Source organism: Hyla sarda, chromosome 7, assembly GCF_029499605.1.
Source record: "Hyla sarda isolate aHylSar1 chromosome 7, aHylSar1.hap1, whole genome shotgun sequence".
Lineage (NCBI taxonomy): Eukaryota > Metazoa > Chordata > Amphibia > Anura > Hylidae > Hyla > Hyla sarda.
The window spans coordinates 182,589,276-182,733,454 of record NC_079195.1 but is presented as its reverse complement, the minus strand read 5'-3'; the positions used below and the strand labels follow the sequence as shown (position 1 = coordinate 182,733,454).

At 44.1% G+C, this 144,179-nt stretch overlaps 3 protein-coding genes across 10 annotated transcripts; 1 reads left to right on the top strand and 2 right to left on the bottom strand.

The window, feature by feature from the left end:
• Positions 1 to 5,078: 5,078 nt before the first annotated feature.
• Positions 5,079 to 30,761, bottom strand: LOC130282783 (zinc finger protein 354A-like). 3 transcript variants are annotated; one of them, XM_056531508.1, is made up of 6 exons: positions 30,084 to 30,761; positions 29,117 to 29,263; positions 22,370 to 22,513; positions 21,150 to 21,272; positions 20,940 to 21,063; positions 5,079 to 7,810 (listed from the first exon to the last, which is right to left on the bottom strand). In XM_056531508.1, the coding sequence occupies exons 3-6, from the start codon at positions 22,490 to 22,492 to the stop codon at positions 5,775 to 5,777; spliced, it is 2,406 nt and encodes an 801-aa protein (XP_056387483.1). In that variant the 5' UTR covers positions 22,493 to 22,513; positions 29,117 to 29,263; positions 30,084 to 30,761; the 3' UTR covers positions 5,079 to 5,774. The 3 variants fall into 3 exon arrangements, with proteins under 3 accessions (XP_056387483.1, XP_056387481.1, XP_056387482.1); XM_056531506.1 differs by lacking the exon at positions 30,084 to 30,761 and adding an exon at positions 29,366 to 29,827; XM_056531507.1 differs by lacking the exon at positions 30,084 to 30,761 and adding an exon at positions 29,676 to 29,762.
• Positions 30,762 to 52,684: 21,923 nt separating this feature from the next.
• On the bottom strand, positions 52,685 to 86,701 carry LOC130282807 (gastrula zinc finger protein XlCGF48.2-like). 3 transcript variants are annotated; one of them, XM_056531591.1, is made up of 12 exons: positions 86,590 to 86,606; positions 85,041 to 85,168; positions 80,385 to 80,554; positions 77,115 to 77,303; positions 76,917 to 77,040; positions 71,951 to 72,015; positions 70,232 to 70,343; positions 68,404 to 68,501; positions 64,029 to 64,146; positions 60,699 to 60,788; positions 59,855 to 59,956; positions 52,686 to 53,967 (listed from the first exon to the last, which is right to left on the bottom strand). In XM_056531591.1, exons 3-12 carry the CDS (start codon positions 80,502 to 80,504, stop codon positions 53,336 to 53,338), a joined length of 1,650 nt encoding a protein of 549 aa, XP_056387566.1. In that variant the 5' UTR covers positions 80,505 to 80,554; positions 85,041 to 85,168; positions 86,590 to 86,606; the 3' UTR covers positions 52,686 to 53,335. The 3 variants fall into 3 exon arrangements, with proteins under 3 accessions (XP_056387567.1, XP_056387566.1, XP_056387565.1); XM_056531592.1 differs by lacking the exon at positions 85,041 to 85,168 and having other exon boundaries at positions 52,685 to 53,967; positions 86,590 to 86,701; XM_056531590.1 differs by lacking the exon at positions 86,590 to 86,606 and having other exon boundaries at positions 85,041 to 85,261.
• Positions 86,702 to 86,765: 64 nt separating this feature from the next.
• LOC130282835 (zinc finger protein 568-like) lies at positions 86,766 to 139,288 on the top strand. Of its 4 annotated transcripts, none has more exons than XM_056531663.1 (10): positions 86,766 to 86,887; positions 105,108 to 105,251; positions 109,489 to 109,617; positions 114,213 to 114,327; positions 115,554 to 115,655; positions 121,230 to 121,339; positions 124,810 to 124,903; positions 125,493 to 125,590; positions 128,654 to 128,750; positions 137,812 to 139,288. In XM_056531663.1, exons 2-10 carry the CDS (start codon positions 105,180 to 105,182, stop codon positions 138,342 to 138,344), a joined length of 1,350 nt encoding a protein of 449 aa, XP_056387638.1. In that variant the 5' UTR covers positions 86,766 to 86,887; positions 105,108 to 105,179; the 3' UTR covers positions 138,345 to 139,288. The 4 variants fall into 4 exon arrangements, with proteins under 4 accessions (XP_056387638.1, XP_056387641.1, XP_056387640.1 ...); XM_056531666.1 differs by lacking the exon at positions 86,766 to 86,887 and adding an exon at positions 87,911 to 88,070; XM_056531665.1 differs by lacking the exon at positions 86,766 to 86,887 and adding an exon at positions 100,358 to 100,593.
• Positions 139,289 to 144,179: the final 4,891 nt, after the last annotated feature.

The following is a 144,179-nucleotide window of genomic DNA, read 5'->3' as shown; positions in this document are numbered from 1 at the left end:
CCAGTAGCAGCTTAGAACCGGTCCACTAGCACGGTCCACGCCTATCCCTCTCTGGCACAGAGGATCCACCTCCAGCCTGCCGAATCGTGACAGTAGATCCGGCCATGGATCCCGCTGAGGTTCCCCTGCCAGCGATCTCTGACCTCACCACGGTGGTCGCCCAGCAATCCCGACAGATCGCCCATCTAACTCACCAGCTGTCGGAAGTGTCCACCATGGTGCAGCAACTTCAGTCGCAACTTCTGCCTCTGCTACAGCAGCAACCATCTCCTCCGCCAGCTCCTGCACCTCCTCCGCAGCGAGTGGCCACTCCTAGCCTCCGCTTGTCCCTGCCGGACAAATTTGATGGGGACTCTAGACTCTGCCGTGGATTTTTGTCTCAATGTTCCCTGCATATGGAGATGTTGTCGGACTTGTTTCCTACAGAACGGTCTAAGGTGGCGTTCGTAGTGAGCCTTCTTTCTGGAAAGGCCTTGTCTTGGGCCACACCGCTCTGGGACCGCAATGATCCTGCCACAGCCACAGTCCAGTCCTTCTTCGCTGAGGTCCATAGTGTCTTCGAGGAGCCTGCCCGAGCTTCTTCTGCCGAGACTGCCCTGCTGAACCTGGCCCAGGGTAATTCTTCAGTGGGCGAGTACGCCATCCAATTTCGTACTCTTGCTTCCGAATTATCATGGAATAACGAGGCTCTCTGCGCGACCTTTAAAAAAGGCCTATCCAGTCGCATCAAGGATGTGCTGGCCGCACGAGAGATTCCTGCCAACCTGCAAGAACTTATCCATTTGGCCACCCGCATTGACATGCGTTTTTCTGAGAGACATCAAGAGCTCCGCCAGGAAAAAGACTTAGATCTCTGGGCACCTCTCCCACAGTCTCCGTTGCAATCTACGCCTGGGCCTCCCGCCGAGGAGGCCATGCAAGTGGATTGGTCTCGCCTGACCCAGGAAGAGAGGAATCGCTGTAGGGAAGAAAATCTTTGTCTGTACTGTGCCAGTACCGAACATTTCTTGGTGGATTGCCCTATTCGTCCTCCACGTCTGGGAAACGCACGCTCGCACCCAGCTCTCGTGGGTGTGGCGTCTCTTGATTCAAAGTCGGCTTCTCCAATTAGCTTAATTGGCTTAAGTGCCTGGCCCAATTAGCTTAATTGGCTTCCACCTGCTCCCAGACTATATCTGATCACTGCCCCTGCACTCCCCTGCCGGATCTTGTTGCCTTAGTGCCTAGAGAAAGCATTTACTGTGTTTGCCCATATTGTGTACTTGACCTCCTGCTATTGCCATATTGACTACGATTCTTGCTGCCTGCCCCGACCTTCTGCTACGTCCGACCTTGCTCTTGTCTACTCCCTTGTACCGCGCCTATCTTCAGCAGTCAGAGAGGTTGAGCCGTTGCTAGTGGATACGACCTGGTTGCTACCGCCGCTGTAAGACCATCCCGCTTTGCGGCGGGCTCTGGTGAAAACCAGTAGCAGCTTAGAACCGGTCCACTAGCACGGTCCACGCCTATCCCTCTCTGGCACAGAGGATCCACCTCCAGCCTGCCGAATCGTGACAGTTATGCTCTAGCAGCCAAGGGAAACTCCAAAGCCAAATTAGCATTTTTTTTTCAGACTCACTGGAGGGGGTCAAAAATCATTCATAGCCACACATTTACTTTATACCCTAAAAACCTGCTGACAGGTCCGCTTTAAGGATTTGTTGCAACTGCCTTGGAGCCAGATATGATAGGACACCGTCAGAGGTCTTTTGGAGTTTATGCCTCAAAAGGTCAGAGCTGTTTATGCATTAAAATGAGGACTTACACAATATTAAAGGGGTACTCTGCCCTGGACATCTTATCCACTATCTAAAGGAGTATGCCCTATCCCCATCTTATCCCCTATCCAGCCAAGGGCCATCATGTGCAGGGCCTCCGATGCCCGAATCTGTGGTCCTTATCCTGCAGCTGCTACTTACAGTATATCCTCTATTGTCTGCAACCATCAGCCAGTACCTACGAAATAGAGGGGGAGTCAAGAAGGGGTGGCAACCGCCGCCACTGGGATGGCAAGTATCCTACATACGAAGAAGTCTGCATCAGCTGAGGAGGTGAGCCACAATAAAAGTTCAAGGAATGTGCCTTGCCTTTGGTCAAGAAGTAACAAATACGCTTACACGTGCCCGGCTATGCCAAGAACTCTCTACATAGCCTTATACCTTCCTGGTTGGTTGCCCAAATGCTTAATCGTGCCTTAAAATACTTTTTCTAGTTAGGATTGTCTAGAGGGAAAAAATGTGTATATCCTAAATAGTCTTAAAATGTACTTATGCAGTCTTATATTGTCTTGTCGTGATTTCTTTAAAATACTGTCGTAGTAAATGTGTAAAACCAGACAGTAGGGAAAAAAAACGTGTCTTATTATCAAATCCAGTTAGGATGTATCTCTTTTTATGTTTTATGTAGTATATCTTTTTTGTCTCCTGAAAGTGCTGGAGGGCCCCCAAAATTCAAGGAGGTACCTTGGAGTAAATTTTGCCCTGAAAAAGGTGTCTGTCCATGTCCTTGTCTGTCCCTGGGTGTGGCCAAGGAGGAGGACTCTACTTCATCATGGGGAGAAGAAGCTAAAAGCCAATAGGCCCCATGGCACCGGACCGGTTGCGAAATGATAGCCTATGGCAGCGCCTGCCCGCCTGTTCCATGTTCGTATTGTCTTGTATGTCTGTGTGGTTCATTCAGTAACAAAGCTCTATAACCTCACATGCTATCTTCTAGTTGGCACAGTTTACAACATATAGAGTTTGGTTCTATGTAAGGCACCAACTAGATTCTGGAAAAAAAAAACAACAACAACAACATTCCCTCCTACCTCACAAAGAGACTGCCCTTCACCACTCCTCAGCCGCCAGGACTGGACACCGAGGAGGGCTGCATTTTAGAGGGGGAGTTTGTGGTGTCCCAGCACCAACAGCTGTTCTGTGGCTTTGGACTGCTTTGGGCAGCTTTGCAGCACAAGTTGTTGAGCCCATCAAAGGACTTATTGTATTATCAATTATGTTTGCACTTTATTGAAAAGTAATATAGTTTTCTAATTAAAGGAGTACTCCAGTGGAAAACATTTTTTTTAAATCAACTGGTGCCGGAAAGTTAAACAGATTTGTAAAAAAATCTTTAAAATCTTAATCCTTCCAGTACTTAGCTGCTTTATGCTCCACAGGAAGTTCTTTTCTTTCTGAATATCTTTTCTGTCTGACCACAGTGCTCTCTGCTGACACCTCTGTCTGTCTATGTCAGGAACTATCCAGAACAGGATAGGTTTGCTATGGGGATTTTCTACTGCTCCGGACTGTTCCTGAAATGGACAGAGGTGTCAGCAGAGAGCACTGTGGTCAGACAGAAAAGAAATTCAGAAAGAAAATAACTTCCTGTGGAGCATAAAGCAGGTGATAAGTACTGGAAGGATTAGACAGCTAGAATGCAACAGGAAGGTGCCTTACCTGCCTCCTGCATGTCCGATCGGCGATTGAATGCTCCAAGCCTGAAATCCAGGCTTGAGCACGCAACCGCCGATAGCACTGATCAATGCAATGCAATGGCAGTGATCAGTGTATTGAATCAATGTACTGCATGTTATAGTCCCCTTTGGGAGCTATAACATTGCAAAAAAGAAAGTGAAAAAAAAAGTTAATAAAGATGATTTAACCCCTTCCCTAATAACAGTTTGAATCACCCCCCTTTTCCCATAAAAAAAAAACTGTGTAAATAAAATATAAACATATGTGGTATCGCCGCGTGCGTTCGAACTATAAAAATATATTGTTAATTAAACTGCACAGTCAATAACGTACGTGCAAAAATATTCCAAAAATCCAAAATACCAAAAATATGCTAACTTTTTATACCATATAACAATGAATAAAAAGCCATCAAAATGTTCAATCAAAACAAAAATGGTGCTGATAAAAACTTCAGATCACGGCGCAAAAAAAATTAGCCCTCATGCCGCCCCCTAAACGGAAAAATAAAAAAAGTTATAGGGGTCAGAAGAGGACAATTTTAAACATATAAATTTTCGTGCATATACCGTATTTATCGGGGTATACCACGCACCGGCCTATAACACGCACCTTCATTTTACCAAGGATATTTGGGTAAAAAAAGTTTTTTACCCGAATATCCTTGGTAAAATGAGGGTGCGTGTGTGTGCATACCCCGATACACTGTTTCTGACCCCGCAGAAGCCCCCAGGAAAGGCAGGGGGAGAGAGTCCGTCGCTTCTCTCCCCTGCCTGTCCTGGGGTCTAGAGCCCTGCTGCCGCCCCATTGCCGGCGCCGATAGCCAGGGGGAGAGAAGCGGCGCCGGCAGTGGGGCAGCAGCGCCGATAGCCAGGGGAAGAGAAGGGGCAGCGGCACCCATTGCTGGCGCCGCTTCCCCGTTGCCTCCCCCATCCCCGGTTTTATAATTACCTGTTGCCGGGGTCGGGGCCGCGCTGCTTCTGGCCTCCGGTGTGGCGTCCCCTGCGTCGTTGCTATGCGCTGCGAGACGCAATGAAGAGTGACGTCTTCAACGTGACTTCACTTGTCATTGTGCCGCGCATAGCAACGACGCAGGGGACGCCACACTGGAGGCCAGAAGCAGCGCGGACCCGAACCCGGCAACAGGTAATTATACAATCGGGGATGGGGGGAGGCAACGGGGCAGCGGCGCCAATAGCCAGTGGGAGAGAAGTGGCGGCAGCAGGGCTCTAGACCCCAGGAAAGGCAGGGGGAGAGAAGTGGGCAGCGACGGCCTCTCTCCCCCTGCCTTTCTTGGGGGCTTGTGCGGGGTCAGAAAAACCGGGGATGGGGGGGGAGGCAATGGGGCAGCGGTGCCGGCAGTCTCTGGACCCCAGGACAGGCAGGGGCAGAGAAGCCGGCAGCGACGGCAGGTCTCTGCACCTGCAAAAGCCGCTGCAGTTCATTGATTTAAAGCGCCCGCTTTAAATCAATGAACTGCAGCGGCTTATCAGCGTATAACATGCAGATAGACTTTAGACAAAAAAATTTTGCCTAAAAAATGCATGTTATACGCCGATAAAAATGGTAGTTATGATTTTTTCCAGAAGTACGACAAAATGAAACCTATATAAGTAGGGTATCATTTTAATCGTAAGGACCTACAGAATAAAGATAAGGTGTCATTTGTACCGAAAAATGTACTGCGTAGAAACGGAAGCCCCCAAAATGTACAAAATTACGTTTTTTCTTCCATTTTGTCGCACAATGATTTTTTTTTTCCGTTTCGCCATAGATTTTTGGGTAAAATGACTGATGTCATTACCAAGTAGAATTGGTGGCACAAAACATAAGCCATCATATGGATTTATAGGTGCAAAATTGAAGGGGTTATGATTATGAAAAGGTAAGGAGGAAAAAACAAAAGTGCAAAAAATGAAAAATCGCCAAAGACGGAAGGAGTTACGGAATGGTTCAATAAAAAAAAAAAAAGAAGTCAAGGCATCATGGGGGAGATTTATCAAAACCTGTCCAGAGGAAGAACCTGTCCAGAGGAAAAACCTTTCAGCTTGCTTCTTTCATTTTTAACAAGGGCTCTGCAAAAAATTAAAGAAGCGATCTGATTGGTTGCTATGGGCAACTTTTCCTTTGCACAGGTTTTGATAAATCTCCCCCATATCTTTATGTTGATAACATGCTCCTCTAAATATAAATGTATTATTGTCATGTCACAAAAAAAACAAATGTACCACATGACTGCACAAAATAAATTATTTTTACTGTGGTTGACACCTAAAAAAATCAAAATGTGTGAGTTTCCAAGTGTTTAGTTAAGTAACCTTTCAACACAAAACATTCCCCACATTTGGGACATTTATATGGTTTCTCCCCATTGTGCTGTTGTTTATGCGTAATAAAACTTGCACGGTCTAAAAAAGATTTTTCACACTCAGAACAGGAAAATACATTTTTTTCTATATGTCCTTTTTCGTGCACCAGAGTGGTACAATTCAGAGGATATTTTCTACATTCTGAAGGTGAGGAGAGGTTTTCAGTAGTTTGAACTTTCTGGAGTACTTCAATGCTTTGAAGACTCTCTCCATGGTGGATATTTTGCTGTTCTGCTATATGAGTCATGTAATGTGCAGTTAGGGTAGATAATTCTTTAAAACCTTTCCCGCATTCTGAACACACAAGTGACTTTTCTTCTCTGAGATGTCTCGCCTGTCCTTGTGGGTGAGATTGGGAATTTTTTGTAGTCTGATCACTTGGTTGTTTCCCACAGTGGCCTCTGTAATGGATTGTCAGGGCAGACACACTTGTAAAAGACTGGTTGCACTCTGGACAAGAATATGGTTTTTCTTTTTTGTGAATGAGTTCATGGCGTTCCAGCCGTGCCCTATTGTGAAAGCACTTTCTGCACTCAAGGCACCTGAATGGTTGCTGTCCTGTGTGATTTCTCTGATGGACGACAAGTCCGGAGCGATCTCTGAAACATTTGCCGCAGTCATCACATGAATATGGTTTTTCTCCAGAATGTATCCTCTGATGTATCACAAGGCCAGAACGATCAGTAAAACGTTTGTCACATTCAGAACATGAGAATGGTTTCTCTCCTGTGTGGATTCTTTGATGTCTGTCTAAATGGGAACGGCTTGGAAAACATTTACCACATTCAAAGCATAGAAACGGTCTCTTCCGTGGTTGAGGGGCACATTCTCCACTTTCAGAGAGCGTTTTACGCTTCCCTCCTGAGTGAATTCTACTGTGGTTACTAAGATGTCCTCTTTTTGTGAAGCCTTTACCACACACAGGGCACATGTGCATCTTCTGTTGTTTGTGACTCCTTTGATGTTCTTCAAGAACTTTGCAATTTTCAAAGCTCATTCCACATTCTGAGCATAGAACTGAAACTTGATCGACCCGGGTCAACATATTGTGGCTCCGCAGTTTAGTACCAGCAGAAGCTGGTTGCTTATGAGTTGCCTGATGGGCAATGACATTTGCCCGGGTAGGAAATTGCTTGCCACATTCTGGACAAGCGAAAGGTTTTTCTCCTGTGTGAATTCTATGATGTGTCACAAGCTCAGATTTTTTAGAAAAACATTTCCCACATTCTGAGCATGTTAATGCTTTTTGACTTTGGTGACTTATTATGTGCAATTTAAGCTGCGTTGCCTTGGGAAATGACTTCAAGCAATAAGTGCAATGAAATGTCTTGTCACTGTTTCTGGATCCCTGAGATGACTTTATTTCTGACTTTACATAGTCATTGTCTGATAGAACATGTATGTACTCCATTTCATCTTTGTGGTCAGGACCTGTATAAATGGAATTAGTTGTTACGTGTGACTCCTTAAAGCAGTCTGTGGATTTGTTAACTGGAGCTGCATAGTCCATTTCATCAAGATCAGTAACTGTAAAAGTATCTACATCACTAAAATCTTCATCGCATGAACTTAGTTCTTCTTCTTTTATATGAAGTAATGGGAGATCTTCCTGAGCAAATATTGTCTTCTCTAGTGATTCCGGCTCCTTCTCTTTTGTTTGGCCAAAGTTAATCTCTGTCAATACTGCATTGTGGTCAGATTTGACCCTATTACAAGTGTTGGATTCTGTTTTCTGGACATTAGAAGGGTCAAGGCCTTGCTGTTCACCTAGCATGACTGTCTTTCCATCAAGGAAAAGATATGGCAAATGTGCTTCTGAATGATTTGTCTTTTTATAGTCAGTCTTTGTGGCTGGGAAGCTGGTGGACTTTTCTGATACATTACAATGTTTTCTAACAATTAAACCAATATGGTTTTCTTCTGGAACCTCCTGGCCTGCAGAAACATCTGGTAAAGAGAGATGCACTATTGTTACTGGTTTCATTGAAAAATAACACATTTGTACAAGGCTTATATTAGAGTAGTAGACATCACTAATTTAAACCAACTATTTTTTTTTTTCAATGTAAAATACTATTGTAGATCCATCTAATATACAAAGGAAGAGATGATCCGCTCACCCTTTCCACGATGAGTCCAATAGTCCCAGGCTGGACAGGTGCGCGGGGCGTGGTAGCCACAATCATGGCGTATACTCAGAAAAACAACTCCCGAAGGGAGGAAACCAGTAATCCATATTCCAGTCAGGTAAAAAAATAAGCTTTATTCCAATCTTCTTAAAATCATTACAAAAAGGGGGGAAAAAAAAGGATAAAATAGCATGGAAACACCAACGTGTTTTGGGAGGACCCTTTATCAAGGCATACAAAACAGTAATGAAACCCCCAAATAAATAGACCTACAATGCAAAGAAAACCCCCCTTTCCATTAAGGAAGTTAAACTGCAGCTGCTTCAAACTTCTAAGCAAAGGGATGTTAAAGGGTTATCTAGGAAAACACTTTATATATATATATATATATATATATATATATATATATATATATATATATATATATAATCTCTCAACTACGTCCTGCGCCGGCTCCCGCGATATGATGTGGGGTCCCGCATCACATCACGTCGGTCCCGGCGCTCATCAACGGCCGGGACCCGCGGCTAATACCACACATCGCCGATCGCAGCAATGTGCGGTATTAAAGCTGACCGCCGCTTCTAAAGTGAAAGTGAAACTATCCCGGCTAGTCAGTCGGGCTGTTCGGGACCGCCGCGGTGAAATCGCGGCGTCTAGAACAGCTTACAGGACACCGGGAGGGCCCTTACCTGCCTCCTCGGTGTCCGATCGACGAATGACTGCTCCGTGCCCGAGATCCAGGCAGGAGCAGTCAAGCGCCGATAACATTGATCACAGGCGTGTTAATACATGCCAGTAATCTGTGTAAGAGATCAGTGTGTGCAGTGTTATAGGTCCCTATGGGACCTATAACACTGCAAAAAAAAGTTAAAGAAAAGTGTTAATAAAGGTCATTTAACCCCTTCCTTAATAAAAGTTTGAATCACCCCCCTATTCCCATAAAAAAAATAAAAAAAAACAGTGTAAATAAAAATAAACATATGTGGTATCGCCGCGTGTGTAAATGTCCGAACTATAAAAATATATTGTTAATTAAACCGCATGGTCAATGTCGTACGCGCAAAAAAATCCCTAGTCCAAAAAAGTGTATTTTGGTCACTTTTTATACCATTAAAAAATGAATAAAAAGTGATCAAAAAGTCCGATCAAAACAAAAATTGAACCGATAAAAACTTACATGGAAAAATAAAAAAGTTATAGGGGTCAGAAGATGACAATTTTAAACATATACCTTTTCCTGCATGTAGTTATGATTTTTTCCAGAAGTACGACAAAATCAAACCTATATAAGTAGGGTATCATTTTAACCGTATGGACCTATGGAATAATGATAAGGTGTCATTTTTACCGAAATATGCACTGCGTAGAAACGGAAGCCCCCAAAAGTTACAAAATGGCGTTTTTTCTTCGATTTTGTTGCACAATAATTTTTTTTTCCGTTTCGCCGTGAATTTTTGGGTAAAATGACGAATGTCACTGCAAAGTAGAATTGGCGATGCAAAAAATAAGCCATAATATGGATTTTTAGGTGGAAAATTGAAAGGGTTATGATTTTTAAAAGGTAAGGAGGAAAAAACGAAAGTGCAAAAACTGAAAAACCCTGAGTCCTTAAGGGGTTAAAAAATCTTAATCCTTTTAGTACTTATGAGCTGCTGAAGTTGAGATGTTCTTTTCTGTCTAAGTTCTCTCTGATGACGTGTCTCGGGAACCGCCCAGTTTAGAAGCAAATCCCCATAGCAAACCTCTTCTACTCTGTGCAGTTCACAAGACAAGCAGAGATGTCAGCAGAGAGCACTGTTGCAAAACAGAAATTAACAACTCAACTTCAGCAGCTGATAATTATTGAAAGGATTAACATTTTTTTAATAGAAGTCATTTACAAATCTGTTTAACTTTCTGGATCAGGTTGATATGTAAAAAAAAGTTTTTTCCTGGAATACCCCTTTAACCCTTTGTAACAAATGATGTCACAGACCAAGTATATGTACCAGTATACAAAAGTACACAAATGGCTAGAAAAAAATATTATTAAAAAGTGGATGGGGAGCTGTGCACTATAAATGTATAGTTTAACTGGGCCGAGGTGCTGAGATACACTTTACCCGTAGTGCCAAAAGAAACTAGTAATAAAATTGAGAAATTCAGACCTCTATGTATAGTTAGTATTTTGTGCTAGTGTGTGAGTGGGGAAAAAATGAGATGGGAGATGTGGCTGGTATCTAAATATAATGTGCTTTATTCAAATATATTGCCAATATAGTCGGTAATAAAATCCAGTCTCTGAGCAGGGCCCTTGCTACAGAGATAATGATATATATATAGGTTAAAAGCAATATAGCATAATGCAACATAAAAAATGGTTTTAAAATGATGGTACCAGTCTCGGACAAGGAGAAAGAATCACTTGTAAAATGATGTATAATAAAAATAGAGTAAAAAATAGAGAAAAAAATAGAAGCGCCGAAAATACAATTGTAGCAGTCTAATGCGTAAGGAATGAATACGATGAAATATAGCGTTGTGCAGATTGGCATGGATGCTGGTGCTCACAGCGCACCCGACCTGGTAGAAATACCTGCAGTCTTAGGTGTCTGTTCTGTCTTTGTTGTGGATATCCTGGCACGTAGGTCTGTGGTGGCAGGTGGTTCAGAGCTGCGTCCGGCCCTGGATGGATGAGTTGACAGCAGCGGGGATGTGGGATCGCAGGAGCGGGGATATGCAGATCACTTGCTGCGGCCACTTCCTCGTGCTGTGGCAGTTACTCAGTGAATAGTGGTCCGCTGAGCAGGGAACTCCAGCGCTTAAGAATGTAGAATCAATCCTTGTCAAGAGTTAGAAACGGCAAAGTGGATTGCTGGGTGATAGCTAATAGCCAGATGCATTTCGGGGAGAACCCCCTTTTTCAATGGCAATGGCCTCTCAGAGGCCATCGCATGTTGAAGGCAGCATCAACATACAATGCTTTTTTATGTCAGGGCCATCGCATAAACGGCTATCCGGCAGCACAGACTGCTTCAGCTGCTGCTGGATAGCCATTTAAGGTGCCCCGTGTGGTCCGGTGAGTGTCACTCACCTGTCCCCGACGTTCCGGACCGTCCTCTTCAGGCTCCGCTGTATGGCCGTCGCTCTCCTTAGTCGTCATCACGTCGCCGCGCACACCGTTCCGTCATCCAGCGTCGCGTAGCGACGTGATGACGGCGATGGAGAGCGACGATCCTTGCCAGCGGTGACGGTGTGGAGCAGCAAAGACACCCCGGGGACGTGATGACAGCGACGATCCAGGGCAGCGGTGACGGTCCGGAGCGGCGGGGACACGTGAGTATAACTTTCTATATTACTATTGCACGGATCCCTCAACATACGATGGATTCAAGTAACGATGGTTCATTTGGAACGAATTACCATTGTATCTTGAGGGATCACTGTATTGCTTTTAACCTATATATATCTCATTATCTCTGTAGCAAGGGCCCTGCTCAGAGACTGGATTTTATTACCGACTATATTGGCAATATATTTGAATAAAGCACATTATATTTAGATACCAGCCACATCTCCCATCTCATTTTTTCCCCCACACACACACTAGCGCAAAATACTAACTTTGCCTTGAGGTCTGAATTTCTAAACTTTATCTCTAGAAAAAAAAAAAAAATGAAATGAAGGTGCTAATGTACATAACTGAATGTGTAGAGAAATCCACAGTAACGTATATCACGGTAACATAATGGCATAATGAATAAATGCACATACATACACTACATATAGGCGAGATATAATGTTCATATGTACCAATGAATATATTGTCAAACCTATAGTGTATGTCATTACAGTTCTATGACATAATAAATGTGTGATCAGATATATGTAGGACATCAAACTAATAATGTAGCATCTGTAGGAAATCGCGTGTCCACTTTAATAATCCAGTAGACTTTACGCTCTAGGAGTTTCTTCCTCCACTCTTTCTATGGGGACTATGCCAAATGAAGTTGTACTCTAAAATGTCTAGATGCGCCTGGAAGCGCACGAGTCTGAACACCGTCCATAACTCGTGCGGCAACCACATGTTCAGAGATGCGGGTCTGGAGCTTGCGTGTACTTGATCCAACATACTGGACCCTGCACTCACTGCAATGTATGGAATAGACCACATGGTCTGATTCACAGGACAAGTAAGTAGAAATGGGGAATTTACATCTCTCTCTATATATATATATATATATATATATATATATATATATATATATATATATATATATATAAATAAATAAAACTCAACGTGTGTATGTGTGTGTATGTTCCAGCATCACGTCCAAGCGGCTAAAGATATTAACATGAAACTTGGCACACATGTTACTAATAGGTCAACAACAAACATAGGATAGGTGATTTAACCCTTACTCACCCCCATTTGCCAGGGGCAGGGTTTATGTTTAAAGTCCCATACAAGTCAATGGGAAATATATGTTACAGCATAACTTCCAAACGGCTGGAGATATTTCGATAATACTTGGTCACATGTTACTTATATGTCCACTTAAAATATAGGATAGTTAATTTTAACCTTAACTACCCCCATTTGTGAGGGTCGGGGTATTTGTTTAAAGTCCCATGCAAATCAATGGGAAATGTATGTTCCCACATAACTTCCGTACTGCTGGAGATATTTCAATACCTGGTACACATATTACGGGTCGGGATAGGAGGTCGGCATAGGAGGACGGGATAGGAGGTCGTGATAGGAGGTCGGGATAGGAGGTCGGGATAGGAGGTCGGGATAGGAGGTCGGGATAGGAGGTCGGGATAGGAGGTCAGGATAGGAGGTCAGGATAGGAGGTCGGGATAGGAGGTCGGGATAGGAGGTTGAGATAGGAGGAAGGGATAGGAGGTCGGGATAGATGGACAGGATAGGAGGTCCGGATAGGAGGTCGGGATAGGAGGTTGAGATATGAGGACGGGATAGGAGGTCAAGATAGGAGGACGGGATAGGAGGTCGGGCTATATGAATGGGATAGGAGGTCAGGATATGAGGACAAGATGTGAGGATGGCATATGAGGTCGAGATATGATGACGGGATAGGAGGTCGGGATATGAGGACGGGATATGGGGTTGGGATATGACAACAATATATGAGGACGGGATGTGAAGTCAAAAGCTTCCTCCTTTGTTTAATTTCCTCCCCAACAAGGATCAGGAAGGAAAAACCGGGCAACGCCGGGTACTCAGCTAGTTGATTGATAAATGATTCCACATCATGAGTTTTTTGAATAAACTTGAAGGAAGGATATCTACCTCTGCCACAAGATACACTTCCTCTGTAAGGTAACCAAGTTGTTTTATTAGAAGAGGGATTACAAGTAACTGGGAGATACATAATTCCCTATTGGGGCATTTTTTCCTGCTACATATCTGCACCATTCAGACAGAATTTTATTTAAAGTATAGTCTTGCTGTAGAATGGGAAGATTCTTTTTTACATTATTTTTTTACTTGTTTGTATTGTTGTGAAAAAAACAGTAGAAAAAACTGCCGGGGATTTTGACATATTCTTATTTTCTGAGTGTGGCCTTCTCCCGCTGTACAAAAAATCAGATCTGCTTGTGTTGTTCACAATATTCTCAGCACCGTCAATAAGGCCCGGGGAATACCCTCTGTTTAGGAGGCGCGATCTAATCACCCCACATTCTTGTTTATAAAAGCAATCCTTGGAGCATGATATCTTTGCTCTAACAAATTCACCTATTGGTAAATTGCGTATTGTATGCTTCTCGTGTCCCCTCTTTGCATGCAATAGGGAATTGCCAGAGCAAGGTTTCCTGTATAATTTGGTAGGAACTAGAGATGAGCGAAGTTACAGTAAATTCGATTAATCACAAACCTCACGTCTTGGCGGTTGCTGACTTTAGTCTGCATAAATTAGTTCAGCTTTCATGTGCTCCGGTGGGCTGGAGAAGGTGGATACAGTCCTAAGAGAGAGTCTCCTAGGACTGTATCCACCTTTTCCAGCCCACCGGAGCACCCAAAAGCTGAACTAATTTATGCAGACTAAAGTCAGCAACCGCAGAGTCGCGAGGTATGTGACGAATCGAATTGCTGTAACTTTGCTCATCTCTAGTATTATTAACAGTGCCCAAGGCAGGGTCAGAAAAAAAAAGGAAACATTAAAAAAAAAAAAAAAATCTTATCAGGATGAAAATTACATGTAAAAATTTAATTTTCCACATTGTTGTTAAGATACTGTACAAAAGAAGAGATGGTGTTATGGTAACACTGGTGTAATGGTGGAGAAAAGGATTGGCTGTGGTGTGGGTGGATCCCTCCTCCCACGAGGCCATTTAAAGGTTGGCCAATGAGAGCAAGAATTTGGCCCTCATCGGACAACCTCTGACCTGTAGAAGGAAAGATCCATCAAACGAAAAATAATTGTTGGTAAGTAAAAATGACGTGACATCCAATTTGTAATTTTTAGAATCTAAACTGTAATTACTATAGGTATTAAGATGATATTCAAGTGCCATGAGAGCACGATCGTGAGGTATGACACTATATAGAGACGTAACGTCACTAGAAATCCACATCATATCAGGCTCCCACTTAAAATTCTGAAAAGACACCAAAAAGGTCTTTGGTGTTTTCTATATACCTGTAGATAAGCAATTTGACCGTGTAGTAGGAGATGTCAGCGCTGGATGAAGGAATCAGGAGGAGTGCAGCATAAAATCAAGTTGGGTTTATTAGATGCAACGCGTTTCGCTGCGCATGCGCAGCTTCATCAGGCATGCCTACTCCTACTACACGGTCAAATTGCTTATCTACTGCCTCTGAGGAGGGCTGCGGATGAGGACACAAGCATTTACAGGCGCTTCCCATTGTTGTGTGTGTGCACACAACCAACTCTGGTAAGCGGCGTGGGATAGATCGCTTCCCTTTCCCTATGGGCCTGACCTTCTGATCCCGCACATGGAGCGCCTTCTGCTTTCCTTTTAGATCATTCTATATACCTGGGAACTCTGGTGACCAGAGGTTGCAGGAGACTATCCAGCCACATGGAAAGCTTCTCATGACTGAGCCAATGCCCGAAACTATCGGGAGGAGAGTTGGGGGGGATGTTTTTTGATGTGTTTTGGGAAAACAATGAAAAATAGGGCAAACTGGTTCAGGAACAAAAAGTGACTCTTCCATTTTACGTGAAAAAATACTCGAAGTATGACCTTCACTCAAAATATGTTTCAATCTATTTTGTATGTCTGAAGTGGGATCAGAATTCAATTTACAATACGTAGCACTGTCACTAAGCATGTCCCAAACCTGCTTGTGGTATAGTTCATGGTCCAACACAATAACCAAGCCACCTTTGTCAGATGACCTAACTATAATATCAGAAAATTCTTGTAGTTCTTTTAAAGGGGTATTCCAGGATATTTTTTATTTGACTATGCTACAGGGGCTGTAAGGTTAGTGTAGTTAATAATACAGTGTCTGTAACTGTGTGTGACGGTTTTCTCACAATTCTTCTGTGATTTTCACCCCAATATTTATTTTTAACAGCATATAAAATGACTGCTGTGCCGCAAGTACCTCAGTAAAGTTTATACAAGTTCATCTCTATTGTGGACCTTCATTCATTTAAGCTCGCACCTATCGTTTCTGGGAAGGGTGGCGATAGGCCGAAGATTTACCTCAGCGTATTCACCCTCACCCTGGCGTCATCAGTGACAGGGGTTAAATTAACCCCTCATATACTGAAGCAACACCCCAACTACACTACACCCCCAAGGCCCTACCACACAAACTAAAAAAAAAGATCTATACTCAAAAAAATGCATAGAAAATGCAGGAATGATTTACATGTCACTTTTTCGTCTTCAGAAGGAGATTCCATGACTTCAGTAAGTGAAAGTTCAGATTCAGAACCTCATGTATCTCACCCTTCCACATCAGCCGGTGCTCAATCAAAAAACGGGGCAGGTGCAAAACCATACACACGGAACAAAATAAACAGCACAGAAACCAGGAAGAAAAAGACAAAAACACAAACGAAAGAGAGAGAAACCACAAGATATCCCAGACGACACAGATAAGCTCAGATGCTTTCACAGTAATAAACATGTCTGCCAATATACTCAGTACAGACCAACTACAATTACTCTCAAGGGGTTTGAATTTTGTGCCAGAGAGATCTTTTGATGTATACAAGATCCTATGGGATGTCAATAAATGTATTCGTTCCCTGACAGTGAAACATAATTTTTTTCAGGACAGAGTCAATTATATTTTGGACACTGTAACTACCGCACCAGATTTAAATGACAGAGAAGAAACAAAAATTCCATTACATCTACTGTTGAGGGAGCAAATTACCTTAATGGAACTGAAAGAATTACAGTATGATACAGTAGTATGATACAGTCTAGATACCCCTGCATGGGTTCCTTCCGCATGTAATTGAGAGCGAACTCTTTGAATTGGAAAGAATTACCGCTGCGAGTAGCCTGCTGTCCAACACAACCACCAGAGAACGGAATTTTCTGATATTATAGTTAGGTCATCGGACAAAGGTGGTTCAGTTGTCGTTTTGGACCATGAACTATGCCGCAAGCAGGTTTGTGACATGCTTAGTGACAGTACTTCGTATTGTAAATTGAAACATATTTTGAGTGAAGGTCAGACTTTGGGTATTTTCTCACTTAAAATGGAAGAGTCACTTTTTGTTTCTGAACCAGTTTGCCCTATTTTTCATTGTTTTCCCAAAACACATAAAAAACAATTTCCTCCCCCTCTCCTCCAGATACCGGTAGTTTCGGGCATTGGCTCAGTCATGAGAAGCTTTCCATGTGGCTGGATAGTCTCCTGCAACCTCTGGTCACCAGATTTCCCAGGTATATACAAGACACCAAAGACCTTTTTGTTGTCTTTTCAGAATTTTAAGTGAGAGCCTGATATGATGTGGATTTCTAGTAGGGATCGACCGATTATCAGTATGGCCGATATTATCGGCCGATAATCACGATTTTGGGCATTATCGGTATCGGCAATTATCTTGCCGATAAGCCGATAATGCCCCGCCCCCCGCACTGCCCACACCGCACCGCGACCGCCACCCCCTCGACCCGCCGCACCGCACCTCCGACCCACCGTACCGCGTCGCACCCCCCACCGTGATGCTAGGCGGTATACCGGTATGGATTTTTTCCCATACCGCTATACCGGTCGGGCCCCTCCCCCACCCTCCGAGTGAATAAAAAAATTAAACTTACCCGTAATGGGGGTGGTCCAGGCCATCCTTCCTTCATGTAGTGTCCGGGGGCGTTCCGGGTGGAGGGTGGTCCGGTCCGGGCTGTCCTTCTCCGGCGGGCCTCTTCTCCAATCCGGGCAGGCTCCGGCCTAGTACGCTGCATAGACGCCGCTATGCCGTGACGTCAGGTGCGTCGCTGCGCACGGGCGTCACTGCGCAGCGACGTCTATGCAGCGTACTAGGCCGGAGCCTGCCCGGAGTGGAGAAGAGGCCCGCCGGAGAAGGACAGCCCGGACCGGACCACCCTCCACGCGGAATGCCGCCAGACACTACAGGAAGGAAGGATGGATGGCCCGGACCACCCTGACAGGTAAGGGGAGAGAAGCGGGTGGTGGCGGCGGCGGCCTATGGCCCCGCAAAAGCCACTGCAGATCATTGATTTAAAGCGCCCGCTTTAAATCAATGATCTGCAGCGGTGTCGCAGGGGGTTAAATAGCCGATAACTTATACCGAAACATCGGTATAAGTTATCGGCTATCGGCCCTAACCTGCACCGATTATCGGTATCGGTATCGGCCCTAAAAAACAGATATCGGTCGATCCCTAATTTCTAGTGACGTTACGTCTCAATATAGTGTCATACCTCAAGATCGTGCTCTCAAGGCACTTGAATATCATCTTAATACCTATAGTAATTACAGTTTAGATATTGAAAATTACATATTGGATGTTACTTACCAACAGTTATTTTTTGTTTGATGGATCTTTCCTCCTACAGGTCAGAGGTTGTCCGATGCGGGCCAAATTCTTGCCCTTATTGCGTCAAATATCCACCACATTGCGTGGTATGGACGCTATATTGATGATGTCCTTGCGGTGTGGCGGGGACCATGTGACCATAACACCATCTCTTCTTTTGTATCGTAACAACAATGTGAATAATTTAATTTTTACTTGTCATTTTCATCCTGATAAGATGATTTTTTTGGGATGTTTCCTTTTTTTTCTGACCCTGCCTTGGGCACTGTTCATAACAAATTATACAGGAAACCTTGCTCTGGCAATTCCCTATTGCATGCAAAGAGCGGACACGAGAAGCATACAATACGCAATACCAATAGGTGAATTTTTCAGAGCAAAGAGATCATGCTCCAAGGATTGCTTTTATAAACAAGAATGTGAGGTGATTAGATTGCGCCTCCTAAACAGAGGGTATTCCCCGGGCCTTATTGATCGTGCTGAGAATATTGTGAACAACAAAAGCAGAGCTGATTTTTTGTACAGTGGGAGAAGGCCACACTCAGAAAATAAGAATAATGTCTGGTAGTTTTTTCTACTGTTTTTTCACAGCAATACAAACAAGTAAAAAATATTGTAAAAAAGAATCTTCCCATTCTACAGCAAGACTATACTTTAAACAAAATTCTGTCTGAATGGTGCAGATATGTAGCAGGAAAAAATGCCCCAATAGGGAATTATGTATCTCCCAGTTACTTTACTCGTAATCCCTTTTCTAATAAAACAACTTAGTTATCTTACAGAGGAAGTGTATCTTGCGGCAGAGGTAGATGTCCTTCCTGCAAGTTTATCCCAAAAACCCAGGAATCATTTACGAATCAATGTAAATTCCCCATTTCTACTTACTTGTCCTGTGAATCAGTCCATGTGGTCTATTCCATACATTGCAGTGAGTGCAGGGTCCAGTATGTTAGATCACGCAAGTACACGCAAGCTCAAGACGGAAATCTCTGAACATGTGGTTGGCGCACGAGTTTTGGATGGCGTTGTGACTTGTGCACTTGCAGGCGCATCTAGACATTTTAGAGATGCGCATGCAGGCAGAAGAACTTCATTTGAAAGAGTAACACCCCCCCCACGGGGAGGAGAGTGGAGGAAGAAACTTGTGAAGCCTACTGGATTATTAAACTGGACACACGATTTCCTGAAGGTCTCAATAGTAGATCAGATATTATGCTACATTAAACAACTACATTGACGTGATCTGAAATGGCAGGAGGTGCTCAACCCCAAGTGCAGTTGTGCACCTACGCTGGGGTGGAGGTCCTGCACTTGTGGTCCGTTGCTATGGGCGATCCCCAGCATATTGTGCATACAATGGAGGATGCCTGCAAACGGTCACAAGTGCCACAATATAGGTTCATTACTGTGGTAGATGTAAACAATGACATTAGCTAAACTTCAGAACTGAGCCAGTATATCCTTATATGAAGGAAATACCTGAGCCCACACACCAACGCCAAGGTTTCTTAAGTGGTATGGGACCTAACACTAACCTACCTGTGCTGGATAAGCAAAACCAGGAACCAAATTACAGCAGCATTAGGTCCGACTTGTAGACTGCTGCCCGGTTACCTCCAGTGTGACTGAGCACACATACAATGGGAGGGGGAGAGACAAGCTACAAGCCCCACCCTGGTTGGCTAATATATTGCCGGCCTCACAGGTTAAACCTTAATGCTACCCAATATGATAAAAGGGGGCAGTAGTATAAACTTCAGACCACGTCAATGTAGTTGATTAATGTTTATCTGGTGTAGGATGCCATTGTGGTACTTGTGACCGTGTACAGGCATCCTCCATTGTATGCATATTATGCTGGGGTTCGCCCATAGCAACGGACCACAAGTGCAGGACCTCCACCCCAGAGTAGGTGCACAACTGCACTTGGGGTGGAGCACCTCCTGCCATTTCAGACCACGTTATTGTAAGCTGTTTAATGTCTAAAGTTTATACTAATGCACCCTTTTATCATAGGTTTCACCTATGAGGCCGGCAATATATAAGCCAACCAGGGTGGGGCTTGTAGCCTGTCTCCCCCTCCCATTGTATGTGTGCTCAGTCACACTGGAGGTAACCGGGGAGCAGTCTACAAGTCGGACCTAATGCTGCTGTAATTTGGTTCCTGGTTTTGCTTATCCAGCACATGTAGGTTAGCATTAGGTCCCGTACCACTTGAGAAACCTTGGCGTTGGTGTGTGGGCTCAGGTATGTCCTTCATACAAGGATATACTGGCTAACGTCTCAATTTTACATCAGTATTGAGGGTTAGTTAATGCCATTGTTTACATCCACCACAGTAGTGAACCTATATTGTGGTACTTGTGACTGTTTGCTGGCATCCTCCATTGTATGCACAATATGCTGGGGATCGCCCATAGCAATGGACCACAAGTGCAGGACTACACCCCAGCGTAGGTGCACAACTGCACTTAGGATTGAGCACCTTCTGCCATTTCAGACCACGTCAATGTAAGCTGATTATGCTAGATTATTAGTTTGATATCCTACATATATCTGTTCACACATTTATTATGTCATAGAACTGTAATGACATACACTATAGGTTTGACAATATATTCATTGGTACATATTAACATTATATCTCGCCTATATGTAGTGTATGTATGTGCATTTATTCATTATGCCATTATGTTACTGTCATATACGTTACTATGCTATTTTATCCTTTTATCCCCTTTTTGTAATGATTTTAAGAAGATTGGAATAAAGCTTGCATTTTTTACCATATCCTGACTGGAATCTGGAGTGCTGGTTTCCTCCCTTTGGGAGTTGCTTTTCTCAGTTAAGGACAAAAAGTATAGACCTATTTAGTGTCTTCTAGCCATCACCAGTTATAACCATATACATTTGCTTTAAACCATTTCTAATCCATTTTAAACTTACTCAGAGCTCCAAAGATCTGGTCATTCTGCATCATAACATCATTGTACAGATCCTTGTGTCCTTCTACATATTCCCACTCTTCCATGGAGAAACAGATAATGATATCCTCAATTCTTATAGGAACCTGTGACACAATGGTACAGTCATTATCCAAATCCCTCCCCTGAGTTAACAGTATAATAATGTCCCAGCTTTCCCAACAGAGCTCACTTCTCCAGTTAACAGCTGGATGATCCTGTTGGCGAGTTCCAGGATCTTCTCATCGTTCCTGCTCCCAAATATAAGTGATTGAGGTCTCATCCATTCACCACACTTTTTCACCATGATAGTATCCTAAACAGACGTAAAATTTGTTTTCATAAGGTTGATTTACAATCTTCAAGGCAAAAAAATAAAAAAAAATTTAAGCTTCTTAACCCTGCTAGTCCCCCTTTGTTGAAAACAATTCTTTAAATGGGCACTCTCATTAAAACTAAGTTTTGCTATTGCACTCCTTATGGTAAATAAAAAAATCGTTCTTATGGACTTTGTTTTAAAAAAAAATAAAGTTTTCTATGTTTTATTTGTGTTTAAAAAGCTGCCACTAGGTGTCTCCCTACTTGTCCAGAGCACATTTCCCCCAGCTCCTGTACAGACTTTGGACTCCTGCTGACCTAGCAGATGTCCAAAATCAGGAAACGAGTCTGGAGTGCTGAGGGGTGTGTGTGCAGCCTTAGCCAATCATAGCTCATCTCACACTGAACTGCTCTCTACTCTGTGATTAGCAGAGTAAGGGAGGAAGTTCTCCCCTGTATGGTTTCAGATGATGTTACGCCTGGTGGAGTACGCCCCTTCCCAGTCTGTGAATATGACTGAGACTGAGAAGAAAATACAGAGCAATTTCAAGGTAGAAAACTAAGAAATCATAAAAATAAAGGCAGGGGGTGGTTTATCATGATGGGGGCAGTGAACAGGGAGGATTATAAAGGTTAGCAAGATAATGACAGGTACTCTTTAAGGCTCCTTTTACATATGTACGGCAGCGTTTCCATCCAGCAATGCAGAAAAAGCACCGGATGGAAACTGATCATAGACTTGATCCTATTAATTTAAACAAGACAGTTCATAGTCATCCAGCGTCTCCACTGGTGCCAGACAGGTGAACACCTCTTTCTGCGTTCCCCTGTCTGGCATGCACAATAATAAACACCAAATCCCAAACAACTGATGCCATATGATGCACTTTTGTCATCAGTTGTTGCATCAGTTGCGGTGAGTTGAGGCTGAGCTGGATGCTGGGCATATGTGAATCCAACCTTATTTTTGCTCATCACTTATTATGGTGCAAAAATTCTAAATGTATAATTTTTCTATCTTTGTATTCTATTACTTCAAAGTTGTTCTGGCACTAACCACTGATATGTTACTATGATATTTCCAAAATCCCTCACCTCTCCAGTCAGTACGCAGATGATCTCCAGGGTGAGACTTAATACCATTTCCATTACTTGATTACTACCCTTGTGCATCTTCTGTGAGATGTGCTGATGTCCTGGGAACGGACTGTGGAGCATTTCTGAGCGAAGTCCAGGATCCTACAGTTAAATAAAAGTTATCTTTATGTTTACATGTAAGATTACTGTATCAGCACAAGTGTGGACTAACTGATACCATGCAAGCAATCCTGTAGCCTTAAAGGGGATCTCCGGGGAACTAAACCCACAACCCATCCTTTCCCTCTCATCAGTCTATTTTATTGTCTAAATATTATTCATTAGCTATATAGACCAGTTTCCCCTTTTTTGTTGTCAGTTAGATGCATGAACTGAGGGAATTACATCATCCAGCTATCCACTTTGTCTCTGTCTAAATCCCTCTCTGAAAGCAGCCCCACCCTCCTAAGAGACAAAGACCATTGGTTTCTGCCCTGCACTGATGAGTCATGCTCTCTTTAGTGCTAAGAACTGGGAGGTGTGTGCAACCTTAGCCAATCAGACACTGAAACTCTCTCTGCTGCGCAGAGCAGGGGGGTGGGGGTTGCTCTCAGAGAGTGAGCTGGCTGGCAGAGCAGAGCTGCAATGATTACTGGGAGATGTAGACAAGTGGAGGCAATGATGGCAAAAATACCAAGCAGCCAGAGAAGACAACAGGGCCACAGGAGCCATGCATATCAGGCAGGATGGTTTACAGCAGTGGTTCTCAACCTGGGGTACAAGTACCCCCAAGGGTACTTAGCAGTTCTCCAGGGGGTACTTGAAAAAAAAAAATCAGTAATGGCAGCCACAGCCACTGGTTACTGGTCTGGACCACTTTGAAAGAAATGGTAGGCTGACGTCACTGCACCGAGGAGCGGATCAGGAGGACAGCAAAGCGGAAGCGGGGGCACTGGGCTGCTGTGGGCAGTAACTACTAGGGATCGACCGATTATCGGTTTGGCCGATAATCACGATTTTGGGCATTATCGGTATCGGCAATTACCTTGCCAATAAGCCGATAATGCCCCGCCCCCCGCACCGCCCCCACCGTACCGCGACCGAACCCCCCCTGACCTGCCACGCCATGTCGCACCCCCCACGCTACTTCTGGCTCCTGCTGCGTCCTGCGTTACACTGTGCGCAATGACGAGTGACGCGACGTGACTCGTCAGTGCGCACAGTGACAGCTCAGGAGGACACCACCGGAGCCAGATGTAGAGTGGACCCGGGGAACAGGTAATTATAAAACCGGGGATGGGGGAGGCAATGGGGCCGGGGCGGTGCAGTGGAGGGTGCGATGTGGCGCAGTGGGGCGGTAGGGGGCGTGGAGCGGTGGGGGGGTGGCGGTGATAGGACTCAGGACCCCCGGACAGGCAAGGGGAGAGAAGCGGGTGGCGGCGGTGGTCTATGGCACCGCAAAAGCCACTGCAGTTCATTGATTTAAAGCGCCCGCTTTAAATCAATGATCTGCAGCTGTGTCGCGGGGGGATAAATAGCCGATAACTTATACCGTAATATCAGTATAAGTTATCGGCTATCGGCCCTAACCTCCACCGATTATCGGTATCGGCCCTAAAAAAACGATATCGGTCGATCCCTAGTAACTACCATCAGCTTTGTTGCCCACTGCCCCTGCAGACCGGGTACCTACTGCTATGAGCCATAGCAATAGGTCCCCAGACCAGAGGAAGAGTGGAGCACCAAAGCAAGACAGTATGGTGGGCTACAACTATATATGGGGGCAGTTTGGGGGCCTACAGCTATATTTGGGGGCACAGAAGGGCCTAACAACTTTATGGGGATGCAAAGTGGGTACTATTACTATGTGTTACAATAAATATGGGGAGTTTGTAAATAGGCGGGTATTGTACTGCAGAAAGGAGCCTAAAATGTTTGTTTGTCTGGTTCTGTGGAGAAGTCTTGTATGGGAGAAATCTTAATGGCGGTCTAGGCCAGATAGTGAAGAAAAGAAAACAACTCCGGTTAGAGAAGACGTCAACTGTAAATCGGGGGGACTGGGGAGATAGGGAGAGGAACAGGGGGCCTGTTATAGAGGAAAGTAAAGCATGCAAATTATACTATAACCATTACAAAATGTCTCTAATATGGGGGTAAATTTTTTTGGGAATGGGCTGTCATGGGATACTCAGGCAAAAAAGGTTGAGAATCACTGGTTAACAGGGAACATATCTAGGTAGGGTGGTGGCTTTGGAGCTTTACATATATTTCCCTGAAGTACCCCTATAAGCATTTTAACACCCAATGTTGTACTGCTGAAAGTCTAATGGAAACATTCCCTGTTAATAAGTGATCTGCATTACTAGACAGCTTCTGTATCACTACTGGGATAAAGGCAACTGGGTGTGACTTCAATATATGTTGGTATGCAGCAGGACATATCACAGCCTAGGGTTCATCAGGCAGTCTCTTCAATATAACCCATTCGGTTACATAATGTATCAATGCTGTTCTGCTGTCAGTGTTTTACTGAGCGGCAATCTATTAGGAGTCAACTATGCTTTGGTGCACGCAAAAAAACAAACAAAAAAAAACCCTGTATAATACATCAGTTTCTGTTTTTAGCATCCATTCTCGTATAGTTTTTTTTCTTTTCAATTGTATAAAACATATACTTTAAAAAGACATAAAAATGCAGTGTGAATTTGTCCTAACATCTGCTGCAGATGGCATAAAGACAGCTCCTGAGCCTGCACTATCTCCATGACAAAGTGCACAAAGTACAGTGACCCCCCCGACCTACGATGGCCCCGACATACGATAATTTCAACATGCGATGGCATCTCAGAGGCTATCGCATGTTGAAGGCAGCATCAACATACGATGCTTTTTCATGTCGGGGCCATCGCATAAACGGCTATCCGGCAGCGCTGACTGCTTCCGCTGCCGCCGGATAGCTGTTTACGGTGCCCCGTGAGCTCCGGTTATGTCACTTACCTGTCCTCGGGGCTCCAGCGCGTCCTCTTCGGGATCCCCTGCATTGTCGGCGCTCTCCATCGACGTAATCACGTCGCTGCGCACGCCATCCCGTCATCCAATAGGAGCGACATGCGTAACACTGTGATGGCGGCGACGGAGCGTGCGGATGCCGGGGAAGCGTTGAGGACACCTCAGGGACGCGGCGACAGCGATGGACGGCGACATCCAGGGCAGCGGTGACGATCGGTGACAGTCCGGAGCGGCGGGGACAGGTGAGTACAACTTCCTCTAACAGTGGTCTTCAACCTGCGAACCTCCAGATGTTGCAAAACTACAACACCCAGCATGCCCGGACAGCCGTTGGCTGTCCGGGCATGCTGGGTGTTGTAGTTTTGCAACATCTGGAGGTCCGCAGGTTGTAGACCACTGTCCTACACTTTACATTGCACGGATCCCTCAACATGCGATGGTTTCAACAAACGATGGTCCGTTTGGAACGGATTACCATTGTATGTTGAGGGACCACTGTATATGGAGTGAAAGAGTCAGGAGAAGCAGCAAGCTGGGGTGTGAAGAGCACTGCAGCACACTTCACAGGATTATACCTCACGATAGCAGCAGGTCTCAGGCGTGAGACCAGTTTGAACTAAACTTTTCACAAGCCTTGCATTGAGAGGGAGGGCGTGATGTCATGGCCACGCCCCCTCGTGACATCATGCCCTCCCTGTCAATGCAAGTCTATGGGAGAGGGCGTGGCGGCCATTACCTCCCATAGACTTGCATTGGGAGGGGGAGGGGTCGTGGCGTGACGTCATGAGACTCCGGCGCCGCATCGCTATTCGTCAGGCATGGAGCAAAGTTTGCTCGGTGCACCGAATGACTGGGGTGCCACAGCAGAGATCATGGGGTCCCAGCTGCAGGACCCCTGCGATCAGACATCTTATCCCCTATCCTATCTAGGTGGTGGAGTACCCCTTTAAGTACTAAACGAACATTGTACAGCAATATCTATTGGTGGAAAATCTAATCCTCCACATTGACTGACATCAACTTCCTCTTGTTTCACTCTCTACACTTGTGGTTGCTTCATGAACAGATTTCCACTAATAGTGGAACAGCGATGCAGTTGGAAAAGGCTGTAGTGGCCGGAACGCGTGCTGCGTTTATCTATTCTTTACTTGAATAAAGAAACACTTTGCAAAGGAATTTGGAGTGCTGGGATTCTTTCACCTACCTTGGATACCTTTATCCCTGGCACCCACCTCTATCTACAGTGCCAACCTAACTATTTTGTGGATTAATACAGGCTTGAAAAATCTTGTTTTTTGCCATTTTGTCCCTCATGCGAAATTTCCGAATGGAATTCCACACAAATCTCATTTTTCAATGGTCTTTTACTCGTGGATTCCGCCTGAAGAATGAACATTTTCTATCTTCAGGCAAAACAGATTTCAGATTTGGAATACCGCTAGAAGAAATTCCTCAGTGTGAATAGGGCAGCGGAAAGTCCATTGAAGTCAATGCAACTTTTATTTAAATGGACACTGTCATGAAAAATTATTTTTCATACGTTGTAGTACTTAAGTACTACAACATATCTCTAATATACTTTTATTTAAAAAAAATGCTTTTAAAACATTTTAAAAGCAATTTGAAATTCAGCCACTAGGGGGCGCCCTCCTAGTGGCCGAATGCAGTGCGGAGTGACGTCACTGCAAAATTCTGACTGATTCCAGCAGGGCATCAGTCGAAATTTTGCGCAGGCGCAGTAACAGCCAGGGCTGCGCATCGGCTTCCCGCACTCGCCGACGGCCCTGCTGCAAGGTGCGGGTGGCGCGGGGGGTTGGCTGCTCCAGCAAGGTGCGGGGGGGTGCTGCTGTAAGGTACGGGGGGCGCTGCTGCAAGGGGTGGGGGGATGGGGGCGCTGCTGCAAGGTACCGGGGGGGGATGGGAGGCACTGCTGCAAGGTAGGGGGGGGGGGGGGTGTTTGGGTGTTACTTATGAGCGGCAGGAAGAGGCTCCCCCGCACCCGTCTCTCCCGCATCGGTTCCTGGCTCACTCCTTCCCCCATGAAACTACTGTCCTGCATGCTGGGAGTTGTAGTGGTGCAACAGCTGGAGGCACCCTGTTAGGAGAACTAAGGGTGGAAGTGCCGGCCCCAGCAGGCATCAGTGACGTGGTGCCTACTGGGGAAGTCTGCCTGGTAGTGAGCACACTACCAGGCAGACTAAATGCCATTTTAAAAATAGTAAAATAAATAAATTAAGGCAGGGAGGGTGTTAGGGATAGAAGGGCAATAGGCAGGGACAGAAAAAGAAATCATGATGGTGGGAGCTACCCTTTAAGGATAAATTGGAGCAGAATAAGATAGCAGAATTACCCAAGAAAATTCCTCTTCAATTCCTCGGTGTGAACATACTCTATATGACAGCCGGGGACTGATGCTGTATTATGCCTGTATAAATCTGAAACACTGCACCATGTCCATGAGTTTCTCTCCTGTTCTGGCTCTTAGGCTGGGTGCACACTGCAGAATTTCTAGGCAGCATTTCCGCAGGAGATCCAGCGGGCGGTGCTCGGAGCGAGTGAACTGCATTGCTGCCCCCATAGACGGCAATGCATTTCTGGGTGGATATTTTAGGAGATCTTCTCAGAAATGCATTGCCATCTATGGGGATGGCAATGCAGTCCGCGTGGTCCCAGTGCCGCCGGCTCGGTCTCTGGAAGAAATTCTTCCCGGAGATTCCGCGGTGTGAACCCAGCCTTAGAGGTTGGTCCTGAACAGGGGGGGCTTGAACCTGCATCCCGGTTACCTCAGGAGAAACGGTATAATTGTAAAGACTGTTGCATACAAGTTCAAGTAAAAGTTTCCAGTTATCTCATAAACTCTGCTGTGGACATTCCATTTATTATCCCTGCCGGTTGGCGGCAGGACCTCTAAAACAAAGCAAACCTCACCCTGGCGTCACGACAATTAAGGGTTAATACTAGAGATGAGCGAATTTACAGTAAATTCGATTCGTCACAAACTTCTCGGCTCGGCAGTTGATGACTTATCCTGCCGAGCTGAGAAGTTAGTGACGAATCGAATTTACTGTAAATTCGCTCATCTCTAGTTAATACCACCAGACCCTGCATCACCATTGCAACACCCCAGACACCACAATAAAATCTATAAGACATATAGGTAGTCATAGTGAGACAGACCCGCATGGTGTACATATAACGGCACCTCCTACTGGACGTCCTGTTATGTATAAAGTAACTATGGCGGTGGTCTCAAACTGCGTCCCTCCAGATGTTGCAAAACGTCAACTCCCAGCATGCCCGGGCAGCCTTTGGCTGCCCGGGCATGCTGGGAGTTGACGTTTTGCAACATCTGGAGGGACGCAGTTTGAGACCACTGAATTATGGCATGCGTCATCCATTCTAACTACCTCACAGTAGTCATAGACAGTACCACGCCAAAAAAAATGCATTATTTTCCTAACACAGTGATCCGTATGCCATGCTTTGTGCTGGCACCAATGTTTGCATGGTCCATTGTCTTTTGACTGATTCATACAAGTGAACAGAAAGTGATAGCAAAACTGATTTAGTGGGGTGACAACAACAAGGGTGTGACATGGGTGTAACATCATGTGACTGAAGTCACATGACACAAGCAGTTGCATCTAATTGAAGTGTTAGTTTATGGGACTTGTATCTCCAGACAGAACAGTAGAGCCGCCCCTATGTATCTACTATGTACAAATAGACATTATGAACCAGGAGCGCAGCACTGACCTGCACCAGCTCCGCTCCCGGGATGTCACCGGAAGTGATCCACCAGAATGAGGACAGAACCTGTGCACGATGGCAGGAACAGATTTCGAGGATGGTGGGTTTGGTTTCGTCTCTCCTGCGTCACTTCCTGTATGCCAAGCCTCTTTCCTGGAAAAACATCATTATCTTGTGATTGGCCATTAGGATTCTTCTCGGCTGCTGGGAGGAACATGAGAGGAGGAGCTGCATTGGTGCATAAACCTGACTTACCTTGTGTACGCCCTCTGCCCAAGGTAGTGAGGCTCTGCCATCCATACACGCTGAAGTGCCATGCTGTCAGGATGCAGATACTACAGACAGCTGCCTGAGTCTCTTATTTTCTACATTTCTGCATTGAATTCCGCATGAAAATTCTGCATGAATTTATAGCCAATACACTTCAATGGGATTCCGCTGTCCCATTCACACAGCAGAATTTCTGCTGCAGGAATTCAATTGAAGTGAATGGGCAATTCATTTATGCAGAAATTCTGCTGCGTGAACATAGATTGGTGTCCCAGTACCATATTGCATACCGTACCTTGGTTGGGGGTCCCCAAAGTCAGAGTTCCTAGTAACTGTGGGGTTCCTTCTAGCTGGTGCTGGGCCGGCCGTGTGGTGTGATTGTGATGTCCTCCTACGGGATTAATCGCTAATACAAGACCTTGTTTATTTGGTTTCTGATATAGTTTCTTATGCTTACGAAGGGAAGACACGGGGGTGGGGTTGGGTGTTTTGTTTTTTCCTGTGGGGGGGGGAGGGGGCTAAGGGTTGGTTATATAAATGTTTTTATTTGTGTGTTGTTATACCTTGAAAAATTTTCAATAAAAACTACTTGATTTAAAAAAAAAACTGTGGGGTTCCGCTTTAGTCATCCTCTAGTCACCCCTCAAATAGTTAATATTCTAGTAAATTATATGTAAATTCTGTATATTATATGTATGCTTACCTTCATAGCATCGCAGGACCTTAGGTCATGTGATTCGGGTTAGTACTCTATGGTAGGTAAAAGGACCTTTGGAGGTTTATGGGTCAGGTGATTACCCATAATCCTTTGTAAAGCTGATTGACAGATGGTCTGGACTAATCCTAAAACGGCCAGCCCCTGCCCATATAAGGGAGCTTCAGCCAATAGACGCTCTCTTGGGTTGCTGACACTTCATGAGGACAGACCTCCGCAACTTACAATGACTGCTACTGGGCCACAGCCTGCCGGCCTCGGCCTGAAAAGAAACAGTGAGTTCTTACAACTTCCCCCCTTATGCTAGCAAGACCCCTGGACCTAAAAATACCCCTAAATCCAGCGGATCTATGCTTACAAAATCCTCCTAATCTAAAGAACTTACAAAAGTCCCAACCATACGTCAATCTCAGCTGCGCTGTACATAGACTCTGTTATATGGACTGTTCCTGTTATCCCATGTTACAGAAAATCTTCAATAAAGTTTCCGAAAGTTTTCAGCAAAGCTCTGGTTGTGGACATTGCTTTTTTTCTACATCTCCCTATCGCTTTTGGGAAGGATAGCGATAGGCCAAGCATCACAGTATTAACGCTCAACCTGGCGTCACGACTGACAAGAGTTAATTATAACCGTGATATACCTCACAGCAACAACCCAACTGCCATACACCGCCCAAGGCACCACAATAGCCTAACTCTGCACAGTAAAGAGGAACAGAAGACAAGAGTGAAGAGTGGTGTGACCCCTTCCAAGTGCCCAGAGCAGTGGTCTCAAACTGTAGCCCTCCAGATGTTGCACAACGTCAACTCTCAGCATGCCCGGAAAGCCGTTGACTGTCCGGGCATGCTGGGAGTCACGAATACAAGGATCCTGGACTAGGCACAGGGGCCTTAAAGACTCCGCCAAGTTACGGACAGCAATAGCTTAACTGAGGGTAGACAGATCGTAAAGTCTATACAGTTCAGCCAGGGACCAAGGATGTGACCAGTGACACAGAGACCTTAAGGGCTTGCTGGGACTTGTAGTAGGACTGGACAAATGAATGAAGACCACGCTGACTTGACAGATGACAGGGACTGACTCGACTTGACTCATAAAGCTGTGACTTTAGCTTACTTGATTTGATGGTGGCTGCAGGACTTGACTTTGAGGCCTCCAACACTCTGGGCACACACAATAGACGACTGCACTGGACCTCAGCTTAGCAGAAGAGCAGAGCTCAAAGAGAGAGCGAAGCTCCACCCAGGGCTTATATGGGGGAGACCAGCAGGGAGCCTATAGGTCACTCTTAAATCACCTGGTCTCTGGTACACCCTGGGTAACAATCACATGACATAACTCTTAAAGATACAACACATTTTATAATACAATACACTGCAGAACATATGTACAGGGGGGAAACAGGACTGCAAGGGTACGGGGCAACATCTCCCATACTGGGCCACCTCACTTCATCTGCATATTAGAGATCTCTGCCCCGGTGGCATGCAAGTCTTATCAGGAGCAGTGGGTAAAGATAAAGGGGGAGATTTATCAAAACCAATGCAGAGTAAAAGCTGACCAGTTGCCCATAGCAACCAATCACATTTCTTCTTTCATTTTTGAAAAGGCCTCTGCAAAATGAAAGAAGCAATCTGATTGGTTGCTATGGGCAACTCAGCAACTTTTCCTCTGCACAGGTTTTGATAAATCTCCCCCAAAAAGATTATTTCTCTATTGGCTCCATTGGGGGACACAGACCGTGGGTGTATGCCGCTGTCTCTAGGAGGTATGACACTATGGTAACAAAAAAGTCGGCTCCTCCCAGCAGGATATACCCGCCTCAAGGCCCTGAGGTAATCAGTTTTAAGCTTAGTGTCTGAAGGAGGTGGACTTGGTCTGGATTTCTCCAGACCAGGTCTTATGTTTTATTATTTTCCTAGTTAGGGTATGTGTTAGTTTTTTATTCCATTTTCTTTCATGTTTTCAGGTGGGGACTCAGGAACTGCGTCTCACTGTTTCCCCATTGCGAGTAAGGGGGCACAGACATTGCATATATGGGCTGTTCACCCCCCCCCCCCCCCCTCGCCAACGGTCAGCGCCTGGGGTTGTACCTCATGGGTCCGGGTCACCCTATCTCCTTGCTCGCACATGGTAGCCCGGCACGATGCAGGTGATAAAAGCTGACTGAAGACTTCATAGGAAGACTTCATGAGGTAAGTTCTTCAGACTGAGGTGAGTATATTTCCCTTTCTCCTTAGGTGCAGATTTGCAACAGCTGGAGACCCTCAGTTTTTGGCCCACTTTTCTCATGGGTCTAATGGGGCTGGCCTGGACAGGGGGTCCTTTATTATGGGGGGAGCAGTGACAGTTTGGATGGGGCACAACTCTCTACACTTTATTCATATATACTGTGTGTGTGTGTGTATGTGTGGAACGTCTGTGTGTGTTTTTTTACATTGAAGCGGCTGACAGCCGTGGCGTTCTCTATGCGGGCGCTCTGAGCGCCGGTTTACTTTCACTTTCGGCAGCGGCTGCTGCTGGCGGCGTCTAGTCCATTCAGTTCCCGCGAGCGCACATGCATTTGCATGTGCACTCGGGGCAAGGAGCGGGCGCCATTACAGACTTCTTGTTAATGCTTCGGCGGTTAATGCTTCCGGTGCGCTTTAGCTCCGCCCACACAGGGCCGCCGAAGCTTCTCTCTGTGCGGACTGTACACCAATCAGCGCTGTGCGAGCGATTGGTGGCAGGGGCCAATTAGCGGTGCTCCCTGCTCCTAACACGCCCCTCACTTGCTATTGGCCGGCATTTCTCCTCTTTGACAGCCTGCAAACCATCACGGGTTCGAGTCCCAGGGTGGGACAGAGTGTTACAGTGTTGTGGTTTAATTTTTTTAATAGGCCCATTGTGGTCTATGGGGATCTCAAGGCATGTGAAACAGTAAGATAAGCAGACTGTATCAGCAACAGTGAATTGGAACACAGTCTTGGGTGAGAGAGGCCCAGAATGGCCTCCCTCTAAACAGTTAACTGGAGTGTTAGCCACTCCTTTACTCTGTCAATACTGTAACTCTATACTGTCTGGTTCTGCTGTACCACTTGTTCTGCCTGCTCCACTGCTCCCCCAGACCCCCCTGCTACTCTACCCCGGTTGTTCTTCCCGACCCGGCGGTGGGTTCGGCCGCCCCTCCAGCCTGGGTTTCCTCCCTCTCCCAGTCTATATCCGACTTGGCTCAGGTCTCCTGTTATGTGGTGACTGCCTTGGAGAGGCCCTCCCTACATCGGGCCTCCAGAGGGTCCCACTCTCCCCCTATTCTGACGCTCTCGCAGCATCATAGGGGTGTGTCATCTGACTCATTCCCGAGTCTTCTGGCAGGCACGGGCGCTCCCCTCGTAGGCATCGCCCCGTTACTCCGACCTGTAGCAAGCGTCGCTCCTCTAGAGAATGCTCCCAGGGTCGCCGCTCTGGCTCTCCAGACCCGCGTACCAGGTCAGTCTCTCTCTCTTCCAGGGCCACCTCACACGTTCCCATTCACCTGGAGAACTTGTGGAAGAAGTTTTTGATTCGGCTTCCGACTCAGAGGACCGCACGGATGTGCCTAATGTAGTGTACTCATTGGTTGCGGCCATAAGAGACACCTTCCAGCTAAAGGACCCAGGAACTTCGGACGTGGTCCAGAAGTTTCCTTTCATCATGCCGACCTCTTCCAGTGCTGCCTTACCTCGTTCCCATTCACCTGGAGAACTTGTGGATGAGGTTTCTGATTCGGCCTCCGACTCAGAGGGTGCGCGGATGTGCCTGATGTGGTGTACTCAGTGGTTGCGGCCATAAGAGACACCTTCCATCTAAAGGACCCAGGAACTTTGGACGTGGCTCCAGAAGTCTCCTTCTCTGTGCCCGACCGGCACTCAAGACTTTCAGCTCTCACTCTGAATTTTACGCCCTGCGGATATCCGCCTGAAGTCACCCTGACAAGAAGTTTCAGGAAACGAAGGTTCAAGCGCGGTATTCCTTCGCCAAGGACCTCATTACTCGGTGGACCTCCTCTCCAACTGTGGATCTGCCGGTCTCCCGCCTCTCTAAGGCGCCTACCCGGCCGTTGGCTGATGCGGCTGCCTTCAAGAATCCAGCGGACATGAAGGTGGATATTTTGGCAATCTCTGCCCTTGAGGCAGCAGGTTTTTCCTGCTTTTGCTTCTGCCTGGGTGTCGAAGGCCCTTTTAGTATGGTCTTCCAACTCCGCCAGGGTAGTCTTCAATATCCTTCCGGGGGATTTATTTAATCTAGCTCTCCGATGCTGTGCAGCCACTGTGCTGCCTTTACCACAAGCTACCTGGTAGCCACCGTCCCTTCATGTGGCTTTAAGCCTGGAATGCGGACGCCACCTTCAGGAAGTGAGGTGACGGGCCGGAAAAAGAGTTCTTTATTATCTCTGGTAAGACTCACAGAACCGCTTTCCGTCGTAAGTTCTCCTTCCGGTTCTGCGGACCTTTGGTACCAACAAAGGGTCCAGCCAGGCGCCTTCGTGGTAAGAGGGCTCCTCTTTCCGATCCCATTCCTCCCGGAGGTCGGCTATCCGTTCCGGCCGTTTGGCGGCCCCATCAGGCACCCATTGGCCTTCCTCGGCCTGAAGGTTCGCCCCCACCCGCCGTCCTTTCTCGGGTGGTTGGTCGCCTCTTACCCTCCGGGATGCCTGGACATGCAACTTCAGGGGAACGTTTTTGAGGTTTATTCCAACCTCCCTGTGGTCTCCAAGAAAGGCGTTTCTGTTCGCCCAGTCTTGGTTCTCGAGTATCTCAGCCAGCATCTTGCGTTCCCATCCCGAATGGAGTCTCTCCGTTCGGTGCTGGCATCCATGGTTCAAGGGGAGTTTTCGTTCCTCGGTGGACATCAAGGATGCCTGTCTCCACTTTTCATTGTTTCCCGGTCATCAGCGGTTCCTCCGCTCTGCAGTCCCGGACGGTAATTTTCTATTGTGGCTATCCATTTCAGTCTGGCCACTTCTCCGCGGACTTTTACCAAAGTCCTGGCGCCTGTGATAGCCTTTTTTACGGACAACAGTTGTTTCCGTGATTCCTTATTTGGACTACCTCCTGATCTGAGCTCCAGCCAGGACCCAGATCCTGGAGAGTCTTAGTCTCAACCTCCAGACCTTGTCTCACTTCGGTTGGATGGTCTTTTGGGACAAGCCCAACCGCTCTCCTGGGGCTCCAGTTCGATGCGGCCTCTGCCCGCTTTCGACTCCGCCGACTCTTTTCAAGAGTCTGATGCCTTCGGCTCCCTGCTCCAGTTTCCATTTGCTTTTGCATGGATGTCCTGGGTCAATTTGCGGTGGCCGTGGAGGCCGTGCCATTTGCCCAGTTTCATCACCGACCTCTTCAACTGGTGATTTTCTTCCGATGTGACAGGTCTCCATTGTCTCTCGGCCGCAAGATCGTCCTCTCTCGTCAGTCTTGTTGGTCCCTTCTGTGGTGGCTTCGTTTTCCCCCTAATTTTTTTCGGGGGTGTTCCTTCCTGTCCATCCCTGCCAGTTTGTCAAACTGGGGAGGTGTTTTCAGGGACTGCCCGGTCTGGGGTCTTGGCCCCCCGAGAAACTTTTTCCCCTTCAACATTTTGGGGCCTAGGGCAATTCTTTCTTCACTTGCTTCTTGGGAATTTCCCTCCTGGGCGGAACTCAGGTTTCCAGCCATCTCAGTTATCTTCTGACTAGCCGTCCCTGGGATGTGATCTTCTCGGCCGGTCCTCAGTCGTCCAAGGCACTGGGCCCTACATCCAGGGGTGTTTGCTGTGATCTGCAACCCCTGGGGCGCTGCAGGCGTGGACCTCTGCTTGTCCCACCACAACCGAAGCGTTCCTCTCTCTTGGTCGAGCCTTGCCCTACCTTGTATATTTGGTGGTCGGGCTTTGCCCTACCTTATTTGTTTCCTCCCTTCTCTTTTTGGGGTCTTGAGGAAACTCTCAGTGGGGCGTTTCTGCCATTCTAGTGGCCCAGCCTGGGCCCGGCGGGCGTGGTACGTCGTCATGGTCAGGCTACTGAACGACTTAACGTTGCGCCTTCCCTATCGTCCAGACCTCCTATCTCAGGTCTCCTGTGCCACCCTTATTACCGTCTCTGCTTTGACGGCATGGCGGTCGAGACCGCGGTTTTGAGAGCCGCGGTTTCTCTTCCCAAGTCATTCGCACCATGCTCAAGGCTCATAAGTCCTCCTCGGCAAAAATTTACCGCCGTACCTGGTGGTCTTATTTTAGTTGGTGTGAAGCTCAGGTCTTGTGGCCTGTTACCTTTTCCGTTTCCCATCTTCTCTCTTTCTTGCAGTCGGGATTGAAAGTGGGGTTGTCTCTCAGTTCCCTTAAGGGTCAGGTTTCGGCCCTTTCTTTCTTTTCCAGCGTCCTCTGTCTTCTAATTCTCATGTCTGGACCTTCCTTCAAGGAGTGGCGCATGCTGCCCCTCCTTATCGGTCACCTTCTCCCCCTTGGGACTTGAATCTGGTTCTGGAAGTACTCCAAGGTGAACTTTTTGAACCCCTTAGGGAGGTGTCCCTGCGCCTCCTTTCTTGGTAAGTGGCGTTTTCTTGTTGTTATCTCTTCCATTTGGAGAGTGTCTGAATTGGCAGCTCTCTCCTGCCGTTCTCCGTTTCTGGTACTTCACCAGGACTAGGTTGTCTTCCGGCTAGATGCTTCCTTTTTGCCTAAGGTTGTTTCGGCCTTTCATCTCAATGAGGACATTGTTCTTTCGTCCTTTTATCCCGCTGCTTCTCATTCTAAGCATTTACTCCACAAACTGGATGTTGTTTGGGCTGTTAGGTATTACCTCTCTATCTCTTCTTCGTTTCATCAGTGCGATTCCTTTTTCGTCCTTACGGAAGGTCGTCGTAAGGGACAACCTGCTTCCAAGGCTACCACTTCTCAGTGGATCCGGTCTGCCATTTCGGAAGCCTATCACTGTAGGGGGAAGATGTTGCTCATTCTACCCGTTTCTGTTGGGGCATCCTGGGCTCTCCAGAACAAAGCCTCGGCCTCGCTGATTTGCAAGGCGGCTACTTGGTCGTCTTTGCACACTTTCTCGAGGTTCTACCGGGTTCATACCTTCGCATCGACTGATGCTAAACTGGGTCGTAGTCTGCTGCAGGCGGCAGTGGTACAGCTGTCTGCCTGACTGATTATCTGCCCACCCAAGGGACGGCTTTGGTACATCCCACGGTCTGTGTCCCCCAATAGAGCCGATTAGAGAAAAGGAGATTTTTAACACTTACCGTAAAATCTCTTTCTCGAAGGATCCATTGGGGGACACAGCTCCCGCCCTTTTGGGTTTCTCTTTGGTTCTCTGTCCGAGGGTGTGTTCAGTTATATATTTTCGTCTGGTTCTCGGACAGTTCGTGTTTTTCCTTGACCTGTCGGTCCTCTCCTATTGCTCTGGTACCAAAACTGATTACCTCAGGGCCTGGAGGCGGGTATATCCTGCTGGGAGGAGCCGACTTCTTTGTTACCATAGTGTCAAACCTTCTAGAGACAGCAGCATACAACCACGGTCTATGTCCCCCAATGGATCCTTCGAGAAAGAGATTTTACGGTAAGTATTAAAAAATCTTTTATTACTTATAACCTGAGACTATTAACTCACTGGAGTGCCCGCAGTAATGTCTGCATACTACCTGAAAGCATACTATCATTACAGCCAATTTGTAGAACTCTAACTGTGGATTAACCCTGTGAACCCCAGGCTTGTTTCCATCCTTTTGTGTACCGTAATTGCAAAAATAAGAATTATATAATGTAGATAAATAATACTATGTGTATACTTTTTAACTATTTTTTAACTATATTGGTTAAAAAAATTTGTACATTTTGGGTGAAAAAATGTTCCATACTTCTTACTAGGGATGCACCGATATATCGGCGGCCGATACATATCGGCCGAAAATATCTATTTCGGCAAAATGCCGAAACAACAAAAAATTTGCCGATAATGACCCACCTCCCCTGCCCGCCCACAGCACAAGTTACAAACACTGCCAGTGGCAGAGGCACTCGTGGGGGGTGCAGGGGGGGCCGGCCGCAACATCTGGGGGGGGGGGGGGGGGGGCGGGCGGGGGGGTCTGCGCTCTCCGGGATAGGATTAGTAATACTTCTTTTTATGTGCCCGGGCCGGCTCCTGTGTGTGGCTGCAGGCGGGGGCCGACCAGAGCATATAAAAACTAATACTGTATACTAAAAACCAGGGGGCCTCCACCAGCTGTTGTGAAACTACAACTCCCAGCATGCCCGGACCGGGGCAAAGTCTGTCCGGGCATGCTGGGAGTTGTAGTTTCACAACAGCTGGAGGCCCCCTGGTTTTTAGTATACAGTATTAGTTTTTATATGCTCTGGTCGGCCCCCGCCTGCAGCCACACACGGGAGCCGGCCCGGGCACATAAAAATAAGTATTCCTAATCCTATCCCGGACATCCCTGTGTCTCGAAAAATCTTTTCGGGACATAAGAATGTCCGGCGGTCACTCACCATTCCCCGGCGTCCTCCCGCGATCCTCCTTCGGTCCTTCGCTTCTCCGCCTCTATGGTCGTACGCACGGGACGTCACTGACGTCCCGTGCGTACAACCATAGAGACGCAGGAGGACCGCAGGATCGTCGCGGGAGAACGCACGCCGGCCAGGGCCTGGTAAGTGACCGTGTCATCTTCTTCAGTGTTCCGGTCACAGCTCCTCCGGTCCCGGTACCTACTGCTATGGTCCATAGGCCATAGCAGTAGATGTGACCCCGGGCCGGAGGAGCGGTGACCGGAACACTGTGGGGGCAGCAGTACAGACATACAGTCTCCAGCCATACACTGTATATGGCTGGAAGCTGTATGTCTGTGGGGTGGGGGAACTGCTGACCTAATGTGGGGGGGAGCTGCCTACAAATGTGGGGGGAGCTGCCTAATATTGGGGGGGGGAGAGCTGCCTGATATTGTTGGGGGGAGCTGCCTAATATTGTGGGGGGGGAGCTGCCCAATATTGTTGGGGGGGAGCTGCCTAATATTGTGGGGGGGGGGGGGAGCTGCCTAATATTGTGGGGGGGGAGCTGCCTAATATTGTGGGGGGGGGGAGCTGCCTAATATTGTGGGGGGGAGCTGCCTAATATTGTGGGGGGGAGCTGCCTAATATTGTGGGGGAACTGCCTACTATTGTGGGGAACCTGCCTACTATTGTGGGGGAACTGCTGACCTAATGTGAGGGGGAGCTGCCTACAAATGTGGGGGGAGCTGGCTAATATTGTTGGGGGGAGCTGCCTAATATTGTGTGGGAACTGCCTACTATTGTTGTGGGGAGCTGCCTACTATTGTGGGGGAAATGCTGACCTAATGTGGGGGAGCTGCCTACTATTGTGAGGAACCTGCCTACTATTGTGGGGGAACTGCTGACCTAATGTGGGGGGAGCTGCTTAAAAATGTGGGGGGAGCTGCCTAAAAATGTGGGGGGAGCTGCCTAATATTGTTGGGGGGAGCTGCCTACTATTGTGTGGGAACTGCCTACTATTGTTGGGGGGAGCTGCCTACTATTGTGGGGAACCTGCCTACTATTGTGGGGGAAATGATGACCTAATTTGGGAACCTGCCTACTGTTGTGGGGGAGCTGCCTACTATTGCGGGGGAGCTGCCTACTATTGCGGGGGAGCTGCCTACTATTGCGGGGGAGCTGCCTACTATTGTGGGGGAGCTGCCTGCTAATGTGGGGGAACTCCCGACCTAATGTGGGGGAGCTGGCAATCTAATGTGGGGGAATCTAATCTAATGAGCGGAGCGCTGCATTTTACCCGAAGACGGGGAGAAGTCATTTTCGGTATCGGTTTCGGCCAGACATTTTTTTTTATTTCCGTTTCCTTTCGGTTCTGAAATTTCCATTTCGGTGCACCTCTACTTCTTACCATGATTGGTTAGGAAACACCTCTTCCTCCTCAGTTACTTGCATGCAGCGTGAGCAACAAACGGTAAATAGGAGCCGTAAAGGGATAAAAAATTGGATCTAAGTACACATACAGGATTAGCGCCAGTTAAATGGGCACTGTCAGATATAATAACTTTTGATATGTTATAAAGCATGCAAAAACAATATGTTTTGCTTTTATCAGAAACTTTTCAGTAGTTCATACTAAAAAAGCCAGTCAAAAAACTGGCCACTAGGAGTCCCCCTGCCTTCTGGAACACATACCAGTCCTGCAGTGTCCAGTGGTCATGAACATGTCATGGACACCGTGGGAGGGGGAGAAGTCATCACATGAGGGAAACGCCCCATGCCAATTCTGAGAGAAATATAGGTCGTAGACACATAAAAATTAGATGTACATGATCAGGATGAGGTACTGAGCAACATATAAGTTTTATTTTGGGGGGGGGGGTGAGTGGATTCTGACAGGTACGCTTTAAAGAGTAAGCCTTTTTTTCTTTATTATTATTTTCATTATTATTAAGATTTATCACATGGCAAGTACACTTCAAAGTGTTTCTCTCACAAAGTAAAAAAGAATTCTACAGTGTAATTTTTACCCTTTTTAGTCTATTTTTTGCCGCTGTCCACCATTAACCCTTAAGAGCACCTAAAGGGTTAATGGTGTAATAGACTAAAAATGATAAAAATTACACTGTAGGATTCAGCACGATCATGGCAGCTAAAAGCTTATATGACAGTTGCTGGTGGGTTTGGGGCTATCATCGGACCCCAGCAGCGATGAGACAGAGTTTCATGCGGAGGAAACCTGCTCAGCTCTTTTCTATGCCGCCTAAGGTCTTTCTTAATTTATGGAAAGCAGCCCAGCGGCCAGCTAGCCACAAAAGAAGGCACAGCAATAATAGAAATTCAGGTATGTAACATGAACAAAGCTCAAGTTCAGCAGAGGACATTCACAGCAATGCAAATTCAACCTTACAACACAATGTGAAATCGTTTTTATCTACAGGCCAAGGGGCAGTAGTGGAAAGTAAAAGGACTGTAAGGACAAGAACAGTTGAAGAGGAAGAAGAGAAAGAGGGAAATGGGGTAAACTAGGAAGCACACATGGGGAGAGACAAGACCGGGACTAAAGCGGGAGGGTGGGAGCACATGGCACACAGCTAATATAGCATCCAATTGAGGTGATTTGTCAGGAGAGAGGGACCTCAGTAGGTCAGCCTAATTGGGAGAATCCTGAAATTGCATTCATGGAAACCAAGTCTGAAAAATATGGTTATGGGATGCATGGATGGATGAAATCCGGTTGTCCACTTGCATATGATCATACACTTTGGACACCTAGAACGACACGGAAGGAACAGTGTTTAGTGTCTAGAGCAGAGAAATGCATGTTCAGGCAACCATCACCAATAAATAGAGGAGAGACTGCCTGTATACCTTGGTGGAGATCTGCCAGTTAGGAAGCTGGAAGAGTGAGGGAGTCAGCTTCAATGTGAGCCCAGTCACTTTACGGATTACATCCAAAACCTCTGTCCAGATAGTACAGATAGATGGGCAGAACAAGAAAATTTATGAAGTGACTCTTCCAAGGTGCCACATCGTCAACAGATGGGTTCCACATGGGGACAAATGGAATGGAGCAGGGTAAACATCCTGTACCATTTAGACAGTATTTTGTAGCCAGCTTCTTGGATGCCGCAGTCATTGGAGTCAATTGGAAGACCCTCTGCCTTTGTTCTGGAGTCAAAGTCAATTGAATATCTGCTTCCCATTTAGCCAGGAAAGCAGGGGGTGGTTGGTCAGACACGCAAAAGGACCAAAAACTAATTATGGCAAGCAAGGGGTTAACCATCCTGTGGCCTTCTCTACCCCTATAGTACCCATTTCAATATGTTCTTGAATATTATACAGAAACACTTACCTGTACATTGTAATCCCTCAGTCAGGGACGATCAGAGTCTGCAATGCATGTTTCAACTCTATCATGGAACTCCGAACTAGTGGTGGCAGAATTTGAGGTATCCATAGGGTACAACTCTGCATAAAAGTCTCTAAAGGCTTCTGCCATCAGTATAGAGGTGCAGCAGTGACTGGGAGCAGGAGCAGAGAGTTGACATAGGATTAAGCTTCTTGAGTACGGAGTGTCCTTGCCAATGTCCGGACAGACTTATTGCCATACTCATAGAAGTGTCTCCTACACTTATTAAGCGAAGGCTTTGCTTTGTACTGAAGGAGAGAACAAACCACCTCTCTTTCCTGGAGGAGAGCAACCTTAAGGTCCAATGTAGGAGTTGCCTTGTGCAACGCTTCCAGGTCACACAGTTGAGTCAAGAGTTGGGAAAGAATAAGCTCCTTTTTCTCTTTTGAGTCGAACCCCATGCTTCACCAAGATGCCGTTGGTCATACAATACTCAGTGATAAAGTAAGGCCTTTATGTTATCAGTGTCTACCTGGTCTTGGAGGATGGAGAGGTATAACTTCCACTGCCACTGTAGGGAGGGGTATGGTGAGGGAAATCAAGGCTTGGTCCCAGAGGATCGAAGTACTGCCAAGTCCAGACGTTTGAGGAAGAAATAGTCTAAGAGGGAGTAAAAATCGTGATCCATTTAGCAGCCTATAAATTTTGGTGCTTAGAACATTTAAAATCTCAACAACTGAGACTTTGGTGGGATGCTGCTACTTTAAAACAATATCTAGATAAATTAATGATCCCAAAAGGACTGCGCATCACTGTTCTTTTTGATGAGGAATTTGTGGAAATGTGGAACAATGCTCTAATGGAATGTTCTTTCAAATTAATGCGTGCACTTCATAGAGAAAACAAAAAATTGCTTGATATAGAAAACAACATTAACATAATAAATACCAACTTGGAGAAATAAAAAGGCACACCTGAATTAGAACATCTACAAAATAAAATGGATGAACACCTGATGATACACATGGAGGAGAAACCCTAGAAACAAACAACCCAAACCAATCCTTAAAAAAAAACAGTGGGAACACTGTGGAGGAACAATCAAGGAAAAATGTAACTTGTAGTTCTTCAGATCCAGAAGCAACTGATTATTGTAGTGATGGTACAGATGGTTCCGAGGATGAAACAAAATCACAAGGACGTAATGGAAATCAAAAATCATCTTCAAAAAATGAAAATGGTCATTGCCAAAACACAATATCAGGCTCCCAAGAGGAACAAAAAGATAAAAACGAAGGAAGCAAATATAAGTTCAAGAGACAACACCCAGGACATATAGCAGGGCCCAAACACAGCAGAGTTACAAAAAAGATATACGAGGCAGAAAAAACAGAGGTAACCAGGAGGAATAAAATAGAATTGAAAAAAACAACAATTAACCCCTTAAGGACCAGGCCATTTTACACCTTAAGGACCGGAGCGTTTTTTGCAATTCTGACCACTGTCACTTTAAACATTAATAACTCTGGAATGCTTTTAGTTATCATTCTGATTCCGAGATTGTTTTTTCGTGACATATTCTACTTTAACTTAGTGGTAAAATTTTATGGTAACTTGCATCCTTTCTTGGTAAAAAATCCCAAAATTTTATGAAAAAAATGAAAATTTAGCATTTTTCTAACTTTGAAGCTCTCTGCTTGTAAGGAAAATGGATATTCAAAATATATATTTTTTGGGTTCACATATACAATATGTCTACTTTATGTTTGCATCATAAAATTTATGAGTTTTTACTTTTGGAAGACACCAGAGGGCTTCAAAGTTCAGCAGCAATTTTGAAATTTTTCACAAAATTTTCAAACTCACTATTTTTCAGGGACCAATTCAGTTTTGAAGTGGATTTGAAGGGTCTTCATATTATAAATACCCCATAAAAGACCCCATTATAAAAACTACACCCCAAAGTATTCAAAATGACATTCAGTAAGTGTATTAACCCTTTAGGTGTTTCACAGGAATAGAAGCAAAGTGAAGGAGAAAATTCAAAATCTTAATTTTTTACACTCGCATGTTCTTGTAGACCCAATTTTTGAATTTTTGCAAGGGGTAAAAAGGAGAAAATTTTTACTTGTATTTGAAACCCAATTTCTCTCGAGTAAGCACATACCTCATATGTCTATGTTAATTGTTCAGCGGGCGCAGTAGAGGGCTCAGAAGGGAAGGAGCGACAAATGGTTTTTGGGGGGCATGTCACGTTTAGGAAGCCCCTATGGTGCCAGGACAGCAAAAAAAAAACACATGGCATACCATTTTGGAAACTAGACCCCTCAGGGAACGTAACAAGGGGTAAAGTGAACCTTAATACCCCACAGGTGATTCACGACTTTTGCATATGTAAAAAAAATATATATATTTTTTACCTAAAATGGACCAAAACTAATTGGCAAACAAGGGGTTAACCATCCTGTGACCTTCTCTACCCCCTATAGTACCCATTTCAATAAGATCAGGAATATTATACAGAAACATCTACCTGTATTGCACGATAATGAGGACATCTTTAGAATCCGAGGCAACAGGGTCAGAATTGTGGCCAAAAAGGGAGGTTGTCGAACAGTGATTTCAAAAACAGTCGGAATGCTGGCTAAGAACAGTGGGAAACTATAGATGTTCACGGATGAGGTGCAATATATGTAAATACATGACGCATACTAAACAGTTTTACTCACCTGAAAATGGAAAGATTTATAATATAAAATCCTTTATAAAATGTGAAACCACACGTGGTCTATTTAGCAGTATGTACCAAATGCAATGTACAATATAGAGGTTGCACCTCATGAAAATTAAAAACAGTTTTATGAGCATTTTCATGTACAACAAGGGATAATAGTGGTTCTCATGCTCTTTCTGGTCTAAGTAGGCATATATTGGATTTGCATGCAGGGGACCCCCAATACATTCAGGTCACAGGAATAGAACATGTCCCTTGCCCCCAGAGGGGAGGAGATTGGCCTCATTCAGTTTTCAAAAGAGAGGCATTTTGGATACTAAGGTTGGATTCACGTTACCCGGAAGGTTTGTATTCTCGCAATGACATCCTTTTTTATTTTTTTAACCGATTTTTCCATTTATTTACTTATTTTTTATTTATTTCATTGAATATTTTTTGATTGCTTCGGTTCTGAAAAATTATTTAGCATTTCTCCTTGTTTCTTCTTGTGGCTGAGATATGTATGTATTGTATAGCTTCCTGTGCAGTATTATATGGCAATCCCGATTATTTTCTTCCTTACAAGAATGGGTTCATTTTTACTGAGTTGCTGCAACCCCTCCCAGGAAGTGATGACGGACGCCAACTTCCAGGCGGGGATTAGGGAGTCTCTGGAAAACGTGTTATCGGATATGAAGTATATAAGGTCTATTAATACTTTCCTCCTTTGCCATGACTAAGGACCCAATGGTCTGAAATGCATCAGCGTAGGGGTTTTTACCTTCGCTGGGTGTTTTTCTGAATTTTTTTTTTAAATAGATCAATACATTTTGGACTTTTAATTTTCCTAATTTTTGTTTGGGAGCTGGATTCCCTTCTTTCACTAAAGCCTATATCTCTGCTTCCTGAACCCGACCTTATTGGGATTATTTTGAGCCCAGAACTACCCAGAAACATCACTCTTGTTTAGCTCGCAATATGATGACTATTCACACAGGTAAAACCCAACCTGCATAAAGTCTGTGGCCTATATAAATAATTAAAATCTATATCTTCCGTCCCTTGCTGTTAGCTTTGGTTCTTGGCTGGAAAAGTCATACACCTGTTGGGGAAGTCTTCAAGGGGACTTCAATGCGATGTCACAGAGTTTCTAATTAATATACACAAGCGCTCGGAGAAATTACCCGACACAGACTCAAGCAGTGTTAGAAATCAGTTCTGTTGAGGGGGAGAAAGACCCCTCCTTACGTATATATGTTACAAGAAGGAAAAAAAAGTAGGGTGATGTCATCCATATGGTCCAATACTTAATTTATACAGGTGTCTTTCCGTGCGCAAAGAGGCCCCTTTCTGCGAACATCCTGTTGAAAACGATGTTCTCATACTCTGTCGCGCCCCTTGCATTCCTTCCAGAAAAAAAATCCTATCTCAGGTTGCTAACAAATATAATACAGAGTTCAATTATGGCTTAAAATGTACATGATGGCGTCTTGAACTAACTTTAGTCTCTCACACACCCATTATGTTTCTCTGCTCAGGATAGTAATCCAATTCACTTGATAAAAACTTGTCAAAGGAGGAGTTGCTGGAGCTTGTGGTCCCCCAGCAGGTATCAGCCAAATGATCAGAAAGTTCTTTCTTGGGCATCAAATTCCAATAGACCCAGCAACCATTACTAATAGACCTGGGTGAAGAGCAGCAAAGCTGTATAGTGAACATCCGGAGCTTTACGCTGTTGTTCATGCTTATTCACACAGAGACCGTATGGCAACAAATACCAAAAGAAAACCACTATCACATTCTACACACAGGTTACACTGTCATATCTCCAAATTTCTGCTGCCCTCTGCAGGCTCACGGCAGAGGCAGGGCGGTTGTGGCATACAGCGGTGGTGCCTTCTCCTCTCTGGCTATGCTACTCTTCGCCTGGCAGGCACAACATGGCCCCATGTCTCCTATTCATACTGAGCGGCAATCATAATTGTACACTTTTATCAGATAGATGGTGATAGTTGAGGACCGCCACACATTTTAGACAGGGAACACAAGACCCCATTGTCTAGAGGTGGGGAGGGGGTACCATTGGTCAGAGCTCCCAGCCATATTAAAGTTATCACATTTCTTTCATTTTGTCTGAAACACCAGTCACCAGGGTGGTCCCCAGCAGCTTCTACCAGCCCCACCAGCCTTGATTGGTAGATCAATGCTAGGGACCGCCCCAATGACTCCTTGTTGAGGCAGCATGAAAGTGATGACAGTTTCTATAAAAAAAAAAAATATATATATATATATATTTTTTTTGAACATTATCTAAGTCATCCTACAATACTACAAGGGTAACTCTGTTGTCCTGTCCCTATCAGTGTGTAGGGCACCTCTCGCCCGACACAGCAGCTGGCTTACCTATCATTGTTGTGGCCGGGGTCTCCTCCCACTGTGCTTTTCCCCCTCCTGCCTTTGCTCCCGCTGATCTTTCTCTGCTTGTAGGGTATGTGCACACTCTCTTCCCGATTCCTTAAAGGGTTTCTCCAACCCTAGACATCTTATCCCCTTATAGATAGGGGTTAAGATGTCTGATCGCAGGGGCCTGGCAGCTGACCTCCCCCCCCCCCCGCCATAATCTTTGAGCCAGCACCCCCTCCATTCATGTCTATGGGAGGGGGCCTGATGGCTGTGTACTTCTGCTCCACAGCCGTCACACCGCTCTAATAGACCTGAATGGAGTGGGCGTGGCGTGACGTCACAAACACGGAAGCCCAAAGCCGGCGTTCTGAACATAAATGTTCACAACACCGAGGTGCCGGCCCAGAGATAGCGGGGTCCGAGATGTCTAGGGGCGGATTATCCATTAACCTCTTAAAAACTCAGGGTTTTTTAAGTTTTGCACTTTTGTTTTTTCCTCCTCACCTTCTAAAAATCATAAGGCTTTTAATTTTCCACCTAAAGACATATATATATATATATATATATATATATATATATATATATAGTCCCAAAATAATGCAGCACTACTTATCCAGTCCAGCAAACAATGGTGGTGCCAGCGTCCAAAAAAAAGACTCGATCAAAGTCCTCCATAGACAGAAACCAAAAACAGGCGCAGCACTCCAAAAAATAGTGTGATTTAATATCTCATGTCAGCATTACAACGTTTCAACTCCTCCTGGAGCCATTTTCAAGCATGCTTGAAAATGGCTCCAGGAGGAGTTGAAACGTTGTAATGCTGACATGAGATATTAAATCACACTATTTTTTGGAGTGCTGCGCCTGTTTTTGGTTTCTATATATATATATATATATATATATATGGGCTTGATTTTTTTGCCTCCAATTTTACTTTTTAATTACCTCAATCCTTTCACCGCAAAATCTATGGCAAAAAAAATGTTCAGTCTTGAGAAGAGACCTTACAAGGGAGAATATGTTCAAAAATTCCGTTACAAATTTTTGTAATTTCTACCATTTTTTAAGAATGGAATAAATATTCATTTTCTGTAAAGAACCCATTTCCTTCTTCTACGCCAAACCTAAATATTTTTAAGAATTAAGGTTTTTGTTCACACTGACTTACAATAAGATTCTATTTGTTGCTCATAGCAACCAATAAGAGCTTAGATTACATTATAACAGGGGAAACTGAAAGCTGACCTATTATTGGTTGCTATGGGTTACATAGTTAGTATGGTTGAAAAAAGACATACGTCCATCAAGTCCAACCAGGGGATTGAAGGGAAGGGCGTAAGGGTTCTGTAAGCAGTTTCATAAACTTCCCCAGAGAGTTCACCACTTATGTTCTAGACCTGGACAATGTGACCTGGAAAGACACGTACGACCATAACCAATCAGAAAGGGAAAATGACCCACAACAAAAAAACGTTCTTAACCCTTTGGATGAGATCAGAATGTGTGAAAACCAACACCAGCCAGTTAGTCTCAGAAATCAAAGCTTTGACTGCCTCTAAATAAAAGGTCTGCCTCAGGTCCAGCTGCAAAAAATGTTACAAGTTTTTTTTTTTTGGGACTATGGGGAAGATTCTCAAAACCTGTGCAAAGAAAAAGGATGACCAGTTGCCTATAGCAACAAATCAGATCACTTCTTTTATTTTTCAGATGGCTTTTTTGAAAATAAAGAAGTGATCTGATTGGTGGCTTTAGACAAGTCAACGTTTCCTCTGCAGAGGTTTTCATAAACCTCCCCATCAGCCCTAGAAAACCCCTTTAATGTCAAAGCCAACTCCAAATACCATCACAACCATGTCTGCTGGTCTTAATTGAGACTACATAGAAAGTAAAAAATGCCTGAATCTTGTGGCCAATGGTCCAGATCCCTGTCATCAAGGTACAGAGGAGGAGCTTTCCATCCATTTACTGGATGATTTCTTTAACTTTAAAGAAAGCGGCGGCTGTCCAGCGAAAACATGCCCAAGCTGCCTGAACAAAAAAAAAAATCTGTACATACCGCCCTCTGTCGCCTCTGGTATGGTTTCTTTCAGTCTCCTCCACGATCCACTTCCTGGTGCTGGGGGTCATATGTGGCCAGTGCGCCTACCCGATCTCCAGAGAACTTTACTTATTGGTACTGGGGGGCAATATGTCACATTGCCACTAGGCGAAACACTGGATGCAACGGTGTCCTGCCTCAGTGATAAGCACACTGACGTATTAACAGGGAGCAGTGATACAGGAGGTTACAGGGGACCGGGAGACACAACTACAGACTTTTTTATTTAAAGGGGTACTCCGCTGCTCAGTGTTTGGAACAAACTGTTCTGAACGCTGGGGCCGGGAGCTTGTGACATCATAGCCCCGCCCCCTCATGATGTCACGCCCCACCCCCTCAATGCAAGTCTATGGGAGGGGGCGTGACAGCTGTGACTTGCATTGAGGGGGTGGGGCGTGACATCATGAGGGGCCGGGCTATGACGTCACGAGCGCCCGGCTACAGCGTTTGGAACAGTTTGTTCCAAATGCTGAGCAGCGGAGTACCCCTTTAAGCAGGCAGCCTGGCTATGTTTTTTAGAAAAACACTTTTCATTGGACAACCCCTTTAAAACCAAGTACTTTACATATTTGAAGTTGTAATAATTCCATGTATGCCAATAGAAATCTGAACGTTCAATACAGAGTTGTGACCCTTAGGGATAGTTCAAGTGCACAGATTGTGAATTTCTCCTGTAATAAATTTTTATTTTCTCACTGTTCTGCTTAAATATTTCCTTTTATTTTTAAAATGGAAGAAACATCAAAGTGATGGTTACAAGGTGAATGGCTGGGTAGCGGACGACTTAAGCAAAACATGATGAGAAAACTGCGCCACAGCTACAATGAATATTAACAATAGAAAAAGGGTAATATTACCCATGCACAAGGCTCCACCCTTCCTCGTAGTTGTGAGCAAATCTGTTACCTAATGTCATTTATAGTTCGTATTAGTTTATAACCTTTTTATTATGAATCTATCACTAGGACAGACTCAATATGAGCTATGCGTTTTCTTTCAGATGTCCTTAACCCCTTAAGGACCAAGCCCATTTTCACCTTAAGGACCAGGCCAATTTTATTTTTGCATTTCCGTTTTTTCCTCCTCGTCTTCTAAAATCCGTAACTCTTTCATATTTCCATCTACAGACCCATATAAGGGCTTGTTTTTTGCGTGAGGAATTGTACTTTGTAATGAAACCTCGGATTTTACCGTAAAATGTACGGCGAACCCAAAAAAATAATTTTTTAGGGAGGAAATGTAAATGAAAACCACAATTTTGCACGTTTTGGAGGGTTTTGTTTTCACACTGTACAATTTACGGTAAAAAAGACACGTTTTCTTTATTCCGTGGGTCAATACAATTAAAATTATACCCATGGCTAGATACTTTTATATTTTTGTACCGCTTAAAAAAAAATCTAACTTTTTGCATATATAAAACTTTTATATAATTTTTATAATTTTTTTTATAAAATGTGACAAAGCAGCATTTTTGGGACTTTTTTTCATTTTTTATGTTTACGCCGTTCACCGTACGGGATCATTAACATTATATTTTGATAGTTTGGACATTTACGCATGCGGCGAAAAAAAAATTACGCTTTTTGGGGGTAAAATGGGAAAAACGGAAATTTTAGTTTTTATTGGGGGAGGGGATTTTTCACTTTTTTTTTTTACATTTTTCAACTTTTTATGTCCCTATAGGTGACTATCTATAGCAATCCTTTGATTGCTAATACTGTTCAGTGCTATGCATAGGACATGACATTGATCAGTATTATCGGCTATCTTCTGCTCGATCTCAGACCAGAGCAGGAGACGCCGGGAGACGGCCGGAGCAAGGTGAGGGGACCTCCGGCCGCCATTACAGATGATCGGATTGCAGCGGATCGCGGATGTCGGCCATTACCGGCGGGTCCCCGGCTGCTGATAGCAGCCTGAACCTGCCGTGTAGGACGCGAGCACCGCTCCGATGCTTGGGGTCATACACAGGACGTAAATGTACGTCCTGGTGCGGGAAGTCCCGCCAAACCAGGACATACATTTACGTCCGTGGTCGTTAAGGGGTTAAAGAACAGTTCCACCTTAAAGGCATTTAAGGGAAATATTTTTGGTGGCCGACACCCGAGACCACCACTGATCAGCGCGTACTCGCACTACACAGAACAGAGCCAAAAGCAGTTGACTTTATGTAGTGGTGGCGCCTGGTGAATAGAAGCTGAGGCTGCAGTAACATAGCGCCACCACTGTACAGAGTACAACGCCAACTGCTTCCAACTCTGTTCTCTGTGTATCACAGGAACAAAGCAGCAGGGGTTCTGGGTGTCAGCACCCTGCAGATCATCTATTAATGGCTAGGCCATCAATAGTATTTCCCTAGAAGGGCTCTTTTTGTGTGTTGTAGTGATAAACAGTAAACTTTCCCAAGTAATTCCCAAAACTAAATGTTGGGTGCCCTGGATGCTTTGCTACTGCTGAGATTGATGGTACTCAATAGAATTATAAAGGGTTAGGTTAATTGCTGGAAATCATGACTGCTGTCTATGGAGATACATGATGCAACAGAATCTGCATAGGCATCATCTTACAGATTACTGCCAATGTAAGCTCCTTATATAACAGAAAACACATTAAGGTAGAATTCCCCTTTAAGTACTTGAAGTAATTATCAGTATCAACTCTTAACCCCTTAAGGACTCAGCCCATTTGGACCTTAAGGACTAAGACAATTTTATTTACGTTTTCATTTTTTCCTTCTCCCCTTCAAAAAATCATAACTCTTTTATATTTTCATCCACAGACTAGTTTGTTTTTTGCGCAACCAGTTGTCCGTTGTAATGCCATCTCTCACTTTACCATAAAATGTATGGCGCAACCAAAAAAATACTATTTGTGTTGGGAAATTAAAAAGAAAACCGCAATTTTGCAAATTTTGGAAGGTTTTGTTTTCACGCCGTACAATTTATGGTAAAAATGACATGTTTTTTATTCTCTGGGTCAATACAATTAAAATGATACCCATGATTATACACTTTTCTATTACTGTTGCGCTTAAAAAAAATCGCTAACTTTTTAACCAAATTAGTACGTTTAAAATCCCCCTATTTTGAAGACCTATAACTTTTTCATTTTTCCGTATAAGTGGCGGTATGAGGGCCCATTTTGTGATCTGTACTTTTTTTTTAATACCATATTTGCTTATACAAAACTTTTATTAAATTTTTTAATAATTTTTTGGGGGAATAAAATGTTATAAAAAAGCAGCTATTTTGGACTTTTTCTTTTTACGTTCATGCCGTTCACCGTACGGGATCATTTACATTTTATTTTAATAGTTCGGATATTTACGCACGTGGCGATACCAAATATGCATATAAAATAATTTTTTTTACACTTTTTGGGGGTAAAATAGGGAAAATGGGACAATTTACGTTTTTATTGGGGCAGGGGGTTTTTCACATTTTTTTAACTTTATTTTTTACTTTTATTTTTACACTCTTATAGTCCCCATAGGGGACTATTTATAGCAACCATTCGATTGCTAATCCTGTTCAGTGCTATGTATAGGACATAGCACTGATCAGCATTATCGGTCATCTTCTGCTCTGGTCTGCAGGAAGGCAGATCAGAGCAGAAGACGCCGGGAAGGCAGCGGAGGCAGGTGAGGGGACCTCCGTCTGCCGTGCAGGATGATCGGATTGCCGCAGCAGCGCTGCGGGCGATCCGATCATCCTGTTAAGTGACCGCGATGCTGCAGATGCCGTGATCTGTATTGATCACGGCATCTGAGGGGTTAATGGTGGACATCCGGGGGATCGCGGGTGTCCGCCATTACCGGCGGGTCCCTGGCTGCGATCCACAGCCGGGACCTGCCGCGCATGATGCCGGCATCGCTCCGATGCCTGCGGTTATGCTCAGGACGTAAATGTACGTCCTGGTGCGTTAAGTACCACATCACCAGGACGGACATTTACGTCCTGCGTCGTTAAGGGGTTAATAAAATTATTCTTCCCAAATGAGCATTAGGTGCTGGAGTACAGTGTCTTGAAACCAAATGAGCAAGAATGTCATATATGTGAAGAGGTGGAAATGTCTCGGTGAATGGGCAGCATCCCCCAATCCAGAAGGAAAGTACAGGGAGCTTGTGGAGTTTACAGCCGACCTCTCTATTGGTAGTGAGGGGTATTTTATTAGAAGCCAGAAAACGCCATCATCATCATCATCTTGTGTGAATGATTTGGTGTCTATACAAGTTGGTTTCCCTGTTGAAGCACTTTCCACAAATTCTGCAGGCATATGGTTTTTCCCCAGTGTGCGTTCTTTTGTGCCGGTTAAGACTGCCACTAGCAGTGAACACTTTCCCGCATTCATCACATTCATATGTTTTTTCTCCTATGTGTGTAGTCTGATGGAAGGCAAGGCGGGCTTTTGAGGTGAAACACTTTCCACATATTGAGCATGCATACGGCTTCTCAAGAGCATGAACAGACATGTGCGTATCGAGAGAGGATTTCAATGTAAATCGCCTGCCACAGTCAGCACAGGCAAAAGGTTTCTCCCCCATATGAATGGCCTTGTGTGCCAGCAGATTTGACTTAACCGTAAAACACTTCCCACATTCTGAACAAGCAAACAGCTTCTCCTCGGTGTGGACTTTAATGTGTGGGCCGAGTTGTAAAGAAGTGGTGAAGCTCTTTCCACATTCAGTAGGGATGCTGTGGACTTTCTGAGGACTCTCAAGGTGTACAGCAGGGTGAGCAGTTTTAGGGTCAGGTGTTATTCTAGATGCTAAGCTGTATTTTCTTGTAGTATCCAGTATTCCTCCAGATGTCATGAGATGTGTTGACCCATCTGCAGGAAAATAAATATTAGAACATTTTTTTCATGAATTTGTATGTAACAATTCTAAAAGCCCAAAACTCGCAGGCAAATAATGCGATAATGAATCATCAGAGTCAAAAAGATTACATCAAGGCTGTCACATGCAGTTACAGTAAATTCTATGAATAATGCACAAAACACAGTACCGTATTTTTCGCCGTATAAGACGCACTTTTTCTTCCCCAAAACTGGGGGGAAAAAGTCGGTGCATCTTATACGGCGAATACACCCCTATCGCGGCGGTCCCTGCGGCCATCAACGGCCGGGACTAATACAGGACATCACCGATCGCGGTGATGCCCTGTATTAACCCTTCAGACGCGGCGATCAAAGCTGACCGCCGCGTCTGAAGGGAAAGTGACACTAACCCGGCTGTTCGGGACCGCCGCGATTTCACCGCGGCGGTCCCGAACAGCCCGACTGAATAGCCGGGTTAGTGCTTACAGGACACCGGGAGGGACCTTACCTGCCTCCTCGGTGTCTTCACCGTTCAGGGATCCCCTGTATGGCCGGCGCTCTCCTTCCTCGTCATCACTTACGTGCGTTGGCGTGCGTAACAACATGATGGCGGTGACAGAGAGCGAGGATACCCGGCCGGCAGCAGAGATGTTCCGGAGCGACAGGGACAAGGCGACAGCAATGGAGCAACATCCAGGGCAGCGGTGACGGGTCCGGAGCGGCGGGGACACGTGAGTATTACCTCCTATGCAGTGGTCTTCAACCTGCGGACCTCCAGATGTTGCAAAACTACAACTCCCAGCATGCCCGGACAGCCGTTGGCTGTCCGGGCATGCTGGGAGTTGTAGTTTTGCAACATCTGGAGGTCCGCAGGTTGAAGACCACTATTGGGTTCAAAATCTTTATTTTTTTAGATTTTGCACGTATAAATTGGGTGCGTTTTATAGGACGAAAAATTCGGTATTTACAAGAAACTCCCCCTAACCACTCCACCACTGAGCTAAACATATACAGTGGGGATCAAAAGTTTGGGCACCCCAGGTAAAAAATTTGTATTAATGTGCATAAAGAAGCCAAGGAAAGATGGAAAAATCTCCAAAAGGCATCAAATTACAGATTAGACATTCTTATAATATGTCAACAAAAGTTAGATTTTATTTCCATCATTTACACTTTCAAAATAACAGAAAACAAAAAAAATGGCATCTGCAAAAGTTTGGGCACCCTGCAGAGTTAATATCTTGTACTGCCCCCTTTGGCACGTATCACAGCTTGTAAATGCTTTTTTTAGCCAGCCAAGAGTCTTTCAATTCTTGTTTAAGGTATCTTTGCTCATTCTTCCTTACAAAAGTCTTCCAGTTCTTTGAGATTTCTGGGCTGTCACGCACTGCTCTTTTAAGGTCTATCCATAGATTTTCAATTATGTTGAGGTCAGGAGATTGTGAAGGCCATGGCAAAATCCTCAGATTACGCCTCTTGATGTAATCCCCTGTGAATTTCGAGGTATGTTTAGGATCATTATCCATTTGTAGAAGCCATTCTCTCTTTAACTTCAGCTTTTTCACAGATGGCATGAAGTTAGCATCCAAAATTTGCTGAAATTTTCTTGAATCCATTTTTCCTTCTACTCGTGAGATGTTCCCTGTGCCACTGGCTGCAATACAACCCCAAAGCATGATTGATCCACCCCCATGCTTAACCCCTTAAGGACGCAGGGTTTTTCAGTTTTTGCACTTTCGTTTTTTCCTCCTTACCTTTTAAAAATCATACCCCTTTCAATTTTCACGGCGAAACGGAAAAAAAATAATTGTGCGACAAAATCGAAGAAAAGACACCATTTTGTAACTTTTGGGGGCTTCCGTTTCTACGCAGTGCATATTTCGGTAAAAATTACACCTTATCATTATTCTGTAGGTCCATACGATTAAAATGATACCCTATTTATATAGGTTTCATATTGTCGTACTTCTTGAAAAAATCATAACTACATGCAGGAAAATTTATACGTTTAAAAATGTCCTCTTCTGACCCCTATAACTTTTTTATTTTTCCACGTACAGGGCGGTATGAGGACTCATTTTTTGCGCCATGTTCTGAAGTTTTTATTGGTACCACTTTTGGTACTTATTTACCACTGTTTTGATCTGACTTTTTGATCACTTTTTATTCATTTTTTAATGGTATAAAAAGTGACCAAAAATAAGCTTTTTAGGACTTTGGAATTTTTTTTTACGTGTATGCCATTGACCGTGCGGTTTAATTAACGATATATTTTTATAGTTCGGACATTTACACACACTGCGATACCACATATGTTTATTTTTATTTACACTGTTATTTCTTTTTATGGGAAAAGGGGGGTGATTCAAACTTTTATTAGGGAAGGGATTAAATGACCTTTATTAACACTTTTTTTTAAACTTTTTTTTGCAGTGTTATAGGTCCCATAGGGACCTATAACACTGCACACACTGATCTCTCATGCTGATCACTGGCATGTATTAACACGCCTGTGATCAGTGTTGACGCTTGACTGCTCCTGCCTGGATCTCAGGCACGGAGCAGTCATTCGTCGATCGGACACCAAGGAGGCAGGTAAGGGCTCTCCCAGTGTCCTGTAAACTGTTCGGGACGCCGCGATTTCACCGCGGCGGTCCAGACTGAGCAGCCGGGTCACTTTCACTTCAAACGCGGCGGTCAGCTTTGATCGCCGCGTCTGAAGGGTTAATATAGGGCATCACCGCGGTCGGTGATGTCCTGTATTAGCCGCGGGTCCCGGCCGTTGATAGCCGCCGGGACCGACCAGATATGCGGCGGGGACACGTAAATATACGTCCGTCGTTAAGGGGTTAACAGTTGGACAGAGGTTCTTTTCATTAAATTCTGTCCCCCTTCTTCTCCAAACGTACCTTTGCTCATTCTGGACAAAAAGCTTAATTTTAACCTCATCGGTCCACAGAACTTGTTTCCAAAATGCAACAGGCTTGTCTATATGTTCATTTGCAAAGTTCAAACGCTGATTTTTGTGGTGAGGACGTAGAAGAGGTTTTCTTCTGATGACTCTTCCATATAGACCATAATTTTTCAAGTATCTCTATTTTTCTTGGTCTTCCAGATCCTGCTTTAACTTCCACTGTTCCTGATGACTGCCATTTCTTAATTACATTCCGAACAGAGGATATTGACATCTGAAAACATTTTGCTATCTTCTTATAGCCTTCTCCAGCTTTGTGAGCGTCAACTATTTTCAGTTTCAGATTTCTAGACAACTGCTTAGAAGAACCCATGGTGCTGATTGTTGGGGCAAGGTCAGATGAGTCTGGGCATTTAAAACCTTTGAGATTGACATCACCTGGTCTTCCCAGATAATGATTGAGAACAATCCATGACACTGGCAGGTCTCAGCTTTGCAAAGGGGGCAGTGCATGCTATCAATTCTGCAGGGTGCCCAAACTTTTGCAGACACCATTTTTTTTGTTTTCTGTTATTTTGAAAGTGTAAATGATGGAAATAAAATCTAACTTTTGTTGACATATTATAAGAATGTCTAATCTGTAATTTGATGCCTTTTGGAGATTTTTCCATCTTTCCTTGGCTTCTTTATGCACATTAATAAATTTTTTTACCTGGGGTGATCAAACTTTTGATCCCCACTGTATGATTAGGTCTTTCAAGAAGTGACCAGGGGACACTCACCAGAGATACCGAAAATACTTCTTTATTCCACGGTTAGCATAACATCACATACATAGGGTACACGACTCAGGCGGCAACAGCCGTCAGACAATGACGAAACGCCATTGAGGGCGTGAAAAGGCTGGTTTGTGGCGTCCGGGTCATGTACCCTATGTATGTGATGTTATGCTAACCATGGAATATATAGTATTATATAGATATTTTCAGTATCTCTGTGATGAGTGCCTCTGGTCACTTCTTAAAAAGACTTTCTGTTGCATTTACACTGATGTTAAAGGGATTGAGCACCATATGTACTAGATCTACCCCCACACCTGTGTGTCCACTTCGCACTAAGTACCGACTTGGTGGTTTCTAAGTGCTAAAGAGAAAGGTGGTTGTTCCGACTACTGTGCCTTCCTAAGGAGATACACATGATAAGGTGCTTGTTAGAGGCAATAATAAAGAGCACATATAATAAAGGTCAGTGGATCACATAATGCATAGTCTTCTATGTATTCATTTCCACCAAAACATGAAGCTTAAGTGGTCACTGTCATTTCAATCAACTTCACCCTGTTTAATAGCCTATATGATGTCTAACATATTTGTAAATATCTTTGTCCCCAGTAATAGAGACACCAAGAAAGATCCAAAAGAAGTTAGGGCTTAGAATGTACAGAAAAGCAGGGGTCTTGGGCTGTGTACCTGCATTCTATTCCTGGAAGGTAAATCAAAGCTTCCCTCTCATCTCAGTTACCGTATTTTTCGTCCTATAGGACGCACCGGCGTATGAGACGCACCCAATTTTTAGGGGCAAAATCTAAAAAAATAAAGATTTTGAACCCAATAGTGGTCTTCAACCTGCAGACCTCCAGATGTTGCAAAACATCTGGACCTCCAGATGTTGCAACATCTGGAGGTCCGCAGATTGAAGACCACTGCATAGGAGGAGGTAATACTCACGTGTCCCCGCCGCTCCAGACCCGTCACCGTTGCCCTGGATGTCGCTCCATCGCTGTCGCCGTGTCCCCGTCGCTCCGGAACGTCTCTGCTGCCGGCCGGGTATCCTCGCTCTCCGTCGCCGCCATCACGTTGTTACGCACGCCGACGAACATACGCAACGACGTGATGACGAGGAAGGAGAGCGCCGGCCATACAGGGGATCCCTGAACGGAGAAGACACTGAGGAGGCAGGTAAGGTCCCTCCCGGTGTCCTATAAGCACTAACCCGGCTATTCAGTCGGGCTGTTCGGGACCGCCGGGGTGAAATCGCGGCGGTCCCGAACAGCCGGGTTAGTGTCACTTTCCCTTCAGACGCGGTGGTCAGCTTTGATCGCCGCGTCTGAAGGGTTAATACAGGGCATCACCGCAATCGGTGATGTCCTGTATTAGCCGCGGGTCCCGGCCGTTGATGGCCGCAGGGACCGCCGCAATAGGGGTGTATTCGCCGTATAAGACGCACCGACTTTTTCCCCCCAGTTTTGGGGAAGAAAAAGTGCGTCTTATACGGCGAAAAATACGGTAATTTGTTAGTGTATCCCCTTTCATTGCTGTCCTGCATATTTCCTTTCTCCTCACATAGCACCTTGCAAAGTGTATCAGTAACCTCTTTTCTCTCCACATGCCATCTATACTAATATACTGTAAGTAATCAACCCAACACAGTGCCAATCTCTATGTCATGGCATAGCAAAGAAGAGTATGTGCTGTGATTGGCAAGCCAAGTAAGCGAAATAAAGAACTGGTGTGCATACTACTGGTAAACCATAACTGGTCAAGACCAGTATATGGAGGGTTAACTTCATTAGATTTATTCCAATAGATTCTCCATAGGGAAATCCAATAACACCCTGATTTCGCCTTTATACTTCTTTATAGTAAAATTCCCATAAGCTTTATTTATTTTCTACACAGGATAAAAACCAATAGTGCCTAATTGTATTAGTGTACAAAATTCTTATTGGTCTCACAAGAGACTATTACTAATTGCTGGCTTGCTTGCAGATAGAAACTGAGTGTGCCTGCAGGTCACACTCTGTTATTACTGGGTAAGGGCACTATTGGAGGGAACTCTCAGGGGTCCAATTACAGCAGTAAAAGCACTACAATCACCTTCTCAGCACTCAGAATAGATTATCCATCATTTTAAAATGAAATGTAAGCATTATGTACACATTCCATTATTACTTGGAAGTCTAGACTAAAAAAAAACAATACTCACCTTCATGAATCTCCCACTCTGCTGTTCGCTGCAGGCTTCCAATCTCCTCTTCATCTACTTCAATCACAGATGGAAGCAAGCATTTTGCTCTGTGTGGCAGGTCTGTACATATAGAACAGCATTATAAAAGGGTGTTACAAAATAACCATTACAGTAAAATTCCAATAATCCAAAATCAGTGGAAACTAGTAGGTGCAGGACTACTGGACAATCTAAACAAAATCTTTAAAACTCACTTTTATGGTCCAAAAAGCCTTCAGAAAAACAAGGAGCTACAAAAAAGTGAATAATATCGGCTGCTTTGTTTTAGAGCTCTGTGCTCAGTTATACAATTTTTTAGGGTTCCAGAGTTTTATGACAGATAGAGGGAAAAATAATAAAGCATAACACTGATCAGTATTATCGGCACTCAATTGCTTCAGGCTGCCATGGCTTCCTGGAGCATTGGATCGCCGATTGGATGGCGTGAAGGCAGATTAAGGCCCCTCCACCATCCTCTCAGCTGATTAGGACCCCGCGATTGCAACACGGTGGTCCCGATCAGCCCACTGAGCTAGCCGGGATGAGTTTTACTGTTTTAGCGTCTAAAAGGTTATTGACGGGCATCGTCCCACTCGTCGATGTCAGACATGCCGTGGTTCCCAGCTGCTGATAGCAAGCGTGACCCACCTTCTGAGCGCGCTTAATACACAGTGGGAGCGGGACTAGAGCATACATGTAGCCCCGATGTCCTAAACGGGGAAGGCAGTTTGACAGTACATAGACAAATACAGTGAAACAGTAGACAGAATAAATACTTTCTTCTATATACCGTAGATACAATACATAAAAATAGCCTACTGACCACGTCTCTCTTCAGGACCTCTGTCTATTTCATTTTGCTGCTGATAGGGTTTCTTAAATTCCTCTGTTACAGACTTCTTACACAACCATCCTGTTAAATGATTTTAATAGGACAACATGAAATAGATTACTAAAAATATCATAAAAATATCTTTTGACATAATATCAAACCAATGAGTCACGTACAGAAGCTAATATAGTACAGCATAGTAAATAATGAAGTAGAAGCTCTTGTGTATATCTTGTCTATATCTATTTCAATTGATGCACAATTTATGGGTTTTCTGCCATCTTAATCCCTTTTTCCTCTCTTTTAGGTTTCTCTTAAAGGAGTACTCCGGAATAGGGGGGTTTTCAGCAACACTCATTCTGGCAGTTATAAAAAAAAAAAAAAAATAGACCTCTAGCTCCTGCCGGTCCACCGATGCCTCCATTGTCCCATTGCGGTCCCTGGTGCACTTTTCTTCTTGGTTTCCTGTAGTCAATACGTCAGGCTGTGGCTTATTAAATCTCTGGCCTCAGCGATTCACCTGTGATTGACTGAGCAATGTGACATATTGAGCCCCAGCACCTGTCTTCCTGGTGCCGAGGCTCAATATATATCACACTACCGTACAGCCACTCACTGGCCGAGGCAGGACAAATGCTACGGCCAACAATCTGCTGCGTGAGGTATTGAGCACAGGGAAGAGGAGTGCACCGGGGACTAACGGGACAATGGAGGCACCAGGAGAGCGGCATGAGTTAAGGAGAGGTTTATTTATTTATTTTTTATCATGGGCAGAATGGAAATGTTGCTGAAGATAATCCATACCCCCTATAAAAACATAAAAAGTCCCATAGGGTATATTCGGCAGAGGAGGCATAGGCCATAATTGCCACTCACAGTGAATCCGCCAGTGAGGGACAAGAGGAAAACCCTTCCTTACTCTTTTCTTCTTCCCCCTCATCATCCAATATTGATGACCCTGCCCTAGAAGGTGGTGCCGCAGGGCAATGCTAGTAGTGGCCCCCATACTAGTGATCTTGCCACCCCTTCAGATTACCCTGTCTGGACCTCATTTATGAGCCAAAGATTCCTTGATTTGCAGGACACCCAGAAATCCAAATGGACTCCACAGGTCTCAATAAAATAGACCTTTTAAGGTTTTCTTTTTGTGTCAATTTGATGGTGGCTCTGACAAATCTGTATTCCCAACTATTTTTGACCTTGAACCCTGTATTTTTTTTGGCTAGGCCCAAGAGATGGACCCCGCCAATGCAGCTGAGATGAGGAGGTATTAGGGCCCCGTTCTGCATATGGGCCGAGTCAAAAAACCTAGGGTAGCCAATACTGTTCTGTATAACACCCAACTCTACTGTACGGCCACCGAAGTCCCCCACACTAGAAAGAAGTGATGGTCCCAGAAAAAAATGCAGTCTGTTCTAAAAGGGTAATACAAAAAGGACACCATTACACAGTGTGACACCTGTCCTGAAAAACCAGGCCTCCACATAAAAGAATGGAGAAAAGAATGGCGTATTAAAGGAGTAACCTCATGGTATACAACTTATCCCCTATCGCGGGTCCAAGTGCTGGAGCCCCCCGCGATCTCCCCTGGAGCGGCGCGTCATGCCCCCCTCCCGAAGCTGGAGCCGCCACACCCCACACATATCTCTATGGGAGAGCCGAAGACTCACAGAGATATATGGAAGGGGGCGTGGCAGCAGCTCCGGTGAAGAGCCGGGGCTCCATACAGGAGATTGTGGGGGGCCCCAGCACTTTGACCCCCCACAATCTAAAACTTATATAAGTTTTGTTCTATGAGATATCTGCTTTAATTTTATGATTTACCCCATTTTTATTTTACCCCAAATTACTGTGTGTTGTACACAAGCCATGTGGCGTTATACAATTTGGTGCTTTTCCAAAGCGTTGGTGTACATGAACCAAGTGGCATTGTACATGCTTTTTCGAAGCGCTGGCAACCCTGGCGCATTCCTTCAGTCAGTAGTTGTAATGATCAAGTGCCTAATATTTAGTGGCCAAGAAGGAGTCCCAATAAGGTAAATTCATGGATTTATTCGGATTGCTATATATATATATATATATATATATATATATATATATATATATATATATATATACACACACACACACATTTATACAGAATTGGGAAGGAATTTTTTCCCCGATATGGGGTATTTGCCACAGCCTCACAAGAATTTTGCCTTCCTCTGAATCAACACAGTAGGAGCACAGTAGGGATATAACCAAAATTGAATTACCCCATTTTTTCCTTTCCATGAGTCCTTAGGCAGTACAGGAACAATAGGGATAACTCATTTTATCCAACAAGGCAGAAGAAAAATAAGTAACCACATAATTCATAATATAAAAAATTATGGGTGGGAAATTATCTTCCAGCACTCTCCTGTCAAAGGCCGCCTCCTTATTTCTGATAACATCTAATCTGTAGTGCTTCATGAATATTTTAGGCGTGTACCAGGTGGTTGCTTAACATATTTAATCCAGAGACTTGTGTTAACTGCGCCCAATAGGTATATTGATAAAACTATAGATAAGTCCCAGGACGATGGTGAAGATCAGATTGGTAGCTATAAATTTAACCCCTTAGCTTGCCGCTCTGAACACGCTTTCTATGCTTGACCTACGGAAGCACAGACATCTTTTTCTGTCAGTAGAAAAACATTTAAAAAAAACAGTGCTTGTCTATCCTTGTTTTTTTTCTTTATAGGATATCTTGATGGATTCATTGGATTTAATTATGCGATTGAAATGAATAAGTTAACCCTACTGTTCCTGTGCTGCCGTTGGATGGTATGGAAAAAGGGAGATTTCCTTACGGCAGTATTTTAATACACCGCATGTAAGTAAAGTTCTGTCCATTTTTGGTCCGCTGGATTTACTAAGAGAGGCCTATGAGCTGCTGTATGCTCCAGAGGAAGTTGTGTAGTTCTTTCCAGTCTGATCGCAGTGCTCTCTGCTGCCACTTCTGTCTGTGTCAGGAATTGTCCAGAGCATGAACAAATCCCCATAGCAAACCTCTCCTGCTCCAGGCAGTTCCTGACACAGACAGAGGTGGCAGCAGAAAGCACTATGTGATCAGTGACAGGCAGTAGCTGCCAAGACTAAAAAAAAAGCACTGGAAGATTTTTTTTTTAAATAGGAATAATTTACAAATCTGTATTACTTTCTGAAACCAGTTGGGCTGAATTTTTTTTCACTGGCATACCCCTTAAAGGGGCTGAAAAAAATTCAAACATCAGACAACTCAAATAGTATAAAAAAAAGCGTAAGAAAGCTGAAGAACCGAATATTCACAGGTACCTCTTTTCCATTTTTTGGAAATGCACTCTTCCTTAGATGGCACATCATTCCACTTGCTTATCTTTTCTTCATCCTCAAGGGATTTTGTTTCAATTTTAAGATCATCAAAATCCTCCCACTAAATTATAAGGTTAGATGGAAAACAACAATATGCTATAATATTACATTCACATAATGATATAATCACACAAATATTAATAGACTCTTAGTCTGGGTTCACGCAGCCTTGGAGCTCTCTATTGCCAGTATTGATTCCAGGAATCAAAAAACAGGACTTTTTTTCTTTCAAAGACCTCTCCCTGTTTGTCCCCAGTTTGAGTGAGGTTCTGCAGCTCAGTTGCATTGAAGTGAATGAAGCCAAGTTATAAAACCACACCCAAAGTGAAGACAAACAGATTCCTGGAATAGGGCAGGGTTGAATTTCCCTGCCATAACTTCTAAATCAGACCTGTGCAACTTTTTTGCCACTTTTGTGAGACTTATCACAAAAAGCCGCACATCATAAATTATTGACCACTGCACAAAGTGATCTAAATAAGAACACTTAATGGTCAGGAAATTTAAACAGTCTAAATAAAATATCGCTGAAAAAGTTGCATGGGACCAGCCAGTGACTTTACCTGCGACTAATTTAGACCATAAAAGCAGTCTAAACCGATTAATTTCCTTCAACACGTACAATTATGGGCTAAATACTAAAACATTAGGTAAAACTTCTACTGAAAGACTTGGGGACATTGGTGGACAGTAAGCTCAACTTTAGTGATCAGTGCCAGGCAGCGGCTGCCAAGTCTAAGAAATGGCATGGGATGTATCAAGAGAGGCATAAAGGCTTATGAAGGGACATGGTTTTACCTTTGTATTAATCATTAGACAGACCCCACATACGGTGTCTAATTTTGAGCACCTGTATACTGGAACTGGAGCGGGTGCAGAGAAAAGCGACCAAGGTCTAAGGGAGTGTGCAAATTAACATACCAAAATCGATTAACAAATGAAGGGTTATTTATAGAGATGAGCGAACTTACAGTAAATTTGATTAGTCACGAACTTCTCGGCTCGGCAGTTGATGACTTATCCTGCGTGAATTAGTTCAGCTTTCAGGTGCTCCCGTGGGCTGGAAAAGGTGGATACAGTCCTAGGAAAGAGTCTCCTAGGAATGTATCCACCTTTTCCAGCCCACGGGAGAACCTGAAAGCTGAACTAATTTATGCAGGAAAAGTCATCAACTGCCGAGCCGAGAAGTTTGTGACGAATCGAATTTACTGTAAGTTCACTCATCTCTAGTTATTTAGTTTGAAAAATAGAATTATTAGAGACAATCTGCTTAAAATGTACAAATATTACACACAGAGAGCACAAGAGCACAGTGTGTGGCATTGGGAGGGGGTGTTTCAAAAGTATGCCCGTTCTGTAGTATATAACAAATCAAACCTCTACTTATCCAAGGGATTTCCAGGCCACAGGAGGAGCACAGGTTTGTTTTGTTATATAATACAGAAGCATACTTTTGAAACACGGCAACCCCCCCCCCCCAGCCGCTGCATAACCTCTTTAACACACTGTTCCATTGAATATAATACTGTATGATATGTAATATTTTTACACTGAGCAGACTGCCGCTAATATCGATTTTCTGATGCAAAGGTGAAGTGCTGAAGATATCGGGACATCAATCACTAACGGGGAGAGAAACAAGTTATCATGGTCCAGACCAAACCAAGAGGAAAGGAAACAATTACAGAAAAGACGTCACCTGTGAGTCACTATCATTGTGTATTCTGCCTTTGTGTGTCCCATCAGTGATGTAGTCACTTATAAGGTGTGTAGCATATCCATGTCATAGCTCAGGTACTGTAGTTTCACATATTGAAAACTACAGCATGCCCTAACCTAACTTGGTATATTTAATTATAGTAATAAGTAATTTTCTGTGCTACATCAGTGGCATTGGTCACGTGAAGTTAAAGGGGTTATCCAGGAAAAAACTTTTTTTTTTTTATACATCAACTGGCTCCAGAAAGTCAAACAGATTTGTAAATTACTTCTATTAAAAAATCTTAATCCTTTCAGTACTTATGAGCAGCTGGAGTTTTTTTTTTTTTGTCTACTTGCTCTCTGATGACACCTGTCTCAGGAACTGTCCAGAGTAGAAGCAAATCCCCATAGCAAACCTCTTCTACTTTGTGCAGTTCCAGAGACAAGCAGAGATGTCAGCAGAGAGCACTGTTGCCAGACAGAAAAGAGCAACTCAACTTCAGCAGCTGATAATTATTGGAAGGATTAAGATTTTTTAATAGAAGTAATTTACAAATCTGTTTAACTTTCTGGAGCCAGTTGATATATATATATATATATATATATAAGTTTTTTCCTGAAATACCCCTTTAAGTACTATACTGGAGAGCCCCCTGTGCATGAATAATATATGGACCCTTTTTTGATATCTATTAGCTTATCATACAGCCCCCCCCCCCCCTTTAGGTATCTCTAACAGCTTACCTAGAATTGTGAGCCATGAATGAGCTCGACCATTATGCAGGTAGAGCCGCATAAATTATCGCTGGATTGCTTACGCAGCAGTCTGCTTCCCTTATTCCTTGGCTGCACATCTTCTTCTATATGGGTAGATGTACGGCCGACAGTCAATATTTTAGCAGGTTATAATCAGGTCATCAGCCTACAAACAAACGTATGCTAATTCATCGCCAGTTCGCAGGGCAACATTGGTCTATTTGTCCAATAATCACCCTGTATAATAAGGCTGTATTGCTCCTGTACTGCCTCATTTTCTCTATTTCCAAGTTTTCCCTTTAATCACTGGAGGTCCCAGAAGAGGGACACTATGATCGGCTTATTGTCAAAAGTCCCTTCTAACAAGTAAGGATTGTACAAAAAAAAATGTCTGACGTCCCCCTTCTTAAAACAGCAGCAGTGTGAAGTGACCGGTATTGTAGCTCAGTACTATTAAAAGTATACCTTTCGTTAACAAAAACTTTTTATATACTGTAGATAATACCATTAAAAGTATATTTGTAATATACATTAATTAATTTTATATTTGAGGGTGAAAAAATTCCTCCCCCTGCGGCTATTGCCTGTGTGTCTCTGTGCGGTCTCTAAATACAGGAAGTGAGGGCAGGACAAGAAGGGCTCTGTGCAGGCTCCTGGACCGTCAATCATCCTGATGTGTGAGCCGGGGGCCTGTCATAGAGCCTCAGTATGCAGAGCCCTGCTTGTCCTCAGTGTACAGAGCCCTGCTTGTCCTCAGTGTACAGAGCCCTGCCTGTCCTCAGTGTACAGAGCCCTGCCTGTCCTCAGTGTACAGAGCCCTGCTTGTCCTCTGTGCACAGAGCCCTGCTTGTCCTCAGTGTACGGAGCCCTGCTTGTCCTCAGTGCGCAGAGCCCTGCTTGTCCTCAATGTACAGAGCCCTGCTTGTCCTCAGTGTACAGAGCCCTGCTTGTCCTCAGTGTACAGAGCCCTGCTTGTCTATCCACACTTCCTGTATTTGGATTCCTCACACAGACACACAGGCAATAGCTGTAGGGACAAAAATATACACATTTTTTAACCAATGTATATTACAAATATACATATACTGTAATGGTATTATCTACATTATATAAAAAGTTTTTGTTAACAACAGGTACACTTTAAGAATGAGCCTGAGCTGCAAACATAACACATGGATAGGATGAGTGTAGTGTAAAAATCCCTTACGATGTGATGTCACTTTTCAGAGCAGTTCCACATGGAAGCTCTCATTAAAATTCATTATAATGTTCACGTTTAAAGGGGTATTCTGTTTTTTATTTTTATTTGACTATGCTAAAGGGGCTGTAAAGTAAGTGTAGTTCATAATATAGTGTCTGTACCTGTGTTTCATGGTGGTCTCGCAGTTCTTCTGTGATTTTTGCCTCTACATTTATTTTTAACAACATACAAAATTAGTTTTTGTGTTAGGATTTCCAAGGTTGAAGTGCGGCCGAGACATTACATCACTAGTCAGGTGTTCAGAGGGAGCCTTTCTTTGCTTGAATGGATGGAGCAACCGCTGGGTGGGAGATCATTTTCAAAGGATATGTAACAGCTGGAGGCACCCTGGTCAGAAAACACTGGTCTATTGCATTGAAGGCAGCACAAGTGTGTTTCAATGGGAGGGGTGGCTGATGTGTGGAAGGAAGAAAAATGATCTCACACTTACAAACAAGGCACAATGGGATTTGTAGTTTGAGAGAACAAAGGAAATAACCAGTTCACAAAAAGATAGCCACAGCCTTAAGGTAATCTCACAACATAGCCATTTAACTCCAAAACAAGCACAGATGTTTCCTAAGCATGTCCATTACTGTCTGGATAACCCCTTTAATTTACCTGCTCATCCTGCATGATATTGCCATCATCTTCTAAGGAATCCTCAGGTGAAGGAGGACAGTGATGTTTCTCTGGTGTACTTCTGTTACTGGAAGTTCCTACAAGACGAACAACAGAATTAATATGCTTGGGGCAATCTCCCTCTTGAGCTATTAAGCTGGCTAGGTCATACACATAAGTGAGCAACCAAGAAGTCAGACTGCTGCCGAGCAATCTAAAAGGAAGGCAAAGCTTTATGAGCAAGCACCACTACATGAACCTAAAGATAACCCAATAAACTGGGTTAGGTACCTAATAACCCACTTGAAACACTGAGCTGTTTTACTACAAAGAGAATGTTTGAAGTGTAGGACGATTGTTCCTAAAAACAATATCTGCATTTCACAAACCTCCTTTTATACCAGACTGTCAGTCCTAAGCAATTAAAGGGATCTCTTATCTACACTGCAAGGAAGTCAGTTGCTTAGTATGGCTACATGTTTAAAGTGTTACCATTATAAAGACATATCAAGATATTTCATCGGTTGGGGTCTGGGTCTTCAGACCACAACCGATCACTAGGATAACCTGGGCAAAGCATCTAGCTGGGTTCTTCCCTATCCGTCTTGCTGCAGGTGCCGCCTCCATGGACTTATTTAAAGGGGTACTCCAGGGACATTAAATATAAAAATGCCCGTTATGTGTCCTCTGAAGTTATCCATGTGGTTTTTGCAACTCCTTTGACCCTTGATGTCTCCTAAATACTTTTTCCTTGTTTGCAACACAGACTACAACTCCCAGAAGTCAGTTCAGCTCTGTGTAATGGCTGCCAGCCAACTGCTTTCATTATCTGTGTGCATGCTTACACTGCAACACACACACTCTACACACACTATCCTTTCTCCAGCAATAAATCATGCTCTGCTCTGAATAGCAGCAGTCAGTGATTACATTTTCAGCAGAAAAAAAGCAGCTGTGTGTTCAGTTGTGACTGAGTATCTTCACTTCTCTTCTCTCACAGCTCACAAGTTCCTCACACATGGAGGGGAGGTGTGGCTGTACAGCGAGAGCTCTAGACCAAACAGAAATCAGACAGAAATCAGGTGGTGTTGTCTTGAAGGGAGGGGCTAGGTCTCACTGAGGAGACAAAGTGGATCTAAAAATTAAGTTTTTTTTCTCACTTACTGCATTTAAGTGACAGCTGAAAGAGGGAAACTGCTCATTATATCTAATGAATGATATTTAGATAAATACATAGGTAGGTGAGAGGGAAAGGATGGGCTATGGGTTTAGTTCCCCAGAGTTCTCCTGTAGTGAGGCCTGGAGAGCGGAATTTAGCTTCTCCAGGCTTGTTCAGACCCCGGCAGAGGGGAAAAAGGCAATGATGCTCGGAATACCAGCAACCACCTCCATTGCACAAAGGAGAAAATTAGCGTATTAGCAAAGCTATTGATATCTCAAGAACGGGATCACAGATATATGTAACTATACCTTCACCTAACTATCATCTTTCTGATTCCCTTTAACTACTGCAGCCTATGACAATTTCTCCTTGGCCCTTTATCTGTTAACTAGGGGGACAAGCAGGATCCCTCCCATTAAGGTTAGGTTCAGAATTTTGGTCAGAGTATTGGTCAGAATTTTTACCAAAGTTAAGAGTGGTACCAACTATAGAGCAAAACTATAACAAAAATATTTGGACTTCTGGTTTTGGTAAAAAATACTGACCAAATGAGTTCCAAAAACTGACCAAAATACTACTTGTGGTCCCAGCCCCAAGAGGTTATCTGTGAGGAGACAACATTTTCAAAAAGCAATATGTGTAAAAAAAAATACCCAAACTGCTCACCTGTACTATATGAACTATGTTTAGGAATTGCCTCTTCATCAACCATATCAAAATTCTCCTCTTCCTTGACAGTCAAAGTTTGGGTTCCTAATGTGCTTCTTGGGATCTTACTCTGTGTAGAGTAAAATATAGAAAATATATTAAATATATGGTAGAAAATATATTAAGCTCTACTGCCTGAATATTGTCTGTACCAAAAGGGAGATCTCTAGTAATATAGTACCAATTTACCTTAATATTTACTTGAATAACCTGATACCTAAGGCTACACAGCAATTCAAGAGGGCTGGCAGGCAAAGTAATAGTATCTCCAGCTATTATGCAGTTTCTTGTATAGATGTGATCTTAATATTCTGCTCAACTGCTTCTCCTATTAAAATGAATGAATACTTTTTGTGTTTTCCTCTGTTTTATGTCTGTAGGGTGTTATTAATGATCTGGCCTCAGGCTCCCATATGCGCCTACTGATCCGGTTTCTCCTGTTCTGTGCCCATAAGGTTCTGATGTACCGATGTATAGGACTCTTTATATTAGTCGCAAATGGCCCAAAAAATTAGATAAAGTTTGGATTCCCTGGTTACTGATAGGCAAATCAGTGGTGCCCCCAGAAAGGGTGAGTTCTCCTGGGTAGTGCGTTTGCTTCTTTCTTAGCCTGTGAGGTGGGGGGTTGCTCCGGGAGTGTGGTTGTATGTCCGTTTTGTAGGTGTATATGTATTTGGCCTTGATTTTCTCTTCCTGTGATGCTTCGCTATCTTGAATTTTTCCCGTTATTGTGGAGGTGCTCTGTGCTCATGCTACATGTCTATTGTATGTTTTTGTTTATTTTATTTTTTTTGCACCAAAAAGTTATAAATAAATACTTAAAAAAAAAAATAATTAGGAATACTTTATAAAGGGGTTTTCACTTCTGGGTCCTATGTCAGTGCTTTTTATCTGTATGCTAATCCAAATATGCTCAGGGGAGATTACAAGATTAATGTGTGTGTAAAATTTACAGACATGAAGGGGAGCAGCATAAATTGTTTAAAGTGTACCTGTCGTCAAAAAAAACTTTTAATTTAATATAGATAATACTATTATATGTATATTGGTTAGAAATGTAATATACATTGGTTAGAAATTGTGTATATTTTTGGGTGAAAATTGTCCGTGTGTCTCTTTGAGGAGTCCAAAAACAGGAAGTGAGTGTAGGACAAGTGGGGATCTGTTCAGACTCCTGGCTTGTCAATCATCGTGATGTATGAGCCAGGAGCATGTTATAGAGCCTCAGTGTACACTGTCCTGCTTTTTCTTAGTGCACAGAGCCCTGCTTGTCCACCATCACTTCCTGTATTTGGACTCCTCATAGAGACACATATGCAATAGCTGCAGGGACAAAAATATACATATTGTTTAACCAATGTATATTACAAATATACATATAATGGTATTATCTACATTATATAAAAAGTTCTTGTTGACGACAGGAACACTTTAAACATACCTATATGTGCGCATTCAGAAACAGACCAAAGATAAAGGCCCTAAGCCATGAAATAAGGTCTAACAGTGGGTGCCACTTTCCCCAATTACAACAGGAAGAGGAGCTCTGACGCACGGTTTGCTAGTCTTACAAGGTACTTTCAAATTTGCTGGGGCAACATAATAATGGAAGAGATCCCCCCTCATGATCAACATCAGTAATACATGTTTAATCTAGATAGGACTCTAATAACTTACCAAGACCTCGTCCTCTGAATTTGCAGGAGTAAAGTTTTTGATAAGTTCTTTGTTCTTGGATCCATCTAAATTAATGCAAATAGGTTACAGAGCGCTTACATATTTGTAGGTAGTGAATCTACAGCACTCAACAATGGAAACTAAGGCTAAGATTACATATTTTCAGCATCCAGCTTAGTAGGAGAGCGCAGTAGGATTCGTTCCCCTGTCCAATGGCCATGAGCCGTGTTTCACCGTCCGGCATCCAACTTGAAAAACCAGATGAATGTAAACGGTCCCATTTAAATTAATAGGATCACGTGACTAGTGGGGAATATACCGTATTTTTCGCCGTATAAGACGCACTTTTTCTTCCCCAAAACTGGGGGGGAAAAAGTCGGTGCGTCTTATACGGCGAATACACCTCTATCGCGGCGGTCCCTGCGGCCATCAACGGCCGGGCCCCGCGGCTAATACAGGACATCACCGATGGCGGTGATGCCCTGTATTAACCCTTCAGACGCGGCGATCAAAGCTGACCGCCGCATCTGAAGGGAAAGTGGCACTAACCAGGCTGTTCAGTCGGGCTGTTCGGGACCGCCGCGATCTCACCACGGCGGTCCCGAACAGCCCGACTGAATAGCCGGGTTAGTGCTTACAGGACACCGGGGGGGACCTTACCTGCCTCCTCGGTGTCTTCTCCGTTCAGTGATCCCCTGTATGGCCGGCGCTCTCCTTCCTCGTCATCACGTCGTCGCGTACGTGCGTCGGCGTGCGTAAAGACGTGATGGCGGCGTCGGAGAGCGAGGATACCCGGCCGGCAGCAGAGACGTACCGGAGTGACGGGGACACGGCGACAGCGATGGAGCGACATCCAGGGCAGCGGTGACGGGTCCGGAGTGGCGGGGAAACGTGAGTATTACCTCCTATGCAGTGGTCTTCAATCTGCGGACCTCCAGATGTTGCAAAACTACAACTCCCAGCATGCCCGGACAGCCAACGGCTGTCTAGGCATGCTGGGAGTTGTAGTTTAGCAACATCTGGAGGTCCGCAGATTGAAGACCACTATTGGGTTCAAAATCTTTATTTTTTTAGATTTTGCCCCTAAAAATTGGGTGCGTCTTATACGCCGGTGCGTCCTATAGGACGAAAAATACGGTAATCTTAATCAGAAGAGCAATTTTTTATATATACAAGTAAAGAGTGCCTTTGAGAAAGAAAAAAATAATCCCAGATGGGAAATAAATAGGCATGAATTAATGGACTATATATATATTCAGTTTGCAGACTACGTCAACAAAAGTTTTGGGCAAGGTATACAAGGGAGTAGTAGGGTCCTGTTTGAATAAATCTCCCCCCAAAAGCAGGAAAAATGGTCGCAAGAGATTGGACAGATTGAGGTAGAGGGGGGGGGGGGTTAAAAAATTGTGTGTATTCATCTGCAAATATGAATCATATAATTTCAATGATAAAACTGTCCCACAGGCTTCCATATACACCAAGGTTCTTACACAATATAGGAAAAACAATAGACTCAAAATGTCCAAAATGCCAAAATGAAGAGGCAGATCTGATTCATATGGCCTGTGGCTGTTCTAAGATAAATACATTTTGGAATGAGATCTATAAAATAACTGAGAAGAAATTTGGGGAAAAAATAAATTTCGATGTTAAGGTAAGAAATAATGTTGTATTAGGGTGCATTCCCACACGGCGTATTTTGCTGCGTATTTGCTGCGTATTTGGTGCTGCGTATTTTCCTACCCATTGACTTCAACAGAGAAAATAAAATACGCAGCAGCAAATACGCAGCAAATACGCTGTGTGGGAATGTACCCTTAAAGATTTTTGAGATGGCAAGAATATTGATACTGAAAAGATGGTTTGCCCCAGAAGGTCCAAGAGTGCAAGAATGGCTTAATGAAATAGAACAGATAAGAAGAGATGAGTCTATTTACTAACGTGGGGAAAAAAATGGTCCTAAGATTGAAAATGAATGGAGGAAACGGGAGGAGACAACCTAGCTGGTAGGGAGGGGATAACATGCTTGTCAATTTTATTGGTACATATTGTTGTCATTTAAATATGGAAATAAAGATATTGGAATATATAAAAAAAAAAATTTTAAAAAATTATAGGATCAGTTCTGCAAATAGTTTCCCTTCCGGTGCGCAGCAGAGGGAAACGCCGCCGGACAACTGACATATGTAAAGGAGGCCTAAGAATCAGCATGTAACGTAGGTTGCAAGAGAACAGGTATCAATTGCTGATACCTTCTCAGTATGTTCCTATTAAATAATACTAGAGAATTGAGTGTAAGGCATTGTTTACCAACCAGGGTGCCTCCAGCTGTTGGAAAACTACAACTCCCAGCATGCCCAGACAGCCAACGGCTGTCTGGGAATGCTGGGAGTTGTAGTTTTATAACAGCTGGGGGCATCCTGGTTGGGAAACAATGGTGTAAGGGATGTCTGGATTAATTATCTTAGAAAGTTCTAAAGGACATAACCAAAAGTGAACAACACACGTTCTCCAGGGAATGCTAATTCATCTACAGTATATTTAAAGGGGTACTCCACTGGAAAACAAATCAACTGGTGCCAGAAAGTTAAACAGATTTGTAAATTACTTCAATTAAAAAAAATCCCAATCCTTCCAGTACTTATCAGCGGCTGTATTACACACAGGAAGTTTTTTTCTTTTTGAATTTCCTTTCTGCCTGTTCACAAGTGCTCTCTGCTGACACCTCTGTCCATGTCAGGAACTGTCCAGAGCAAGAGAGGATTGCTATGGGGATTTGCTCCTACTCTGGACAGTTCCTAAAATGGACAGAGGTGTCAGCAGAGAGCACTGTGGTCAGGCAGAAAGGAAATTCAAAAAGAAAAGAACTTCCTCTGTATTATACAGCAGCTGATAAGTACTGGAAGAATTAAGATTTTTAAATAGAAGTAATTTACAAATCTACAGTACAGAAATTGGGGCTCAGAGTCATGAATATTGGAATAATCTTAGATAAATGTATATATTATAAGATATTCATAAACTATACATTTATCTAATAAATCAAGATTATGCCAATTTTCATGACTCTGAGCCCCAATTTCTGTACTGTATATTGCACTTTTTTTTTATTTTTTATTTTTAACCCTGTGGGTATAGGTGTTGTTTGGGTAGCTTGAGTCTCGGGTTGCCAGGTAAATGGGAGTCTCCCCACCATTTTTCTAATTTACAAATCTGTTTAACTTTCTGGCACCAGTTGATTTAAAAGAAAATGTTTTCCAGTGAAGTACCTCTTTAAGGGGTATTCCAGGAAAAAATTTGTTTTTATATATATCAACTGGTTCCAGAAAGTTAAACAGATTTGTAAATTACTTCTATTAAAAAATCTTAATCCTTTCAGAACTTATGAGCTGCTGAAGTTGAGTTGTTCTTTTCTGTCTAAGTGCTCTCTGATGACACCTGTCTCGGGAACCGCCCAGTTTAGAAACAAATGCCCATAGCAAACCTCTTCTACTCTGTGCAGTTCCCGAGACAAGCAGAGATGTCAGCAGAGACACTGTTGCCAGACAGAAAACAACAACTCAACTTCAGCAGCTGATAATTATTGAAAGGATTAAGATTTTTTAATAGAATTAATTTACAAATCTGTTTGACTTTCTGGAGCCAGTTGATATTAAAAAAAAAGTTTTTTCCTGGAATACTCCTTAAGGATGTAGGAAGTACCTGTACGCCCTACGCCCGGTCCCGGTGTTTAAAATGGGGTCACGCCGTGACCCCGCATCACACCGGGTCGGTCCCTGCAGCTAATCATAGCCGGGACCCTGGGCTAACAGCGTGCGGCATCGATCGTTGTGCCACGCGCTGTTAACCCTTCAGATGCGGCTATCAAAGTTGACCGCCGCGTCTGAAAACGAAAGTAAACGCTTCCCGGCAGCTCAGTCGGGCTGATCGGGACATCGCGATAAAATCTGCTGGGACGCAGGCGGAGGTCTCCTTACCTGACTCTGCGGCGTCCGATCGTCGTTTGATTGCTCCAAGCCTGAGCTACAGGCTTGAGCAATCAAGCGCCTATCTGACTGATCCGTGCAAAGCTATGGCTTTACATGGATCAGCATAGGAGATCAGTGTGTGCAGTGTTATAGGTCCCTATAGGAGCTATAACACTGCAAAAAAAAAAGTGAAAAAAAAAAAAGTTAACAAAGGTCATTTAACCCCTTCCCTAATAAAAGTTTGAATCACCCCCCTTTTCCCATAAAAAAAAAAAAAAAAAAAACTGTGTAAATAAAAATAAACATATGTGGTATCGCCGCGTGCGGAAATGTCCGAACTATAAAAATATATCGTTAATTAAATCGCACGGTCAATGGCGTGTGCCATTGTCCAAAATAGTGTATTTTTGGTCACTTTTTATATCATGAAAAAATGAATAAAAAGAATGATCAAAAAGTCCGATCAATACAAAAATTGTACCGATAAAACCTTCAGAACACGGCGCAAAAACTGAGTCCTCATACCGGCCCGTACGCGGAAAAATAAAAAAGTTATAGGGGTCAGAAGATGAGAATTTTTAACATACAAATTTTCCTGCATGTAGTTATGATTACGACAATATCCAACCTATATAAGTAGGGTATCCTTTTAACCGTATGGACCTACAGAATAAAGATAAGGTGTTATTTTTACCGAAAAATGAACTGCGTAGAAACGGAAGCCCCCAAAATGTACAAAATTTTGTCGCACAATTAATTTTTTTTCCGTTTCGCAGTGGATTTTTGGGTGAAATGACTGATGTCACTGAAAAGTAGAATTGGTGGCACAAGAAATAAGCCTCATATGGATTTTTAGGTGTAAAATTGAAAGCGTTATGATTTTTAGAAGGTGATGAGGAAAAAATGAAAATGCAAAAACGGAAAAAAACCCTGCGTCCTTAAGGGGTTAAGGATCAGTGATCCCTAGGATATAGGAAAGTCAGAAGAGCTGCACTCACCAGTAAAAGCAATGTGCTTCTTTTCTTCAGACATTCCATCTTTTGTTGGAGCATTGCTTTTTTCTAAATCATCACACTCCTCCATGGAGAAATAGACAGTGACGTCCTGACACCTTATAGGAACCTGAAACAGACAATAATCCAGTCCTCATCCAATCACTTTACCATATAATATCCCAGTATTCCACAAGCGCTCACCTCTTCAGTCAGCAGCTGGGCAATCGTGTTGGTGAGTTCCAGGATCTTCTCATCATTTTTTCTCTCTTCTCTCATTGGGTTTACTTGGGGATCTATGTTTGAGCTCTGATTCCTACAGAAGCCTCCTGATACAATGGGGCTGCTGCTGTGCGTCACTCGTCCACCAGACATCTTCAAGACAATGTAATCCTGTGAATTACAATGGGGGAGATTTATCAAAACCTGTGCAGAGAAAGAGTGGTGCAGTTGCCCATAGCAACCAATCAGATCGCTTCTTTCATTTTCCACAGGCCTCTTTAGAGGCCTGTGGAAAATGAAAGAAGCAATCTGATTGGTTGCTATGGGCAACTGCACCACTCTTCCTCTGCACAGGTTTTGATAAATCTCCCCCAATATCAGGTATTTTCCTTACAACAGGAGCCTGTGGTCCTTCATGTTCTTTATAGTGTAAGTCCTTAGTTTGGGTAGTGACAACAATGAGCTACTGTGGAATCCCCATAATCGCTCTATTCTCCAATAAAGATAAGAGACATCATGTGACATCATTCCCTAAATTTCTCACCAGTCAGGCACCTGTGTCTTAATAACAGACTTACTTACTTCTCCCTCATGTTCCTATATTATTAACCCCTTAACGACGCAGGACATAAATGTATGTCCTGGTGCGGTGGTACTTAAAGGAGTAGTCCAGTGGTGACTCAGTGGTGAGCAACTTATCCCCTATCCTAAGGATAGGGGATAAGTTGCAGATCGCAGGGGGTCCGACCGCTGGGGCCCCCTGCGATCTTCTGTACAGAGCCCCGACAGCCCGCGGGAAGGGGGCGTGTCGACCTCCGCACGAGGCGGCGGCCGACACGCCCCCTCAATACAACTCTATGGCAGAGCCGAAGCGCTGCCTTCGGCAATCCCCGCTCTGCCATAGAGATGTATTGAGGGGGCGTGTCGGCCGCCGCCTCGTGCGGGGGTCGACACCCGCTATCTCGGCGGAGAGCCGGGGCCCCGTACAGAGAGATCGCAGGGGGCCCCAGCGGTCGGACCCCCCGCGATCTCAAACTTATCCCCTATCCTTAGGATAGGGGATAAGTTTTTCACCACTGGACTACCCCTTTAAATATATATATATCAACTGGCTCCAGAAAGTTAAACAGATTTGTAAACTACTTCTATTAAAAAAATCATAATCCTTTCAGTACTTATGAGCTTCTGAAGTTAAGGTTGTTCTTTTCTGTCTAAGTCCTCTCTGATGACACCTGTTTCGGGAAACGCCCAGTTTAGAAGAGGTTTGCTATGGGGATTTGCTTCTAAACTGGGCGTTTCCCGAGACACGTGTCATCAGAGAGGACCTAGACAGAAAAGAACAACCTTAACTTCAGAAGCTCCTAAGTACTGAAAGGATTAAGATTTTTTAATAGAAGTAATTTACAAATCTGTTTAACTTTCTAGAGCCAGTTGATAAATATATAAAAAAAAGTTTTTTCCTGGATAACCCCTTTAACGCACCAGGACGTACATTTACATCCTATACATTACCGCGAGCATCGGAGTGATGCTCTGGTGGCTCTGATAGCAGCCAGGGACCCGCCTGTAATGGCTGACATCCGCGATCGCGCAGATGTCCGCCATTAACCCTTCAGATGCCGTGATCAATACAGATAACTAAAATGGATGATCGGATCGCCTGCAGCGCTGCCGTGGAGATCCGATCATCCAGAACGGCAAATGGAGGTTCCCTACACGGGGTCTTCTGCTCTGGTCTCAGATCGAGCAGACCAGAACAGAAGATGACCGATAATACTGATCAGTGCTATGTCCTATGCATAGCACTGAACAGTATTAGCAATCGAATAATTTCTATAAATAGTCCCCTATGGGGACTATTAAAGTGTAAAAATAAAAGTAAAAAAAAGTAAAACAAATGTGAAAAATCCCCTCCCCCAATAAAAATGTAAATTGTCCCATTTTCACCATTTCACCCCCAAAAAGTGTAAATTTTTTTTTTTAATAAACCTATTTGGTATCGCCGCGTGCGTAAATATCCGAACTTCCATTAAAATATAATGTTAAGGATACCGTACAGTGAAAGGCGTGAATATAGGGAAAAAAAAAAAGTCCAAAATTGCTGCTTTTTTTTTTTTACATTTTTTCCCCAAAAATATGATAAATTTATTATAAGTCTTTATATATACAAATATGGTATTAATAAAAAGTACAGATCACGGCGCAAAAAAAAATGAGCCCTCATTTCGCCGCTTATACAGAAAAATGAAAAAGTTATAGGTCTTCAAAAAAGAGGGATTTTAAACGTACTAATTTGGTTTAAAAGTTTGCGATTTTTTTTAAGCGCAACAGTAATAGAAAAGTATGTAATAATGGGTATCATTTTAATCGTATTGACCCAAAGAATAAAGAACACATGTCATTTTTACCGTAAATTGTACGGCGTGAAAACAAAACCTTCCAAAATTTGCTAAATTGTGGTTTTCTTTTTAATTTCCCCACACAAATAGTCTTTTTTCGGTTGTGCCAAACATTTTATGGTAAAGTGAGTGATGGCATTACAACGGACAACTGGTCACGCAAAAAACAAGCCTCATACTAGTCTGTGGATGAAAATATAAAAGAGTTATGATTTTTTGAAGGGGAGGAGGAAAAAACGAAAACGTAAAAATAAAATTGTCTGAGTCCTTAAGGACAAAATGGGTCTGAGTCCTTAAGGGGTTAATAGTGAATTTAAAGGGGTACTCCGGTGGAATTTTTTTTATTTATTTATTTTTTTAAACTTAACTGGTGCCAGAAAGCTAAAAAAAACTGAATTGCAAATGATTTCTATTAAAAAAAAATCTTAATCCTTCCAGTACTTCTTAGCTGCTGTATACTACAGAGGAAATTCTTTTCTTTTTGGCATTTCTTTTCTGTCACGACCACAGTGCTCTCTGCTGACACATCTGTCCATTTTAGGAACTGTCCAGAGCAGCATAGGTTTTTCTCCTGCTCTGGACAGTTCCTGACATGGACAGAGGTGCCAGCAGAGAGCACTGTGGTCGTGACAGAAAATAAATACAAAAATAAAATAATTTCCTCTGTAGTATACAGCCGCTAATAAGTACTGGAAGGATTAAGATTTTTTTTTTTTTAATAGAAGTAATTTACAAATCTGTTTAACTTTCTGTCATCGGTTGATTTAAAAAAAATAGTTTTCCACCGAAGTAACCCTTTAAGTGACTATTATTAGCAGTGTTGTCATGTGGCATGATTCCCAGAATCCCTTACCTCTCCAGTCAGCAGGTATAGGATATCTAAGGTTATATGCATTATCTTTTCGATCAAGTGATTCCTGGCCTTGTCCATGCTGAGCGATTTAGTCAAGTCATCTAGAGGGGACAGCTTCATCTTTAGGGTTAATGCCTGTGAGGAGGAGTGTGGTCTTCAGCTGGACAAATCTGCAAAGCAACCAATGATATAATGATTCCATAACTGATATTCATTGTGATCTCCCACCCCAGACTGTACTCAAATGGTGCTAATAAAGAACTGCTTACACCATACACCGGTGTTTCCCAACTAGGGTGCCTCCAGCTGTTGCAAAACTACAACTCCCAGCATGCCCAGACAGCCGAAGGCTGTCTGGGCATGCTGGGAGTTGTAGTTTTGCAACAGCTGGAGGCGCCCTGGATGGGAAACAGTGCCATACACAGTAAATATATATATGATGTACAACTAAGGCTTCTTTTACAATGCCGTTGTGACACGGTAGTGTGATGTCCGTCAAGGAGCCCGGGGAGAATAGCGGGAGCAAAAATACATCATGCAACGTTTTTTCCTCCCGCTACTCCCATAAAAAAACAATGGCGCCCGACAGACCCCATACTAGTAAATGGGATCTGTCGGGACCCGTTGTTTCCCTTTGTGCCCTGTCCAAAATGCTGACTGGGCACAACGTCAGTGTGAAAGGGGCCATAGATGGTAGGCGCTCAAGATCACTAGAACAGATAGTATGACAGATACATGTTCTCTACTTCCATTTCAAACAATTAAAGGGTACATTTCATATATATTATGATATATATATTGATATATTATAGATTTATGTATGCAGAATAAGTTTCCAATTGCATGTTATTAAAAAATATACTTCTTTCTATTTAATTTTCCACTTTGAAAAAATGACCACTAGGGGTCCCCCTACCAGTCCTGGCCGCAAGCCCTTATTATAGATTTCAGACTCATGCTGGAGTGCTAAATCTCAGACTGCAGCCGGGACACAGACAAGCTCAGCACTGCTCCCTGTCTGTGAATCAGACAGGCAGGAGCCAACACTGTGCTGATAGCACAGCCGGGCATACCCCTGACTCTGCCTTACTGCATGCCCTCATTCATTTTACTATATGAGCTCTCATCTTTCTTCTCTCTGCACATGCAGTCGTAAAAAGAGAGGAGAAGATTCAGAGCTGCCGGCTGCTGTGTTCACAGCCTCTATGCTGGGCCACGCCCCCTTTCCTCTCTCACACTAGGACGGCTGAATGAGCAGCCAAGAAGACAATAAATCAGGTACAAAGAAGGGTTTTTGAATGAATAGAAACACAGGGATAGTGTCAGTGAGAGTCAGGGACAGATGGCGGGGGGGGGGGGATTAGGGAGAGTTTAGATCATGATAGGTACTCTTTAAAACATCATCTATATATTCTTCATAGGGCCAAGTATTGGAATGGAAGCAAGGAAGATTTGGATATTTATATCTCAACACTAAACCTAAATAATTATAACCTCGCCTTCACTCCCAGCGTCAGTAACAGGTCAGAAGGCTGTCGTCTAGACCAGTGTTTGCCAAGCACGGTCCTCAGGTAGCCCCCAACAGGTCATTTTTTTTCAGGATTTCCTTTTCTTCACAGGTGATATAGTTGTGGTGATGCCTAATGCACTGAACATAATTATATCATCTGTAAAAGACTAAGGAAATCCTGAAAACATGACCTGTTAGGGGGACTTGAGGACCGCGCTTGAGAAACACTGCTCTAGAATGCTGCACCTTTAAAGGGAACCTGTCATCAGAGTTTACTATATAAAACATGTGGTAATGCGTCATATACGGTAAAATCTTCTTCCTCACGAAACCCGGGAGATGTTCCTGCCTGCAGGGATGGGGAGGATATGATGTTACAAAGTGTCCCCGCCAATCCCATAAGTAGTCCCCTGGGCGGGGAGCTATACTTACCTAGTCCCCGCCAATCCTGTAAGTAGTCCCCTGGGCGGGGAGCTATACTTACCTAGCGCCGTCTTTGCTGTCTGTAATCATGCCCCCTGCATGATTGACAGGCCGGTCACAGCCCGCGCCATCGCTCTGCTCCATCTGCTTCGGGAACAGAGGGGTGACGAGGGCTGTCACTCATGTTAAGGGGGTGTGATTACATAGGTTGGGGAAATCATTTCTAACAGCAAGCAGTATACATATGTAGTACATCTGTGGTTTATCTTGTATCCTGTATTAAAAAAAAAAAAACATTGCAGAACACAAAAATAACATATGCATTGGGTTTGACCTTCATAGCCCTATTTTGAGTTTAAAAGAAGACTGTAGGGGGGGTAACCATGGGGCCAGGGTGTCTAGGTTACAGTCCGGCACAGCTATCATTTTCAGAAACCACATGGCCTCAACTTTGCTTTTAAAATTTATGGTTTTAATAAACCTGGGTGAGGGTCGACACATCCCTGTCCGGCTGTAGACCAGACCCCTTCCAGTATCTGTTTATATATTCACGAAGCACAAGTGTAAGAAGCGCCTCCCACCTCTCTTTGCAGTACGGCCATGTTCACATGGTTTCATTTCCGTGCTGGATTCCACACTGGAATCAGACCTGGAGATTCCCCTGCAGCAGAGTCCTGTTGAATTTGACGGGATTCTGCTGTGGAATTTCTGTGGCAGATATTTCCGTCACAGAAATTCCATTTTCCGTGTCCGCACAAAGAATTAACACGCTCATTCTTTGTTCGGAGTCCGCGTAGAATGCATAGCCGTGTATGAGAAGGCGCATTCCTGTGTGGTCCTAGCGCCGGCGGATTATGCTGGCGCCCCGCAATGTCCGTGCGGAGATTCTCCATGCTGACATTCCATCGTGTGAATCTAGACTAAGTCTTCCAGCTTTATTCAGTGCATGGTGGGAAGTATGTTCATTGTGCTCGTTCTGTGCGTCTACTGTCTGTCATCATTAAATAGCTCAGAGTGCCCTGATCACACACCTTTTTACAGTTTCCCTTCTGTTCCTGAGATTTATAAGGGTTTATAGTCAGTCAGATGGGCGTGAACTTAATTTTAATACTGGAAGTGACATCAGGTGATGGGTGGGATTATGCAGTCAGGGGGAATGTATCAGATGCTCACACCCCTCAATGTACAACAATCACACCTCCTGACCTGATAATCACTTCCACTATTAAAATTAAGTTAAAGGGGTACTCCGGGATATAAAAATTGTGTAAAAAGAAGGGATACTTACCTGCTGCTGCGAGACTTTGCTGCGGCGGGTTATTGGCTGTGTGCCATATGACTCCCTGACCACCAGCAACCAGGAAGAGGATCACGGCAGAGGGCGGAGCGGGTTATCGGAGGCACCGGGGGAGCGGCGGCAGGTATGTATCCTTTTTTTTTTTTTACTGCCGGCAGTATGAAACACAATTTTTACATCCCGGAGTACTCCTTTATTGCCCATCTGAGTGATTCCCTGAACTATAAACTCTCACATCTCAGGAACAGGAGGGCATATCAAGAAACTGTACAAAGTTGTGTGATCGGGGAACCCTAAGCTATAATTACTGTAAAATCTCATATTTTCGGGGTTGGCCACAGGTTCTTTTTAAAGGATATCTGCAGCCATATACATTTATCCCCTATCCGTCGGGGGGGGGGGGGGGGGGGCGGCGCTGTACTGGGCCCTGGCACTCTCCCCGCGCAGGAGGCAAGTTGGCCACATCATGACAGCACGGCCGACCCCCCCCCCCCCCCTCCATGTATCTCTGTGGGAGAGGCAGAGATGCAGTGTTCGTGCTTCCCTGTCTCTCCCATAGAACTGTATGGCGGGGGCCTGTCTGTCAGCTTCAGTGAGGTCGACCACACGCGCATTCGCCGCAGTAATGCAGGGTCCCCGTACAAGATTGAGGGATAGGGGATAAGTGTCTATGGCTGCAGTACTCCTTTAAAGGGATAATACTTTGCCTTTTTCCCCTCTATTCCTTGTTATCATTCAGGTCAGGAGAAGGCTGAGTGAGGACTGTGAGGACTGACATGAGGACAGACAAATCCCTGCTTTTGTGATCATTATTCTGTTTTTTTACAGACTGCTACTCTAAAGGAGTTATCCAGGATTAAAAATACCCAGAGCTGCTTTCCACCAATCACAGCGCCCCACCTGTCCCCAGGTTGTGTGTGGTCCTACAACTCTGTTCTATTCACTTCCATAGAACTGAGCTGCAATACTGCACATAAGACAAAGGGTGGCGCTGTTTATGGATGAAAACAGACAGGCTTTTTATAAATCCTGGAAAAGATCTTTATATTGTATAAAGCAGAGGGAGAAATAACATCTCCCCCAACAGGGTCTCCAGGAAGAAAGCCTGAGAGGGATCACGGTCCCTGCAGTAGGACAGCGCCTAATAATAACATCCATTTGTTTGATAGTTGTCCATGGCAACCGTCCTCCAGCATGACCTAACCAGAACCCCATCATGCTCTGTTGTGGACTCCACTAACAAGTCACTCAATGAAGTTGTAGGGGAAAACACTTAAAATACCGTCCCTATGAACATCACCATCACACTACCATACAATACATATCGTACAATCCACGTCTACCGATTTCCCATCACATCTCTCCTCCATTCATGGCTCCACGGTGACAACATGGCCCCCCCACACATAAACACTGGGGTAGTCACCTGTGACAGCGGGGTTGTCTGGTCCTCCAGGGCGGTGTATGTCGGAGGACTGCTCTCACTGCCAGAGCCGCGTCTCATCGCCCAGTGTCCCCGGAAGAGGAAAATCACGTGATCCCTTCCTGTCCGCACTACAGGAGACATTTTGTTGAAGCCCACTTAAGCATAGACTAGAACGTCTGAGAATACAGCCGCAGAACCTGGCCACTTAGGCTGAGTGTCTCGGTAAGGACTGTAGACAACTCATTACACAGCGTCACTTTTATTGAATCAAAACGTTATCCCACTAAAAGAGCGATCTGCCCCTAGTGGACTACTTCTATAGCTAACAAGTAGGGATGCTCCGCTTCTCTGCCATCTAGTGGTGATGTTAAGTATAACAAGTGGACAAATGGTCGAGTCTAGTAATTTGTCTCTAAGATCTTTATTACTGTACTAGCTGAGTACCCGGCATTAACCGGTTTTTCCTTCCTAAACCTTGTTGGGGAGGAAAATAAACAAAGGAGGAAGCTTTTGACTTCATATCCCATCCTCATATATTGTTGCCATATCCCGACCTCCTATCCCGTCCTCCTATCCTGACCTCCTATCCCGACCTCCTATCCCGACCTCCTATGCCGACCTCCTATCCCGGCCTCCTATGCCGACCTCCTATCCCGTCCTCCTATCTCGACCTCCTATCTTGTCCTCATATCCTGACCTCCTATCCCGACCTCCTATACCGTCCTCCTATCCTGACCTCCTATCCCGACCTCCTATCTCGTCCTACTATCCTGACCTCCTATCCCGACCTCCTATCCCGACCTCCTATCCCGACCTCCTATCCCGTCCTCCTATCCTGACCTCCTATCCCGACCTCCTATCTCGTCCTATTATCCCGTCCTCATATCCCGTCCTCCTATCCCGTCCTCCTATCCCGTCCTCCTATCCCGTCCTCATATCCCGACCCATAATATGTGCACCAGGTATTGAAATTTCTCCAGCTGTACGGAAGTTATGTGGGAAAATACATTTCCCATTGATTTGCATGGGACTTTAAACGAAAACCCTGACCCTCACAAATGGGGGTAGTTAAGGGTTAAATTAACTGTCCTATATTTTAACCCCTTAAGGATGCAGCCCTTTTTCACCTTAAGAACGTAGCCCTTTTTCGCAATTCTGACCACCGTCGCTTTACGCATTAATAACGCTAAAATGATTTTACCGAATATTCTGATTCTGAGATAGTTTTTTCGTGACATATTCTACTTTATTTTGGTGGTAAATTTTCGGCGTTACTTGCATCCTTTTTTGGTGAAAAATCCCAAAATTTCATGAAAATTTTGAAAATTTAGCATTTTTCTAACTTTGAAGCTCTCTACTTGTAAGGAAAATGGATATTCCAAATAAATGTTATTTTTCTTCACAAATACAATATGTCCACTTTATGTTGGCATCATAAAATGGACCTATGAGGCATGCTGAGAGTTGTAGTTTGGCACCCACTAGGAAGGGCAGCAGTAAATATCGCTTACTGCCCCCTTCCTTCACCCCCCCACCGTTGATTCCCTACCTGCGACGTGATCTCCGCTGTCTCTGCGATGATCTTTGGTCCCCATGCATCTTCTTTGCAGGTACCGGCCTCCATCTGCTCCCCCTGTTCTGCCCGACATCCAGGGGTGGGCAGAACGGGGGGGTTGCCATGGCAACCCAGTGTCCTGCGCTGCCATTGGTCAGAATCAGTTCTCCTATCCCTCAGGATGATCGGGGCTAGCGGCAGGGACCGGAATTCCCACCGGCGTATGCATACACCCCACGTCCTTAAGGACTCGGGATGCAGGGCGTATGCATATGCCCGGCATCCTTAAGAGGTTAAATAGACATATAAGTAACATGTGACCAAGTATTATCGAAATATCTCCAGCAGTTTGGAAGTTATGCAGTAACATATTTCCCATAGACTTGAATGGGACTTTAAACAAATCCCCCGCCCCTGGCAAATGGGGGTGAATAAGGGTTAAATTACTTATCCTATGTTTGTTGTTGACATATAAGTAACATGTGTGCCAAGTTTCATGTTAATATCTTTAGCCGTTTGGACGTGATGCTGGAACATACACACACATATATATATATATATATATATATATATATATATATATATATACACATACATACATATACACACACACACACACACACACACGCATATATACACACACACACACATATACATACACACATATATACACACACACACATATATACACACACACACATATATACACACACACACATATACATACACACATATATACACACACACACATATATACACACACACACATATATACACACACACACATATATACACACACACACATATACACACACACATATATACACACACATATACATACACACATTGAGTTTTATATATATATATATTTCAATAAAAAATTATTGATACATTTACATAACACACAAAAGATATATACCGCGCAAATCTGTCTCCAGATCACGATAGTCTCGGGGTAAGTCTTGGGCTTAGAAAATGTTGGTAAATTTAGTCAGATATCCAGACCATCATCGGATGTACGCTTTAAATGACAGCAAGCAGAGATCTTGAACTGTAAACGTGTATAACTTTTCACTGGTGCATAGGCAGGGTTGTTGTGGTAAGATTTATCAAAACCTGCGTAGAGGAACAGTGGTCCACTTGCCCATAGCTATCAATCAGATTGCTTCTTTTATTTAAAAAAAAAAGCCTCTGAAAAATGAAAGAAGCAATCTGATTGGTTGCTATGGGCAACTGCACCGCTCTTCCTCTGCACAGGTTTTGATAAATCTCCCCCATGGATCTGTGTTGTCAGGGCGATAGTTAGGGCAAGGAGCGTCAGAGGTCAGCGGCAGTGGCTGTCTCACTCGTCCGCCATCACAATGTAAAATGAGCGGCGATGAGTACACTGTGTGCAGGGTAAACTAGAGCGCCCTCCGCCCTTTAACAATGATGAAGCACCATGTAGACAGTTCCAAAAAGTCTCCAAGTACAGTGTAAGGTATCATTTTAAGTACTTCCCTTACACCACACTCACTGGGATATAGTAGTCTTCTGCTTTACCATTTTTATTGACCTCAATGTACCAGAAAGTAGGACACTAAAATTCCCTTAAAGTGGTTATCCTGATACTGATAAAGCTTTAAAGTGTACCCGTCAGATCCAACAAAAAATATATATTTTTTAATATATTACTCAGTACCTAATCCTGACCATGTGCATCTAATTTTTATGTGTCTAGCACCTTTATTTTTTTTATTATACTTTTAATTTAGCTCACTAGTCTGAAATCCTCTCAAAGGGAGGGGGCGTGGCCTCACTGTGCAGGTCTCCGCCCCCTCCCTCAGTATGCTGTCTGCTCACATCTCCCCTAGCATTAGCAAAACTACAACTCCCAGCTTGTCCTCACTGACAGTAGCGGGACACAAGCTGACAGGGGGAGGATTTTTCCTGAAATATAGGACTAACAGTGTCCAGGATGTGCTCTATAAAACTTAACTTTTAATGTCAAATTAAAGATATTAACAAGTGTCTAGTATTATGAAAAAGTATGATTATCTCGGTCTAATAAGAGACATTAACAAGGTGTGTCCGGGACTCTGCAGGGCCCAGCCAGTCCCGAATCACCTCTCACTAGAGGGTGCAGTTTAGTTGCACACCTATAGAGTATAGTAATCAAATAACCCAACGCGTTTCTGCTCGCTAGTATATAGCGGGCGTCCTCAGGGGGTATAGACAAAAGAATAAATCAATGACCGAGAGGATATGATATGTAAATTCCGTCATCCATATCCAACAACTGTTAAGAGAAAGGTACATCTCTATATATGCAAAATAAAGGAGTCAATTAAATATGCAATGACATCCATAGCATAAAATATAAATAAGTATAGTGACCCAGGAGCCTGGAAAAAATTTTTACTCTATCCCTAATAAAACCTGCAAAAATTAATGTATGCAAGGTATTTATTCCTGTGGGGAAGAAAAAAGCTGTCCCTAGGGTCACTTATGCACACAGAGATATAATGCAGTCGGCATAAACCGGGTCCACCTATAAGAGAAAGAGAGACCATTTTGAGGGAACGGACCTGAAAAGAAAGCCCCACACTATACACTGATAGTGTATCATTACTCACGGTTAGCCGAACTGTGAACTGTATGCAGGCGCAGTCCCGCTGTCAGCGGGAGCCGGAGTTGTCCGGCCGCTCTCTCCTCGTGTGGGGAGCGAAGGCGTCTGACGTCATATCCGTCGGCTATTCTGCTTATATGCAGTGCGGCGCGCACCGCCCCTGTGACGCCAGAAAAGGGGGCGTGCGATCGCATGTAAACAAAGACATGCCGCGCTGTCAATGTCAAGTAGCAGATGCCGATGTCTGTAGGCGTATTAATTAAACAGTAAAGGAACAGGTAAGGAATGGAGGAGTTCAATTATTCTAGATACAGGCTAAAGATGGCGAGAAACCGAGGCATAGCTGACTGTCACTCATATGTAGCTGTCATTGTCGCAATTGACAGGAGAGGTCAATATGCAAATAAACCTGGTGTAGGGACAATGCTATCAAGGATGCATTGTTCTGATCCAAGATTGGTGTATCTATGGTCATCCCACAATCGGGGTATTAGAATCAATTGTAATTGTACATAAAGATCAAAACCCCTTACTGGGGCTATAATTAGTGATTATATATGCAGAGGATGAAATAGAGGCAAGAATCCAGACCACCCCACGGTAAGTGGTAATACTACTGCTGGTTGTAAGGTAACCCTCAAAAAAAGGGGGGGTGAGGGTAAAGTAAGTTGGCTATGGAGGGGGTGGGGGGGGGGGGCCGATCCTAACTGTCTATAGGGAGGGAGTGGGGATAGCGGGGCCCTAGGGATCCTGAACTCGCCCTAGTAGACCCTGTAATCAGTCCCTAAACCTAGGCGGGGTGGCCGCCCTAAAAAGGGCGGTCCCGCACAGGAACCTCCTAGACTAAAACTGTTAGGCCCTTTGGATAATAGGGTTCGGGTGATAGTTATCTCCTGTCCGACCAGCTACGGTCGTCCCTAACTGCCTGGAATACACCCGTGGGGAGAAAGTGTAAACTATAAAAAACATGCAAAATGGAGCTGCTCATTTAGACCTCTGGGAGATAACGAATCTAGGTGGTATATCCACCTACATTCTTTTTGTAGGATCAACCTGTCCAGGTTGCCTCCACGTACAGAGGGAGTTACTTTTTCGATTGCTGTAAATCCCCACTCCCTCCCTATAGACAGTTAGGATCGGCCCCCCCCCCCCACCCCCTCCATAGCCAACTTACTTTACCCTCACCCCCCCTTTTTTTGAGGGTTACCTTACAACCAGCAGTAGTATTACCACTTACCGTGGGGTGGTCTGGATTCTTGCCTCTATTTCATCCTCTGCATATATAATCACTAATTATAGCCCCAGTAAGGGGTTTTGATCTTTATGTACAATTACAATTGATTCTAATACCCCGATTGTGGGATGACCATAGATACACCAATCTTGGATCAGAACAATGCATCCTTGATAGCATTGTCCCTACACCAGGTTTATTTGCATATTGACCTCTCCTGTCAATTGCGACAATGACAGCTACATATGAGTGACAGTCAGCTATGCCTCGGTTTCTCGCCATCTTTAGCCTGTATCTAGAATAATTGAACTCCTCCATTCCTTACCTGTTCCTTTACTGTTTAATTAATACGCCTACAGACATCGGCATCTGCTACTTGACATTGACAGCGCGGCATGTCTTTGTTTACATGCGATCGCACGCCCCCTTTTCTGGCGTCACAGGGGCGGTGCGCGCCGCACTGCATATAAGCAGAATAGCCGACGGATATGACGTCAGACGCCTTCGCTCCCCACACGAGGAGAGAGCGGCCGGACAACTCCGGCTCCCGCTGACAGCGGGACTGCGCCTGCATACAGTTCACAGTTCGGCTAACCGTGAGTAATGATACACTATCAGTGTATAGTGTGGGGCTTTCTTTTCAGGTCCGTTCCCTCAAAATGGTCTCTCTTTCTCTTATAGGTGGACCCGGTTTATGCCGACTGCATTATATCTCTGTGTGCATAAGTGACCCTAGGGACAGCTTTTTTCTTCCCCACAGGAATAAATACCTTGCATACATTAATTTTTGCAGGTTTTATTAGGGATAGAGTAAAAATTTTTTCCAGGCTCCTGGGTCACTATACTTATTTATATTTTATGCTATGGATGTCATTGCATATTTAATTGACTCCTTTATTTTGCATATATAGAGATGTACCTTTCTCTTAACAGTTGTTGGATATGGATGACGGAATTTACATATCATATCCTCTCGGTCATTGATTTATTCTTTTGTCTATACCCCCTGAGGACGCCCGCTATATACTAGCGAGCAGAAACGCGTTGGGTTATTTGATTACTATACTCTATAGGTGTGCAACTAAACTGCACCCTCTAGTGAGAGGTGATTCGGGACTGGCTGGGCCCTGCAGAGTCCCGGACACACCTTGTTAATGTCTCTTATTAGACCGAGATAATCATACTTTTTCATAATACTAGACACTTGTTAATATCTTTAATTTGACATTAAAAGTTAAGTTTTATAGAGCACATCCTGGACACTGTTAGTCCTATATTTCATATTATTTATGCTGGATGGAACAACTGATACTAGGGGCACCGCGTAGATCCCCCTTAATGTTCTACGTTTTTGTGTATTTTTCTGAATATTTATAAATGGCAGGTTTTATCAATACCGTTTTGGATACTAATGGCTGGGTAACAGAGGCTAGAGACGTCTTTTCAGAGAACAACTTCACACAACCTAAATATACACCGTCCATACGATCTGCATTCAGAGAGCTCACGAACCTTTATAAACAACATCTTACCTCCTTCTGGGAGATTCAAGGTTTCGAAAGCTACCTGAAGAATAACATAGTTCCTAGAGGATTGAGGGTACCAATTTTGCCCTCAAGACGTCTTAGAACTCCTGCAGTTTTAAATAAATGGGAGGCAGAGGCGACAGCCTCTTCCCTACGATTTATGACTATTCTCTTGGAAGCAGAGAAACTTAATTTAGAACAATTAACTAACAAACTACAAGAACAAAAAGAAGTGGTGTTAAGATTTAAAACAGACCCTGATTTTGCTAATAAAGAATCACAATTACAGTCCCAAATAGAGAAATATCAATATTTGATCAAACAACGTAAGCACACCCAATTTATCCGAGATCTGGCTGACTTCAAAGAAAATAGGGTATACAGTGTGTTGGAGAAAAATACCCAATCAAGAGACACAGAAACTGACCTTACTTCTTCTGACACAGATCAATCGGAGGGGGGATCACAATCTCGTAAAAAAGGCCCTTATAGAGGTACTGGGAGGAACAAGAGAGGAAGGGGGAGAGGAGAGTCCAGGGGAGCCTATAATAATTATATACCATCAGATCCCAGGGGCTCATACCCTCACCACACCCCACCATGTGGCTCTACTCAACAATCATCCTCTGCACCCTCTCCTTTTTTAGGGAACAATCAGAGAGATCCGTACCAACTTCGCGAACCTCCACCTCGCAGACCTCAATACCGACACTAACTAACTCTGTACAAACCCAAGTTATTAATCTATCTAGTGTCTCCATCTCTGAATTTCAGACGAAAGTCCTTCTAAAGGGCCTCTCATTTGTTCCCTCAGTCAACCATGACCCCTTTGAATGGACTAAAGATCTACATCTATTTGCCAGAAAATTAAAATGGCACAAGTTCTTTAAAATGAAAGACAAAAGAGCGTGTATAGATCATGGTTTGACTGAGGATGAACTTGCAGTCGCCAGACAATTAGTTGGACTAATGGATGAGGGCGAGCGAATAGAAGGTGAGGGACCCTTTACGGACCTTAGGCCTAAAAGCAAACTGTTTCCCCCTGTATCCGATACGTCATGTATAGATGTATTCTTGGAATTAGTTCTGAGGGACCTCAGAACAGTTCCCATGACGAGGGGATACAGGGACAACCTCTCATTCATGGAGAGACGAGCCCTGTCTGAACTCCAGCACAATGATAAACTCATCATAAAAGCATCTGACAAGGGCGGTAATATCGTCCTTATGGACAAATCCAAATATGTACGGATGGCCAAAAGACTTTTAGATGACAAAGACACCTACGAGATCCTTCCCTCTAATCCGACGTCAGCCTACTGTAGAGAACTTAATGTGATCCTCAAAATAGCCCTTGACAAGCGCCTCATAGACAAAAAAGAATTTGAATATCTATCACCTACCGCTCCCACGATCCCCACGTTTTACGCCCTTCCCAAAATTCACAAAGGCCTGTTACCACTTAAAGGCCGTCCTATAGTGTCAGGCGTGGGAAGTGTCACGCAAAACGTGGGGATCTATATTGACAAGGTTCTTCGGCAATTCGTATTCAGCTTACCCTCACACTTGAGGGATACGATGGATTTGCTGAAACGCATTGAGGGGATCACTGTCAACAATAATACTCTGATGGCTAGCGTAGATGTCGAGGCCTTATACTCGTCCATCCGCCACACAGTGGGCCTACATGCGGTTGAATACTATCTCAGTACACGGGGATCCCAGTTCCAAGAGCATAACCAGTTAATACTTCAGTTGTTACATTTTACTCTTACAAGAAATTACTTTCTGTTTCAAGGTCGCTTCTTCCACCAGCTCAGGGGCACCGCGATGGGGAGCCCCTGTGCCCCCAGCTACGCGAACCTCACCCTGGGCTGGTGGGAGGCGACCACTTTGTTTTGCGATGAGCGGGAACACTTTAGTGACCTAGCCATAATTTGGCTGAGGTATATTGATGACGTGTTTGTTCTGTGGAACGGGACTAGAGATGATTTTTCCCGATTAATACAATCTCTTAATCAAAACAGTCTGGGACTGCTCTTTACTCACGAGATTCAGGATAAAGAATTGGCATTCCTGGACATCAAGATATTCATTGATAGTGACCATACCTTGCAGAGTACAATTTTTCGCAAAAAGACATCTACTAACAGCCTCTTGAGGTGGGAGAGCTGCCACCCGGGCCCCCTTAAAAGGGGGATCCCCAAGGGGCAGTTCTTCCGCCTCAGGAGGAACTGTTCAAGAACCCAGGACTTTCAGGTGGAGGCCCAAGATATGATCACAAGATTCAGAGATAGAGGCTATCCACAATACATTATTAAACAGGCATACAGAGAGGCAGCATCCAGACCACGCACGGAACTACTTACTCCAAAAACAAGAGAATCCAATCACTCGCATCAAGCGAGAATAATTGGAACTTTTGATAAAATGGCTGCTCCAATACGGGAGATTATCTCCCGCCATTGGGAAATTCTAAGAATGGACACTGATCTCCTTGACTTGGTAGGCACTAAACCTCAGATAACTTATAGACGAGGTAAAAGCTTGGGAGACCTTTTGGTACATAGCCATCTTTCCACTAATGACACTCAGGTACATACTTGGCTTAATAGTTCTAAACCTCCACAGGGGTGTTTCCAATGCGGACATTGTCGGGCATGCCAATATGTCTTGAAAAGTACCACAGTCCCACAGTCTTCGATCAAAATCAAACAATTTATGAATTGCTCTTCTACAGGTGTCATCTATGTAGCTGTGTGTACCTGCCCGCTCCTCTACGTAGGCAAGACCATTCGCCCTTTCAAAAAAAGAATTTTGGAACATGTGGGCGATATACGCAATGCACGAGACACCCCGGTGGCAACACATATTATAGAAGTACATAGAGGAGACCTGAGCCAGATTAAATTTACAGCAATCGAAAAAGTAACTCCCTCTGTACGTGGAGGCAACCTGGACAGGTTGATCCTACAAAAAGAATGTAGGTGGATATACCACCTAGATTCGTTATCTCCCAGAGGTCTAAATGAGCAGCTCCATTTTGCATGTTTTTTATAGTTTACACTTTCTCCCCACGGGTGTATTCCAGGTAGTTAGGGACGACCGTAGCTGGTCGGACAGGAGATAACTATCACCCGAACCCTATTATCCAAAGGGCCTAACAGTTTTAGTCTAGGAGGTTCCTGTGCGGGACCGCCCTTTTTAGGGCGGCCACCCCGCCTAGGTTTAGGGACTGATTACAGGGTCTACTAGGGCGAGTTCAGGATCCCTAGGGCCCCGCTATCCCCACTCCCTCCCTATAGACAGTTAGGATCGGCCCCCCCCCCCCACCCCCTCCATAGCCAACTTACTTTACCCTCACCCCCCCTTTTTTTGAGGGTTACCTTACAACCAGCAGTAGTATTACCACTTACCGTGGGGTGGTCTGGATTCTTGCCTCTATTTCATCCTCTGCATATATAATCACTAATTATAGCCCCAGTAAGGGGTTTTGATCTTTATGTACAATTACAATTGATTCTAATACCCCGATTGTGGGATGACCATAGATACACCAATCTTGGATCAGAACAATGCATCCTTGATAGCATTGTCCCTACACCAGGTTTATTTGCATATTGACCTCTCCTGTCAATTGCGACAATGACAGCTACATATGAGTGACAGTCAGCTATGCCTCGGTTTCTCGCCATCTTTAGCCTGTATCTAGAATAATTGAACTCCTCCATTCCTTACCTGTTCCTTTACTGTTTAATTAATACGCCTACAGACATCGGCATCTGCTACTTGACATTGACAGCGCGGCATGTCTTTGTTTACATGCGATCGCACGCCCCCTTTTCTGGCGTCACAGGGGCGGTGCGCGCCGCACTGCATATAAGCAGAATAGCCGACGGATATGACGTCAGACGCCTTCGCTCCCCACACGAGGAGAGAGCGGCCGGACAACTCCGGCTCCCGCTGACAGCGGGACTGCGCCTGCATACAGTTCACAGTTCGGCTAACCGTGAGTAATGATACACTATCAGTGTATAGTGTGGGGCTTTCTTTTCAGGTCCGTTCCCTCAAAATGGTCTCTCTTTCTCTTATAGGTGGACCCGGTTTATGCCGACTGCATTATATCTCTGTGTGCATAAGTGACCCTAGGGACAGCTTTTTTCTTCCCCACAGGAATAAATACCTTGCATACATTAATTTTTGCAGGTTTTATTAGGGATAGAGTAAAAATTTTTTCCAGGCTCCTGGGTCACTATACTTATTTATATTTTATGCTATGGATGTCATTGCATATTTAATTGACTCCTTTATTTTGCATATATAGAGATGTACCTTTCTCTTAACAGTTGTTGGATATGGATGACGGAATTTACATATCATATCCTCTCGGTCATTGATTTATTCTTTTGTCTATACCCCCTGAGGACGCCCGCTATATACTAGCGAGCAGAAACGCGTTGGGTTATTTGATTACTATACTCTATAGGTGTGCAACTAAACTGCACCCTCTAGTGAGAGGTGATTCGGGACTGGCTGGGCCCTGCAGAGTCCCGGACACACCTTGTTAATGTCTCTTATTAGACCGAGATAATCATACTTTTTCATAATACTAGACACTTGTTAATATCTTTAATTTGACATTAAAAGTTAAGTTTTATAGAGCACATCCTGGACACTGTTAGTCCTATATTTCATATTATTTATGCTGGATGGAACAACTGATACTAGGGGCACCGCGTAGATCCCCCTTAATGTTCTACGTTTTTGTGTAGTGGAGGATTTTTCCTATAGCTGTGAGCCCTGCACTCACAGCTGTCAATCAAGGAAGTGTGTCCATGACATAGGTGATTACGCATGGACACAGCAGGACTGGTATGTGTCCAAGCAGGCAGGGGGGCAGTAGTTTGACTGGCTTTTTCAGTATGAAATACTGAAAATTTTGTAATGAAAGCAATTGCAAAACTTATTGGTTATACATGCTTTACAACATATCAAAAGTTTTTGTATCTGACAGTGCCCATTTAAGGGGTACCATCTCTGTCCTGTCAGGAGCTGTCCCAAGCAGGAACTGTTTGCTATGGGGATTTGCTCCTGGACAGTTACTGACAGAAGGTGGCAACAAAAAGCACTGTGATCAGACTGGATAAAACTACACAACTTCCTCCTGGACATAAAGCGGAGGAAAAGTACTGGAAGGGTTAACATTTTTTAATGAATCTGTATAACTTCCTAGCACTAGTTGATTTGAAAACATTTTTTGCCTTCTGGAGTACCCCTTTAAGAATGGCATCAGGCATTTTAAACTGTATTTTATTGCTTTTTAAAAACTCCTTGCAACCTTGAGCCAGAATCACTATTATCATGTTATAGTTCCCAGTAAGTGCAGCTATGTGTTGCTATCAGTATTCAGAACTACAGACACTATGGGGAGAATTATTAAAGCCTTTCTAGAGGGTTGAGAAGTTGCCCATTGCAACCAATCAGATTCCACCTTTTATTTTTATTTTTTATTAAAGAAGCAATCTCCCCCTATACAGGCTCCAACCACTCCCCCTATATATCACTTGATGATTTATAATTTATTATAATCCTTAACATTTTGCCGACATAATAATGCCATGTACCTTGCCACCATAGTAGTTGACACTGTCTGTACATCTGATATTACAGAGATTTTGGCTGTTGGGGTGCTCCTCACTTCTGCCAGGCTTATGGTACTGCATGGTTTTGAAGGCACAGACAGTTAAAGTTAGGGTATTTTATTCTGTATGGTTGGTCCCTTGTCACTTTCCTGCCTTGTTGACAGTGACACACAAACATGGGAAATTCACTGGTATTTGTTGTAAGCCGTGCATAGTATGTGGAACTGAATTATATACTAGGATTACAGCTCCTACAGCTTAAAGGTTTATTGAAAGAGCTTTATTGTCCGTTCAGTCATTACAAGTCATACAATAAATTACAATCATACAAAGCCTGACAGTACAATATACAGCAAAGGTTCCCTAAGCTATACACCGTACCACATGCTACTCTAACACTCCGCTCAATCCTGTAATAGAAAAGCACAAGATATCGAATAACAAAACAATACAATATGTGATCGGGGTAGGGGCATGGGCTGTGGGGCGGGGGCGTGGGGGGTATGGGCAACTATGTGGGGGTGGGGAGGGGGCGGATCACAGGGCCAAACTGCTGGGCTGTATCTTCAAGGAGACATGGGAGAAGGAGAGGGGTCTTCACTTCTCTTCTTCCTCATCGACGGCCGGGCTGTCCAAGATGGAATAGTCTCTAAGCAGGCTCTTGATGAACCTGTGGCAGTCCTGGACGGACATGTTCTCCCTGTTGATCACGAGGCGGTTCCTGGCAAGCCTACAGCTTAAAGGAAAACGGTCATCCTGTCCACCCCCACTAAACCCAATACACTGGGTGAACAGGAGTCTGATGAGGGGCTCACTGACTACAATACGTACCTTATGTCCAGAGATATGTCCCACCGAAGATTCGCTGCTATATTCTCTGAATTGCGCATTGGAGGCCCCATCGGCTCATTTTGTATATTCATTGTTTGTGACTCCACGTCCTAGTCCTAGGAGTCACAGACAATTCATTTGCAAAATTGAGCCGACAGGACCCACCTCCAATGCACAATTCAGAGAATATAGCAGCGAATCTTCGGTGGGACAAATCTCTGGACATAAGGTACATATTGTAGTCATTAAAAAAAATGATAATAATAATGCTTAAGTATGTTACTCACTGGGTCATGCAGATTTTTGTCTGCATGTCATTATTGTGTCTAGCTTCTGTATTTGACTCACAAAGCCCTCTGTCCTGCTGCTCACTCATTCTGACATCCCCTGCTCAGGAAGGGGCATGTCTAAGGCAAGAACCGAGTCCGCTCTCACTTACCATGCGATTGAAAATTTTATCCCCTATCCTAAGGATAGGGGATAAGTTTCAGATCGCGGGGGGTTCGACCGCTGGGTCCCCCCACGATCTCCCATACGGGGCCGCGGCTCTCTGCATAGAGAGCGCGTGTCGACCACCGTACGAGGCGGCGGCTGACACGCGCCCTCCATACACTGCTATGGGAGAGCCGAAGCGCTGCCTTCGGCAATTTCCGGCTCTCCCATAGCAATGTATGGAGGGGGCGTGTCGGCCGCTGCTTCGTGCGGTGGTCAACACGCCCTCTCTAACCAGAGAGCCGGGACCCCGGACCCCCCGCGATCTGAAACTTATCCCCTATCCTTAGGATAGGGGATACATTTTTCAATCCCGTAGTTTTCCTTTAATTTCCTCCCTGAGTCTGCTGTGCTGTGCTGGGTCTCTTCATCTAATCACTGCAGCTCTCTCTCTCTCTCTCTCTCTCTCTCTCTTTTTTTTATTCTGGCAGTGCCCATTTAAACAAATCACAGATAGTGTATCAAAAAGATACTATTTTTACAGACTGTATAGGGTTTGTACTGATGGTTGGCAACCCTGGTGGCTGGCACTCAGATGGACAGTGTGTTTAGCATTCTTACTGGGCCTATTTAGCTGGCATTGATATGGGTCATACTAATAGGTGATTTAGACTGTGACCCTCAAAGGGACAGGAAACAATTTGAGTGTACAGTGCTGCGGAATCTGTGCGCGCTCTATACATAAAGGATTATTATTATTAATAATAATAAAGTTATGTGGGGCCGTATTGGTGGATCTTCTTAGGCACTAATGTAACTTCCAACTGATATGTAAAAATTGAAAGCGTTTATTACCTATATTCTTGAAATAAAGATGCTAGAGGCAAATCAATCCAACCCAAAACCTTTTTATTTCCCCACTTGTTTTACTTAACATCACCACTAGATGGCAGTAAAGCAGAGCATCCCCACTTGGTAGCTATAGAGGTAGTAGTCCACTAGAGGCAGCATACACACCATTTTGGTTCAATAAAGGCGAGCTCCGTGTAAATCCCTAGCCCAGTGTTTCACAACCAGGGTGCCCCCAGCTGTTGCAAAACTACAACTCCCAGCATGCCCGGACAGCCAACGGCTGTCCGGGCATGGTGGGAGTTGTAGTTTTGCAGCAGCTGGAGGCACCTTGGTTGGGGAACTGCTATCATCCCCGTATCACAATAGTGTAGCACAGTGTTTCCCACCCAGCGTGCCTCCAGCTGCTGCAAAACTACAACTCCCAGCATGCCCTGACAGCCTGGGAGTTGTAGTTTTGCAGCAGCTGGAGGCACCCTGATTGGGAAAAAGTTATCATCCCTGTATCACAATATTGTAGCACAGTGTGCCTCCAGCTGTTGCAAAACTACAACTCCCAGCATGCCCGGACAGCCTGGGAGTTGTAGTTTTGATACAGCTGGAGTCTAGCCAGACCCTCAGGCTACGCCATCAGACCTGTCTGCTTCATTTCTAGACATTCTGGTCTATGGGGCTTCAACAAAATGTCTCCCGTGACTGCAGACGTGTGGGGATCACGTGATTTTCCTCTGCTGGGGACGCTGGCAGATGTGTCGCTCAGCAGTCACGGCGCACACGTGACGTCACAATTGGGTTGCGATGATGCCGTTCTGCCTGGCTGTTTTGTTATGACGTTGTTTGACTGCAGGGGACGCGCTGAGCACAGGGTAAGGGCCGGTATGTGTGAGATATAACCTACCTTAGTTCTGCCCATAGTAAGTGAGGGCTGGTCCTGTAAAGGGAGTCTCCCTTCTCCTCACCTTGTGATGTCTATAAGACATATATCTAATAAATATCCAATCTAGCTTCTCCAGGAAATCCCCTTATCCTAAAAGAAATCGTCTCTATCCACTGATCAATTCCAGATGTAGGAGGCGACATGAATTCTTTGTCTAAATATATGAGGCGCTTGGCAATGTTTGGAAGCCCCATAGACAATGAATGGAACGCTGCACTGGGTCTATTTGAGGCTACAGTTTTCCTGCTTAAGGGTATGTTCACACTGCGAAATTCCGTGAGCGGGATTCCGCGAGTAAAATTCCGCACAGTGAACGTTAGCATCTGTGTGAATGAGTCTTCCGCGTGACCCGTTCTCACTGCGGAATTTAAGCGGCAGACAATTCCGGCGCTGAAATTGTTCAGCGCAGAGAAAGAACATGTTCATTCTTTGCGCAGAAGTCCGCGAGCACTGCATAGCCTTCAATGGTGATGGTGCAGTGCCGCGCGGTCCTACCGCCGCCGCCTGCCAGGCCGAATCTCCGCTGGCTGAATTCCACAAGCGGAGATTCAGCTACAATTCCGCAGTGTGAACATACCCTAAGGGTCCAGTCACATCACAATGTTACCATCCAAATCTTCTCACGATTTTTTACTTTGAAATCGTACAAATCTGCACGCCGAGTCGTATCCATTGATTTCTATTCATTAATGATAGACAACAAATGCATCAGTTTTGATCCGCATCTGATTTTGCACGATTTAAAGGACATCTGCAGCGGTACAAACACTTATCCCCTATCCTCAAGATAGGGGATAAGTGTTTGATCGCGGGGGGGGGGGGGGGGGGGGGGTCTGAACGCTGGGGCCCCCGGCGATCTCCTGTACGGGGCCGCGGCTCTCCCGTGCAGGGGGCGTGCCAGCTGCAGCATGACATTGCGGCCGCCACGCCTCCTCCATACATCTCTATGGGAGAGGCGGGGAGGCAGCATTGGTGCCTCCCCATATCCCCCATAGAACTGTATGGGGACGGGGCGTCACCGTCGACCTCTAGGTCGACGCTACGTCACCATGGGCGCTAATGCCGGCGAACCGTTAGGGAGATCGAGGGGGGTCCCAGCGGTCGGACCCCCGGCGATCAAACACTTATCCCCTATCCTGTGGATAGGGGATAAATGTAATTCCGCTGCAGTTGTCCTTTAAGATCGGAGGTAAAATCGCGGTTGATCACGATTTTTCGTCTAGATTCAAAATCGGATCAAAATCGTTTCTGATTTTATTATTGATGTCTATGTAAATCGCCTGGAATCGTGTGACTGTGCGATTAATCGATCAGATTAATCGCACACGATTTTTTTGTACGCATGCGCAGTAGACTTCAAAACACATACACTTCAAATATATAAAACTTTATTGCCATTGGCATACAAATTTATTTTAAAAACAGGATCAGATATTTATTGAAAATTTTTCATCTGTACGATTTTTGGATACAATTTTAAATTGGATAGCAAAGAAATTTTTACAAACGATTGTATACGATTTTTTGCAATCCAATTTTGTCTGATTTTACGGTCCGATAATCGGAGGGTTAAATCGTGATTAGTGATTGGCGGTGATAACATTGGTTTGACCCCCCACCCCCCGTTCCACTTGTTATCCCCTATCCTGTGAATAGGAGATGCCTTTCTGAAATGAGAATACCCCTTTAAAGGGGTACTCCGCCCCTAGACATCTTATCCCCTATCCAAAGGATAGGGGATAAGATGTCAGATCGCTACGGTGCCGCTACTGGGGAGCCCCGGAATCCCCACTGCGGCACCGCAGCACAGAGCGAGTTCTGCGTAATGACGGGCGATACAGGGGACGGAGCCGCGTGACATCATGGCTCTGCCCCTCGTGACATCACAGCCCGTCCCCTTAATGCAAGTCTATGGCAGGGGGCGTGACGACCGCCGCGCCCCCTCCCATAGACTTGTATTGAAAGGGGCGTGACGTCACGAGGGCCGGATCTGTGACGTAACGATGCTCCGGCCCCTGTATTGCGCGTCATTACTACGAACTCGCTCTGTGCTGTAATGATAGCGCAGTGCCGCAGTGGGGATTTCGGGGCTCCCCAGCAGCGGGACCGCGGCGATCTGACATCTTATCCCCTATCCTTTGGATAGGGGATAAGATGTCTAGGGGCGGAGTACCCCTTTAAGTATTTCCAATGTTCTGCTCTGTCTGCCATAAGAGTAGAACAACAAAAGATTGCAGTGCTGATGTTGCGCCATTTTCCTGAACGTCACGTCCTGTGATGCGCTTACAGTTGTTTCTCTGAAGTGAACGGTACTGCGCATGCATGAGCATACACCGCCAGCCCCGCATAGGCCAAGAAAACTGATAGACCTCACAGGCACAAACACTCGAGCATTGTGCAGTGTGCTCGGGGGGGTCTCGTTCTGCTGTGTGTGCGGGGTGCAGAGAGGACACCCACACATAGCACAGTGTCACCCGAACCCTTCCTGTGCACACGCTGGACAGAATAACGCTGCCCCCCGTGACGTATTGTCCAGACCTGCAACTGAGACCAAAGGCTATTTTCACACACCGGTTTTGGCTCTGTGCACACTGCTGTTGTGCTTTGCCTTGTTCAGTGTCTGAATGGCTCTTTTGTTTTTTGCCGAACAGACCCTGAATGACACTGATTTTGATGAGGGTTCGTTGTTTCACAGAATAAATTAGGACATGCAGGATTTTTTCTCCGCCCAATTTCCATAATTTAAACGGACTTTGCTAGTACTGCTCCTCTGAATGGAAATCAATGCTAATGTGAACTCCGTCTTAGCCAATATTTATGTGCCATTATTTCCACCCACTGCACTTTTGTCATTACACAACACTACACCCAACACTACATCGTTCTGCAATTTTTAGAAACCGCCTCTGACCACAAAAAACACCAATAAAACACAACAGAAAAGCATGAGGCTTGATTCACACACTGTATTTTGGGACTTATTAGTTAAGTAGCCTTTTATGGTCAATAATTTTACCAAAACCAGGAGTGAACCTAAACTATAGGAAAAAAGTGCACATCTTTCCATTATAGTTATTTTTCTCTCAGTTCCACTTCTGGTTTTGGTAAAACTACTGACCAAACTAAGTGTCTGCTTGCGGAAATTCAGAAGTGTGAATTGGAGTGCGGAATCCCGTAGAAGTCTATGGGCTTCAATTTGAGGCTGAAATTCTGCCGTGTGAATAGACCCTAAGGCTCCAAATTCTGCAACAAAGAACAGAAAAAATGTCAGTATTTGTGGTTTTACAGCCCCTCTTTCCTCCCTGAATAAAAGAGTATCTGCCACAGATTGTGGTTTGGTAGCCTGCCCGATCTGGAGAATTTAAGGGGTACTCCTGTGGAAAACTTTTTTTTTAATGAACTGGTGCCAGAAAGTTAAACAGATTTGTAAATTACTTCTATTTAAAAATCTTAAAGAAGAATACAAAAACTGTCCTCCATATTGCCGGCAGTAAAAAAATAAACAGATACATACCTTCCTTCGCTCCCCCGGGGCCTCCAGTAACCGGCTCCGGCCTCCCCCGTGATCCTCTTCCTGGTTACTGGTGGTCGGCGAGTCATACTGCACTCAGCCAATCACCGGCCGCAGTGAAGTCCCGACTTGGCCGGCTATAGGCTGAGCGGCAGTGTGAGAGCGCTTTAGGACACAAAATTCTTCACTACACCGGCACCTGCTGCCGGGGCCGAAAACGCCATACTGCCGCTCAGCCTATCGCCGGCCGAGTCGGGACTTCACTGCGGCCGGTGATTGGCTGAGTGCAGTATGACTCGCCGACCACCGGGAACCAGGAAGAGGATCGCGGCGGAGGCCGGAGCTGGTTACCGGATGAGCGAAGGAAGGTATGTATCTATAAATTTTTTTACTGCCGGCAGTATGGAGGACAATTTTTCTATTCCGGAGTTCTCCTTTAATCCTTTCAGTACTGTATGCTTCAGAGGAAATTGTTTTCTTTTTGAATTTCTTTTTTGTCTTGTCCACAATGCTCTCTGCTGACACCTCTGTCTATCTCAGGAACTGTCCAGAGCAGGATAGGTTTGCAATGGGGATTTTCTCCTGCTCTGGACAGTTCCTGATACGGGCATCAGGTGTCAGAAGAGAGCACTGTGGACAAGACAAAAATAAATTGAATACAGCTTCTAAAAGGTACTGGAAGGGTAAAGATTTCTTAATAGAAGTCATTTACAAATCTTTTTAACTTTCTGGCACCAGTTGATTTAAAAAAATGTTTTCCACCGGAGTACCCCTTTAAGGTCGGCTCTACATAGTTTCTTTTCTTATTTTTTTTCTTTAAGATAGTGTGTAAATTTGGGCTTATGGGGCATGTTTTCTCTGCCTGAATAGTAATACTTATCATGTCATTGGATCATGTTATTGTGATTTTACTACATTACATGTTATGTCTACTGGTTCCAGGCTTTATTGTGTGGATAGTGCTCATCTGATGGAATGACTATAAGTGGACACTGATTCAGTACAAGGTTAGAAATGGACAGGAGTGACATGACTGGGAAGATCTTATGCCTCACCCTGAAGATCATCTACCTACTGACTGGGGAGGTAAGAGGTTATAGAAATGATGCCACATGACATCGCTCTTACTTCTTTTATTAGAATGATTTTCCCTCCTCAGTATTCCTATCTGTTATCTCTGTGGGATGCCATACTACATGTAGGTTTACTTAAAATCTTACTGAAAATCTGTAGTAGACCCCATTGACTTCAGTGTGTAGCAAGGATGTGCAGAGGATTTTTCTGCAGCAAATCCGCCCATGTGAACGTACCGCAACAGTAAATGTAGGAAAATATGCTTCTTCAGGAGAGAACTACTTGTCAGTGATTTTTCCAGAAAAAGTTTCAGTATCAGGAAAAACAAAATTTGACACCAAACTGGTGTCTTAGCTACTTTTACATGTTACAGAATAGCTGTGGATTTTTCATCTAGATTGGTTTATGGAAAATCTGCAGTGGTTTACAGTAAAATACAAAACACATATTTAACAAATCTCGTCCACATGCGGTAAGTTTGTGATGCAGGTTTTTAAAGTGTACCTGTCGTCAACAAAAACTTTTTATATAATGTAGATAATACCATTATATGTATATTTGTAATATACATTGGTAAAAAAATGTGTATATGTTTGTCCCTGCAGCTATTGTCTGTGTGTCTCTGTGAGGAGACCTAATACAGGAAGTGTGGGTGGACAAGCGGGGCTCTGTACACTGAGGACAAGCGGGGCTCTGTACACTGAGGACAAGCGGGGCTCTGTACACTGAGGACAAGCGGGGCTCTGTGCACTGAGGACAAGCGGGGCTCTGTGCACTGAGGACAAGCGGGGCTCTGTGCACTGAGGACAAGCGGGGCTCTGTGCACTGAGGACAAGCGGGGCTCTGTGCAGTGAGGACAAGCGGGGCTCTGTGCAGTGAGGACAAGCGGGGCTCTGTGCAGTGAGGACAAGCGGGGCTCTGTGCAGTGAGGACAAGCGGGGCTCTGTGCAGTGAGGACAAGCGGGGCTCTGTGCAGTGAGGACAAGCGGGGCTCTGTGCAGTGAGGACAAGCGGGGCTCTGTGCAGTGAGGACAAGCGGGGCTCTGTGCAGTGAGGACAAGCGGGGCTCTGTGCAGTGAGGACAAGCGGGGCTCTGTGCAGTGAGGACAAGCGGGGCTCTGTGCAGTGAGGACAAGCGGGGCTCTGTGCAGTGAGGACAAGCGGGGCTCTGTGCAGTGAGGACAAGCGGGGCTCTGTGCAGTGAGGACAAGCGGGGCTCTGTGCAGTGAGGACAAGCGGGGCTCTGTGCAGTGAGGACAAGCGGGGCTCTGTGCAGGGAGGACAAGCGGGGCTCTGTGCAGGGAGGACAAGCGGGGCTCTGTGCAGTGAGGACAAGCGGGGCTCTGTGCAGTGAGGACAAGCGGGGCTCTGTGCAGTGAGGACAAGCGGGGCTCTGTGCAGTGAGGACAAGCGGGGCTCTGTGCAGTGAGGACAAGCGGGGCTCTGTGCAGTGAGGACAAGCGGGGCTCTGTGCAGTGAGGACAAGCGGGGCTCTGTGCAGTGAGGACAAGCGGGGCTCTGTGCAGTGAGGATCACTGACAATCCAGGAGCCTGCACAGAGCTCCTCATAGACACACACAGGCAATAGCTGCAGGGACAGCATTTTTTCCACCCAAAAATACACACATTTTTTTAATCAATGTATATTACAAATATACATTGTATACCAAAGAAAAAACACTAGAGTTTATGATTCCAAGCAATTTACCACTTTATTATAATGAAAATAAATATACAACAATTATTATAAAATATTACAGGCAGGAATACCCATGAAAATGCGAAGCCAAGAGAGACAGATTATTTATATATAGTTTGCTTATTATGCAAGAGATAAGTGGTACATCATAATATGCATATATGGTAATTCACCTCCTCTCACACTTTTTTTTTTTTTTTTTTTCATCCAATTTTTATTAAAGTTTTACGATACAACAGGTATCAAAATGGAAACAATAACTCAAGAACATTTCCAGGTACATTTGCAATTAGACCAGAAATACAGCGAGTATAAGCAGACTGGTTGACAATGAAAAGACCACTATGGAAATTGAACATAGCAGAAGTTCCTCCCACAAACCAATAAGCTATTTTAGTTGTTGCTATTCACAGTCATGAGCCTTAAGTCGTATGCATCCTGCTAACCAATGCTTTCCTTCCCCTAATCACAAAAGTAGACAGAGGTTTTCCATCTGTACCACAGCCGCTTGACTTTGACTAATGATGTTCCCTCATTCATGGCTATAATCATTTCATATTTACATATGCCGTGTTAAGCAAGGAAATCAGTTCATTCGCCTGTGGGGGGCCTCTGATTTCCGATGACGCGTAACTACCAATTTGGCTATAACACCTCCTCTCACTCTTAAAACTGTATATCCACAGGGACCAAAATAGTTCCCCCGGCACTAATGGATAACTGCTTCAATCAGCGACCAAATGCATGAACATCACATTTTTACAAACTTTCTGTTAACAAAGTAACTATTAACTGTGTCTGCCTGCTACCCCTACAGCTGTTAAGGCTCCCTCCTCAGGGGGCAACATTTTTTAAATCAATGTATATTACAATTATACATGTGGTATTATCTGTTATATAAAAAAAAAAAATTGGGCGACAGGTCCACTTTAATTCCACAGCGTGTCAGTTTCTACTGAGAAAAATGCATGAAATTGTTAATTCAATGGAGGAGAAGAAATCCGCAAGCAAATCCTATTGCATATTTTGAATTCAAGTAGAGTAGACAGACCTGGTCGCACATCTACATTTTGTATTTTGATCTAATTGCTTCTCAGCATAAGTACAAAAACTAACAGGTAGTTAGTATACATTTTGATCAAAAGATACAAGCCCACTCTCCACGTCAAGGCCACCTATTTAGAGTGGGTCCCTAATGTCCCTAGCATAAAATGGCGTAGCACTGGGCGGCGACCACCACCGCCGCAACACCAGTGCCCACAGGGGGAACGACCCACTGGCAGAGCGGCCACAGTGCCACTCAAACCAGTCCCTGGGCCGCACCTCCCTACAGACACGGCGACACTGCAGCAATGGACTCCACACAGCACCACACCAGTGTGAACAAGGTGTAATAGCTCACTTACCATGTGGTCCCAGTCAGACTGGGAGGCTGCCAGAAATGAAAGGGCCCTGTGTAACTACCTGCTACTTTATAGGTTGGGCTCAGGGGGTGGGGCAGAGCGCAGAAACAGAGGGGGGGGGGGGGGGGGGGCATAGAAAACACAATGTGAATTCAAAATGTATACTAACAACCTGTTAGTTTTTGAATTTAAGCTGAGAAACAATTAGATTAAAATACAAAATGTAGATGTGCACCATGTCTGCTTTCTCTACTTGAATTCACACTGTGTTTTCTATCCCCCTCCCTTTTTGTTGCTTTCACTTGGTCTGCACTCTGCCCCACCCCCTCAGCCAAACCTATAAAGTAGCAGGTAGCTACGTCGCACATCTAAATTTTGTATTTTGATCTAGTTGCTTCTCAGCATAAATTCAAAAACTAACAGGTAGTTAGTATACATTTTGATCAAAAGGTACAAGCCCACTCACCACGTCAAGGCCACCTATTTAGAATGGGTCCCTAAGGCCCCTAGCATAAAATGGCGTAGCACTGGGCGGCGACCACCACCGGGTTACCCGCATATTTTGCTGCAGGTAACCCGAACCCCATCTCATTCATTTGAATGAGCCGACCTGAGTCAGATTAAAAATAAATACACAAAAGACCACTGTACTCTCCTTACTGTTCCCCTGACAGCAATGTTGTGTTCTGCCAACATCTGGCCGCTGCAGCCAAGCACAAGCTGCATTGGTCACATATTGGCATCCCCAGAGACACCAGGGAAGTATTTCCTAGGGTAGGTGACTACAGTGCGGTTTATTAGATTTTATTATTTTTTTAAATTAATTTTAGACACTCAATAATTTTCCACAGAAAGGTCCACAATAAAATCTAGCGGATTTGGTACATCTGCTGGTTTGGTATTTGTTGTTTGGATTTCTGTGCAAATTTTGGTCTGAATTGCTAAGGGAATTTTTTCTTAGCAATTGTGACTTGAGTGAATGTAACATATCAGTAATCAGAATTGATGGGTTTCTCTCTGACACACTTATTGACACCAAAATGTCACTGATCTAGCCTGGTCCTATAGTTTATTCTGAGTTTATGTAGCTGTATCAAGGCCATAACTCTGCAGTCTACTAATACTAATGAGTTTATTTTTCACTTAGGATTATGTACCAATTAAGAGATGTGATGAAGACAACATAACAGCACCTTTACATTCCTCACATGAGAGGGAGAATAATGAGAAGATTCTAGACCTCACCAACAAGATCATTGAACTGCTGACTAGAGAGGTGAGAAAATGGCGCTTCCATGATAACATTATAACAATGGAGTCGGTCTATAGCCGTGATGCAGGGTATACAGTGACCCCCCCCCCCCCCCCGACCTACGATGGCCCCGACATACGATAATTTCAACAGAGGCAGCATCAACATACAATGCTTTTGTATGTCGAGGCCATGGCATAAACGGCTTCCCGGCAGCGCTGACTGCTTCAGCTGCCACCGGATAGCCGTTTACAGTGCTCCATGTGGTCCATTGACGATCACTTACCTGTCCTCGGGGCTGCGGTGTGTCCTCTTCGGGATCCTCTGCATCGTCGGCGCTCTCCATCGTCGTCATCACGTCGCTGCGCACGTCGTCCCGTCATCCAATAGGAGCGGCGTGCGTAACACTGTGATGGCGGCGACGGAGAGAGAGGATGCCGGGGAAGCAGAGGCCTTGCCGTAGCTTCGGGGACGCGGTGACAGCGAGGGAGGGCAACATCCAGGGCAGCGGTGACGGTCCGGAGCGGTGGGGACAGGTGAGTACAACCTCCAATACCAGTGGTCTTCAACCTGCGGACCTCCAGATGTTGCAAAACTACAACTCCCATCATGCCCGGACAGCCAACGGCTGTCCGGGCATGCTGGGTGTTGTCGTTTTGCAACATCTGGAGGTCCGCAGGTTGTAGACCACTGTCCTATACTTTACATTGCACGGATCCCTCAACAAACAATGGTCCGTTTGGAACGGATTACCATCGTATGTTGAGGGACGACTGTACCCTGCATCACGGCTATAGGCTATAGACTCCATTTTCTTTTACCTCCGCAGCAATCCGGTCTGAAGAAGGTCTAGTGTGGACCGAAACGTCATTGTTTTGTTGGTTTGCAAATAAAGTAACCTTTGATTCAGCTTCAAAGTGGTGTGCTAAATGTTGTCTACATGCCGTAAAGGATTGGGATTCCTACTCCTGCCCCCACGAATACTCAGAGAGTGACGTGTTTCCATAAGAAGTGTGCTTCCATGATAACAGCAATGTTTGAGCAGTTGGTAGGAATCTCTGCAACTGGATTTCCACTAATGAACATTTCTATGAACACCATTATGTAAAGATAAGAGCAGGTCCGCCATCCTAGTATAGTGAAATCTTTTATTGCAACATCTTACAGTACGAAGCACAGCAATGTTTCAGCTATGGGGGTTTTTTTCAACCCTTTGAAAGACCCATCACTGTGTAAGGGTGAAAACATTGCTGTACTTTGTACTGTTACGGATCAAGTCCATCCAACTTAAAAAAGTACTCCAGCCAAACGCTTTAGGTCCAAATGAAAAGCTACTTCTGGAGAGATGCCACTGGCCCAGTACATGTTGTTATTATTTCTCCATGTTTTTTTTTTAGTAATCCTGCCCTGCTGCTGAAGCAGTTGGGAAAAGTTGTGTAGTTCTTGTGAACATGCCAGAATCATGTCTTCGTCTGAATCCGGACTGCATAGCCGCTGGTCACTCCAAGAAGCACATCCTTAATCTAACTTGTCTTTGTTAACCTGCCCTTCTACATCATCCCCCAGAACTTAAAGGGGTACTCCGGTGGAGATTTTTTTTTTTTAAATCAACTGGTGCCAGAAAGTTAAACAGATTTGTAAATTACTTCTGTTAAAAAATCTTTACCCATCCAGTAGGGATCGACCGATTATCGGTATGGCCAATATTATCGGCCGATAATCACGATTTTGGGCATTATCGGTATCGGCAATTACCTTGCCGATAAGCTGATAATGCCCCACCCCCCCCCCCCCGCAGCGCGACCGCGTTCCCCGACCCGAAAACGCCCCACCGCACCGCGTCGCACCCCCCACTGCACCGCCCCGGACCCATTGCCTCCCCCATCCCCGGTTTTATGATTACCTGTTCCCGGGGCCCACGCTTCTTCTTGCTCCTGCTGCATCCTGCTTTACGCTGCGCGCAGTGACGTGACGTGCGCGACTTGACGTCACCGTCAGTGCGCACAGTGACAGTTCAGGAGGACGCCACCGGAGCCAGATGTAGAGTGGACCCTGGGAACAGGTAATTATAAAACCGGGGATGGGGGAGGCAATGGGGCTAGGGCGGTGGGGGGGGGGGTGGCGGTGATAGGTCTCAGAACCCCCGAATAGGCAGGGGGAGAGAAGCGGGTGGTGGAGGCAGCAGCCTATGGCACCGCAAAAGCCACTGCAGTGCATTGATTTAAAGCGCCCGCTTTAAATCAATGATCTGCAGCGGTGTTGCGGGGGAATAAATAGCCGATAACTTATACCGGAATATCGGTATAAGTTATCGGCTATCGGCCCTAACCTCCACCGATTATCGGTATCAGCCCTAAAAAAAAAATATCGGTCGATCCCTACCATCCAGTACTTTTTAGCAGATGTATGTTACAGAGGAAATTTTTTTCTTTTTGAATTTCTTTTTTGTCTTGTCCACAGTGCTGACACCTGATGCCCGTATCAGGAACTGTCCAGAGCAGGAGAAAATCCCCCTAGCAAACCTATGCTGCTCTGGACAGTTCCTGACATGGACAGAGATGTCAGCAGAGAGCTTTGTGGACAAAACAAAAAAGAAATTCAAAAAGAAAATAATTTCCTCTGTAGCATACAGCTGCTAATAGGTACTGGAAGGATTAAGATTTTTTAATAGAATTAATTTACGAATCTGTTTAACTTTCTGGCACCAGTTCATTTAAAAAAAAAAAAAAAAAGGTTTTCCACCGGAGTACCCCTTTAATGCTGCCCTTTAAAAAGGTATTCCCTAAAGTAGTGCTTCTCAGCCCCTGTCAGCCGGCTTGCAGCTGCCAGAGGTAGTCGGGTAACTAAAAAAAAAAACAGCTAGCCAGTCTTCCACAAGTTGCCTAAGTCCCATAGATTTTAATAGAAGTTGTGTAAATGGCGTAGCATCAGGAAGTATGCTGTTTCCATAACTCCGGGGGAATCAAGGGGGAAGCGCAAATTGTGTAAGACAGCCGTCTGTTTTTCCGCTCCAGCAACGGTAAACAGATGAGAGGGGCCAGGAAGCCATGTTTTAACAAGATGTGACCACCCCTTTCCTTACAATCTATGCACTTCATATGTGTACACAGAGACATTGTCTGGGAGACTGGTACATGCAGCTTTATGCATACTAACTTACTGGACCTTTTTCCACAACAAACACTTTTACCTCTTGTGTCTTCCCTATTCCCTCATGGACCGTACGCTCTTGTGGTAAAGGCCCACATTTCCATTGTTTAAATAGTTAAGTAGTTTGCTACTGTGTAATATTTTATATTGTCTGTAGATGTTCCTTAATATTATATGTTCTTATTATCCAAAGGTAACAGTTAGAGATGAGCAAATTTACAGTAAATTCGATTAGTCACGAACTTCTCGGCTCGGCAGTTGATGACTTATCCTGCATAAATTAGTTCAGCTTTCAGGTGCTCCGATGGGCTGGAAAAGGTGGATACAGTCCTAGGAAAGAGTCTCCTAGGACTGTATCCACCTTTTCCAGCCCACCGGAGCACCTGAAAGCTGAACTAATTTATGCAGGAAAAGTCATCAACTGCCGAGCCGAGAAGTTCGTGACTAATCGAATTTACTGTAAATTCGCTCATCTCTAGTAACAGTGTATCATGTACGGATTGCAGGGGATTACTAAATTCTTAGGGACTGTAAATAGTAAAAGTAGAGGAGAGATTATGTCATAAATTGCATTTGTCACCTTTAGGCTTCAGTCTTTTTTCTTAAAAGAATTGTCCCCTTCATTCCCAAAGCTTCCTATAAAGATTAGAGACCATTGGGGGCTTGTCTTGGTAACAGTAAAGTTATGAACAACAAGAAAAAAAACGTGGTTTCAAATGGCTGGAGGTGCTCAACCCCAAATACAGTTGTGCATTTATGCCGGGGGAGCAGATCCTGCGCTTGTGTTCCGTTGCTAAGGGCATTAAATGCATACAATGAGGGATGCCTGCAGCAGACTACAAGTGCCATAATGGCATCCTACACCCGATGAAAAGTGTGGATGTGTAATATATAGAATAATACATAAATTTAGGTGCACTACTGTGGTAGATGTAGACAGTAACATATGACTAACCCTCAAAAAGATGTTAAAATTGAGGTGGGGCTCATGGCCTTCCTCCCTCCTCCCCTTGTATGTGTGCACAGCCACACTGGAGTGAACTGGGAGCAGGCTGTGAGTCGGACCTAATGCTGCTGTAATTGCCCACTGGCCCCTGGTATTGCCCATATGGCACAGGTAGGTTAGTGTTAGGTCCCGTGCCACTTGAGAAACCTTGGTGTTGGTGTGTGGGCTCAGGTATGTCCTTTATGTAAGTATATACTGGCTAATTTCTCAATTTTAACATCATTTTGAGGGGTAGTCATGTTACTGTCTACATCTACCACAGTAGTGCACCTACATTTATGTATTAACAGTAAAGTTACCAAGCAAAAAGTTAAGAGTTCTGATAAGAATAGAAGGGCTTCCTGCTATACAAAGAAAAAAACCCACAATCCAGCATTGACGACCAGTTACCATCTGTCATCAGAATTTCTAATAACAGCGATAAATGTCACGAGCACTTATAATAACATTCTGTGTCATCTAGGGTGAACAAGACGTGAAAGATGAACCAGTGACCGGTACTGTAGATGACAATAACTTACATATATGGGCTATACAGCAGTGCAAGGAGGAAGAATTCCCTATTATTATAAGTGCAGGTGAGATATCGCTATTTCTGAATAGGCCCTGGTGCTCTAGTGAGTGTTACGGTCTCTTGGGGATGGGGTCACACGGAGCGCATCTTCACCGTATTTCTCGCTGCACGTGCACCATCGGCAGTCACAAGAGCAAGCACCTTGCTGTTACTGGGTAGATCTGTATGTTTGCTTGGGAAATCTGCCGCTTCGTGGCCTCCATGTGACCCTACCCTTATTGTTATTCAGGCTTGACTCTACATATTGCAATGGCTGTATCAGGTACTGCAGCTTAAAGGGGTTATCCAGGAAAAAAACTTTATATATATATATATATCAACTGGCTCCAGTAAGTTAGACAGATTTGTAAATTACTTCTACTAAAAAATCTTAATCCTTTCAGTACTTATGAGCTTCTGAAGTTTAGGTTGTTCTTTTCTGTCTAAGTACTCTCTGATGACACGTGTCTCGGGAAACGCCCAGTTTAGATAAGGTTTGCTATGGGAATTTGCTTCTAAACTGGGCGGTTCCCGAGACACGTGTCATCAGAGAGCACTTAGACAGAAAAGAACAACCTTAACTTCAGAAGCTCATAAGTACTGAAAGGATTAAGATTTTTTAATAGAAGTAATTTACAAATCTGTTTAACTTTCTGGAGCCAGTTGATATATATAAAAACATTATTTCCTGGAATACCCCTTTAATCCCATTCATAGACTGCGTCTTTACCAGTCAGAGCTCTTGTGCCAGAGTCCAGGTGCCAGAGCGTTGTGGCCCCTTCATTCAGTCTGATTTCCAGGGCCACCACCGATCTAATATTGACAGCCTATCCTAAGGATCATCAATGCTAAAGGGTACACATTCATACTCCTAGAAACTCCGAAGCCTGCTCCTAAAGCAATCTGGATACGGATTGGCCAAAAGGTATCCTGCAGCCGCAGCAATATTATAGTTACCGTTTAAAGTCCCAGAAAAGCCCCTTTGAAAGAGAATTATCTAAAACATTGAATTGTAAGAATATGGGATGCGCCAGTAATACTGCGGACTCAATCTGTCGATCGTCTCATCAATAAGGGAAGGAAAGGTTTTCTAAATATTTAAGCAAGTTTAGGACCTTTGCTTCCTACTATGTCCATAGACAATGCTTGGCTTAGGTTTATGTTTTTGATATGATCGCGGCTGCTCCTCTTAGGAGAACACACTCTCTTTATATCATTTATTAAGTTCCTACATTTCTCTGTTTTGCACAGTTCATTCATGTCAAACAATCTCACAAGATGATGACCAGAATATCCCTCCAGTAGATGGTGTACAGTGTAAGGAGGAGGAGGTCGCGTCAGACATAAGTTCAGGTAAACAGTAGTTGCGTTATTCTTTAGTTTTTCTGACCAATATTTGGAAAACATGGTTGACAGAAATTGGGTGTTTTTCTAGCTATGCTTCACAGAACAACCTTATTGAAGTCTATACAGTGAGCCCCCCCCCCGACCTATGGTGGCCCGACATACGATCATTTCAACATACGAGGCAGCATCAACATACAATGCTTTTGTATGTCAGGGCCATCGTATAAACGGCTATCCGGCAGCGCAGACTGCTTCAGCCACCGCCGGATAGCCGTTTACGGTGCGCTGTGTGGTCCGCAGACGATCACTTACCTGTCCTCGGGGCTCCGGCGCGTCCTCTTCGGGATCCCCTGCATCATCAGCGCTCTCCATCGTCGTCATCACGTCGCTGCGCACGCCGTCCCTTCATCCAATAGGAGTGGCGTGCGTAACGACGTGATGGGGGCGACGGAGAGCGAAGATGCCGGGGAAGCAGAGACCTTGCCGGAGCGTCGGGGACACCCCGGGGATGTGGCGACAGCGATGGAAGGCGACATCCAGGGCAGCGGTGATGGTCCGGAGAGGCGGGGACAGGTGAGTACAACTTCCTCTACCAGTGGTCTTTAACCTGCAGACCTCCAGATGTTGCAAAACTACAACTCCCAGCATGCCCGGACAGCTGTTGGCTGTCCGGGCATGCTGGGAGTTGTAGTTTTGCAACATCTGGAGATCTGCAGGTTGTAGACCACTGTCCTATACTTTACATTGCACGGATCCCTCAACATACGATGGTTTCAACAAACGATGGTCCATTTGGAACGGATTACCATCGTATGTTGAGGGACCACTGTATTACAGTTAAAGAGTAGCTATCATAAAGTAATCTGTCCCTAAAACCCTCCAGCATATGTCCCTGACTAACCTTGACACTAATCCTGGCTTTTATTTTGTTCAAACCCCCCCCCCCCTTTGTACCTCTTTTCCAGGCTTGTCAGCCTGCACAATCCTCAGTGGTTCAGTGAGGGAGGAAGTGGGCGTGGCCCGGCAAGCTAGACGTCATGTGAGGCTTCACAGGGCTGGCTTCCGCCCTTCTTCCTGTATGCTGCTCTCACTCTCGGGAGCGCGCATACAGGCTAAGTACAAGGCAGGGACGGCAGCTTCTGTGTCTCCTCCTTGCACGTGCCATACATAGTGGAGGAATGTCGGAGTACAGAGCTGCCGTGCCCTGCAGGAAGAAAGTCAAAACATAATATACATTTATAGTTTGGATGGAATAAATTCTCTATTTTCATCATTATTCTGTATTGCTGCGGTTTTACCTAGTAAGCTTATGTAGAAGGTAAAACTGCAGCCTTCCAGTATAGATGGTGATGATAACAGTGAATTTGTTTCATCCAAAAATATGCATAATAATTATAACCTGTTAATGAGCGTGCATACCATGCTGGCTCATTACATGTATTGAGCCAGCATGCTATGCACACTCAATATCGTGTAATAAGCCAGCATGGTATGCACGCTCATTATCAGGTATTGAGCCATCATGGTATGCACGCTCATTTTCATGTATTGAACCAGCATGCTATGCACGCTCAATACATGAAAATAAACGTGCATTCTTGCTCAATTCCTGATAATGAGCGTGCATACCATGCTTGCTCATGACATGAAAATTAACGTGCATACCATGATGGCTCAATACCTGATAATGAGCGTGCATACCATGCTTGCTCATTACATGAAAATGAACGTGCATACCATGATGGCTCAATACCAGATATTGAGCATGCATAGCATGCTGGCTCAATACATGTAATGAGCCAGCATGGTATGCACGCTCAATATCATGTATTGAGCCAGCATGCTATGCATGCTCAATACATGAAAACAAATGTGCATACCATGCTTGCTCAATTTCTGATAATGAGCGTGCATACCATGCTGGCTCATTACATGAAATTGAGCATGCATACCATGCTGGCTCAATACATGATATTGAGCGTGCATAGCATGCTGGCTCAATACATGCATAATATGCTGGCTCAATAGCTGATATTGAGCGTGCATAGCATGCTGGCTCAATACATGATATTGAGCGTGCATAGCATGCTGGCTCATTACATGTAATGAGCCAGCATGCTATGCACACTCAATACCATGTATTGAGCCAGCATGCTATGCATGCTCAATATCAGCTATTGAGCCAGCATGCTATGCACACTCAATATCATGTAATTAGCCAGCATAGTATGCACGCTCATTATCAGGTATTGAGCCAGCATGGTATGCACGCTCATATTCATGTATTGAACCAGCATGCTATGCACGCTAAATACATGAAAATGAGCGTGAATACCATGCTGGCTCATTACATCAGCCATTGAGCCAGCATGCTCTGCACGCTCAATATCAACTATTGAGCCAGCAAGGTATGCACACTCATGTTCATGTATTGAGCCATCATGCTATCCACGCTCAATACATGAAATTGAGCGTGCATACCATGCTGGCTCAAAACCTGATATTGTGCTTGCATACTATGTTGGCTCATTACATGTATTGAGCCAGCATGCTATGCACGCTCAATATCATGTAATGACCCAGCATGCTAATCACCCTCAATACATGAAAATAAACGTGCATAGCATGCTTGCTCAATTCCTGATAATGAGCGTACATACTATGGTGGCTCAATACCTGATATTGAGCGTGCATAACATGCTGGCTCAATACATGCATAACATGCTGGCTCAATATCTGACATTGAGCGTGCATAGCATGCTGGCTCAATACGTGAAATTGAGCGTGCATAGCATGCTGGCTCATTACATGTATTGAGCCAGCATGCTATGCACGCTCAATATCAGCTATTGAGACAGAATAGTATGCACGCTCATTTTCATGTATTGAGCCAGCATGCTATGCACGCTCAATATCAGCTATTGAGCCAGAATGGTATCTACGTTCATTTTCATGTATTGAGCCAGCATGCTTGCTCATTTACTGTCAATGAGAGTGCATACCATGCTGGCTCAATACATGGAAATGAGTGTGCATTGCATGCTGGCTCAATATCTGATAATGAACGTGCATACCAAGCTGGCTCATTACATGTATTGAATTAACAACCTTGGGGATGTGAACCCCCTCAGGGAAACCCTGAATAAAGACCCTCTTTGGTCTAAAACTTAACTTTTAATCTTTTTGCAAATAATAATTAAGGGTGCTCAGTTACCACTAGGCGGCATTGTGTGATTAAAATTACAATCCCTAATTTGTTATATTTCAGTTTTATGGCATCCTATGCATGGATGTTATTGACCAGGTACCTCACACTCTTGAAAAAGCCAGATCCTACTTGCGAAACGTTGAGTCAGAGGAGAACAGATTTTAGCTCAATCCCCGTTTTTGAATATGGATGGATCACGGAGCTGTGTGATGCTATGTCTGAAGACGGCATCAGAGCAGAGAACTGCAAACAGAGCCCCGTGGTCAATAACATCCATGCATAGGATGCCATAAAACTGAAATATAACAAATAAGGGATTGTAATTTTAATCACACACTGCCACCTAGTACTTTTAATCTTTTTGCAAATAATAATTAAGTTTTAGACCAGAGAGGGTCTTTATTCAGGGTTTCCCTGAGGGGGTTCACATCCCCAATGTTGTAAATTTGCTTCAGTAGCCCATAGATCCCCTAGGGGGTAATTTGGTTAGCTACATTACATATATTGAGCTAGCATGCAATGCACGCTTATCATATATTGAGCCAGCATGCTATGCAAGCTCAATACATGAAATTGAGCGTGCATACCATGCTGTTTCAATACCTGATGTTGAGCGTGCATTATATGCTGGCTCATTACATGAAAATGAGCGTACATACCATGCTGGCTCAATATATATAGATATAGATATAAATAGAGATAGATAGAGAGAGATAGAGAGATAAATAGATAGATATAGATAGATAGAAATAAATAGAGAGAGAGAGATAGATAGATAGATATAGAGAGAGAGAGAGATAGATATATAGAGAGATAGATATATAGAGATAGATATAGAGATAGATATAGTAGATATAGATAGATAGCTACACACACATATATATATGAGATTATACTTGCCTAAATATGATTCTTCCTCCCATGGGGGTGTGGTGCAGATTTCTCCTCTATCCGAGCTGCAATGAGTAGAAGGGGGAGGTACAGGGGGCGGGGATATGTAAATTAGGCACGCCGCACGCACACGAGCACTGTGCTCGCTCTCTGCCTGTTTCAAATACAGGCAGAGAGCGAGCCGAGGACGCGCTTTTCGGACCACGTTGGACCACGCTGCCCGGCCAGCAGTGGTCCGAACGTGCCCTGCATGAGGGGGGGAAAATGCTTCCTGGACCATGTAGGGTGACACCTAGTCGCCAGGATTTCAAATGTAAAAAAAAAGTATGAAAGGTACATTTTTTTTAAATAAAATATATTACAAAGATTGTTATTTATACATAATCTATATTATAATAAAAGTAATGTTTAATGAGAGTACCCATTTAAGTCTAAGGCTGTCTTTTTGTAAAAAATTTTTTTAATAATTAACCTCTTCTTGTGGGTTATTGGAACATGGTCCAGTCTACAGTATGGTCAGTCCTTGCTATTGATGACTCCACATGCTGACAAGTACCTTATTCCCCTAATTTGGAATTACATGTCTTCACCTTCTTCCCTTTACTTCCTTTCCAGATGTAGGGATGTACACACTATGGAGTGTTCTCCTGCCAGCCTGAATTACACCATGGATTGTTTTAATCACACATGGTCTATTTGGGATGACTTTTGGGGTGCTCAATATATGTAGCAATTCCCTTTCCTATTTTAATTGTACTAAATGCCCAGGATAGCCTTATTTTGTCCTGTCTCTGTCTCTCTCTCTGTCTGTCTCACTCTGTCTCTTTCTCTCTTTCTCTCTCTCTCTCTCTCTTTCTCTCTCTTTTTTACTAGGAGAGAATCATTGATTGCCCTTTAATACTTTATTGCTTTTGTGGTTTTGTAATGACATTATCGTTATTCTGTGATTTTGCACTTGCACATGTTTTGTACTTGTCTCAGATTTTCTTGATTTTATGTTTTGGGAAATGCTAAACAATTTTCAAAAAAAATTAAGAGTATGTCCTGGTTATTACTGGTTGTATGGCTGTATAGTACAGAGAATGATAGCCGTTTAGCCATTTTACATATTAAAGTGGTACTCCGCTGCTCAGCGTTTGGAACAAACTGTTCTTAACGCTGGAGCCAGGAGCTCGTGATGTCATAGCCCCGCCCCCTCATGACTTCACACCCCACCCCCTCAATTCAAGTCTATGAGAGGGCCTGACGGCTGTCACATAGACTTGCAATAAGGGGGCGGGGCATGATGTCATAAGGGGGCGGGGCTATGGCATCACAAGCTCCCGGCTCCAGTGTTTGGAACAGTTTGTTCCAAATGCTGAACAACGGAGTACCACTTTAAGGATGGATCCTCACACCATTCCTTCACTATAGTGGCTATGCCATTTTTATGACACCCACCTATTTCTGAGATTTTCATAAAACTCCTCTTTTTCTTGTAGGTAGATTGAACTCCAGTCATATGCACCAAAGCAATCTAGGACTAATGCATATAACCCAAAACATTGCTGATCTTCCAGTAGGATGCAGTGTGGGTCCACCCGAAACAAAGGTAAAGGAATATTGTATCCATGTAAAATATTTGTCATGTCTGAATAAAAAAAGTGTTTTACAAGAACTCTCATTACACGAACGAAAGTTTACTTTGTGGAAAAGAAGATTTTTGCCTGCTTTTCTTCCTCTGTTGTGCACCATTAGGTCCATTCCTGGATGCGGCTCTTTATCCACAACATAGAAAATGGTTTTCACAGAAGTTGGTGCTTGAGCGACATGCACTGGCAATAAGCTGGATTCTTGTGCCAGATATATCAAGTCTTTTGCCACAAGATGTTGTTTGTAGGAACATCAGAGACTTCATAATGCAAAGGAGCTATTCATCTGTTCTGAATGTGGTGAATGTTTTGTGAATACTAGAAATCTGGTGTCTCATCTCCCAGTTCAAATATGGGAAATGTTTTACCTGATCATCCATGAATGGATTCACACTGCACATGCAATATACCCCATTTACTTGCACTACTGTGTAATGTCTGAAAACACGTCAGGATTTAGGCTTGTCGTACCATGACTTGCTGCAATTTTATGGTTACTTTTATTTGTTTAAAAAGGTTGCGGTCAATAACCTTGTAGTATTTTGTCATGAAACTTATGCAGGTTTTGCAGTGTGTGGTTTTTTTTTCTCCCCCCCCCCCCCCCCCCCATGCATCACACTATCTGCCATGTGAATACGCCCTTACAGATAACAAAGGGATGTGGTCTTTTGTTGCCAAATCCAGTTGTGAATAAAATCAGGTATCAAAAAACTGCACTGAGAAACTGTGGTAATTTGCAGAAAAGTGCATGCGTCTTTTTTGCCGTGGAATACAGTAGGAATATAAGGGAATAAGGTCCCACTGCCAAAGGTGTGTAGAAAACATCCATAACATTTGTTTTTGTGTGTAATTTATAAATGTTACATCTTTACATGTGATTAGAGAAGAATATGCAAGGTTAGCACTCAACACTCTTCGCAGGAAATGTTTCTTTGCTCTTTATTTGATGTGATGAACAAAAAAAGAAAGTGCAGGGTGCAGCTGAACTAGCAGTGGCCGGCAGTGCCCGGATGTTCCTTAGAACCAGTGTGACAGCTGTTTCGTAGTACCACTCCGCCTGGTAACGTCAGTCCCGGTTATACACCTATTGTTATTGACATCATCAGGTAGGTCTGTTACAAGAAAGTGCTGGTGACTTAAAAACGGTTAAAAACAATCCAATGCAAGGTAATAGTATACATACATAGTAAAGGAGACCTTTTTAAAAGAATACTGCAAAATCTAACTTGTCATTCAGACCTAGGTTACCCCGCGCATCCGTGCGCAGGATCCACCTAGCTTCTGTACGCAGCAGGGTTATCTTTCTATCTGCACCTGCTCTGAATGGGATTCGCTGAATGCCAAAGAACGTCATGGCTGCTGGGTTTCCTTTATGTATTTCATTGAAATGTTGCATCACTCTTGGGGAACCTTTTCTCAGTGAGTACACATGTTCCCTGAACCGCACATGCATGGGTCGAGTGGTACTTCCCACGTAAAATCGCCCACATTCGCATATCGATGCATAAACAACATAGTCTGTTCGGCAGCACATGAAGTCTCTGATTTTTATAAAGTGACCACCTTTATTATCCTGCCCCCTCCCGTAGGCTTGCATTGAGGGGCGGAGCGTGACGGCACACGGGGGAGGGGACGGGCGGCGTGTGACGTCCCGCCCCCTCCCCCGTGTGCCTGTTGTCGCCGGTAATCAGTCCCGGAGTGAACACGCTCTGGGGACTGATTACAAACTGGGTGCCGCGTGCAAGATCCTAGGGGTCCCCAGCAGCGGGACTCCCGCGATCAGGCATTTTATCCTCTATCCTTTGGATAGGGGATAAGATGTCTAAGCACCGGAGAACCCCTTTAAAGATTTTAGCCATTCTAACGCCTGCTTTTCTTTTATTGTGAAGTTAGGGCTATCTACCGGATATTTTAAAGCCTTGATATGTTCTAGGACTTTGTGATAGAACAAGTCCAAATTGCTCCCTGGGACTACCTGCGGATTGAAAGTTGATTTTACCCCTCCTGTGAAGATATCAAAGGCATTTTCTTTATTACACATATCGCTCATATTTCCTCCTAATAATTCAACCAATGTGGATAGGCAATCTATTTCCACGTCGCTAGGGTCTATGAATGGACTAAACCCCAGCGGACTGATAGTGACAGGTATGTAACCTTTTTTTGGGTTACATTTGGACTGTTTACTTAAGAAATGTCTCTTAGGATTACATTTTCGTACGCCATTCAATAAATCTATTTCAAAATCCACTTGGTTAAATTCCTTCACAGGACAAAAATTGAGTGTCTTAATTAGAACCGATTCAGCTGCTTCATCGGGGACCACGTCATTAAGATTGATTATAGTAGTGATTTTGTCGTCGCTATTGGTAACTGATGTCCTTTCTTGTGAGTTAGTTTCCCTTATTGTGGATGCCAAGAAACCTTTTTCCTTTTCCCTACTGCTCCTCTGTTGGAATCTATTTTTGGTCTTGCGCCCCTGTCTGGTTTTGCTTTTAAAGGGGGTATTTTCTCCTCTGGTGCACACATTGCATTTTTCGCTGTTACGTTTTTTGTTGTTGTTGCGTTTTTTCTTGAGCTCGTTTCCTCTGAACCACTGGACTCCGATTCAGTGGTCCAGATGTCGCTGGCTTTTTTCTCTATGTTCCTGCTTTTTTTGTCTGTATTTTCTTGTGTTTCTGTTGCGAGCATTGCCGTTGGTATTGGTTCTTTTATTGTTTTGTCTTTTTCATAAAGATTTTTCCTGCGTCAAAGTCTGCTTTGTCTCTCAGAAACTTACCTTGTTTCTCTTTTATTTCACATTGCAGATTTAATGGCTTATTTTCCAGCTTCTTGAGAAAGTTCTGTCTCTGAATTTCAGATACTCGTGTCCGGAGCTCCACTTTAGCTTTTCTAAGCATTTCTGTAACCATCATATACTCCTCTTCGTTACGTGCCAATATTAAAGTTCACATATTCATTGAATATTCCAGATGGATTTGCTCCCATATATTGATGATTGACGTGTCATCTAAATATTGCGAAGGCTCCTTATAGTTCCTCAGTCCTCTGGGGACTCGGCCACAGTCCTTATATGATTTTAAAGAACCTATGATCCAGTAGAGGCACATTTCCCTTTCAGCTAATTGCTGGATTTTATTCTCCAAGCTTTTTGTGCTCATCAGGTGCAAGGTTTCAGCCTCATTGCATTGGGAGAAGAAAGTCTCGGTGTCTTGCCGCCCTGCTGCTATAGTTGGTTCAGCATCATGTTCACTTCCAGTGTTTCCATTTCCATAATAGGAATTTATACAGAGTGTTCCGCATGTATATTTGATAGCTGTAATATGCGTGCGCTAGACTATTCTAGATGTTACATTACATACTGAATGATCTAGATGATCTTTACATACTGAATGTTTTTATGTTGTTGTTTTTTTTCCATGTTATCCAGGATGCCCACTTGAATATTGTGGTGATTGATGCTGGTGAAGGTGACCTACGGTTTAAGGAAGAGGAAGAAGAGATTCCTATAGGTTCTAAATTAGGTGAGAAGGATTAAACTGGTTGTAATACATTTATTAATCTAGAAATTACAAGTTATTTGGTAAGTGTGACAGCTTTTTCCTTCATCTGTCGCTGAGCACCAGAGGTGTTGTGAGGAAAGTGTACACTTTGCTGGTTTCCTGCAGAGTCTCTGTATCCTTAGGCTGCTACAGGTAGAAGATTCATACAGCCCAATATAATGAAAACAATGCACTGGGCTGTATTAGGAGAAGACATAGGTTGTAGCCTTTGGGGAGCCACAGTGCAGATGGATAAGCTGCATACATCCATCCTACTGTCTCAACGGAGCAGTTTGGCGGCCGACGATCTGTTCAACCGCACTGATCGAACATAAGCCGACCATGTTTCTGATAACTTAGGTTGTATAAGATACAACACCTTTACTCTGGTAATATTTTAGTGTCAGATCTCAGCTGTTACCTAAATAAATGAAGGGAATTGATGACCATGTAATTAAGGAAGTGCTCTATATGCAGCGCCTATAGCAAAAAAAAAAATTAACTTTTTTTTTGGGACACCAGTGTCCCTTCAATTCAGGAAATCATGTTAGGTCTGTTTTATATTGTACAGATGGCTTTGAGAAACCTCTGATGAGGCCTTTCAATTCAAAGGTATACTTAAAGAACGAAGATGAGGAGAGTGATGACACTGAAACAGAGGACGATGAGGTAGGTATCATTTTCATCTTTTAGTTATGTAAAGAGGGTATCCCAAGGTTGAATGTTATCACCTATCTTTATGGTACTTCTGAATATTGCACTCTGCTGTGTTTGGAAGTCCCACATAGAGTGAATGTTGCTATCCTACAGAATGTAGGACTTGAACTTGATGGACATATGTCTTTTTTCGACCGTACTAACTATGTAACTATGTATGTTTCTAACTAGAGTTGGAAAGGAGTTTGATTGAAGAATTCTGTCTGTAGATTTATAGGTGTGTATAGGAGCTGTATAGGAGATATATATGTAGCATCCGCGGCAATACAGCGGCTCTGATGGCTCATCGGATCACTCGCTGTACGACTGTGGAGATGAGATGAGCCAAGATGGCGGCCGGAGGTCCCCTCACCTGCCTCTGCCCGCTTTTACAAGATGCTCTTCTCTGGCCTGCCTTCTAGCAGACCAGAGAAGTAGACTGTCCATAATACTGATCAGTGTACTGATCAGTCGATAATACTGATCAACCTATGCAAGGCAATGCGGAAAAAATGTAAATACTAAAATAAAATTGACTGTGTCTTTAAGGCCAAAATGGGCTGTGATCTTAAGGGGTTAAATGCAGTTGAGGAATAAATAAAATGGTTGCCAGAGTTTATTTACTAGTTAAAGTGTTCATGTCATTAAAAACAACTTTTGACACGTCACAGAGACATGTCCAAAGTTTTGTTCATCGTGATATCTGTGCTGGGACCCCATTGGATCAGTAAATTGAGAGGAGAAAAGCTTTCCCTTAGGCACATCATTCCCCAGCTTACAGAAATCTCTGTCAAGCTCCTCTAGACAGCCCTATAGACTTATAACTCGGCCATCCAGAGAAGCAGGACAGAGATCGCTGTGAGATAGAGAGTGAAGCACTTTCGAACGTGCTTCTCTCCTCTTTTTCTACTGATTGTGGGGATGTCTGCAACTCTCTAATCAGTCTTCATTAAAAATTTACTACCATTGAGCTGCGAGCCAGAGTCGGACAAATTTTCAGGTCTCTGTGTTGAAAATACATGAATAGAGAGAGAGAGAAAATAAAACAACATTTTTTGCACCATTAAAGTACAAAATGGGAAAAAAGAATGCTTTTCTAGGATGTCTATAGCCTTTAAAAAAGATATCCAACCTTTTAAAAAAGGTAGAGGAAACAAGGGATGAATGACTGCAGGATAATACAATACAGTGATCCCTCAACTTACAATGGCCTCAACATACAATAGTTTCAACATACAATGGTCTTTTCTGGACCATTGTATCTTGAAACAAGACTCAACATACAATGCTACAAACAGTCCAGATCTGTGAAACGTGTCACAACTGGAGGAACTGACCAATCAGAATGGGCATTTTACTGGTAAATCACCTCTATTACTGAAGTGCCTGCACTGACTGGCTGTCTGATAGCGCCCCCTACAGTACAGGGAGAAACTACAAGTTCTGTACTACTCTTTACCTATGCCAGGGTTAGTTGTTCCTTTGGACACCAAGTAAGGGCGGCTCCATTTAGGACACTATGTGTACTATATAGGACCCTGAAGAAGCTCCTGTCCTCTACATAAACCATTGTTACCCAACCAGGGTGCCTCCAGCTGTTGCAAAACTACAACTCTCAGCATGCCCGGACAGCCAACTGACATAGACAGTGGTTACAGCTCCCAGCAGATCTTTCTTACTTTTATATGTAAGGATTTGCTTTATCTATATTAGTTATCTACTTATTTTTCTTTAATCCTCACCTTTTAATATTTTTGGATGACATTTTGGTGGCTTCAGAACCAATTACCAGATTTCCATAGAGTTAGGGTCTCAACACACAATGGTTTCAACATACAATGGTCGTCCTGGAACCAATTAATATTGTAACTTGAGGGACCACTGTGTCAGGTTTGTGTGTTGTCTGTTGGGCCACCAGTAATAGTCCAGAAATGTATTGGATGTATTCTGGTGTTGTCAGGGAAATTACCGTATTTTTCGCCCTATGGGACGCACCGGCGTATAAGACACACCCAATTTATAGGTGCAAAATTTAAAAAACAAAGATTTTGAACCCAATAGTGGTCTTCAACCTGCGGACCTCCAGATGTTGCAAAACTACAACTCCCAACATGCCCGGACAGCCGTTGGCTGTCCGGGCATGCTGGGAGCTGTAGTTTTGCAACATCTGAAGGTCCGCAGATTGAAGACCACTGCATAGGAGGTAATACTCACGTGTCCCCGCCACTCCGGACCCGTCACCGCTGTCGTGGATGTCACTCCATCGCCGTGTCCCCGTCGCTCCGGAACGCCTCTGCTGCCGGCCGGGTATCCTCGCTCTCCGTCGCCGCCATCACGTCGTTACGCACGCCAACGCACGTACGCGACGACGTGATGATGAGGAAGGAGAGCGCCGGCCATACAGGGGATCCCTGAACGGAGAAGACACCGAGGAGGCAGGTAAGGTCCCTCCCGGTGTCCTGTAAGCACTAACCCGGCTATTCAGTCGGGCTGTTCGGGACCGCCGCTGTGAAATCACTGTGGGTCCCGAACAGCCAGACTGAACAGCCGGCTTAGTGTCACTTTCCCTTCAGACGCGGCGGTCAGCTTTGATCGCCGCGTCTGAAGGGTTAATACAGGGCATCACCGCGATCGGTGATGTCCTGTATTAGCCGCGGGTCCCGGCCGTTGATGGCCGCAGGGAACGACCCGATAGGGGTGTATTCGCCGTATATGATGCACCGACTTTTTCCCCCCAGTTTTGGGGAACAAAAAGTGCGTCTTATACGGCGAAAAATACGGTAGATGATCTTCTTTCTCATCTCTGCTCCTCTCTGCAATGTCCCGGAGTCTGCACCCTGCTTGTGACATGGATGCTGCTGCGCAGGGTATAATGTTCAGCTTCTCCTGTGCTTAGACCTTTAGATGTGACAGGATTTTGTAGAATCATTAAATCTATAAACAACACTATATGCAATATGTGATCTGGCATCACCTGCCTATTTTGAGTTTTTGTCAAAGGGTATAAAATGTTCTGACTTATTTTGTCTCTGGTAGGACGACAGTGTCAGCGGTTTGAAAATGATTAAGTCTGAGAAAATGGAGACCCGTGTCAAAATTAAGAGAGAAGAGGTCGCCACAAACATCGGCCAAGGTTTGTAATAAATATTGCTTCAATGTTCTCTTCCAGAGTTGTCTAAATTTTGGAGTGACGTTCTGAGTCACCCATAGATAGTGACAGACTGCACTGTATATGCATACATATGGCAGCATTGCCTAAACTTTAAAGGGACCTTCCCTCGTCACCCACAGATAGACAGACAACATTGCTCACAACACATAGATTGGTCCACTGTTTTTTGGTAATAAAAACCCTATTTTCTAGTTCTATCATAAACAGCAGTCATGTATCATCTGTCCGTAGATTAGAGATATATACTTACCGTATATACTCGAGTATAAGCCGAGTTTTTGAGTCTCACAACACATAGATTGGTCCACTGTTCTTTGGTAATAAAAACCCTATTTTCTAGTTCTATCATAAACAGCAGTCATGTATCATCTGTCCGTAGATTAGAGATATATACTTACCGTATATACTCGAGTATAAGCCGAGTTTTTGAGTCCGATGGCTGGGATGCTGGGAGTTGTAGTTTTGCAACATCTGGAGGTCTGCAGGTTGAAGACCACTGATGAAGGGGGGGGGGGGATGATGATGGGGGTCTGGATGATGACAGGGGGGGGATGATGTATTTACCACCCTAGGCTTATAGTCGAGTCAATAACTTTTCCTGGGTTTTTGGGGTGAAATTAGTGGCCTCTGCTTATATTCGGGTCGGCTTATACTCGAGTATATACGGTACCATTCATTGAGGAGCTGTTTACAATGGTTGTGATAGGTCCCAAGAAACCAACAACGTGAATGATACATACTTTTGGACTTATTTTAATCCACCTTTTTTGTTATAACTCATTTATTAAAACACAATAAAAGTTATTGGCCCAGAATTATCAAACTGTGTGAGAGAAAAAATGGAGCATTTTTTTTTTCCACAACAACCAATCACAGCTCAGCTATTGATCTCTAGTAAAGTGAAACTTGAGCTGTGATTGGTTGCTGTGGGGAAAATCACTCCACTTTTTCTCTCACACAGTGTGATAAATCTGGGCCATTGTGTTTAAATAATAAAAGGTAACTCTTTGGGTTATTTGTTTGTGTAGTATTGGACCTTTCTATGTACCCCCTGGATATTTTTCTCTGTTTTAACACTTTCATGATGGCCTCATAGACGGTGGGTAGCCAACACTCACCATTAATGACAAATATCGGCAATCACGTGGATGTCTGTCATTCAGATGCAGCAATCAATAGGATCCATGGCATTTAAATGGTAAAATGTGAGGAGTCTGATCGGCACTCCCGCAAGGCAGGTCTACGCATCAGCCATTTTGGCTCTGCTAATACAGTCTGCCTTAAAGGGGTATTCCGCCCCTAGACATCTTATCCCCTATCCAAAGGATAGGGGATAAGATGTCAGATCGCCGCGGTCCCACTGCTGGGGACCCCCGGGATCCACGTTGCGGCACTGCGCTATCATTACAGCACAGAGCGAGTTCGCTCTGCACGTAATGATGGGCAGTACAGGGGCCGGAGCATCGTTACGTCACGGCTCCGCCCCTCGTGATGTCATGGCCCGCCCCTTTCAATACAAGTCTATGTGAGGGGGCGTGGCGGTCGTCACGCCCCCTCCCATAGACTTGCATTAAGGGGACGGGCCGTGATGTCACGAGGGGCGCCATGACGTCACGCTGCTCTGTCCCCCGTATCGCCCGTCATTAAGCACAGAGCGTAATGTCTAGGGGCGGAATACCCCTTTTAAACAGACTGTACTAGCAGAGCAACAATTTACTTGATCAATGCTATGAAATTGCATAACATTAAAGGTGATATCCAACCAAAAGCGTTAAAAAAAAAATCTTAAAGGGGTACTCCGGTAGAAAATATATATTTTTTAAATCAACTGGTGCCAGGAAGTTAAACAGATTTGTAAAAAAAAAAGTTTTCCACCAGAGTACCCTTTTAAGTTATATATCACCATGAGAGCTTATAAACAGCCTTTGATAATCCAGCTGCGTAAGTAAAAAAAAAAAGTACACAAACTGGGCTTGTTTCCTATGTGAGCTGCAGGGAGAGGCTGCTGAGAGTGAGCAGTGAGGAAGGTGTGTGCCCCCTCAGCCAATCAGGGACAATTAAACACAGCACACTAACGCATGGCTCTCTGAACTGGGGAGAAGAGAGTGTGAAGTCTACTCCCTAGTCATCATGTGTGATAAGATCTACTGGACATCCTGCCTGGAGAAAAGCTGAGTATGTGCTTAGCAAATATTACACTTTACATTGCCTTTAATCAGTATAAGCAATCTAATGATAATCATCTCCCATGGAGAATTAAAAAGTGTAAAAAATATATATATATATATATATATATATATATATATATATATATAAAGACTTTCCACTAATAAAAATTCAAATTAACCCCAAAACAAAAATATTTGGTATTGCTGCAAGCAGAATTTAAATATGTTTATGATCCTGCATGGTGAAATGCATAAATATAAAAAATACCAAACAAACATTTTTGATCACATCATATATTGGAAAAAAATATGTAAGGTGTTCAAAATTTTGAATTTAAAAAAAAATGGTACAGATACCTTAGTTCATTGTGCAAAAAATGTTCTCACATAAAATAAATTCAGAATAGAGCGATAAGCATATTTTTCTTTTATGTTTTAATTTAAAAAAATTGTCAAATAACAACCAAAACCTATATTATTGGGTATTGTTGTAATTGTACTGACCTATGGAATAAAAAAAATTAAATTTTTAACAGTCAAACCATGAAGCTTTTATTGAGACAGAAATATTGCTTCAAACAACGTAACAAAAATGGTCCGTGGACCAGTAAAACATAACACGAAGGTTAGTGATACATACAAGGAGTATAGGCACAAGTCGGCTTCCCCCTGAAATATGAGTGAGAATTAGGACGGCAAGGTACAATCACAGGCTGACACCCAAACGGAGTTCCCGAGTAGCTGTAATCAATAAAGTGATAAGCAGTGCGACATATCTGGGCTATATGTAGAGGACAGCCAGGGGTCCCATACTATGTGAAAGTTTTCCACCATATCCTCTCAAATTGCGGACAGTTTTTCGCAAATCATTGTTTGGTTTATTCTAGAGATTACAGTCCCAATATGAAGACTCGATTGTTTCCACTGTGAGGCTATGTGGATTCTGGCAGCCATCAGGATGTGCTGAGCAAGTCTAAATGGCTTATAGCGCATCTTGTGTGGCCGGAAGCCTAGGAGGCAGAAGGCAGGCGTCCTCGGAACTCGACTAGGTAGAATAGAATCAAGAAGGTCAAGTACCCGCGTCCAAAAGGTTGAAACCGCAGGACAGGACCACCAAGTGTGATAAAATGTACCTAACATACCACATGACCGAAAACAAAGAGGTGATACAGTGGGATAAATAGAATGCAACCGGACAGGGACCAAATACGTCCTATGGAGAACCTTCAAGGCTGTTTCCATCAAGGACACCTGCCAACTATCTCGGCTCAGCGCAGTACAGCCATCCCGCCACAGGGACGGTGAAAGAACCATGTGAAGATCAGATCCCCAGGCCAACATGTACTTCAATTTTGTATCAGAAGGAGGTGCATTAAGATGGGAGTATAACAAAGACAGTAAGCCTGGGAGGTGAGGTGTATACAAAGCGCGTGCTTCAAAGAAAGTGGTGCGAACAGTGCATGAAGGCCCACCTGAGTGCGGAGAAAGGAGAATACCTGGTAAGCTCGAAAGAGTTCAGCATGAGGGACAGACCGAGATAAGATAAAGGACGTGAGAGAAGGAAGAGTATGGGAGACCAAGAAATCATAGAGCTTAGTGAGTTTGGCCGAACTCCACCAAGTGAAGCTCGATGGGTTCAGACCTGGAGGAAAGAGAGGGTTAGAGAGAATAGGCAGCAGCGGAGAGACAGGAGATTGAAGGCAGAACTTAAAGCGAACCTGACGCCAGAGAGACAGCGAATATAGGGCTACAAGGGCAGAAGAGGGCAACAGCATAGAAAAAGGACAGGAGGACCAAATGAATGCTGTGTACAAGTACGGGGCAAGCATGGAATTTTCTAGAAAGACCCATTTAGGAGCTCCCGGGGAGACATGAACCAGGGCTAATTGTGCAATGCGGGCCGCGTAATAGTACTTTAAAAGGTTAGGGACAGACAGGCCACCCAGTCTTTTATGGTAGTACATCACCGTTCTAGCAATACGCGGTTTTTATAAGCCCAGATATAAGCAAATATATCCTTCTGTAGTCCAAGCAAATCAGATTTGACGACAGGTATCGGGAGCGTGCAGGAAAAGGTATAATTATACATGTATATATATATATGATTATACATTTTTCTATTACTGTTGCGATTAAAAGCTTTTTAACCAAATTAGTACGTTTAAAATCCCCCTATTTTGAAGACCTATAACTTTTTCATTTTTCCGTATAAGCAGTGGTATGAGGGCTCATTTTTTGCGCCGTGATCTGTACTTTTTATTAATACCATATTTGCTTATACAAAACTTTTATTACATTTTTTATTAATTTTTTGGGGAATAAAATGTTATAAATGCTATAGATTTGGAAAAAAATGTTTTTTTTTACGTTCACGCCGTTCACCGTACTGGATCATTTACATTTTATTTTAATAGTTCGGATATTTACGCACGCGGCGACAACAAATATGTATATAAAATAATTTTTTTTACACTTTTTGGGGGGAAAATAGGGAAAATGGGACAATTTACGTTTTTATTGGGGGAGGGGGTTTTTCAAATTTTTTTTACTTTTACTTTTATTACTTTTATTTTTACTCTTATAGTCCCCATAGGGGACTATTTATAGCAATCATTCGATTGCTAATACTGTTCAGTGCTATGTATAGGACATAGCACTGATCAGCATTATCGGTCATCTTCTGCTCTGGTCTGTGGGAAGGCAGATCAGAGCAGAAGACTCCCGGAAGGCAGCGGAGCCAGGTGAGGGGACCTCAGTCTGCCGGGCAGGATGATCGGATCGCCGCGGCAGTGCTGCGAGCGATCCGATCATCCTGTTAAGTGACCGCGAGGCTGCAGATGCCGTGATCTGTATTGATCATGGCATCTGAGGGGTTAATGGCGGACTTCCGTGGGATCGCGGGTGTCCGCCATTACCGGCAGGTCCCTGGCTGCGATCCACAGCTGGGACCTACCGTGCATGATGCTGGCATCGCTCCGATGCCCGCGGTTATGCTCAGGACGTAAATGTACGTCCTGGTGCGTCAAGTACCACATCACCAGGACGTACATTTACGCCCTGCTTCGTTAAGGGGTTAAAGTGTACAAACGAATTATAAATGATACACATATTTAGTATCGCCACGTGCGTAAATGTCCAAACTATTAAAATATAATTTTATTGATCCCGTACGGTGAACGGCGTGAACGTAAAAAAAAAACGCAAAACTGCTGCTTTTTTGTCACATTTTATTAAAAAAAATAAAAAATAATGGAAGTTTTATATACACAAATGTGGTATCAATAAAAAGTACTGATCGTGGATCAAAAAATGAGCCCGCATACCACCACTTATACGGAAAAATGACAAAGTTATAGGTCGTCAAAATAGAAGGATTTTTATTTTTTTTTTTTTAGGCGCGACAATAATAGAAAAGTATGTAATCATGGGTATCATTTTAATTGGGTATTGACCCACAGAATAAAGAAGACATGTAATTTTTACTGTAAATTGTACAGCGTGAAAACGAAATCTTCTATTGTGGTTTTCTTTTTTCCCCACACAAATAGTATTTTTTGTGTGGGGAAAAATGAGTAAAATGAGTTATGGTAAAATGAGTGATGTCATTACGCAGGTCAACTGGTTGCACAAAAAACAAGCCCTCATACTAGTCTGTGGATGAAAATATAAAAGAGTTATGATTTTTAGAAGATGAGGAGGAAAAAACTAAAATGCTAAAATAAAATTGGCCTGGTCCTTAACCCCTTAATGACCAAGGAAGTATAATTACGTCCTTGGCCGGCTCCCGCGATATAACGCGGGGTCACGTGGTGACCCCGCGTCATATCGGGGGTCGATCCTGGCATGTATCTGAAGCCAGGACCCGGGGCTAATAGCACGCGGCAGCGATCGCGGTGCCGCACGCTATTAACCCTTTAGACGCGGCGTTCAAAGTTGAACGCCGCGTCTAAACCGAAAGCTGCCCGGCTGTGTCCAGTGTTATAGGTCACTATGGGAGCTATAACACTGCAAAAAAAAAGTGAATAAATTTGATTTAACCCCTTCCTTAATAAAAGTTCAAATCACCCCCGTTTTCCCATAAAAAAAAAAAAAAAAAAAAACACCATGTAAATAAAAATAAATATAAACCTATGTGGTATCGGCGCGTGCGTAAATGTCCGAACTATAATAATATATCATTAATTAAACCGCACGGTCAATGGCGTACGCGCAAAAAAATTCCAAAGTCCAAAATAACTTATTTTTGGTCGCCTTTTATATCATGAAAAAATGAATAAAAAGCGATCAAAAAGTCTGATCAATACAAAAATGGTACCACTAAAATTGACAGATCAGGGCGCAAAAAATGAGCCCTCATACCGCCCCATACGCAGAAAAATAAAAAAGTTATAGGGGTCAGAAGATGACAATTTTAAACGTATAAATTTTCCTGCATGTAGTTATGATTTTTTCCAGAAGTATGACAAAATCAAACCTATATAAGTAGGGTATCATTTTAATCGTATGGACCTACAGAATAAAGATAATGTGTCATTTTTACTGAAAAATGTACTGCATAGAAACGGAAGCCCCAAAAGTTACAAAATGGCGTTTTTTCTTCAATTTCGTCGCACAATGATTTTTTTTTTCCCGTTTCGCTGTAGATTTTTGGGCAAAATGACTGATGTCACTGCAAATTAGAATTGGTGGCGCAAAAAATAAGCCATAATATGGATTTTTTATTGCAAAATTGAAAGGGTTATGATTTTTAAAAGGTGAGGAAAAAACGAAAATGCAAAAAACGAAAAACCCTCAGTCCTTAAGGGGTTAAAGCTTGTGCTCAGTATGTATTGATGTGAATGATGCAGTGAACAGTCCAGCTCTGATTACTCCTTGATCATAAAGACGCCAAACTTGGCTGGTCATTGGGGGGGTTAAAGGCGTTAGGGCGCCAATATAATTCATAAAAAGGCCATCCTTCTGAGGTTCTATGAACAGGTACAGAATTAAAGGAGAGTTCTCAAGATGTCACAAGGTCAGAAGTTTGTATACGGTACCTGCAGTTTCTAAATGTAAAAAGTTTGGTGTAAGAAGATCGGAAGGCGAATTTTTATTCAGTAATAAAAGAATTCTAGAAAGTCGGAGAAGTTCATAGTAGTTAGATATGTAGGTTATCAATTAAATGTGTGCTGCAATCTGGAACTCCTAGCTGGGACCACCCATTTTTTTGAGATGTGGACAAATTTTTTTTGAAAAGAATGGTTTTTGTTGCACATTACAACAAATACATGTACAGTGGTCCCTCAACATACGATGGTAATCCATTCCAAATGAACCATCGTTTGTTGAAACCATCGTATGTTGAGGGATCCGTGCAATGTTAAGTATAGGAAGTTGTACTCACCTGACCCCGCGGCTCCGGACCCGTCACCGCTGCTGCTGGTCCATCGCTATCGCTGCGTCCCCGTGGTGTCCCCGCCGCTCCGGAACGTCTCTGCTGCTCGAGTACGTCGCTCTCACGTCGCCGTCATCACGTCACTACACACGCCGCTCCTATTGGATGATGGGGCGGCGTGCGCAACGACGTGATGACGACGATGGAGAGCGCCGGTGATGGAGTGGATCCCGAAGAGGAGCTCCGGAGCCCCGAGGACAGGTAGGAGACCAATCCCTGGAACACACGGGCCACCGTAAACGGCTATCCGGCGGCAGCTGAAGCAGTCTGCGCTGCCAGATAGCCGTTTATCGTTTATGCGATGGCCCTGACATACAAATACATCGTATGTTGATGCTGCCTTCAACATGCGATGGCCTCTGAGAGGCCATCGCAGGTCGGGGGGTCACTGTATTATCGTTGTGCATCAAAAATAACGTGCAAATACCGTTAAATATTTGTCCATCAACCTATGGTAAATTTTCCCCCAATTAATAACAACAACCTAGTGCTGGGCGGTATACCTGTTCATACCGAATATCGGTGTGTTTTTTCTTTACGATATGAATTTTTCACATACCGCAATACAGTTTCCATAGCAACCAACTCCAATGCGTTTTGGCGTAGAGAAACATCCAGTCACACAGTGTCTCTGGGAAGTGTAGTCCGAGCCGCACTGAACTGACTGTGAGGAGCTGGGAGGGGACTACAACTCCCGGCGGGCACGTGACTTCCGGGCAGGCATGGGAAACTCGAGCAGAACTACGGAGACATGGAGGAGAGTTACCGGTCGGCCTGACCGAGACCCAGGGTACCATGGTGAGGACCCCCGACCACCTGACACTATACTGAGGACCCCCCAAAAAAAAACTTTAAATACCGCCATAATTTAGAAAATTACCGTGATATACATTCTTGGTCATACTGCCCAGCACTACTACAACTAGAGATGAGTGAACTTACAGTAAATTCGATTCGTCACGAACTTCTCGGCTCGGCAGTTGATGACTTTTCCTGCATAAATTAGTTCAGCTTTCCGGTGCTCCGGTGGGCTGGAAAAGGTGGATACAGTCCTAGGAGACTCTTTCCTAGGACTGTATCCACCTTTTCCAGCCCACCGGAGCACCTGAAGGCTGAACTGATTTACGCAGGAAAAGTCATCAACTGCCGAGCCGAGAAGTTCGTGACAAATCGAATTTACTGTAAGTTCGCTCATCTCTAACTACAACCTATATCCTATGATACAGGGCCCTGCCAGAAAGGATATTTCTAAATGCTGTTAAAAGCATCTCCCATAATCATGGACAGAAAATTAAGAGATACGAGGAAAAGAAAATGATTCTATAACCTGTTTCACTATTTGGTTTTAATCAATAAAACGTATGATTCCTTTAGTTTGATGTATATTAGGTTTTCTAGTAAAGACCTTTTCATCTTACAGGTGCCAAGAAAACCTGCCCTAGACAGGACGCTGCGATGTCGACGACAGCCAAGAAGCTTTTTCCTGTAGACCGTAGACTGGTCACTGCAGAAAAGCCATTTTTTTGTCCCGACTGCGGAGGTTTCTTTAAGCACAAGTCCAGTTTGGTCCTGCACCGCAGAATCCATTCTGGAGAAAAGCCATTTTCATGTTCCCAATGTGGAAAAGAGTTTATACAGAAGGCGAATTATATTCGACATCAGAGACTTCACACGGGCGAGAAGCCATATAAATGTACTGAGTGTGGGAAGCTTTATGCACAGAAACAAAGTCTTATTATGCATCAAAAGTTTCACGCTGAAAATGAACCTTTCTCATGCCCAGAGTGTGGGGAAAACTTTATGCGCCAATCTCATTTGGTCAACCATAGGAAAACTCACAAAGGATTGAAACGATACTCATGTCCAGACTGTGGAGACTTCTTCATGTTGAGATCCAGCCTGGTCATTCATCAAAGGGTCCACAGTGCTGAAAAGCCAATTACTAGCTTATGATATATTTGGACTATATATATATATATATATATATATATATATATATATATATATAAATAATAAAGGAACTTGTGTTCAAAAGACAAACTATTCCCATGAAACAACACAGAAGTGATTGGGATTAGGAAAGGGAATGCCCAATAGACTAGTTGATATATGTGGAGATCACTTTAGGTCCCTTAGTGGCAAGACTTGTATGCCATCTTCTTTTTGAATAGTTTTGCCGTGACATGAGTGGATGTAACTCTAAGTCATGCCCTGTGAGCACTTCAGTTTTTTCACCCCAATGTGTACATTTTGTCTTGCTTTTGTGCATTGCCACCTTAGGAAACTTTGGTTGGAATGGGGTTTTACTGTCACTAAAATCTGACATATCAGCAAGTTTTGAAATGTTTGCCACCCATACATTTTTAAAATGAAGATCTGTGATGGTGTTCCAGCTTGTGTACCCCAAGAAAAACTGGGCCCCTTAATTTTTAGCTGTATGTCAGACCTCAACCAATTATTATGATATAACCTATCCATGTATCCATAAATGTTGGGGCTGAAGCTGCTTTGCAGGAGAACTTCTCTTATCTTGTCCCTTTGACAATGCTTCCATCTTTTTGATAGGAAACAGTGAATTAAGACATTTCTATGTCCTGACGACCACTTTTAGCTAGGATAAAGACATTTATTTATTGTATTTGAAGATTACAACAGTGGTCTGTTAATAATATGAGTCAGCACAGTCTAGGAACAATCTCAAATTTTAGCTGCCCTTGTATTGCCACCAAGGTGAAGTGGTGGTAGAGTTTAAAGGGGTACTCCACTGGCCAGCATTCGGAAGTAAATGTTCCAAATGCTGTTTTTGCCCTGCGGGGGCCGGCCACGTCCCCTTGTGACGTCACGTCCATGACCCCTCATTGCCAATCTATGGGAGGGGTCGTGACAGCAGTCACCCCTTTAAGCCACAGTCCCAGCTGTCATCATGACTACCGTCTGAACTGTCCAGTCAGAAAGTCACGTTCGCTATATAAAGAAGATTATATTCCATCTCTGAATGGAAACCCAATGTTCAAGGCCTTTTTGTATCATTCTTCACTATTGTTGTGCTTTGTAGGTTATGTTTAGTCATTTTAATATTGTCATTGTTTTCATGCTCAGGCCTGTGTAAGAGAAGGTGTCCTCTTGTTAAAGGCTTTGTTAGATAATACACTTGTAAGTTATAGGAGAGAGGAGAGTAATATTTTAATAACATTTGCATTAAAATAACTGTGCTTTTTTTTTGTTTCATAACAGCAAATTTTGTAAATCTGTAACCGCTTTAAAGGGGTTCCGAACACTGAAGCCGGGAGCTCGTGACGTCATAACCCCGCCCCCTCAATGCAAGTCTATGGGAGGGGGCCCAGCTCAGATCTAGGCGCAGAACCCACGGGGGGAGATTTATCAAAACCCATAGCAACTCATGGTTAACTCAGCAACTTTCCTCAGGACAGGTTTTGATAAATCTCCCCCATGGTCTTCCACATTCTGAGCAAATACCAGGTTACCCAGAACAGGGATCATTAAGGAATGCAGAGAAATCACATAATTAACATATTAGGGGATTTGAACAATCGGACAGGGTTGGAACTCTAGTGGGGTGTGTGCACAGTCCGGTAGTCCCAGACGTGGCACACCAAGGATGGCTGCAAAGAGGTGAAGGACTGCTTGATAGAGAACCATTGGCAACACCAATCAACCACTCTATTAATTTGTAGAGCAACAATTCTTTTTTTCCAGCTCCTTACAGAGTTATTTGCCATGAAATGCCATGTTAAGCTTCAATTGACTAGTTTTAGAGTGTAAGAGCGATATCTGCTCCTAATTCACACCTAAGACCTTGTAACACAAATGAGTCACATGACACCAGGGAGGGAAAACGGCTAATTGAGCCAAATTTGGGCATTTCCACTTAGGGGTGCACTCACTTTTGATGCCAAGATTTAGGCAATAATGGCTGTGTGTTGGGTTATTTTTTAGGGGACACAACATTAACCACGGTTATACAGACTGTGCACTCACTACTTTACATTGTAGCAGAGGGTCATCTCTTCAGTGTTGTCACATAAAAGATATAATAAAATATTTACAAAAATATGAAGGGTGGACTAACTTATGGGAGATACTGTACCTGTACAGATGGAGCCCCACTACATACCCACCATATATACAGTCATGGGCGTAAATGTTGGCACCTCTGAAATTTTTCAAGAAAATGAAGTATTTCTCACAGAAATGGATTGACGTAACACGTTTTCCTATACATTTGTTTATTCCCTTTGTGTATATTGGAACTAAACCAAAAAAGGGAGGAAAAAAAGCAAATTGGACATGATGTCACCAAACTCCAAAAATGGGCTGGACAAAATTATTGGCACCCTTAACGTAATATTTGGTCGCATACCCTTTGGAAAAAATAACTGAAATCAGTCGCTTCCTATAACCATCAATAAACTTCTTACACCTCTCAGCCGGAATGTTGGACCACTCTTCCTTTGCAAACTGCTCCAGGTCTCTCTTATTGGAAGGCGCCTTTTCCCAGCAGCAATTTTTAGATCTCTCCACAGGTGTTCAATGGGATTTAGATCTGGACTCATTGCTGGCCACTTCAGAACTCTCCAGCATTTTGTTGCCATCCATTTCTGGGGGCTTTTTGGGGGTCATTGTCTTGCTGGAAGACCCAAGATCTCGGACGCAAACCCAGCTTTCTGACACTGGTAATCCTCAAATTTCATGATGCCTTGCACACATTCAAGGCACCCAGTGTCAGAGGCAGCAAGACAACCCCAAAACATAATTGAACCTCCACCATATTTCACTGTAGGTGCTGTGATCTTTTCTTTGTAGGCCTCATTCCTTTTTCGTTAAACAGAATGATGTGCTTTACCAAAAAGCTCTATCTTGGTCTCATCTGTCCACAAGACGTTTTCCCAGAAGGATTTTGGTTACTCAAGTTTATTTTGGCAAAATGTAGTCTTGTTTTTTTATGTCTCTGTGTCAGCAGCGGGGTCCTCCTGGGTCTCCTGCCATAGCTTTTCTTTTCATTTAAATGTTGACGGATATTTCACGCTGACACTGATGCACCCTGAGCCTGCAGGACAGCTTGAATATCTTTGGAACTTGTTTGGGGCTGCTTATCCACCATCCAGACTATCCTGCCTTGACACCTTTCATAAATTTTTCTCTTCCGTCCATGCACCAGGGAGATTAGCTACAGTGCCATGGGTTGCAAACTTCTTGATCATGTTGCACTCTGTGGACAAAGGCAAATCTAGATCTCTGGAGATGGACTTGTAACCTTGAGATTGTTGAAATTTTTCTACAATTTTCGTTCTGAAGTCCCCAGACAGTTCTCTTCTCCTCTTTCTGTTGTCCATGGTTAGTGTGGCACACACAGACACACAATGCAAAGACTAAGTGAACTTCTCTCCTTTTTTATCTGCCTTTAGGTGTGAGTTTTTGAAACTTTTTTGAAAATTTTTCCACAATTTTGAAAGGGTGCCAATAATTTTGTCTGCCCATTTTTGGAGTTTGGTGACATTATGTCCAATTTGCTTTTTTCCTCCCTTTTTTGGTTTAGTTCCAATACACACAAAGGGAATAAACATGTGTATAGCAAAACGTGTTACTGCAATCCTTTTCTGTGAGAAATATTTCATTTTCTAGAAAAATGTCAGGGCTGCCAACATTTACAGCCATGACTGTAGATGTACAGGTGGAGCCCACTACTCACCTACCATATATACACCTACGGGAGGAGCCTAGCACACACCTACCATATATACACCTATGGGAGGAGCCTAGCACACACCTACCATATATACACCTATGGGAGAAGCCTAGCACACACCTACCATATATAGACCTACGGGAGAAGCCTACCACACACCTACCATATATACACCTACAGGAGGAGCCTACCATATATACACCTACGGGAGGAGCCTACCACACACCTACTATATATACACCTACAGGAGGAGCCTACCATACACCTACCACTCATACATACATGTACAGAGGGAGCTCCACTACACACCTATCATACATACACGTACAAGAAGAACCCAATACATACCAACTATACATACATGTAGAGGTGGAGCCCACTACACACCTACCTGACATACATACATACACTGCTCAAAAAAATTAAGGGAACACTAAGATAACACATCCTGAATGAATGAACTATTCGTATGAAATACTTTCATCTATACATAGTTGAATGTGCTGACAACAAATTCACACAGAATTTATCTATGGAAATCAAATTTATTAACCCATGGAAGTCTGGATATGGAGTCACACTCAAAATCAAAGTGGAAAACCACACTACAGGCTGATCCAACTTTGATGTGATGTCCTTAAAACAAGTCAAAAGGAGGTTCAGTAGTGTGTGTGGCCTTCAGGTGCCCATATGACCTCCCTACAATGCCTGGGCATGCTCATGATGAGGTGGCAGACAGTCTGTGGTGCAACATTGCATTAGTGGATGGAGCAAGATGATGTCCCAGATTTGCTCAATCTGATTCAGGTCTGGGGAACAGACGGGCCAGTCCATAGCATCAATGCCTTCCTCTTGTAGGAACTGCTGACACACTCCAGCCACATGAGGTCTAGCATTGTCTTGCATTAGGAAGAACCCAGGGCCAACCGCACCAGCATATGGTCTCACAAGGGGTCTGAGGATCTCATCTCGGTACCTAATGGCAGTCAAGCTACCTCTGGCAAGCACATGGAGGGCTGTGCAGCCCCCCCAAAGAAATGCCACCCCACACCATTACTGACCCACCACCAAACCGGTCATGCTGAAGGATGGCAGCAGAACGTTTTCCATGGAGTCTCCACTTGTGTGGGTTGTATACTCTGTCTCATGCGACCACTAGAGTGAAAGCACCGCCAGCATTAAAAAGTGACCAAAACATTAGCCTGGAAGCATGGGAACTGAGAAGAGGTCTTTGGTCACCACCTGCAGAACCACTCCTTTATTGGGGGTGTCTTGCTAATTGCCTATAATTTCCACCTGCTGTCTGTTCCATTTGCACAACAGCATGTGAAATTGATTGTCAATCAGTGTTGCTTCCTGAGTGGACAGTGTGATTTCACAGAAGTGTCATTGACTTGGAGTTACATTGTGTTGTTTGTGTTCCCTTTATTTTTTTTGAGCAGTGTATATAAATGTACAGAGGGAGCCCCACTACACACCTATCATACATACACGTACAAGAAGAACCCCATACATACCAACTATACATACATGTACAGTGGGAGCTCCACTACATACCTACCATATATACATGTAGAGGTGGAGCCCACTACCCACCTACAATAAATACACACCTACCATACTTGCCTGTACAAGGGGAGCCCCTAATACACACCTACCATACATGCAGGGTCGGCACTACAATGAGTCCCACTGGGTCCATTGGACCCAGGTGGCACCTTCACAGGGGCAGCAAATTGTCGTCCCAAGAAGATTTTTTACGTCCTTGCGACCCATGACGGGCTATTAACCCTTTAGATAAAACCTGTAAAACTTGACAGTAGCGTCTAAAGAGGGCTTTAAACCATCCCTGGTGGTCCAGTGGGGTAGATCGCACCCAGAAGCACGATTCTATGAAACTGCACTGATCTGTATAAAGAATCTAACGATTCCTCCTAAAAGTCCACTAAGGGACCAATAAAGTGTAAAAAATTTATATAAAAAAAGTTTCACAAAAACACATTAACACCTTCCATATTAACCAATTAAGGACTCAGGGCATACCTGTACATCCTGAGTCCTGCTAAAGGGGTTTAAACCGT

Coding starts and splice junctions, on each gene's coding strand:
- LOC130282835 (XM_056531663.1), top strand. CDS start 105,180: ATGGACAGGAGTGACATGACTGGGAAGATCTTATGCCTCACCCTGAAG. Junction 105,252..109,488: donor TCTACCTACTGACTGGGGAG/GTAAGAGGTTAT, acceptor TTTTTCACTTAG/GATTATGTACCAATTAAGAG. Junction 125,591..128,653: donor CTGAAACAGAGGACGATGAG/GTAGGTATCATT, acceptor TGTCTCTGGTAG/GACGACAGTGTCAGCGGTTT.
- LOC130282807 (XM_056531592.1), bottom strand. CDS start 80,504: ATGAAGCTGTCCCCTCTAGATGACTTGACTAAATCGCTCAGCATGGAC. Junction 77,304..80,384: donor TATACCTGCTGACTGGAGAG/GTAAGGGATTCT, acceptor TGTAATTCACAG/GATTACATTGTCTTGAAGAT. Junction 59,957..60,698: donor AGGTCCTGAAGAGAGACGTG/GTCAGTAGGCTA, acceptor CTATATGTACAG/ACCTGCCACACAGAGCAAAA.
- LOC130282783 (XM_056531508.1), bottom strand. CDS start 22,492: ATGCTCCACAGTCCGTTCCCAGGACATCAGCACATCTCACAGAAGATG. Junction 21,064..21,149: donor TCCAGCTGTTAACTGGAGAA/GTGAGCTCTGTT, acceptor ATTGTGTCACAG/GTTCCTATAAGAATTGAGGA. Junction 7,811..20,939: donor CCAGATCTTTGGAGCTCTGA/GTAAGTTTAAAA, acceptor TCTCTTTACCAG/ATGTTTCTGCAGGCCAGGAG.